The following is a 116,915-nucleotide window of genomic DNA, read 5'->3' as shown; positions in this document are numbered from 1 at the left end:
AGGGAAGACCACCAATTGCACAGCAGTGAAGCAAAACATTACACATTAGCTCTGTTGGTTCACTGACTGGCCTTACGTTAAAGCAGTCCAATGGAGGGAATCAGCTTGGTGAGCCCGCACCCTTATCTGTGAGCGTGTGTTTTGATCGCTGATCACTCATTGGAGCCCCTGCAGGTTCCACATCATGTAAGCCCAAGGGGTGAATACCTGTGATGCAGAAATGCTGTTAAGACATGGTGTGAAGTGAGTGACAGTGGTGTGGTGCAGCTGTGTGGCTGGCTGGCAGGGCTGGGATGCAGAGGCAGGTGTGAGGACCAGACCACCTACAGTCTCAGCTGAGAGGACACAGTGTTGAACATTCCCCACTCAGTCCGTCATAAACAGTGCAGGTGTACCAGCACACAGCAGTCAGCTCTCTTTCTGTCTTTACATTTCTCCATTTAACTGGCCCTTAAATTGTCTCCAGGTACAGTATATGGGCACATATGGGTGAGAAAAGCACTTGGGTTAAGAATAGGGAATCCTCGTGTCTCATCTCCCAGTCAGGTTTGACTTTGAGTGCTTTGAGTGGCCAAACAAAACTCAGGAAGGCATTAATCATGCTGTGGCTGATATGAGTGGAAGAGCAGATATTTTAGTGAAAACAAATGAAATACGTCGTCACTAAGCGTTTTGCAAAGATTTTATGTGTGAATATCTTATGGCTTTAGAGTTTTGTTCATTAATCATTTTTCTTAATTATGTTGATTAAAATGTAACTCGTGGGCTTATGATTCTCTCAAAGCATATTTGCAGTTTCACAGTCTTAACAGAATTTATAGGGTTGGCCCATAATCCAAACAAATAAAGAATAAAGAATAAATTATTTTGTCTTTTAAGGTCGAGACTCATCCATACATAAAAAAGTAATTTCATAGTTTTTTTTTCCCTGTGTAAAGTCCTGTTCTGCCCTGAAGTCGTGATTTACAAAGCAAGAGGCCCCTCGGTAAACAGAGGGAGCAGACGCGCTGCTCAAGGGCTCCTCATTCATCTTGTCATCCCAAGGACACTGACAGCTGGCCTTCGTGACGGGACAATGAGTCCGATAGGAGCTCCAGCAGAGAGAGATGCTGGCCAAGGGCCCTTTCTGATCCAGAATGAGAGTGTCCCTCTGAAGGGGTTAAAGTCTTAATCCTCCTCTATTCTCTATGGCATAAGGATTAGCCAGACAAAGTTAATACGCACACCTTCAGGTTAGAGACTAGAGGAAGGTCCCTGCTCTGTGGCTGCCAAGCCTGTCTGCTGTTTGCAAACAACATGCGGCCCTCACTGCCCTCATTGGCTGTAGCCAGTACAAGAGGCCATTTTGGCCATTAGGCTGACCACCCATATCTCAAAGCCCTTTATGTAGAAAGAACAGATTGTTTGACTTGTCCCTCTGCTCTTTATGTGAATGCATTTTGTCACCACTTAACCCTTGAGCCAGGTCATGCCTGAGCCAGAATTTGCATTCATTCAGCATGAAAATATTGTTAGAGTTATGTAAACAAGTGCATAAATAGAACAATTTCACAGCTCACGCTGCTGACCCTCAAAAAGGGGTTTGTTTGCCGCTGCTCAGCAGTATATAAATATTCAATTGCCTGTTAGACACGGCTGCTGCTAATCCTCAACAGAAGTCGCTGCCAAGTTGGAACATATTTGAGGGCAGCTGGATAATAAATCATAAGAATTCAAACACAGAAATATACCAAAGAGCTTTCTGTTTAGGCCTTTTGTTCTGGAGTGATGACGGTTGTGACACTGGGCTCGTGAGACGAGACAAAACCCAACAAGAGCTTCAGGCTGTGGACTACTTATGGTCTGAAGCATGTGAGATGAAACAACAGGATCACTCATGGCACAACAAAGCGTTTACTGTATAATGGACAGTGTTGTATTTTTTTAAATCATCCAGATTTTCTGCTATGAATGCACATCCACATGATATTTTATTTGTTTGCATGCCCCATTGAATGAGTCGCCAATTGGATTTGGTTATTTTCTTCAAGCCCCAGAACAGTTTTTTTTGTTTTGACAGAAAAGCAGAAATAGAAAGAAATTGCGTCTGACTGTTTTGCAGGAGATAAACTCACTTTCGCTGAGTTTAAAAGTGGCTCTATAATAAGTGGTTTAGTCACCATGATTGCCAGGTGCAGTCATCAGTGCTGCATTGTCTATACAAATGTGAAAGAAGCAACCTGTTTGTTTGTCACCACTGTTATTTACATGTCCACAGAGATCATAAAGAGCTTCACATCCAAAGATTTTTAATCAAAAGCCACAATCAGAGAAGAAGAAAATCATTAACATTCTGAAACACTAAAAGGAAAATTGCATGCTGACCGCTCTAACTTTTACTTTTTACAGTACAGTAATTCACTGAAACTGTTTATTGGTTTGAGCAAGTGGATACTGGTATGTTCTGTAAGTGAAAACAGGTGTGCAGCGCTGTGGCTGGTGTGGAGACATACACTGTCTGTAGTATGTCTGTATCTATACATGTGGTGAATTTCTCATATCATCTGTCTATCTATATCCTTCTGTAACTATTTTATCTGTGATTCAGAGACGTGCACAGACATTTTGAGGAGCTTAGGCAAATGGCCTGCATTCATATACACTGCTTTTCTACTCTTATCAACCACTCAAATTTAATATACTCCGCTGTATCATCCAAAACAATTTGATTGTAATGTCATATCTCATATATACATAATGGAATGCCTGGATTGCAATAATAAATATTTCTAATATATTTTTAAAGGCAACAGTACAAAAACACACACACACACACACACAAAAAATCACAAAGACACTTTACAGACAACGCCTACGTACATAAGCCTGCATAAAGGAACTTAAGGAATCTGCTGAAGTTTGGGGGTATCAGAACATTACCCCAATGACAGTGAGGCTATAACAACAAAGCCCATTCAGATGACTTCTGTATGTGTATGTGTATGTAAGTTTTTGTGTGTGCTCATGCTTCTGCATGCCTGTCAAAAAGTAATAAAATTTTAGATGGTGTGGTGATTTAATTTGGTCTAACTTTAGCAATTATGGGCTACTCGTACTTACGTATTCACAACAGCAAAAATAAAACAATTATCATTTTTTCTTAAGAGGGGCAGGTCAGCCAAAGAGGTCAAATGGACTGTTGCCTGGGCTACTTTAGCCCAGCTTTGTACGTGCTCTTGCTGTTATTGCTTTCACTTGCTCTTTACTTAGTAAGTAAAATTCCTGGAAGTTGTTTGACAATCTACAATCTTTAGCAGGGGCACTGCGAGGTATCATGGAGGATATTTTATTATAAAAATCACATTTACAATAGCCAAGTTTGGTTTATGGGACAAAGACAGACCACATATTCCACAGAGAAACATTGTGGTGATACTCAAGTTGTGGGATATTTGTGTGACATTCAGAGTCATAAATTGGCGCCTGTGCTCACACCACTGCTGTCAATCATGGAAAATGGCCAGTGAGTGAGCATGTGTTTGTTGAAGAACTGTCTGCCACAATAACATGTTTACATTGTGGGAAGGAAAATCCACTGGCCTTCTACGGAAAACAGTCTTGTGTCCTGAGGGACAGTGAAAGATTGTGATTGTCTTTTTTTTTTTTTTTACTGAGTCAGATAACAGAATGCAGGAAACATATAGGTTCAAATCTTTTTCATAAATGAAAAGGTTTAAGGTGCTGCTTTTCCCCTCATTAATACAAATGTTTCTATCTGAGAGCCACCTGGCACAACCTTATGATCCAATAAAGCAGCTCTGCTAAAGCAGTTGAAGTTTATGTTGCTTTGCTTCTCAAAAATCAATTCAGCAGAACCAGTTTTTTTATTCCATGCATCTTCCTTGTCAAACCAGGTGCCTCCATAACTGACAATAAAATGAGGACAGTTCACTCAGACACTGGGGTATCATGCTACTAGCAGCTAAAGTAACTTTGAGCCACTAGCCTCAAGAAGAGGTGCCCACATCTTTCTAACTCCATGTATTTTTTTATGATTTATTTATCCTCTAAGATGTATAGAAAAATTGTTCAGTTCCAGTTGTTCAAACACCTTACTTCACACAAAGTAATAAACCTTAGAATATGCAATACTCATCTTTCTCAGTCCAAGTACTGGGTATGGTTACAGACTTGCAGGAACATGAATACCCTCATTGACGATGCCCTTACACCAACTTAACCAAAACCATAACCAACCCTCAGCTACACAGATCTGTGATATTAATGGATCTGTTGTTTTAGTGGCCTAAACATGAAGTGGCTGCCAAGTTAGTGCAGACAGGTTGAACCTAACTGATAAAGATATTTATATCCTTTTTTGTTATTTGTGTGATGCAAATGCCTTGAATATTAAAATATGTGTGATTCTTCTCATCTAACTGTATTATTAAATAGAACATCAGATCATATAGAAAATGACTGACACTACCATTATCACTGTCAGATCTTATTCCCAATAGATGTATGTATTACATGTATTTGCATGTCACTTCATTTTTGTCATCTTACAATTAATAACTGAAAAAAAAAAACTTCATGCAGCACAAAGTGGTTACAAAGTGCTTTACTTGGATGAAGAGACACAAATTAAACCAAACAGGCAAATTAAAATAAAGAAAAACATATATTGGAATAAAATACAGAATTCCTTTTAAATTATAAATTTTAAGACAGTATTTCTGATTCACTCAAAGTAAAGAGCATCAGTGCCTGCTTTTTAGTGGGAACACCGCTGCGTTTCTATACCTTTGTTATACATCACCATAACCACCCAGGTATCAGTGGAATCTATGGAATGGCTAAACGGCTTCTTGAAGTTCTTATGAGATTGCCTTGATCTGTAATCCCGCTCAGATGAGCCCTAGCGTATCTCAGGTGATACAAAGAATAGCTCCATTCATCTTGTCAGTGAGAGGGATTTGGTGTAAAGCTGGGAAGGCCCTCTGCTGACCAGAGGATTCATCATTGGTCATTAGGACACGAGTGACAAACCAACAGCACCAGTGTGGCTCAGATCCAGGTGGGACTTTGGGTCAAGTAAATTCCACCATTCTGTCATGCTAAAGGCACAATGCGGGATATCAATAAAGGAGCTGGAGCTTTAGCGGGCTGCTTTAATCCACAGTGAAACCAGAGCAGCCTCTGTCACCGAGCCATGTTTATTACTGCAAGGATTAAGGTATTGCTAGGTTAAGAACAACTTTGATCATGACTGTTGGCTCCTGGAACGCACAAAGGCTTGAGCATAAGCCAAGGCAACAATTACCAGCCGACAGAGGGTCATTAGACAGAGGGCTGCTGCCCATGGTCCAGACTACCCCGCTACCCTCCCACCCCCTGAGACAACCGCGAGCAACCAGGACCTTTGATAACATCAAACCCACCTCCACTCCCCCAAGCTTTGCCACAATCCTGCCGAGCAAGGCTGCCTAATGCTAAGTGCAACTCTGCCTGACTCCATTGAGACCCAGCATTCCCCACAACTAAAGAAGAGAGGAGTGGCCCAACAGGAAGTTTCCAGGGTGGGCCAAAGTGGGACCCTTCAAGCATCTGGGTGGTTAGGTCCACAGAGAGCTGCTCAGATCTGGTTCAAATGTGATGTTATCTCTCAGCTGTGCTTTACTTGATGTTTTTTCCCTTCCATTGATTTACTCAGGGGACAGTCAGTTCATGTAAATGGTGCAGGTCAGATAGTTTTATTTTGACTTTTTATAGTGTTACCGTAAATGTGATATTTACTGTCTTCCCTTTTGAGACCGAGTTTGATTCGGTAATAGAAAACTAATGGTTTTACTGAATTTATAGCCTTATTTCTAAAGTAAATAGAAAATAACATCCCCAGGGGTTGGGATTGTGTAGTTTGTTAATCTCATAAGGATTTGAGCTTCTAAAGTAGAAAGTTAGTTGGACATGTAGCATTAGAGTTCATTGTAACACTACAGCAATTATATAATGCAAATTTAAACATGCAGATAAATACATTCGGTCTTGGTCATATTCCAGCATGACCATAACGTAACAAAGCTGGACTTACTTGTGAAACACAAGCTGACCAAAGTGGTCCTAAGATGGTACATTTTAAAGAAGATAAGTGTTAGATATATTGTAACCTACGGCAGGTATAGCAGGCTACATAACCACACCTAACAATAACTAAAAGTTCAGTTTAATTTCATGTCTGAGGTTGTAAATACTGATACGAATATCTGACATATGCTCAAACATATGCATATACATCTTCCTAATTCAACGCACAACCTTATGACAGGCAAGTTCTTGTAAATCCAAAAATAAACCTCAAGTGATGTATCCTAAAATATTTTTAAAAGGACACGACCACAGGTAACGGATGTTACAGTGAAAGTGCTGACTTTTCTGATGTGAAGGTGAATCAGAATGACTGTTTGTGCTTCTTGAAGTACAAAGATTACCGAGAGCTCCGCCTTTTACCTTCTCTTCCAGTTTGATTTCAAGGAATGTACCCACGGCTCTCAGACATCTAAATCCCATGTGTAAAATAAATACACCCAGTATTTACTTCCCCCTTCATTTGTGAAAGATTTAACCACATATATTCCATCTCTCTGGTGTCAAAAAACGTTTTCAAACAATCTATACCTAGATGCACAGATCTTAATGCTCTCAACCATATGCTGGTGTTGAGGCACATTCATGTCAACTAATGTCTAGTGGTTGCCCCATCATTTTTGTGACCCAGTTGTTTTGCTTAGTTTTATGCCACAGTTACACACACACATCACATCCTGAGCCGTGTTAAGAAAAATCAAAGAATCAGAGGCAACTTGGCATTAAATTAACTCCTCGGCTGTCTCCAGCCATAATATGTCTGTGCCAGTCTAAATTAAGAGCATGAAATCAGCAGGCTAACCTTTGACCCATCTGTTTTTTCTCCCCTCTTGACCCTGGTCCTGATGTAAACTAGAGTTACTCACCAAATGTCTGCAAGGTCAGGACAGGGTCAGTGTACCCCTAAACAGGCAAGTGGAGAGCATTGCAGGGCAAAGTGTATGTTGAGAGCCTGATAACATTTGACTTTTATTAGAGTGGTGAGGGTCAGGGCACTGTTACACTGGCTTTCAATCTTAATTCACTCAGTCAGGACGGTGAAAACCGAGGAACAACTCTGCTATCTGATTTAATGTTTTGAGCCTCGAGATTAGTTTTCACAAAGTTGGATGGACTGGATGTTAAACTGCCACCAGCTGTGTTGAGTTCAAGAAATCCTGCCAATTTTGTTTGCTAATCAACCAGCTTACAGTGCATGATTCCTCTGTTAAATTTGCTTGTGTAAGATATGTAGTCTCATAAATCTTTGAGTCGCCCCAACAAAATTCCAACTCAGCATTACTGACATAATCAACAACATTCCCTTTGGGTCTTATTATGCCACAGAATTATTCAGTCACCACACTGTTTTTCACTCACTCTGGAGTTATTGCTTTCAGCTGGCTGAGCACCATTGATCCCCATACCGAGTGCTTATATTGCACATAATAAAAGGAAACAAATCGGCAGCAAGCAGACTCAAAGTGTTCTGGTCAGCTTGCAAACACTGTGAGCTGACTGGCAGAAAATGTCTAAATAATAATTCAATTTTTATCCAAGTCTCCCACAGAAGCCATAAAGGCTGACAGTTTGACAAAATTGGAGGTAAATAAGAGAAAGAGAAAAGGAAATAAAAAACATGTTGTGACAGCAGTTTGTCAGTAGCAGTGGCATGACTGAGTATATTCCAGTAGTTGTCTAAGGAAAAATAAGGGATTTAGGTGCATTCGACTGTTTCTTCAGTAGGCTTAAGAATGTGCTTGTCGCATCTTCAGACCATAGATGTACAGCCCTAGATGTGACATGTCATTAGGATGGCTATGTTAACTGTGTCCAGTTTTAACCCTGCTGTAACTGGAACCCCTGGGTGAAAGAAGTGTGTGTTTTCTTAACCAGTTCACCAACACAGTTTTCAGTTCAAAGTAATGAGCCAAAGATAACTGGACCTGGCTGGAAAGAACCATGAATTGTTACAGTTGCAAGAGAACAAATCATGCTTTCACTCATGAAGATAATTTCATGTATTCATAATAGAGACAATGATTTTATTTTCTCAATTTAGCTTAAAATAAAAATTTAAGAACTGTCTTTGCTATTTTGAATGGCTAATACACTACATTAAGCAATATCTTATGTAGAAATACAAAGAAGATTCAAATTGAAGATTGTAATATATGAATATATTTATTCATTTCATAAATTATATATAAGATATGTTGAGCAGTGGAGGAGAAGCCTTGTTCGTTCCTATGGAAGTTTCTCAGCTGTGCCAGAAGCCAAAAATGTTCAACTTCCTCGGTTACAAATGTTAGGATAATATTAGAAATTTTGTTACAACGTTAAGGTTACTGAAGGTTACCTTTGAGCTCTAAACCCATGTTTAAACCCTGCTGATTTAAACTTATCTGTTTAGATTAATGCTGTTGAGAGCTAACAATCAACAAAAACTTTAACTCCTCAGTTACTTGGTAGCTAATGGTAAAGTTACCTAACATGGTGCCCTTAGGTGGAGGTTATAAGTAATACCCTGATTAGGTGGGTGGGTTGTTGATGGTGGGTGTTCTATATCAATACTTCAAACAGTCTGTGATACCCCATCCTCCCACACCTTTCCAATGCAAAACAGGTGGGGATGGCGCAATTTGTCTGTTTCCTGAAACCTACAATTCAACAGGCATGCCCACACTGCGATTAGCCAGGTGCATGGAGGTTAGAAAGCATACAGGATTTGACATCAAGTTTTATTTTTTCAAATTCCTCACACAGTACTTTGGTCAAATTTGTGTTGTGAAAGCTCCACAATCTGCTATAGACACAATCACATGGAAATAACTTGAGTCATAGCAAGTGCAGAGGCATTAGCTTGTGGCATAGTATTTGACAACAGTTTGCAAGCCTTTCAAAACATGCCAAATTTGATTGCATTCTGAGTATCCCGAGAGCTGTAGTCTTTGACACTTTCCAAAGAAAAACACCAATTTACTTTCAATCGCCTTAGGCTGATTTTGGAACCACAGGCGATATTTTGTCAAGACTTTTGGGAATGTTATCACAAACACAGCACGTTGAGAGCTTGTAAGACCTGTGCTATCCCCAGATTATCCTTGAACTCTGCGTTACCTGTGGTTGCTAAGCTGTACTTGGCGGCCATGGCTGACAAAGAGAAAGGTCATATGACACACATTGCTGTCCTTTATTTCGTTATTATTCCAGATTAGAGGGGGATTTCATTCATTTTCCGTAATTTATTAGCTTTGACTATAAATGGCAGGTGAAGTTCCCATCCAGAATTTAATTTGAGAGTCACGGCAGAGCTCATGTGACCTGAATCCAAACTCGACTCCAAAATAAACCAAGGATCTTTTGGAGAGTGTCTGCAGCTACAGTCAAATTATTCTTTCCAAAGACATTTTATTCCAGGCTGAAGTATTCTGTAGTTCTGCAGCATGTTTTTAAATAATGCTTTTCTGAACAGGGGATTTCAATCTTTCTCCTACTTTCCCTCCCTCTTTATCTATCCTTCTCTCTTTTTGCGGAAGTGTAAAGTTAATGCGTAGCGTATCATTAGATCAGCAGTGATTCCAAGGCCTCTGCTGCCATGGCATGTTGAGGCTTTTACAGCGAGACTTTATTCTTATTGGAGACTATGCTGCATTCCACTGCAGGGCAGATGGAGTCACATTTTTAAACTCTCCATTGACAAGATTTACTATTGCACCCACTGTCTCTGTGATTTGTAGGTAAACCCCACTTTGAAATTCTCCAATGTATCTCTGCTCCCTCTGGCACAAAACAAGGCTGAAATATGTGGAGGGATAGGTTTTCACCTTTGCACTTGTCCTGTTGGTGACAATATATTGATGTAGATGATCCTGACGTGGTCAAAGTTCCTCAGTTTACCTCACTAGACTGTGCAACAAGTTGAGGTATCCATTTGAAAAATGTACTTTCCTGGTCAAGAAGCAGAACAGAGGGTAATCTTCTGATTGTATTAAAACATCAGTGCATTTTGTGTCAAGTACATTTCCATGATCTTTAAATTTCTGAAACAACAACAGACTGGGACAAAATTAAATGTTGCCCACAGAAGACTGATTTCTTAACTGAATTACTCACTTGCTTTCTACTTGTAGTCAAATCATCATCATTCATTGTCAATATATTTTAAAAATGGCCTTGGATCAGCTGGCCTTCGAGTCTCTGTTGTTGGTACAGACATAGCTGTTTTTTGTACTCTGCTCATTGGGGTGATTATGAAGTGCAAAAGGGAGGCAATCAGATGTTTGTTGTGGGCATTGTGGTTGGGATCTTCCAGTGGAATTGAAAAATGTCTCTGCAGTGGCACAGCAACAGTTAAGTTGACCCCCTGGTGAAATTTCACATTAAAATTTCACACAAAATCAAGTAATTTTGATGGAATCACAGGAACAGAGTAAATGTGTGCAATCAAACTCGCAACCACAAATATGACAAAGATGCACAGATGAGTTTCACTGTGCAATGATGCAATTGTTGTACTGCAGTCAGTACTGACCTCTCACTTGAATGAATTGGATTGTCTGCCTATCAAATTACTCTTGGTATATGTAGTCTGGTTTAGTCTGGTTTGGGCATTTGTATTTTTTGGGGATTTTTCAATGCATTATATTAGCCCATATTGATATATTTGGTTAGTCTTGATTAGACCAAAATAGGAAGTCTGTGTTCAAGTCCAAGTACCAGTGCCACCTTAAATTCTCATAAGAATAAATGGAAAATCCCACTGTTATTTTTTTTTCTTCTGGGACAGAGTAAGATTAAGACCAACAATTTATCTTCTTTCAAGTCATTTATGCAGCCAGCTGGCTCTTCCTCTGGCTTTACTGTCCACGAAAACACAGAAGCTTCAGTATTCAAGGAATTTTTTGGCAAGGTTGATGCTCCAGCTTGATTAAAACCTATGAATTAAGGAGTACATGGATTACAAGGAACTGTCAGAATGGCCCTCTTCCTGCATTAAAGTAAATCCCTCTTTCTGTCTCTCTTTGTGTCAACAGACAGCTAGGTCTGTGCTGCCAAGGGCAGGGCACCATACCAGGGTGCTGTAAGCCCTTTAAACTACATGAAAGTGTCACGGCTGAATAGAAAGGACGACCTCTTCTTTCTGGTCACCATATCCTTCTCAAAAATCATTTGAAGTTAAGCTCTGTGTTAAATGAATCTCTGGCCTGCAAAGATAAGACATACTCTACAGGAGGCCTCTAGGCGGCCTCTTCTTTGTGGGATTGGCGATAAAAAAGTGTATGGAAAATAACTATTTTTAAAGACAGATTAGCTTTTGTGAGAATAAACACCATCTAAAACACATTTTAGATACATTTTTGTTCCTAATGTTAGAAAAAAAATACCTCAGCATTTAATTATGCTGAAATATGGGTTCTACAGAATACAGAGTGTTCATGCAGTCATTTCTGAAAACGTCATTAAGATTTTCTGGAGCTTTTTAAATGACTCTCGTTGTGAAAGCCAACAATAATGAGTTATTGAGTCAAAGAAAGTTTTCTCTTTTTACTATGAACATTCATAAGGTTTATACCCTGGAGAGAATGCCATGGGTTCTGGATAAAAACATGCAATCATGCCCCCCCCCCTTTTTTTTTTTATCTGATTACACAGAAAATTCAAAATATTACATCTTGTCAGTTTGCCAAAAACAAGAAAGCCCAGATGGCTTTCAGTTGTAAGACTGAAAGAGTTGGATGATGTTGAACCTGATACAGGCTAATCTCTGGAAAAACTCCATCTTTGTTGTCCTCACATTAAAGACATAAGCAGACACTGGCCAAACACTTCAAAACGCTGGGAGGAAAACAATCACTTTCAGAATTACTGGTTTCCTTTTGGCTTATAGCCTTCACTGAGGAATTTCTTGTATGTAAATAACTGTTTGTGAGGATTTGATCAGTTTGGACCACACCCTACCATCGCTCAACACAAAATGTCTCCAAAATCCCTGCAAACTTATCATCAAACCTTTCTATTGCTCTGTCTCTCAGCTGACAGACATGACCAACAGCTTTATCTCTTGGATGTGAGCAGGTTTTTGATCTCTTGATCTTTTTCTCACATTTGAACCCACATCAAAGGATTTAAGCTATTCAGAGAAGGTGAAGAATACGGCATCCTGTCTTCATGTGCACTAATCCAGGCCAGGAGGAAGCAGAAAAGAGGATTGATTGATGGCCTGGCATACAGATGTAGCTTGTGGCATCGCAGGCCCTGGAGTACTGTGAAGCCTGTATACAGCAAAAAACAGTATACAGACTAGCACTACACGAAGTGGCCATGCTATGGCCACTATTTCTGGCATGTAACTCCCTGTAAAATTTTCATTTTTAGATTTTTGTTTGTGTTCAGATGCAAAAAATGGTAGGAATTGATAGACAGAGGTGCTGGAAGGGATATTTTTGAAATATGGACAGATCAGGGTAGCTGTTTTCCATATAGTTCAGTCCCTGTCCAAAGTATGAGCTGGTAAGTGCTTGTTTACATTGCAACAAGCTACAAAGATTGAATCAATACAATGTATCAGTGGGTCAGTTATGAGCAACACTGAGGCTTCCAAATTCTAATAAAATTGTAACCCTTAAAGGTGGGGTTGATAACACTGAAGAAAATAATAACAGTAATCTAGAGTTTGAAAGTATCCTAGCCAAAAAAAAAAACAAAAAAACCACCCCTTCCCTCCCTCCAGAGCCCAGCAGCTCAGAGCAGCATTGTCACCACCAAACTACCCTCCTTTATAAACTCCACTCCTCATTAGTGGGAAGGTGTTTCAAATTGAGCCACCAGGTGTAACTCATTAGTTTTCCCTAATGAAACCACAAAGCATTTTGCTTAGGAATTACATGCAAGCTCAGTAAAAAAGAAAAGAAAATTCACAAGAGAGATATAACCCTCAAGGGTAGAAGGAAAATATCAAGATTCACACTAGTGATGGCCACCTGGATGGAATAAAAGGTTTTACTGCAGAACTGTCTACAGAAATATCAACAAATGGTATCATGTTTCCAATCTTTAAAATATTTGTATAAACTGTTTAAAGTGCCACAGATAAATTTTGACATTCCTCGGCTTGTCTGCCTGACAAAGCAGTAGTCCTAGACTCTTGACTTAAATAGATTTTAACAATAAATAAAACTGACAATGTGTTCTTGTGGGTTGTCAACGTGGTGAAATTGTCCATTTTTCACGGCACTCCAGCTGTGCAGTGATTTATGGCCCGGTGCTGTGTATATTTTGACCTGTCTGTCGCACACTGTATTTTAGCTTGTTCAGCGGAGTCACTTAAGCTGAAATACAAGCATTTAACCACAGGTTTGCTGATTTACCCCCACACCTTTCATCCAAAACTTCCATCTTTCACTTCATCACTGATAGTTTTTTTTAAATTAAACAGCATTCATTTGAAAGCAGGTAATCATGTAAAGATTTATGTGGATATTGTACAGTAAACATGATAAAAATGTGAAAAAACAAACAAACAACAAAAAAAACAATGTCATAAAACATAGGAGAAAAGCAGAAAAAATCCAATTTTAACAAAGGTAATTAAGCAGCAGACAAGGGGATGAATGTGTGTTTCCTTTAAATTTTACATAGAAAAAGTGCCAGGAAGACATAAAGGTGAGATGAAAGGGACAAAACTCAAAATCACCAAGCAGAGGAATGTCCTTTATTAAACATTCAGATATTGTTACCACACACAACAAAAGGAAAGGCCCCAGAACATGACGGATGCTTCATCTGTGAAGGATTAAGTGTTCGTTAGTCATAAAAGCAAAGTGCAGACCACAGGATAACCTTGAGGCAAACACAAATGGCACAATCTGTTGTGAAATCTCACAAAATAACTTTGTTCATTCTCCCCAGCTGTTGAACAAACTTACCTTTAAGAGAATTCCTAGAGCTGGCTTTGAACGATCTAAAAATCTTGTTTTAATACAACAAGTAATTGATGGGGGATTGTTTCAGCACAAACTTGTAGGCAGTGTAGCCTTTCTGATTGGACTTAATTATACACAAGAACTTAATGGAGAGTTGTTCATGTCCAGAGCTCATGGTCAATCCAAAAAATATTTCAACTAAATATCCTACTCTGTTCTCAATGGCAAGTAAGACACCAGAGAACAGATGTTCCCTAAAAAAAGGAAAAGGGGAACAAAAACAATCCTTCTTGGTTGTTTAAACTTGAACTCCAAAAGGCTGATGGGAGGTGGGTTTTGGGGTCATCAGTGCCAGAGTGATTCCCCTCTATGTAGTTCCTCTCCGTGTACATCAAAGGTCCTCATCATCAGCAGATAGCTGGTCAACCCTGTGAGCAAAAACAGCTGGGCCAGAGCAAAACAAAGATGATATAAGCAGCTTCCTCCTCGGCGGCGGCACCAGAGCAGTCAACTATGATAAGCCTCAGCCTATATTGTGTTTGAAGCGCAGTATCCCCCACTACCACCAAAACCAGACAATTTAGAGACCCATGTAATGCAAGGGGAAATATAAACTGTGATCTCTTGAACCCTGTCAAAGGAAAATGTCTGGCTTTTCTCTCTGCAACCATTTTGGGGAAGTAGTGGGAGTGACTTTAACTTGCGGGGACAGTGATCTGTGAAGGCATTCAAACAAACTTTAATGCGAGCAAGGGAGAATGGAGGAAGTATAACACAGCATGTGTTTAGACATAAAAATGATGTACATGTGATTTGTCTCCCCTTGTTCTTCAATTGCCAGAATGGAAGATAGGACAAACTTATTTCACATCAGCCATCATGACAAATCCCTGCACTATCAATGAAAAGCAACAGCAACGCACCAACAGATGTAACACAGAAACAAAGGCAAATCAAAGACACTGCCCAAATGTCTAACATTGACCAAAACGAGACAGACTGCGATTACATTTTGCTGACAGAAAATCTTATTTAAAAAGAGAATTTTCCTGGACAACACCCAAGGAAGAGGTAAACATTTTCATGGGATGCACAATTTCCCTTTGGATTTAGCCTTCAGTGCTGCAGGCCTGAAAGACATGGGGTTAGCCTTGATCCCACTTCAGAGGTTGCCAGGAACAAAAGACACATGTTGTTTACTTCTTCTAAATGGGGACAGTCTTGTTCCCCTGAGTCTATACCTTCTGTCATAGGGACCAGGGTTAGAAAGGAATAAACTTTTGTCCTTTAACACTGTTCTAGTATAATCCAAACAAAAATTACAAGGTTAATGGGTAGAGCTGTGTGAGGGATTATGCAGGATTATGTAAATGAAAGATCTAATATTATTATTGTGTGCACACAGTGTAGGCTAATGAGATTACTTAATTGTGAATAAGGTTAATTGTCTTAAATTATGTTAATGCCTGAAAGTCTGTCAGTTAACCTCTGACCTGTAACTTCTCAACAAAAGTTAATCATGAAAAATGCCTTCTGCTATAATTAACCCTGCTCACTCCAGCTGATATGACTGGGGCCATATCAGAAAATTAGGAAAACCTGGCGGCCTTGACTGTAGCTACTGGAGGCCAGAAAGTGGCGAATGAAGTCCTCATGAAATATGCTTAGCTTGGAGATTTAGCTGCAGTGTTGACTAGCTACTGTGGCTGGTGAGCTAACCTGTAACTTGTTAGCAGGCAGGCTACATACTATTGCTAGCCCACCACATTGGCCTGAACAATAACTTATTGTTATAACAATTACAATTTATCCAAGAGATGTTCAGAAAACTTCTTGTATAATGTCTCACAACTGATTGTAAACCTGCCTCTTATGTGGCACAGTTTATACTGCAAGAACATCAAGAATTAGATGGTGCAATGAAGACAATAGCTTCCAGTTTGTAATTAGAGAGAGACTGCAGTCTGAGCTGACTTAGCAAAATTCACAAAAGTGATACTCCTGCATGGATTGTCGCACCCTGTTGGTGTGGACATGTCCTATAGTAATCATCTGTGCATCCAGTTCAAAGCCCTTGGCTTTGAGTGACATCTCTGTCCCTGAATATATTGACTTTGGAGAATAGGAGGGGCCATCCGGACCCCCTTCATCCCCTGGGGGAGTCCAGAGCGACACCAGGTCTGGTGAAAGTGTGAGTCAAAGATATTACAGCCAGGCAGTTACACCTCCATCTGGGCCCCTGAATTAAACATCATCTATACAGACGGGCTCCCTGCCTGAAAGCTTGAGGGACCAGGAAGAGGGGCCAATTAACCCATGCCCAGTCTATTCAGACCTAACTTTGTAGCCAATTAAAAGAGCTTATTACAGAGGGGAATAAAAAGGGTGATTAAAGGTTTGGATTTGATTTGACATTATGCACACAGGATACCGTTTGCATAAAATCATAGTGACTGAAGGGGGCACTTTGTCATCCACTATGAATGCAGTCATCATAAGCTAAATAAATACATTCAGAATACCCTGGGTAATCTTTAATTACAGCTGGGTCAATCTGAGCTTTTGTTTCCTGAACACCAACAACATTTATTTTCAGCTGGCAGTTTCAAAATAACTGATGCTGTTTATTGTTCAACTCTTGAACACTGAACATGAAAAATGGCATCTTGACATCAGACACTATATGTAACATTATGTCACTATGTCATCAGGTACACGTTCCTCTTCACTGCGGCTCACTTCCTCCTCCCCATCTCTCACAACCATCTAGTATGAGGAAATACTTCTGCAGAGGAGTCAAGAAAAGGAAACACAGTAAATGACAGGAGCAGAAGTGAAGAGAATTGGGATAGTTTTTTCTTTCTTATGGTTGTGGCCTAATCACAAGCCTTCAGTCCAAAGGTCTAGTGTGTTGTTATACAATAAAAAGGTACTACTTAGCAAATGGTGTCATGAAAGAAGACTCATTATTTTTTTGCCCATATAAAAAAGGCTATATTTGTTGGCAATAATTTCAGTTTATTTTTGCATGAGGTCGAAACACCAGTTTCAATAGACTGTGAATGGAGACAACACATAGACAGTGGTTGGTTTAACTTCCATGCGATGGGTGGATGTGTCCTCGTACTGACTCTCTTACAGCACACTGAATTAGAAATAAAACATTTGCTGTGAGGTTGAAATGCTTTTTACCTTTGGGGGGGATGGAGGTGAGTATATATGAAAATGGATACAGTTTCTACTTGGTTTATTAGATATGGATATAAATACCCTTAAAGTAATAGATGAAAGCCAACCTCATAACCTTCATATTATTTCATTTCAAATACAATGTGCAGAATCACAGAGTGACTGCCCTAATAGTTACAAACTGCCATCCCTGTGAAACAGTTTCTGTGATATTCAGCTCCTATGGAGCCACTTAGAATCTGAAATTTGTTATTGCAATTTTCCTTTTAATTTATTAGTAAGGTGTTTGTTTTGTCAGAATTTCGATCCATAGGTATACATTTAATGGGAACCAGATGGATTAGTATATGGGCTACAGTATGAAAAAATCTGTTAAGTATTTTCGTTCTCCTGATGCATTGATCTTTTGTTGAAGGCTGCTGAAGCAGGGGAAAGTAAAAAGCTGGATCAGTAAACTCTTCCAGCTGACAACCCTCAGTGCATTTCTGTGTAAGTTTTTCTTGCCAGGTACAGTATTGCAGACAAAAAGGTGGGGAGTTGGGAATAGACACGTCCTTATGCTCATGTGAGTTATGACATAAAACACAAGCACTCCATATGTTTGCTTTGCTTGTCTGTGAACCACACATGCATGCACATTTACACACATGTTCCTATTTGTGAGCTGGTGGGGGGAAAAAAAATCCTTGGAGATATAATCTTTACAACATTTGTAACAAGGAATTCATTGCATTCAGCTCTCAGTCCGCCCGCTCCAAATAGCTAACATTTTACATCAATCTGTTCCCTCAGGGTTGGAAAAAGTGTAATGACGGTGAAACTAAAAGAAACAGGTGTTCTTCTTGCTGGGGCATCTTTGAAGGTGCTGAGAGTTGCAGAAAGATTGTGAATCACTGCTAATTGCATGAAATTATAGTTGTGGGGCACAAAATGAACTCATTCTAGTGTGGCTCCAGCCAGCACGGTTATCGTAGTACTTTGGAGGGTTGTAGATGCCATGAATTACAGAATGACAAGGGATTTTCTAGATGTTAACTGAAGAATGACTGCTTTACTGGAATTGCTGTGGGGGATTTACAGAAAACTCACTTGATTATGATGATTGGGTGCATTTCAGAAGCAAATTTTTAATTTAAAAAGATGAAAAAATACCAGCTCAGTTTCAAATCCACCAAATTATAAACCAAAGAAGAATGTGCCTCTTGGAGAATTATTGGACTAAAACCACTGAACCAAATGTGGTCAGAATACAACCGGATTTGGCTGGAGCCTGTTATTGTTTGTTAAAAGTAAAGGACAGCTTTCCATGCAGCAGATTTATTGAGATGGTTTCATTTCATTTTTAACTGACAGCATGGTCACTGTCTCTAATTACATAATACACATACTGTATAGCTCAGCTGCTCTACTGAAGACACCAGAACAAAAGCATTTGCAACAGATATTTACATGAGGTGGCGGCCCCTCATTATTCAGTTCCTTTATCAGGAGAGGCAGCCCTGACTAAACCAATTTAGAGAAGACAAATGAAAGTCATTTGTATTCTTTGACAGGCAAAAACCAATAACCAGGATAAATAATGAAAAAGCCAGCAGGGAAATATCTTTCTGATAATAACTCTTGGAATTCCTTTCATAATACTTCAGTAACTTAATACCATTTGTACTTGCTTAAAATATTATACAGTGTGTTGTTGGCTGCGTCCTGTTTGCAGAACACATATTAAGCCAGTTAGAACCTGACAGGGTGATTTACATAGTGTCTTCTAAATCCCTGCTCATTGAAAGAATGTTCACCTCAGTAGTTTGACATAAACCAGGCTTTTAAATAATCACCAACTGCGAACTTAAAGAAATATGAGCTTATCAAGTTGTTACACTAACATGTTAGCAAACTGTTGCATTCTGCAACAGACAGCAAACACAGAGCAATGTGAACGTCCCGCTAGAGTTGTCGTTCTTAGTGTCTGTCAAGGACTTGATATTTTTGCTGTTTTTCCTTCTGTTTCCTTGTTATCCCTGCACTCTGAGGTAGAATTTGAGCAGAATTTGAGTGTGTGTTTACCTTCCAATGACATGTCTTATATGCTATTGTTGGTACATATGACAAATTTAAGTACCAGTGGGTTTGAGTTACTAACCCTTAGCAGCTGGCTTGCAAAGTGGAGATGGACAGATGGACATCTGTTACTGTGCTGCATGGGTCGGCCACAACGGTTAGGCTGGCAGGCAGAGCTTGAGTGACAGACAGTTGATTCTGACTTCATCTGACTGAGTCTGCAGTCAAAACAGTAAGAGGCTTTAACAACCTCTACCCTAGAAAACCATACCATACATGACATTAGCTCGGTTTGAGCTCTTGTCTAAACTCTTGTCTATACCTTTATACCTGCCTTTTCATTTTCATTGCATTGATATATGTATGTTATTTATAATTGATATTCTCAAATTACATAGATAGATAGATAGCGTTCAGAATCAGAATCAGAATTCCTTTATTTATCCCTGAAGGGAAATTCTTACAGATAGTTCAGATGATACAATTTGGAAAAAACTGAAGTCATATGAATTTTCTGCGATTTTAGTGGTTCACTTCGCCATCAGGTCATGCTTGAAATGACTACAGTGAATTGCAACACAAGTCACAAATTTCTAAATATATTCCTGTTGATTATTCATGCGAGCAGAAAAGGTTTATTGCCACATGACTCTGACAGTGCGTTTTGTCAGTTCCAGAGAACTGAAAGTAGACTCTTGAGTAACAGAATTTCCTTCCTATTGAAGATTTGCTTCTCTTTGACATTTGTCATTTTTGTGCTAGTTGTACTCTGGGTTGCAAATGAAACTCATTTTAAAAGACCTGCTTCTTGATCGAGGTTTATTACAAGGATAACTTGATCCAGCCTATGTATATTATGGCGTGTTTTGCTGCTCCTCTTGGCATTATCATTCTGTTAGGATTCATCAACCTCTCAGCAGCAAACAAGGATGCCTGTGAACTCTATGCTGCTGTTGGGCAGAATCTAACTTTACCTTTAGCCTACGATGGACTGGAGACCTCACATGTGTTGAGATGGACACGTAATAACTCAGTAATTTTCTACAGAGAACGAGGCAGAGTCTCAGTTGGAAAGCCAGCGGACATCACTGCAACTGGATCTCTTTTGCTGACGGATCTACAGTCCTCAAGTGCAGGGGCTTACAAAGGATCCTTACTGCATCCCAATGGTACACTGGCTAAAACATGGGCTGGTCATCTCTGCATGATGGACAAGGTATCAAAGCCTCAGCTTAACTATATCTGTGATTTCAAGTCTAAATCTGTTCACCTTAATTGCTATGTAGCATCCTCTCAAGGCTTGGTGTTCTCATGGGCCATCAATGAGAAGACCTTACCGAGCGAAACAAAACAAAAACTGAGCATATCACTGACACAGCTGCAAGGTGAGGGAAACTTTACATGTAGTGTGGCAAACAAAGTCAGCAAAATGAAGAGTGACACTGTTCAACCAACCTGTAAAAGTCCAACGCCGTCACCTCCAACTATGCTCTGTTTTACTTCCAAAACTGTTCTGGCAGTTCTTGCAGGAGGCGCAGGTCTGATTGTGCTTTTGCTCACCATTATCATCGTATTATGTTGCTGCCTCAGACGCAACAAAACTGAAAACAGAACCAAGACCAAAGAAGAGCTCAGGATGCTTTCTGTAAGCAAAAGAGAGCCAGACTCCCTCAGGACAGAGTATGAGACGGTGCACCCGATTGAGGACTTTTCACTCCTGAGCCCAGAGCCTTCACCCAGAGCCTGTTACAAGAGTGTTTCTCAGCCAGAAGCTCAGCCTGAGAACAAGCCTCCACAGCTATCCACAGCTCCAGAAGGACAAAAACCTTCACCGGTGCCGAAGCCGAGGACAAAGGGCCCCCAGACACCAGACATCTGAATGTGGAAATGAGAACTGGAAGAAGAACAGTAACTATAACAAAAGTTCTTTTTTTTTTTATCTTGAAAACATGTAGTTGAGCCAAAATGAATAAAATCATTGTGTGACTGATTTTTGTTATGCTAACCAACACATTTTTTATCACTTTAACAGTTCAGTGTATACCTAAATGCAGTCACAATTGACAATAAACCTGCCTTTGTTTAAGAAACTTAACTATGATTGTGCTATGAGCCTGGGATGGAGAATCTGAGGCAGCAAAACCTTTATTTTCTTTAAATGTCTTTAAATGTGATATTATTTCTAATGACATTTTGTTGTTTGTTGTTATTCTTTGAACTTTATACCGTTATAATGGTGGGGGTTGAAGGCTAAGGAAGAGTTGTGTGGTACATTTATGATACAGGAAACTGTGCTGGATGAATTTCAAAACTGACATGTCATTCCAATTGCTTAATGTCATGAGAGTGCCACACCCATTGTACTTCTGTGCTATAAATAAAGCAATTTTCAAACCAAATAGAAATATTTTTGCATAAAATTCTTGTTAATATATTAAAGGGTATGACTGGTGATGTTTGTCATGCATTTGTCACACTGTCTGCAAGTGTCCTAAAAAGGCTAAAACTAACAAAGCATTAGTCTGTTTTCAGTAATTTCCAACATCCTTAACATCCTTATTTCACAGCTCACTGGCTCCAAACAAACGTTTCACTGAATAAAACAGCTGAGCATCACAGTTTCTAGAAAATGTTTGTTAAACACTGAAACACATGCTGGGGGACTAATGTCAGTGGTTGATGAATACACATTTAGTACTGTAGCTGGTATTTAGTGTGTGATATTGACTCAAAATAAACTACATTGACAGTGTGGTAATGAAGGATCATGTGACGGTGTTTTAATAGTTTTGGGACAAAAAGGGTGGTCTATGGCACAGGGAAATAAGTGATATCAGCTTTGGACATGCAAACAATACTTGCTACAACTGATTCACTGTTGATTTGCATGTTACTATTAAACATGGACATTATATTAAACATGAAATAAACATTAAGATGCTTTGACCCTCTGTCTGAGACACAACTGTTCTGTATCTGACATATTCTTCGCGAAAGCATGTTATTGAATTAATACTCTTTAATACTGTAAAACTTTTTAAAGCTAACTGTAATACTTTTAGCAGCTCCACTGGTAATTGCAAACATTTACACAGTAATATTTCTGTAGTTGGATTTTATATAACAATGGGATTTTCTAAATTCACGCTATGTACGTTATACAGGTTGGGTATGAAATAAATAGGGTTGTCCAAAATTATCTTATATCTCATATTTGTATGGAAAACTACATTAAGTAGCTTATCTGTGTCAAACGCAGCCCTTTGTTTCAGCTTCTTACATGTCAGCATTCTTGCACTTATTAAAATTTGCTTGCTTGCAAGAAGTTATTAAAGGGAAAAAAATCAATAGAGGAATGGATTAGCCAAGGCAAATATCTATTATCTCCGATGGGTAAATGGTAATCCACACATGAAAGTGTTTGCTGTCTCGCCTAATGCTGTGTGACAGCCACATAATGGAATCCCCCTGAGCGTCATTGCCTAAAACTTACAAGCCAGTGTCATCTTTTGTCAGACCCTGCTCCACTCCTGCTCTCTTTACATGGCTGAAATTTCAGTCCAGCCAGCAGGGATTTGGCAGTAAAGCTGGTATCTGCTCCTGGAACAATGCCATTTGTCTTTCTTGAGAAACATTGAGACTTGGCTGGCAACATGTCTCGTCACTTCCCCTCACTAGATAAAAATGTACACCATATACATAGAGAGACAGATAGAGCAGCACACATGCACATACATAAGCGCACTGTACTGTCACATACAGTACGCACACATATGTAAGGGACCACATTTCATGATAGAACTTAATGAAACACATCTCATATGCCTTTGCCAGATCTGCTCTGGAAATGGAAGGGAAATACTTCTGAAATGTGTTTAATCAGTGGCTCTTGGAGTCTAGAGGATATACCCTTTTGATCTTGGAGTGTGTGTGTCCAGGAAAAGGGTCAATTACCCATGGAAAGTATTTATACTCATGTCAGATAATTCATATTACAGTTCTCTCATTGTCACAGACTGCCAAGTCTGGGGAAAGTACAAACCAAATCAGAAAATCAGAGGTCAGCCAGCGCACTCGCCTTTTTCATCAGATTATTCTGAAAACGCAGAGATGATTATTAGCATTCTTGAGCCAATTTAGCACTCTTTGACCTCAGTCCTTTTTCTGAAACTTACAGCTTACAAAGCAGTGAGTTAGGAGAAGCCACAATCCTCCAATCAGTCCCCAATTTATTGAAAATGTAACCAGTTACTGACCTTTAAAAGTCATTTAATGTGGAAAATGAGTAGAAAGTGTAGGCTGTGGTCTTGTTGAACACATCATAGCATCAAATTAAAACGGTGTTAAAAGCCTTTTCAAATTTCTCGATAAGAATAAAATTCACAGTATCTGTCAACTCACTGGTTCTATTTGCTGTCCTCCATCTGTGCACGTCGCACTTTGTTTCACACATACTTTCACACCACACATGCTGTTTGTGGACTGACTCTGCACAGTCTGTGGCTGTCTGCAACACACACCAAATCAGTTTCCCAAATTTGCTGAGGAATCAGCCTGTGCTGATTTTTAATGGAGGCAGAATACTTTCCAGACCTCAGCAGCATTTAGCACCTCACAGACACTGGATGTCTGAGGACGAAGAAAAGCTCAGTGTGCAGCAGTTATCTAACGTCTGATGACTCCACTATGACTTGTTAATTGATTTTAAGGAAATGTATAAGTAGCTGTAGCATCACAAGGTGAAACATCAAAAACTGGTTTTTGGAAGCTTACAAAAAATGTTAAACTTGGAATAATTTATTTTCTTGGTCACTTGGAGAAACAAGGTCTGAATACTGACATATCATCACATTTTTTGAGTTGTTATGGCTTATTTCAAAGCAAAATTACAATTTAAGTCAAGAATTAATTTGAACTCATGTTTCTTTCCACCTGATTAATGTAAGTATCGCTCTCTTGTAGCTCTGCTTTAGGTCTTCCCTGTGTTAACCAGCCAGTCTCTAACCTTGTCTATCCGCTGTTTGATGCTGAGCAGTTAGTGCAAGTGGTTTTGGTTTGTTTTTCCTTTAAAAATATCTTTCATAAATGAGGCCATGAGAAAGGTGAGAGTGACCCAAAACAGTAACGTGCCTGTCAGTGCAGCTGAACAATGAGCTGATTTTATTTTAACTGACATCATCCCAATATAGAGTCTGTGGGCCAAGCAGAAACACGTAGGTGAGGCCAGCAAGGGAAACTAATGCACATGTGAAGTCGGCTACACAATACCAAAGTCTGAAAACTTTTGTTGGCTGATACCCCAGGTGAACAAACTTTGGACACCATATTTAAGTTTACAATCCAGTAACTAAAATATATCCATGAGTCCTACCCCCTGAGATGTATGAAGATGCACTTCTTCCCCCTGTTCAAAGGTGAAGCCAAAACTTCCCTGTTATGAGTGCTGTCATCTCGCACTGATGACGTCATTTGGATCCAGAGTAGCTATCAGGCAGTGGAGCTGCTAGATTTGCCTGTCTGAACCAATTGTGAGTCAACCTCAGCGGTCAATCATGGTGTATCAACCCCTTTAACTAATCACAGCCAAACTTATCAGAAAAATGATCACTAGAACATACCTCAGTATGATAAGAACTGCCTAAAATGACAGAAACCATCTTGGATAAAAAATTATTTGACATGTGCTTGGAATTTTCGTTTGGTCTGTGTTTCCTCTGTGAACATGGAGGGGAGATATTTATGATTTGTACTGGAGCCTGCCTCCAGGGGGGCCATTAAAATGGTTTAGCTTCACTTTTTTTGGAAGCTCACATCATTGCCGTCCATCTTCATAAAAGTGAAAGGTCCAATCTGTTTTAATATCTTACCTTAAAGACTTAAGACTTAAGTTTAAATTTACAAAGGTTTTACAAAGAGTTTGTTCAACTGCTCCCTCAGTCTGCAAGGATTCAAAATATGACGTTTTAGGTATTCATTGGACCTCTTGCTCAAAAGAATAATATGCACAAATCACAATACAACTTGGCACTAGAGTCAGAACTGCTGTGGGCTGACAGTTCATATGACCTTACAGTAACTCTTTACAATTGAAGCGGAGAAATTGAAGAAAGGAAATAAAAACTGGAGAGAGAAGTACTGTAGATGGGATTTTCCAGTGTCTTCATCAGAGGACGAGGATCACGAGCCAGGACCTCCTCAACTAAGGGACTGTCGGTACAGTATGAGTCCTTAAAGAACCTGAAAAGTATCACATGTTGCACACATAAATTTTGAACAGGTTCAGTATACTCTGGGAAAGGTCACCTGACATTTCAGATGAAATAAAGCATAAGCCGAAAAGCTTGCAAGAGGACTTCCTAGGAAAGTTTGACCATTGTGTGTACTTCCTTGTCATGGTTACAAAAGGATAGCTTGATGAATCTCTGTTTATAAAAGGTTGCTTTTTTGTTTGTTCATTTTTTTTTTTTTTTTGTAACTGGATTTTCTTAGCGGAGCAAGTTCTCAGTCTGTTCTTTGCTCTTGCCAAATACTTCACCATTGTCTACTTTGACATGTTGGACGAGACTCCTGCAGCTGCTGATTCCATGGGAACCCCTGACAAATACGCCTCCAGCAACAATTTTATAATTTTCTTCATGGATGACTTAATGTTGCAGAAAGCATGTGTTTTTAACAAGGTGCTGGAAGAAAAATAACAGAAATATTGCCTTGAAACATTTGATAGGCTTTTGGATAAGTTTTTGTGTTATGATGCTAAGTCTTGCTAGCACTTCTAAAACAGTTCAAGAAAACTGTCTTCATGGGTTTCCTGAGGAATCTAAACATGCATAATTTGCTACATCTCCATGTGGTGGCTTCTGTTTTCTCAGGGATAAGTTCACAATTACAACCTTAAAACCCACTTAGCAGAATCTTAATGAGAAATTGCTGGTTAAGTCTTAATTTTGGCGTCCACAGTGGTTGGGAATGCATGTATTAATCACTTTGATACCCTATCATGTGTCCATGGCATGAGATATGGGCCTCCTAAAGAAAGAAGCAATGGACAGAATCAATGTTCATACTGTAATTGACAGCGACTAGAACAGATATTCCCATAATTTCATTCTAATGCCTCAGCAGCTGCTCCAAGCCAACGATGCTGGCATGTGAAAAGAGAAAAAGCTGGGAAAACAACAGCCCTTTGTCAGACACAGACCGACAGACAGGAGCTCTGCTGCCATTTGTATCCAATGAAGGAATGTGAAGCACCAAGGTCTACAGACACAATACAGAACATCACTGCTCTCAGCAGATACTCTGAAAATAGTTCAGTGGTGCAAAGAACTACTGTAACACGGTGCATTGTGTAAATCACTGGTTTAAAATAAAATGCGTAATATATTAGAAGATACCATATGGATCCACTGGGAATATCGAGTAACAATTTTAGTACACCAGCTTTTCTGATCGTTAATCCCGCTGTTGCCCCAAACATACAACTGTTCTTTTTTTCCTCACCCACCAGCTTTACTGCCAGGTGAAAAAGGTGTTGATATCTCATTAGTTACTGGTGCAAACAACCAAGCTCTTCAGTTGAAATTATCTTATGCCTAGGTCTTACTTGAAAATACACTATATAGACAAAAGTATTGGGGTGCTTTACCATTACACCAATAGGGACTTTAATTACATTACATTCTAAATATATAGACAGCTTTGCAGCTATAACGGCTTCCACCCCTGAAAAGCTGCTTCATAAAGAAATGTGTCTGGATACTTTTATCTATAAAGTGTATTTAAGATTGAATCATCATACTTATGTGTTAGATCAAAATCTTACCAGTTTTAAGCTTGTATTTAACTTATTTTTAGAGCTTAGTGCTCCAGTTTTATCTGTGTTGTTTCACTTAGTGTGATTGTGTTTAGATCGTGCAATATGTTTAAATATGTTTGCTGAACTTTCTTAACTGTATGTCTGTTTTTATCTTTCCAGTAAACTGCTTTTGGACAGCAAAGTAAAACTTTCTTTGTGTACAGCCAATGAAGTATTTAGCCAATGAAGCAGATTCTTATTTTGTGAGAGGTGTCTCCAGTAGTCAAATGATGCATTACAGAATGATTAATCTTGTGTTGTCTGTTTGTTATCCCTCACCACATGTATCTCACAGCTTGTCTCCATCTTAGGTGCTGCTACGAAGTCCAGGTGAAGCTCGTATTCTGGGGATGAGCCTAAACAAACATTCCAAGAGGATCAGCTGTAGACAATAGAAAAGGGGGTAAAATCCAGCCCCCAAATGCTGTAAAGCAGGCCTATCATTTCCAGTACAAACAGAGCTCTGTAATAAAAATGCTTCTATCAGCCAAATTACCCATCCATGGTCCTGCACCTGATATAAATCAGATGGAAGAAAAATTCCACCTCCTGCTCTAATAAGCATCTTGTGTGCATAAACTCAGCATTCATGCAAAGATCAAACATTTCTCTAACATTCTTGTAGACACAGTGTGTGTGTGTGTGTGTGTGTGTGTGTGCCAACACAAAATTGCAACCTGCTAGAAAAAGAAGATTAAAAAACATACATCCAACTGCTTATGATGTGCATCTTGCACAATAAGATTTTTTGATTTGACATGTAAGGCAAAAGCATTTTAGATGGTTCTCCAAGATAACTATAATATCTTTTGAGGAACACACAGAAGAGATAATTTGGATAGTCTGAAGTCTTTGTCTTGGTCTACAGGCCTATCTCCTCAGAGAAAAGGATCCCCTAAGCCTTATTGTGTGTGTGGATTCATGCAGGGATAACAGCATGTCAGTGAAGGGCCATACAACAATAGTTCAAGATGAGAGAGGTGTAAAGGTGCGACAGAGGGCCAACAACACAAGGTTTTGCTTTGTCTATGCCATGCCTATCTAGTAAAGAATCAACACAACATGCCAATGGCCTCTCTGTGTGGCCTCGGCGTTTCTTCAAATGACTTTGAAAGGTACTCCGCTTTTTTCAGTGGCCTTGTTCTGGAAAATTGCCTTGTACTTAATCACAAAAATAGATAAGAAGTTTGAGGAAAAAAAAAATGTGTTTTGCAGGTTATTTATCGCTACCATGGAGACAAACTGCTTGAGTGAATTACCCAGACAAACTAAAAACACAAATTCATGTTAATCAAGGCAAACAGCAGACATCACATATCTTGATTAAATGATTAAATTGCTACTATATGAGACCCATGCTATTTTCTTTTTTTTTTTTTTTTTTTTTTAAAGGTCCTAAATGCAGCAATGGTAGGTACAAAGTATGAGTCATTTAAAACTAGCCAGTGTTTTATTGTGGTGGAAGTGGTCAGACAGGATAAAGAAATAGAGCCTGACTGTCTAATTAGAATCCATCTAATCGTGTGTCTAACAAGTCTTCTGGGCCAATTAATCTGAGTCAAATCTTGTCCTTATGGCAACTGATAGACAGTCTGGTATAACAGGCCACTGATGCTACACATTGTGCCAACAAATGTGTCACAAGCAGCTGGGTAGTGTACGTTGCTGAGCTGCGGTGCCATATGGAGTGCTAAAACAGAGTCAAAAATCCTGCTGCCATCATGGCATGTGAAGCAATCATGAATCTTTCTTACAGAACTCACTATATTTCATTCAAAGCTCTCTGGGATGTCCATATGCAAGATGAGAACAATGGCAAAGAATAAAGGCATAAGGCTTGAATTTGAGGTTGCGTTGAAAAAAAAATACAGACAAGCTTCAGCATCGATGGTGGCTACATGCTTCATTTAAAAAGTGCCAGCAAAAAGTCTGATTAGAAATATTGTGACGCGAAAGTGAAGAATACATATGATGGCTTCTTTGGATGTTTCAGAGCAGCTACCATTTTGTTACTTAAGTTCCTTTAGAAAGATTTCAGATCTATCCTGCTTATTGAAGAACATAGGCACATATGGCATTTATGCTGTTGGTGACAGATTTAACACTCAGAATTCGTGGTGACTTTTGAAGTTTATGTAGATATATTTCCTGTCAATGACCATCAGTTTTGTGAACTGAAGGGACAATGGTCGCCAGGAGATTAGGAGACAGCTAGCTAATGGTAACGCTGGTTGAAAACCTTTTAATGATTCCAGCTGACTTGTCATCTGAATGATATCATGCTGAAAGACATGAGATAAAGCGACATGTCCCAGATAAAATGGAAGCCAGTTAATTATGGAGAAGACATGAACATGCAGGCAAGACAAGCAAGTTAGTCCCGCTACAGAAACATGGCAAAAATGGAATATGTTGTTTTGTTATAACCACCCCTTTTCAGGTAGTAGGCAACTAAAAAAAAACATATTTGATAAGCAATTAGGGCAGAGATGAGATTGGAGATGAGCTTTCTTGCTCTTATATTTAAACAATAGCCTATTTTAGAGAAGAGATATAAGTACGCTGGTTAGCTGGGCTTGCTAATGTAATATTAGAAGCATAAGCTGATAAACACAGTGAAATGGAATCTTGGCAACTTCACTTTTGTGTTTTTGGATTAGAAGAGGTGATTAAAATGAGATGCAACACTTCAAATTCAATGATGCTTGACTGCAGCAGTTTACATTTAAAAAAGCTGCTTCAGACTCAAAGGCATGTAAAACGAAAGCATGTATATCCAATTTGGCTAAGCTGGTAAGGAGCATAGTCCAGGGTAATCAGTCAAGTTCATAAAATACATCTATTCCTCCCCTAAGTTCTCCTCTCCACACTCAATGTTACAGGCACTGAGGGAATGGTTAAGAAAGTAATTTGAATTAAGTACTTTTAAAATAAGTATATTATAAAATGAGAGCATCCTCAGATGGTAAATGGAAGCCTGAGAGCTTTGTTCAGGACTATAATGTGAAAAAAGCTTTTCATTAGCTATTCCACTGGCCTATTGAAGTGTCTTTGTCTGTCTTTGAGTGGCACTACCACGAGACAGAGTGGCTAGTCTATTACCACGCTAATAGGCTAGCTTTGTGGTGTGTGTGTGTGCGCGTGTGTCAGACACACTCAAAATTACAACCACAATCACACACACACACAATCAAACAAATAGACTCATACAAAGAGATACCCAGACACTCACAGTGTCTGTAGTCCAGACAGGAAGACATGCTCAACATGAGACAGCAGCTCTTAGACTGGCTCTTAATTAGAGCAGGTAGACAGAGGGGTGGAGATGTTTTGGGACAAGGACGTTGTTGGGGTTTGAGGGCCTTTTGAAGGATGAATGGCTGGACAATTGTGGGTCTTTCTTGTGGGTTAAATATGATCACACCCATTCACCCTTCACTGAGTCCTGGTGATAGTGTGCAACCAAATATTTGAGTGTCTAGGAATTTCTCATTTTTCTCTTGTCCCGAGATTGCATCTTCCTATGATAGAGGAGGTCTAGTCTACGTGTCTCTTGGGTACAAGAAACCATAACCTTTCACTTAGCCAAGTGCAGAAAAAAGTGGCTACTGAGGGCAGAGGACCTTCAGAGAAGTGATTGATGTTAGTTAACCTTGTCAAAAGGAGGGTTATGGATCAGTGCAAAACGGGATTATAAATCACTTCCAAATGGTTTTACCTACCACTGTTAGATCAGGCTGATACACTCTCTGCTCTCTTTGCTGCCTCTGGGAATTTCGCTTTATCAATCAACCACTTCAGGTGGTAGATTTTTTATACTGGCAGTAAAATCAGTTTAAGGAATACTTGAAGACAACAGCGCCCCCCTTAGGCCATATGATGAAAAGCTGCTGTTTCAATTGTTTTCAGTGAATATTTTCCAGATACAAACTCAAATGTATATCGTTTTCAGACATTTCACAACAAAACTATCAACTTCACTGAATTTGGAAGAAAAGTATGATTACATAATGTATTATTACACCAGATAAAGAAACGTTTAATATGTTACACAGGTTATGTACATAAGGAAGTATATCCATTTTGTTCGCCAAAAAGTTGTTCACAGACAAAGAAATATACAGCTTGTTGTCTTTCATTGAGACTCCCTGAACAAATTGTTCTCAACACAAATTATAAACAACATAAATTCAATAGACCTATTCTGGATCTAGAGGGGTAAACCTGGTGTTGTTGAGACCCCAAACAGGAGTAATGCCTCAGTTTTTTTGCAGACTTCTGAAAACATCATATTCAGAAGGTGTTCTTATAAAATGCCATCTTAAATTTGATGCATCCCCTCTAGTTTGGTCCTCTGCACCAGGAAAACAATTGAGTATGGAAAAATGGACATAATCTATTCTGAGCTACCTTGACAAAAATTCCCTCATGACCACTAACGTCTTTTTCATAAGCTTTGCTAACTTTTCCACTGAACACATATATCATGTCGCTTCTTTTTCACGCACAGCCTAAAACCCCCAAAATACTGAAACCACTAGACAGAAAATGTGGGATTTTTTAAGGGAGGATTGCAGTCTCTTGTATGGTTTGCTGTCTGTGTCATCACATGACAGGGTGTGTGTGAGTAACTGGATTGTACTGTATATACCTTGTGTGTGACATGCAGGCGAACAAAGGGAACATTCTGTTAAGAGGTTTAATATACCCTTGTGACATGAGCCACAACAGTGTGTTAAAATCTCCAGAAAGCTCATTTGATTGGAGTGTTAAGCTGTTAAAAATAATTAGCCTCCCGCACCCCCACCACCCCACCACCCCCACCCCCCCTCCTGTTATTCAGTGTCTTGCTGACTAGCTTCACACACAAAAGTCTGGCCACAACTCACAGCTATAGCCGAGTCTGGCCTTTGCCTCATTCACTCTAACTATGCTGACATGGGGCAACATTTTCCAGGCTGCTTAACAGCCTAATGTTTTACAATGGGAAAGTATTTTCCACAACGAAAACACTGCCACTGGTCATAATGTGCATTTCCTAAATGACTGTCAGCGGGCTTTTATGACTATTTTGCTTACACTGTGAGAACTACATTGTACAAAGGCTACTTTGACCTCAATAATGGCTAAAATATATGACTTGTCAAAAGATATCCTGTCTTGTTGCTTATGGAGTCTTAAGAAAGATCCAAGAGCAGATATGGAAATTCTTCAGTGAGTGTCTTCTGTTCACCGCTACCCTTAATGTGCGATTCACGCCACAGTCTCACGTTCACGGATCAAACAACATAAGTCCATTTTTCACCACACCACATGTGCATGTGGGCTATTGGCACATACACGCGGACCCCAGGGGCCTGACGCCAGTCCCCCCAACCCCTTCATACCTCCTCCAGTTGGACTAAGCCTGTCTCAAACAATACCACCCACCCTACAGTGAATACAGTGAATAGGTGGTCAGCTTTGGACTAAGGCTGCAGTCCGCCACACATCACATGCAGCTGTTACAAAATGGACACTCTAGACACGTAACATAATACCTACAAATGACCTCATTCAGTCTCAGCCGGTTAAAGTCAAAGCTGACAGGATTTCCTTCAAAAGCGTTGGCAGCCAGACTGAAAGTACAGTCTATAATGTGTGCCAACAGCTTCTACTCCCTAACTACTGATAGTCCAGTTGGCAGAGGAGATAACTGTGTAATCGTGTGTGGTTTTCATGGATTTTGAAGCAGACGTGGTGCATCAAAAGATGAAACTGATATTGTTCAGGGCCAACTGTTTCTCTGTGGGATGGATGGGCGTGTGTTAGCAAGTGAATGACGAATAGGAGGGTGTGGGAGATGTGTGTATGTGTCAGGTATACAAACATTTGAGCTTGCTTACTGGAACTTTCTCCTACCGCAACAGCTTTCACTGAAATTGTTTTGAGAACAGCTGCACTAGGATGCTTGATGGTTCAGCTCACTGTTTATACAGTAGTACTGCACTTCTGGTTAGATGCCAAGCTGCATTTCGTTGCCTTAGTACTTATATGCAGTGACAATAAAGCTGAATGTAATCTAATCTGATACAACTCTGTTGGGAAAATATAGAAAATGCTGGATGATAAAAAAAAGAAAAAAATCTGAAAAGCCACAGCAAGAAGACAGCGTCCACCACATGTTGCCTGTATCCAGTGATTAAATCTCTTTAGTCAGTCATTCCCTTCTAATATACAGTACAGACACAAGAAAATATGTTTATGCCGACTAATGAACAGCCTGCAGAACCAACTGACAGACACTTCACAAATACCACAAAGGCAACGATATGACATATGATGCACAGCACAGAATACAATCATTCACACAACCGTTAAACGGCATGTGGTCACAGCTATTGGAAACCATGGAAGTAAGCAACTGAATGATGCTTTACCACCATCTACTGGTCAGCAACAGACACACTACAATGTTCACAGCAAACTGCATATTCCATGCAATCATATTGACTGTGGATGCAGCTATTAAATTGTATATAATAAGAAGTTAAACCTCCTTTTAGGTACCTTCACTTTTAAATGCATTTCAGAGAGAAGTCTGCAATTATGTCAATGCAATCTAAACCTGTTTAAATCTGTTTTGAATGATCTTAACTCTTGTCCTTGCATTTTGTTGTCATCAAAATTCACAATTTAAGTCTTTTTTACAGAAGATTTTTTTGACATGTGACAGTAAGCACACATGTAAATAATTAAACCACTGATGGCTGAATTCCATTTCGTGGTCCTGGTACTGTACACCCTGGCTCGCTGTCCTGCTGCCACACCTTCCAAGGACACTTGAATAACATGGATCCATCATAAATGTTAGCAGTAACTCTTGTGTTTTTCTTACTGTGACAAGTCTTTGTCTCTGTTTTGTCTCTGGTGTGAAAAATGGCTATACTTCAAATCATAATGATGACATAAAGCATACATAAAGTAACAATACTAGCGTACCCACCCAGACTGAGCAATGGCTTATAGAGGAAAAAGATGGCAGTATTTCTGCTGTTTCTTTCAGGCATTTAATCTAATCCCAGTCTGTTTATCAGTCAGCACTGTTCTTTGCAAGAGTGAACCAAATATAGATAAAATGAAGCCTAGCACGGTTATTGTGGTAGCCCTTGATAAAAAGCAGGAACTGTTTTTTACGCTCTTGATGGTTAGCTAACATCACCAACAAGTAACTTCAGCCTATGTCAACACCACAGTCTTTACACTTTCTGTTATGCCCAAAAAGTCTAAGGGCAACCGAGGAGCAACATCAAAAAGAGACAGTCAAACAAGGATTGCAGTATGCTGAATATTTAGTTCTTGCAAAGGGTGGGCTTTGAAAGTGGGCCAACAGTAAAATAGCAAACAAACTGGGAATGTAAGATCTTGTTTGATACAACAGGGGTCACTCTTTGCTCAGTTTATGAACATGATTGGGTAACTTACTGGATACCTTTTAGAATATACAATAATTAATCAGAAATATCACTGTAAATATTTCAAGGCAGGCTTCTGGCAAGACTGGTATTTTAAAGGACAGATATAGCAATTTTGTTGCAGTAGATAAATAATTATTACTTCTGTATTTCTATTAGTGCCTGATATGGTATTGCCTTGTAACCTGTCAACAACACGAATACAACTTTCAGGGATTTAGTTCATTTAAACTTTGAAAAACCACTTTAAACTTAAGCATCTATATGGAAACATGCTCTTTGGAGCTGATTACAGCTGCAGATTACACTGGAATGTCTGTGCTGTTACCTCAAAGCAGACCGTGCTTCATGGTAAACATCAATCATTAGCCTTTTATGAGGATTCTCTGTGCAGGTTTGTGTTTTTCGGCTCACTCATTAAAGATGTCTGGCTTATGCTCACAGCAAGCAGGCCGGGAAACTTTTTTCCTAATATCCAGGAGAGTCAGGTGGTTTCACTGGAAAACTGCTTTTGAGGGTAGTTGTTGTCGTGCTTCATACTCTTAGATTAGATTTTAGGAAACAAGGCAGGCTTCTGGCAAGAAATCAAAGCTGTTCTTAAGGGACCAAAGTATCTGTTTTCATTTAATGTACAAAGCTATCTCATAGCTAGCTCTATCTGAACCTTAGAGAAGTGGCATGCCTTACAGTCTGTCCTTTGCTGAAGTACCTAAGAGCCTGTGTTTTTGTTTATGAGTCATTTTGGTGACATAATTACTAGAAAAATGGCATTTCCCACCACTTGGTGAAGTTTTCAGGAAATTTATTTCATTCTTTGATTTGTCATAACAATTTGACGAATCACTGCACAGCTGACAGCTTCAGCTGTTTCCAGAGCTTGAGAATATGTATACTTCAGTGAGAAGCGGTCTTAAAAAGTGTCTTCTAAGTGAATCTGGACTCTAGAAAGTCATGTTGTGGAAATGCAACCTGCATCGGTAAGTGAATCCACATGGAGCCACAATCTGGGGAGCACAAGCACCCACCCGGCTCTGACCTGCTGCCCTTCTGTATTAGGCAATAGGACTGCTAGTAGTGGACAAAAACTTAGCTTGAAAGACTGTGGAAAAACATGTTGCCAGATAATTTTATTGTCTCTCCTCCCTCAGTTCAAAAATGTGTTTTTCTTATTGTTACATCACTTGAATGTTTGACCTTCTCTGTGAGGAATGGTGTATGTGCCCACTTTGTGAGCTGTTTTTGTATTTTTGTCCTTGTTTTAGAGTATGCTTATAATTAAAAACGTGTACGCCCAAGCATGATTTTATGACATCATATCTTGTGTGGAAAAGCTGTTCTGATCCAATATGCAACTTCCACAAGAGTCTTGAAGCCTCTGGTGAGACCATGAGAAAGACCTTTTCAATGAAGTTTTGATTTGATTTATATATTCATTTTTTTTAAAAAGGAGGAGTAGATGCAATTTTAAGAATAAAATTGATGAAGTAATGCAGTTGTTATAGAAACAGAAGGTAAGGCACAGAGAATAGAACTCAAAAGCATGACTGAGATTTGCTGCACACGTGTGCAGTCAAGACAGACAAGTCGAAATGTTGAGACACAGGCAAAGTCCAATATACTAGCAGGAGTCCAAGAAAGCGGGTGATCAGAACACTGGAAAGATTGCTGGTACACAGGACTGGAGAGCATATACACTATATAGACAAAAGTATCCAGATACGCCTCTTTATGGGTCTCCAGCCTACCAACACAGTTGCTATGCTTCCAACTTTGTGGCAACAGTTTGTTGAAGGCCCTTTTCTATTCCAGCATGACTGTGCCCCAGTGCACAAAACAAAGCTCCATAAAGACATGGTTGGATGAGTTTGGTGTGGAAGAACTTGACCGGCCCACACAGAGTCTTGACCTCAACCCTATCCAACACTTTTGGGATGAACTGGAACAGAGACTGAGCCTGGCCTTTTCATACAACATCAGTGTCTGACCTCTCAAATGCTCTACTGTTTGAATAGGAAAAAATCCCCACAGAAACACCCCAAAGTCTTGTAGAAAGCATTCCCAGAAGAGTGGAAGCTGTACAACTTTCTATGTATTTAGAATATGATGTCATTAAAGTCCCTGATGGTGTAATGATCAGGCATCACAATGCTTTTGTCTTTATAGCATAACAAATTGACAACCAGCACTACTGAGGCACAGGTATATATATACTAGAGATAACAAGGCACAGGTGAAATGAATTTGGGCAGAGCTAGTAATCACAGTGGAGGGAATTAGACAAAGATGGGAAGTATAAAGCAAAACCCATTCAACAAACATAAAGAACACAATAAAACAGGAAGCATGAAATCAGGTTACAGAGTCTAAATTGCAGATTGCGTCAGAAGTAATTTTAACCTTTTTGTTTTTTTTGTTTTTTTTATAGAAAAACAATAATGTCTGAGAATAACAAGAACACCTTAATTTTTCTTAAAACATGCCTTGAAGGGATCTTTAATGTTGCAACAATCGCCATGTTTGTAGTTATGTAAGGGTCAACAAAGAAGTGATTGGAGCTAAGTGCCAGCAAGTATGCAGTGTATACCGTGTTATCAAGCAGACATTTGCTAATCGGCACATAAAACAAAGTAGAGCTGAGTCTGATGAGAATCGAATCTGGCTTTTGGTCACAGGTCAAGTACTGGACAAATTCTGACCTGATGATGCCGCTGGAAGAAAAGTCAGAGAACCATCAAAGTGATAGCAAAGTCTCTTGATGAGACAGACATTAATGTTTGCACCAAATTTCATGGCAATCTAGCCAATAGCTATCATGTCAAGGATAATGTCCATGTGCCATCCCAAGAGTCATGCCAAAAATATCAATACGTGTTAGAAGAAATTCTTTGTTAAATGTATTATGCCTGTAAAACAAACATATGTGCTGCCAGCTGAAAAGGATTTTTTATTATTATTTTTACAGCATTAGTATAGTAACAAGACATACTGTATTGATACGATTAGTAATCATAGCACCAAAATCAATCATTCATTTCTTTTGTACAGGCTACATACATACAGTAGGTACATATGATTCTTAAAAACTTCTTTGGATAAAGCATGGCAAATTAGCACACTGTTCCTCTATTCAGTACCAATGCCCATTCAATATTTAGCACACTGTTTACAATTCAAGTATGAATATTAAAAATACACATATATCATAAGTTACAAATCTTAACGGTTATTACAAAAAAAACAAAACAAAAAAACAAAACAAAACAGGATTACATTTCTACAAAATTTATGGCACATAGTGCATCAAGTATTGTTTAACTTTCTGATACAGACCTCATACAACAATTGACCATCCTAAAAATGAAAACGGCCAAAGGTTTTCTAGCTGCTCATTGACTTATTTTGCTATTTATTTTTCAGCCATTCTTTAAATCAAAACAAGCTGCATTGTCTGAGAAGAAGAAGAAGAAAAAAAAATCACCTATAACTGCACCTATCTTCTAACTTTGGTTAAAGCTTAACATCAGAGTACCAGCACGTTAGGTTGCTTGATAGTTGTAGTGGTCACTTATGATGAGTTAAGTACTACTGAAGGGCAGAATTCCTCATGCAGTGGTTTATCTGATACATCTGGCGACTTTGCAGCTAGATTTTCAGCTACATTAATGAGAGGACCGTTACATGTATGATAGACAGATCCCAAATCTGCCCAAGAGCCAAAAGCACAAGCGTTTTCCTTCTTGAGATCAGAGGTATTTCCAGTAGTTCAAAAGCACCATTCAAAAGATCCTCATTTAAGGTTAGTGGTTATACACTACAAATAGTAGTAGGCTAATACCTTTTTTTTAGCAAAGCAGATGAAGAACAAAGAACATCAGACAATGGCTTCTCCACTGGTAGTAGTCATTGTACCTTAAAACACATATAGAACATATCTACACTCATTACTGAATAAATACAGTCAAACATAAATATATTACAACACATATCTCAGTATTGTATGGAGGTTTGTGAGAGGTAGGGGTTGCAGGTGCCTACAGCAGGCCCAATGGAGGGTGTGAAGTGAGACATCACACCTGATACTGTGTAACGGTGTAACAGATGAGAACTCATCTGTGTGGCATAATTAAAGAAAAAGACATCCTCATTGTTTGAAAAAGCCACAGAAAATTTTATACTGTTCTGTACTAAAATTTTCAGCTATTTTCTCACAGCACTAGTGTTTACTCTGTCTCGAATGCAGGTTTAAGTAGTTTTGTGAAATACCCGACAGCAGATGACAGCAGACAGACTTTAGAAATACACAACAATGAAAACTAAAATTATTTGTAGTTGTTCTCAAGGCTCCTCATGTTCTCCTAATGTTTGACCTCTGACAAAAGGCAGGTCTAGAAGGACATCAGTAGTTGCTAGTTCACTTTCATTAGTAATCTTGAGTCACAAAGAAATAGTTATGATTATTTGATTTTCTTATGGCAAGTGAGACGAGACGATCGATGTCCCTCTCATGTCTGTGTAGTAAATATGAAGCTAATCAGCTAGCAACCAGTTAGCTCATCTTAGCATAAAGACTGACATTGGGGGGGGATACAAATAGTACAGTTCTGTCAAGTTGTTCTTGGCAAAATCACCAGTGATGCCAGGAGTCCAGGAATTTATGGCACCCATTCAAGAAATATACATAAAATATGTAATTTTTTTTTTTTAACACTTTGGCATACAACATGTTAATTACTGAGCTTTAGAGTTACCTTCAGACAGAGCCAGGCTTTGTGTTTACCCCGTCTACAGTCTTTGTGCTCAGCTGAGCTAAGTGGATGCTGGTGGGTATCAATCTTTTCACCTGAGTCTCGACAAGAAAGTAAATAAGCATAAACTATTCCTTTAAACTTGTGTAAGGCCAGGATGTTCTGCAACGTAGTTCAGTAGTCTCAAAAATAAAAAAAAAATAAATACTGTGTTTTTGTATTACTTCTTTTTTTTATATCAGCTAATGGCTGAACAACACAGCCATCCCTCACATGCTATTTCTGTTTAGATACATACACTATATTGATTTTTATGCTCATTGATTGCAAGTCAGTTAGATAGCCTAAGAGGTAACTAAATGCTTACAGTGTAGCTGTAAATATAAATATCCATGTGCCTCATTGTACATGGTAACATTTAACAAGATCAATTCCAGGTACTTCGTGATGAAATTCTGGAAATTTTTCTTACCACAAAACTATTTTTTTTTACACAATATGCTTAACTTCACAGAACACCACAGGAAAAAAAAACTTTTTAAAGATGAAAATTTCTCTCTTGAACAGAGCAAAACATCCACATAGGTTTTCTGTTATTTGCGTAGTTGCTTTCACACTATTTTGAAGTTCTATATCCCTTTGTATGATGCTAAAAAAAACCATAACAGTGTCATAAAAACAAAGTGTGTTAGTTTCCAAAGCAAAGACGAGTTTGATTGTAACACTGAAGGTAAGCCAGTATAGCAGGCTCCTCTTGTCTTCTTCAGACTTAACAGTTTGGATGAAGGACCTGACAGAGGCCCTGTGGCATTGCACTGTACGAAGTGTCTTGTACGTTTTAGCTGCCATTTGGGAACAGGGGATGTTACTGTAGGACGATTACTGTTGAATTCTTCTCCGCCACACTCCCAGATGACTGTGGGGTCTAACAAATCACAATTATTGCATGCTGCATGGGCTACTGTCTTTAGGAAAGATTTAGGGGTTTGGTCTCTGCATGACCCTCAGTGGACTTGAAGGAGTAGGCCGTTGTGAGCTTGGGGAATGCACTTCCCACAGAATCCGCCACAGCGACCGTAGATTCTTGTTCCGTCCTACAGAAGAGGACAAATGAGAGAGGAAAGAGTGGGCAAAGGGCAGCTTTATCACACGGAGAATGGAAGCTTCGTAAATGTCCATAAAGATTCCTCTTAAGTGAGTCAGACATGGCAATTCAGATGACATTTCAGATCACACACTCTCTCACAGTATCCAACATGAAGCACAATTACACCCAAGTGAATTGACAACTATATACTGTGTACACAACGTAATACATTCCTGAAGAGCCAAGTAGCATCACAGATCAGCCATCATCATCACCTCTCATAGCTTCTTACCTCAGATCTGTGGACTTTCACAGAAACATAATTGCCCTGGGATGTCCACTTGGTGGCCTCAGCCACTTTGAGGCCAGTGCCGATCAGATTAATGCTGAACTGGCCCTGAAAAAGCACATTAAATTGAATAACCAGGGAGGTCAAGCTCATCCATATTTGCAGAAAAGAAACGTGGCAATAACTGAAAAAGCAGCCCAAGTTATGAACACTTCCAGTGGAGTCAGAGAAGTTGGAAGATATTGTCCAGATCAAGGGCATATTCCCTTCATGAGTTAGAGCAAATATATGCACACTAATAGTCACAACTAATATATTTTATTATATTTTATATTATATTTAAAGCGCCTTTCTAGTATATTTCAATCTTATATATATATATATTAACCTTTGCATTATGTCTTATGTCTTAGTGTCTTTTTTATTCCATTCAAGAATTACCAATGACTTCTTCACTAATGTGAATAGGACAAATTAAGAACTTAAAAGTAAAAGTTAAAAAAATAAAATAAAATAAATAAATCTCGCCTTTCAGACCACTGACAAATACATGGCACAAAAAAAGATACATGAAACATTTCTCTGCTGCCACACAGCCAGGATTTCACCAACCTGTGGACATTTGGCTGCACTGTAACAATCTCCCGCTGTAGCAAAGGGCACAGGTCGACCAAGAAGAGTCTGGGAAAACTGGAGGTCTGTGACTGGTAAACAGCAAATACACAAATCTAGAGTCACAATGTACAACAGCAGACATAAACATAGGATGAAGACAGCTGCTCTAAGGTAAATAACCACACACAGCGTCAGCAGCTAAAGTTTATGCTACTAAATTTCACTGCAGTCGCTTCACTGTCGCACCACCAGATGTCTTTACTATATCTAAAAGGTTTTTCCACGAAAAATTATTGCAATGAAATTTGGGGTTTCAGTTTGATTCCAGTCCTTCATCTGCTTATCAGTGTGAAATAATTAAAATCTCCAGTCAGATTCCAGAGATGAATCTTAACATTCATAAGGTAAAAATCAACAAATAACCTTCCAGTAGATTTTAGTAAAGACGGATTAATAAATTAAATCTTTTTACTCAATCTGAACCTTGTTTCCCTGACTCCCCTGTTCATTCCCATTTGCCTTGCACTGTCACACATGATATCCATGACCAGTGCCTTTTCCTGCCTTGTATAAACTGGTGATGAAGTTCATGAGATGCTTCCCTTCATACTGAACTCATTAACCCCCCACCCCCACACCCCTCAAGCTGCCTGAGAGCCAAATTGGTACCACGCAGAGGGAAGGTGGGAACATGTGCTGTCAGGACCCAGACCAGACCAAGAGGATAGGAAGATGACTGTGTAGGTTTTAATCCAACTTCCTCTCAGCACTTCCACTCTCTTACACATATACACACACTGTGCACTAATCCACATACTCTAATCAAAGGCATACTTGAACACAACAGGGAAGGTGGAGCTGACTTAATAATGAGCAGAGGAATATGGCCTGAAGATGTGTGTACGTACGTGTGCGTGTGTGTGTGTGTAGTCCATGTGAGTCTGCAAATGTGTGATTGTGCCTTCATTCTACTGAGAATAAGTGTTTGATAATGAGGCGGCCGCATCCATTGGTGCATACGCTTGTGTCTTCACATCTTCTTGTGTGCGCTTGCCAAGGCAAAGATGTGTGAGGCTGCATCACATATTGTCTGTCTGTGCTCAAGAGCAGGCACACATGTCTGTACTGTATGTGCAAATGCGTGCATTCCTTTATTCTCGCGCTCATGTGCTTGTGCTGAGAGGCCTGTTTTCAAGTCTCGCCTAGTGAAGTGAATACGGAGCGCCGAAAGGTCATTATTTTGATCTCAGGGGAGAGAGCGTGAGGGAAAGCAGCACATGTTGCACTCAGACAATCGGGGCTTTTGGACGAGGTGGTGTTAAGCACTTTGGGACGAGCCGTCTGAGGGTTAAAACAACAATAATGTGTGGTCTCATTACAGTAGACACTGTAAGGCAATCAAACTGTAATTACGCACTCATTATCCTCAGGGAGCTCAGGTCCAGACGAACTTTGTGGAAGAGTGTGTATCCTGCTGCCGAGTAGTCGTTCCTACAGTCGCAGTCCTGTCTTCGACTGCCGTTATACGGACATTCAAAAGGGTTCAGCAACCTTAGTTTTAAGGAGAAAGAGTGTTGGGATTTAAAATAGACAAACAAAGGAATCTGAAGACTCCTACAAACACTATAATTTCTACGCATAGTGCAATATGGCGTACAGTAATTCTGACAATACATAATCAAGTGGCGATCAGTCATCCTTGCATTATACACACCTGTGCCCATACACTTCTGAATAATTGTCTGTCAGACCGCTGCGCAAGGTCACATACTCCTTGGGGAACTCGGTCTGCATTTCGGCACAGTAAATCTGAGGTCAAACACATTGAGACAACAGATGAGAGTCTGTGGGGAAGCTGCAGGTGGAACTCATGATTTATGAAGAGGCAGTTCTAATGGACACACCTGTAGGATCCGAGACTTGACTTTGAGATAGTATTCCCCATCTATCTTCACCCCTTGTCGCATCTGGATCTCTCGACAGGAAGTGAACAACTGGCCTGGGAGAAGAAATATGAATGGAGGACGGAGAGGTTTTAGTACAACCGGAAGGAAACAGGAACCTTTTGCTGTACTCCTGACAACTCGGAACATGAAACTTTCCGACCTCCTGCTAGAAAAAGCATAAAGGAGCACCACTCAAAGTCTATCTCCATACTTGTAAACTCGAGCTAAATCCATCTACCCTAAACCATGATTTTTGGCTGTTCTACTTGTGCAAGACAGTTCATAAATCTATCATTAACGAATACCAGACATTTCTGCAGAAGTTAATAAATGAAACACTACTATGAAAAAAGATTGTAACCTGGCTCTCATGAGGGCCGATGATAATGTTTCATTATTTGTATTGCCTCCTCTGTTCTCCCAGAGCTCATATCATTGCTGATTAACTGATTAGCATTAATACTTGATCACAGAACTGGCTGTCACCCGAGCATATCATTTTAATTTCTGCATTGCCTGACTTGGCAGAAGCCAAGTCTGGAATGAACAGCCCAGTGCGCTAGTACTGAGACATCAGAAATGTGGGGGAGCAAACCTGCAAACTTTGGCCCACTGCCGGGTTTTAGCAAGTTCAGAATGAAGGCTGCCTTGGCCGCAGCACACACCCTTGAGGCACTTTAACAGACTGTCCGTATCGCAATTTCTAGAAAACTGCTGACTGTCTGTGTGTTGTTTCACTAAGTAATCACTCCAAGAGGCTTTAAGTGGAGGCCGCTGTTCCGCCTAATGTGTTAAAACAAAGCGAAAAGTTGAACTTCTATAAACACAATCAGATACGGTATTGCTTGCCACATACACAGCACAGTCAATTGAATTCCATCGCTCCACACATTCCCGGTTGGCAGTAAGCGCTACACGGATCAGAAAAGTTGGACACAATTGTAGCACTTTTGAGATATGCATTAAAAGCCATAAGAAGACTTCTGGTGAATGAGTTCGACTCACATTCTCTATCTTGACACGCAGCTTGAGACTCAGGTCTTTCTGAAGGATGGCAATGTTTGGACGGTTGGCCTTTGGACGTCACACACTCCACTCTGCGCTCCATCACTCCAGCCCCGCAGGTCTGTGAGCACTGTTACACACACAAACACACACAGGGGCAGTCAATCTCACAGCTACGTAACAATGAACAAATATAAATTGTCAGCAGAACCGAAAAATACACAAGTCATCAAAATGTTTTGTGAAAATGATGATTAGCTAGATTTCTCACTGCCTAACAAGCCATTTTACCTTGCTCCATGGGCCCACTTTCCAGTAGGCTGTGTGTGGGCATTCCCTGAGGAGGCACGGCCGGGTGCCAGGAGGGTGGGGCTCAGGGCAGTTGGTGCTGGCAGAGGAGAACTGGGCTGCAGCATACGCGTGCAGAGCCTGAGAGGAGGGCGTCACGGAGCAGGAGACGATACGCTGCTGGTAGCCCACACCGCAGCTGGCAGAGCACTGAGCCAGACACACATATAAACACAATGACTGTTACTAATACTAGATGTTGTGTTGAAACAATCAGTTTATTAAGTAAATTACTAAATTAATCAAAAACCTTTTTATTTTTTATCAATTCATTTTTGAGAAAAATGTATCAAGCAAAAATGCAGATCAGAGAAAATCGTGTCTGTCCAAAACAGACATGAGCTAACAAAGACATTCCTGTTTTCAGCTCTGTGACATGTCTTTTTTGCTAACCCAGTCAGATTTAGACAGTTATTTAACCTAAGAAGTGTATCAGAAAAAACTCATTCAGATTGTGAGTAGAGAGGTTCCAGCTCGGGTTGGGTTTTGTCATTAGCTGTAATTCCAGTAAGTCTCTGTCTTCATTTCTTCTTTAATTCCTACCTGTGACCATTCCCCTGTAATCCACACGTAGTGGCAGGGAGCTCCTTTGCAAGGCTGGTGTGATTGTGGCTGTGACGATGGCTCACAGTAATCGTCGTGGACGGGTGTCACTCCTGGGCCCATGCACCCCACGTTCCTGCTCCTCATGCCTTCTCCACAGGTGGCATTACACTACAAGGAAAATGTAACAGGACGCAAAATCAAAAAGAATGAAGGGGAGCTGGCAGAGCGGGGGCAGTGTTGTTCTTTCAGCAACTATTCTCAGCTTCTCAAGACTCCTACTTTCCCCTTTAGCCCTCCAAGGGGACACTCTCTATTATGTAAAGGTTTACACAAGTAGGGAAAACGAGTGCTGTGTGGGTGACAACGGCAACATTCGCTCTCGTAGAACGCAATCCCCAACAGGTGCTCTGATTACCACAAAAGATAAAAGTGAAGCTGCTTTCCCTCGGGCCCAGTAAAGGTTTTTAGGAGCTTTTAAAATTCAAGAGACCAGGATCTTAAAATTAATTCATGTAAAAAGTGGTTGTGTGAATTTTAGGACAATTTCTTTGTACTTCTTGAGGAACAAAAAGACTTCGGGGCCAAACGGTAACAGAAATGAGGCTGTAAGTTTTCAAAGCAACAGAGACAGGAATCTGAACACTGCAAACATTCCTGCAGCAGGAAGATACAGTTCTATGGCCCTACATGGCGCCCTGCTTTCATGCCTCACTTCCGAGGACAAAACACAGGACATTAAAGAGAAAGATGAACAAGGAAAAAAACAGTCTGCTAGCGTGACAGAACAGTGATATTCGGCAGGACAAAAGGGATGATGGCCACTGGTACTTTGAGGTTCGACATGATTTACCAACCGATTGTTATCAACAAAGCCCTTAAGATTGACGCAGAAGAGAAAGGGTTTCTGCAGACCGTCCATTTAATGGTACAAGGAAAGACAGAAAGAGCTGAGATGTCAGCCAATAAAAACCTTAATAAGGTGGTTAAACATCTGTCCATCTGTGTCACACTGGGAGACAGAGAACAAGGAAAGTGGGAGGGAGGTTGTAGATAGGACAAGAGTGAAAGAATGTGTTTCATGTACTTACTTCCTCCCATTCGCCAGCAACCCAGATGTAATGAGTGCATTCTGCAGTTTGGCAGGGCCGGACAACAGCAGGACGCTGGCGAGCATCACATAGATCCTCTCTGACTCGTCCAGTGCCTTTCAGTCTGCAGTAAACCTCTCGTCTCTGAACTCCGACTCCACACGTGACAGAACACTTTTAAAACACACAAACACACATCTCAGTGAGAAGAAGGCAGTAAATCAAACTTTTATACATGTTCTGGTGTTTCTCATGATGTAGAGTGTAAAGTCAGGGATATAACAGGGACATACTACTTATTTTCATGCCATCGCAACCCCAGTTCTCTCGTGGAGCTGATCTGAAAGGAATACTCTACTGACACTACACATGAAGACCAATTTAGTACTACCAAGCACTATTAAGCTCATGTAAACAGTTGTACATCGTGTTCTGTGACTCCAGAGGGAGCTTTCCAGCGTTCAACAAAATAACCCCAAATATCTCAGCTTATTTCAGCTCAGACTTAGAGAAAGGTCTTCCGTTACAAGACATTAAGGGACCTGACTGAGAGCGAGCAGAGTACATAGACGTGCTATTTGCTGCAAGCCTGTCCTAGTGGCTAACCAAGATACTTCAACAATAAAAAAACCCATTGGGTGCAAGATGTCATCTCAAGGTGAAGTTCATAGCATGGTCGCATGGTCTAATGGGCTCGGGCAAAGAGCCCCAAATCTGAAAATGCATTTTGCTGCACTATGCAAGGGCAAACTGGGATAAAAACTTTTTTGGCATGTGTGTTGGATCAGCCACTTTTATTGCAATGATTGGGCAACATCTTAATACAACATGGCAACATGGAGGACAAGCAGAAAATAGCAAACCTGTCTTTTGGTGAATTTTAACAAGTAGCAGCAGAGTATATTCAATAAAGTAAGGGTGCATTTTATTGCTTTTGAACTCAAGTTTTTGTTATTTCTTCACACTTGAGTTTCACACCCTTATTGTAGCAATGTTCTTAAATGTTTGGCCTTCAGCGTCGGCGTTACTGCGTTGATGCACCCGAACAATACACTTAGTAAATCCAATGCCAGTTTGTCGTTTCTTTGTGAGACGTATATCTGGGGTCACACAAAGGTCTATCTCAAACATCTCTTTGATGTGCTTTGAGAAGCATACCTGCATACTGAGGAAGCACTCTATAAAGGCTCGAGCTGATCAGCCTGATTTCTCTGCGACTCTCCTACAGACCTCAAAGAACAGTGCCAGGCCTCTGCGATTTCACACAGTGACAAAATCTGCACATTATACAGCGAGTATCAAATTTCCCGAAAACTTCCAGATGTATTTGTGTTGTTCGTGTCTGGCTGCAGTTGTGTGTTATCATTACAGTGCGGTTGAATGTGAAGGGTCAAGTCCTTGAGCTTGGAAAGAGAACAAAAAGCACCATAGGAAATCTGACCTAAAAGTTAAAAAAAAATAAATAAATGCATTTTTAAAATCTCACAAAGCATGAAAATAGAACCTGCTGTTAAAGTGATTTTAGTCACTGTTAACTGCTACAGCTAAAGAAACCTGATTCTCTGTGGCCCCTTTATCAGAGACAGTGAGAACATCATGAAACTATAGATGGAAAAATTAGGAGACCATTTTATGGTTCATAATGGTGTTAAGTGAGCCCTGACAGACTTTAAGGGGTCATTTCACCCAAATTACAAACCATATTTTCTCCTTCACATTTAGTGACATTTGGTGATGCAGATAATTTGGGATTTTCCTCAGCTTGTGAGAGCCACCTTTGAGATTTCTATGGCCACCACAATACAATAGATTTTGATTCAATTTTACTTGAAAAAGTTAAAGTTTGTATTGAAAAGTCCAACAACAGTGTGTCTCTTCAAAAAAAAAAGTTTTCCTTGGAACTACAACTGTATGTCAGAGATTGATATCTGAGAAACATGGGCAAATAAAGCCAAAAGTCAAAACTATTCACATAAAGCGTGAGAGGTCAGACAAAGTTTAGAAAACATATTTTTCTACAGTTTGGACAAACCAACCCTGTTCCAGCAGTTTAAAATTTTACACTGAAAATATGTGAGCACCACATTACAAACAACCAGTAAAAAAAGGAAAAGGATTCCTGTGTCCTTGGATCAATGGGAAGACCACATCTCCTCTGCTCCCCACTAACACATTGCCCATTACACCCCCCAGTCAGAGGTGAGAGGGCTGGGTAGCTGTGGAATAACTCAAACAGTGGGTGCTGAGGTTTCAAAGTTGTCACATGCATGGATATTAAGATATAAAACATGTCTTTATGCTCTAGTTGAGGATTTCATGGCTGCTGGTGGTATGTAGAAGAAGATGATTGCTTCCAGACACCGGCGAGGGAGAGAGCGAGAGGGGAGGAGGACAGCCTCAAAGAGTGAGGAGTGGCAGGCTTGTGTGTGGGGGGACGTGGGTCTTCTTGGACCTTTTGGGATTTAATTGTTACTTAGAAATGGGGGAGGGATATGTTGGATTTTTCAAATGGGAGATGGAATGATTTCTGAGTATGTTGGAAGACAGGAAAGTCAAGAAACATTGTTCAGCCAAGGGGTGACAGAAGAGGTGTGTTTAATCAGGATTTTTTTAACCTAACAATCACATCTTATAAGTGTGTGTGTGGGTCACTCATCTTTTCACGGTTTGGTTTTACATCCAACAACTTTTCTGTTTTTGATTTTTAGCGCATAAGCCCTTAAAACAGACAGAATTAACAACTAGTTGGTGAACACAGTGGAGCATTTAGCTGTTTAAAGAGCCAGATATTTTCTCTAGGAGTTGGTGAAGACCAAATCAGAACTAAAAGGAGAGTGAAGAATTAGATTCACGTTCATCAGATGGAAACAAATGCGACTTTAGATGAATACTAATGTTGCTCCTTATCCCTTTAAAATAGGCAGCGAGTTTGCAATATCCACAAAAAAAACTGATGTCATGTTGTGCTGACAGATTTGATATTCCCATGATATTGTAGGTATGAGAGACAAGCATTCCAAGCTCTTTTATCTTTTACTAGCTCTTTGATTTATTGTATGTTTTTGAACATGCAGCATGCTCGTTCCTCAGAATAATCTGACAAAGCACGGCAAAGAGACAGATCAGACCTCCTTTCAATCTGCTCTACGACATGTGATAAATTTGGTTCTGAGTATTTTTCTCCCTACAGGAGCTTGACGTGACTTTGGGTCAAAACTGGGCTGCAACTCCTCTTGGAAGCAGATATCATGACTCCATGACTGTGACCTCACCCCCTGAGCGACTATGCAAAGGGCTTTGCCCTGCCTGGTACTAGCTGCCCGAGTGCACAATGGTACAGAAACCTGCTGTGCTGCAGGATGTGTGTCATTCTCAACATCATTCTTTCTTTGCATTTCTACTGTGTTTCATTAAGAACAAAGATAGAAAGATGTGTGTGGTCTGATGAAAAGCTTCAATAGTAGAACTTGATCCTCAAAGCGCCGTTCTGCAGATTACACCAACAACGACTTCAACACTTTGTTTGAAGTGTTTTAAACCTGACATCTAAATGTCATATGCACTACATAAACAGCTCCACAGATCCAGCCCGAGGTGTTTAGTTCACACTTAAGGAAATGACACATTACTCTTAAACAAGAATAAACTGAGCGGTGATTGGACAGGTGCTGTGTGTGTACATGTCCTACATCTGCAACCTCTGGGAAGTGTTTGTGCTTGTGTCTCAGCTGCTAGCCACAGTTTGCTCCCTGAGAGGTCCAGCCTATTTTGTGAGCCAAATGAAACGGCAAGATGAGCAAACATACCTCCCTCCACCTGTTGGCCTTCCAGCTGGGGCATCCCCGCTCCCGACAGGCCTTCTGGGTCCGTGGCCGAGGCAGATGACTGCAGTGCTCCTCTTCTATTTTGGTTTGGTTCTGATAAACACAGGCTATCTCACGCTGCTTGGTGCCCCGACCACAACTCACTGAACACTGCAGAGGGAAAGGCAGAGAGGGGGGATGGGTGTCGGGTGGAGAAAGAGAGAAAAGCAGGGCGTGTTAGCAAAGTCCTGTTGAAGTGGTCATGATCATGGTTGCAAAAAGTTATCACAAAACCAGAAACATCAAATTAACATCACCAGAAACATCAATCAATTAATTTTGTAACAGTGACGCTAATAGTTTGTGTGATTTTCAGTGTAATTTATCGGCTGTACGGAAATTTCCAAATCACATTAAAGTAAACAGAGGCCTGAAAAAAAACGCCTCTTCAAATAATACTACCAATGCTAATTGCTAATAACATGGTGTGAAGATTATGCAGAGCAACAGGAACGTTGCTGTTGAATATTTAAAATCTGTGAGAACCCCAAATAAAATTCAATTTGCCTCCAAAGAATGTAAACACAAAAGGAATCAATAGAACCATAGATGTAAAAGTACAAATTTTTGTAGTACTACATACACAGCATTTAGACTTCAACACAAGGTGCACCATACAGCTTCCTTACTGCATTTCATGGCCAAATGAACACACTGCAAACAAACTCAAAGGAACAACTTAAATGGAGTTCACCAAAACCTTTTGTCAAGTACTCATGCCGCTGGAATGCGGCCGACTATTTAACCTGCAAACAGAGGAATTACTTTTAGAGCTGCTGTGAAGAGCAGAGGCCGAGGCAAAAGGAAGATAAGAAGAGCAGTGAGACATGGCTGCATGTGCACAGCAAGGACGTCATCTGGTATGAATAAGGTACCTAGAAATACTTCAGGAAAGCTAGCAAGAAGAAGGAGAACAAGGAGGAGAAGAAGAAGAACAAGCAAGTGGGGGGGGGGGGGGGCATGATGAATAAAAACCCGACACCCTGATGAAAGCGTTGAAAAGGGTCTTTGCCTGAGATTGTAGATGAAAATATTCTAGAGTCTTCATTCCCCAAGAGACCAGACTGCAATTAGGGTGCCTGCTATTTCTGCCTGACGAGTGAGCGCCCCCATACAAAGCCACTCCAAAATGGGGTGCTGGAATCAAATACACAAGACGAGCAGAGTTACATTTTGTCTTAGCGTATTTTCCAGTCCAGATAATAAACATAATATTGCATTGTCCTCTAATTATGATCTCAGAATGTTGCATAACTGCAAACACATGATTCGTTTCTCTATTCGCTCATCGTACTGATTATACTACAGATTATGGGCCATGGAGTGAAGGAACGCAAATGTCATAAGGATTTTCTTTCTTTCTTTCTCCGGTTTCAGGTGCAAAAAGGAATTTCCCCCTGTTATAAATATCAACCGTTCAAGGTTAGAATAGCCATTTAAACCCTTCGAACAAAACCACCTCAAGCGCTTTCCTCTGAAGTGTGGTGCAGGCTGTGGTTGACGCTGCACACACATGCATCATACACATTGTAATTACAGAGGCATTTTAAACACAGGGCTGGCTCAGCTGATGGAAAACATCAAAGCTGAGGCCAGAGCTGAGTGACTAGTCCCTGAGCATGGCAGATTCACATACCCGCTGCACACTCACTCAAAAATGATAACAGAACTCCGTCTACCTCAGACGAGAGCAGAGACAGGCAAGCATGTTGGGGGGTGGGGGTGATGAAGTGGATGGCTAGCCCCTCCTTACTGCTGTAAAAGCAGGAGGAAAAAAAGAGAAAGAAAAAAGGGAGGAAGAAAGGAAATCGCAGCCATACGGGCTATGCTGCCCCAGCTGAACTGTATCTGCATTTAAACGGTGGGAGAAAAGACGCTATATGGCGATGTGCTCCTCCCTCTACCCTGCCAACCTCATCTGTCAGCCATTAGTTAGTCAGGGCTGGTAACACAGAGTGCAGAGAGCTGGCACGGCTCGTGGGACCAGAGGACGGCTTCACCTCTGAGAGCAAGAGGAGGGCAAGGACTCAGGGACCTCTGCTTCACCGATCTACAGCTGGGCTGCTTCACTCACCAGCACCCACTCAGGTAAGACTTTCCAACTTATTTTCAGCTGCTACAGGTGTGACAATTTAATGTCTCTTCACATAAAAAAAAAAAAAAAAATTAATAGTGGTGTCTGTGTTTGGAGAAGAATTAAAATTGGGTGCTTGATTAATAAAAAGGTGTAACTTGTCATCATGATAGCATTTTGTGCTAATATAACTTTATATGGGCTTAATCAGAACTTCTATATGTCATATTCAGTTCGAAATATGTTCTGGTGTTACTCTGATGTGTTGTCTGAGAGAGTTTTGAAAGTATGGCAACATACTTGGGGCCATTGCGCATAAACCAAAGTGTGTCTCATGGGAAATGAAACACTCTTCAGACAGATTAGCCCTCCCACATTGTCCCAGCAATTAATTTCACATGATTAGGCATGATTAGGCAGGTTAAATCTAGTGTAATCCTGTGAGGTTCATCAAGGCATAATGTGGATTACTATTAAAGGAATGACTCATCCGCTTTAGATTTGGTACAAAGTTGAAAACCAGCCAAGTAAAACAGCTTTTGAGAAAGCAGAACAGAACTTCGCCAGAGAAAGACATAACTGAAATGTAAAGCCAAAAGAAATGAACAAGATGCTTTCAGTTATTCTACTTAGTGGCTCCAAAGTGGCATTCTTGATTTGATAGCATTCCACAGTTCTGGAACAAATCACATAATTGAGTGCAAAACCAAACCAAGTTGATTTCTGCCTTTTCTGTGTGCTGTAAAACCATAAAACAGTCTGGGAAGTTTTGAACATAAATGACAAAATATCTGATACGGAGTTTTATACAATCAGTTTTTTTTTTGAGCATCAATGTCTTTGTGTAGGAACTGGCAGCAATTTCAAGAAGATGCCCCCCACCACCCTGCTGTGAACAGGTAAGTCAATAGGAAACTTTTAGGCATTCGAGATAAACTCCACGGCAGTTTAAATATCTGTCACTCAGCCAATATAGCATGTAGTGCAGCTAATACCTCACAGAGAGAAGGTAAATTCCACAAAACTCAGATCAAAACTGCTTTTTACGCAAAGGTGCATTTATTTGATCACTGGGGCCTCAAGCAGTTCATGAAAACATTTATTAGTGTGAGAACTGTAATTACGCTATAAAAGTCTTTTTGTTTAAGGATAAAAGCTACCACAGTGTTTTGAAAACAATGGTTTATGTCGAGGCTCACGAACATCATAATGTGAGTTTTGCCAAATGTCAGGAAAAGATACCTGTGTTTAACATTACTGTTGACATGATGGTTTATTCCAAGATGTCAGCTTGTGTCTTACCTCTTGCAAAAAAACAAAATATAATGTAATATGAAACAAAATCTGCTAATAGGATTTCAACCGAGTCAGTGATATACCATGAAGGCTTAAAAGACATGATGTATCATTAAGTAAAGGCTGCTGAAAGGCAAATCAGATCACACAGGTTTTTGTTCTGTGTTTCATATATTTAGCAGTTCTAAGTAAGACCATATCTTAAAATGTGAGAGCCAAGGTTGAATTCCAATCACATTGCAGCACGTTTGCAATGCAAGAGGATGGTAATACCAAGCATATGGTAACTGTAGTTACATAGACTCTTCAAAGGAGCTCAGTGTTGACCCGGAGCAAGAACAAACTTGCAAGTGTAGACTGTGAAGGGAGTGTAGAATTATACCCTGGGCTACATGTTGTCAAGGCTGTGAGATACAGAATCGTAAGGTTACTGCGCCGCTGGGTCAACCAAATCAAGAAAGGAGCAAGTAGCAAGTGGTTGGGAACTGAATACTCTTTAAGATAATGTTGTGTCTTCTGGTATAGTTTTATCAGTATCACCATGTCCTCTGGTGCGTAGGTTAAACTGCGAATCACAGAAAGAAGGGATAAGAGGGAGCAAGATAAAGGGTCACAGAAGTTTCAGGCTGCTTTTCCGCTCATGGTCTTGTTTTGCAGGGATGTTTCAAAGGAAGAAAACAACACATGCTGTCAACGTGGGAACAGTCGGCAAGAGTGGTGTCATGGGGCAGAGGAATGTCAAGAGTCATAGATCTTTTATCCATCAGGCCAAAAGAGCCACCCAGACTTGTTTGAAACTATTGCACAGCAGAAGTGTGAAATCGTAACATTTAAATATCCAACACATCTCACGCTACCCTCGACTTTCTTTCTCTGTGACCAATCTCACAAGATGCTTTGAAGCACAGAAGTAGCATGATGAATTCAAACAAAGCATATGCAAATGTATCCACTTACAATACACACACACACCCATACACATATTCAATTCAGTTTCAATTCAGTTTATTTCTATAGTGCCAATTCATGGCACTTTCCAATCAGAGGAGGTCTAGACCAAACTCTTTAATTAAATGGTAATACAGAGAACCCAACATTCCCCTTCAGCAAGCACTTGGTGACAGTGGCGAAGAAAAACTGCCTTTTAGAAGGCAGAAACCTCAGAGCAGACCCCAGCTCAAGGTGTATATATGTGTATATATACATATATATACACACACACACACACACACACCCATAAATATATATATTTATATATGGGTGTGTGTGTGTGTATATATATACAGATACTGTAATGAACTTCAGGTGTGACGAGTTGATTTTGTTATACTATTCATCCCAACATGAACTTAAATTATTTCCTGCCTCTGTCAATGACAGCTGCAGGTTGTATTTCTACTGACTCAAACTTCAAACTAAACGGCCTGTTCTGCACTCCATGCCAAAAGTATGACTTTGCCATCTCTAAAAGAGTTAAATAAACAACCAGCACTGTAGGCATATACAGTTTCTTCAACACAGTTTCCTTTTTAAGTCAACACCACTCAGAAAAGATACACCGAGCAACCATAAGTCAAAAGGAAATGACAAAACAGCCAAGTTTTTCCGTCTGCCTAAACATTCCACTGAGAGCTTTTCCATTACTGGGTTATACTGAAATATTCAGTGCTGCCCTGCACTCTGCTGCAGGTGTGTAAAATGAGGAATAACCACAGAAAAGATAGAAAAAAATCTAATTCACAATGGCAGAGCTTGAAAAACACAACAGCAGTAACACCAGCTGTAAAGTTATAAAGTAGTGAACTTTGACACAGGACATTAAAGTCTAACTCCCTCTTCCTGCTAAATGTTACACAGCTGCTTTTCTAATCTGTCATAGTCACCAGCTCGCCACAGCTTGCATACAGGGTACGTGAGTATGGGAAGGATCAAATAAAAAGTGAAAGATCCTGATCTTACAATCACTTACACAAGAAAAAGAAAAAACGGATGGAAAAAAACAGAAATTATACAAATTTCACACCTGCTATGCATGTATCTCATCATCGAATATCCACAGGCAAGACACAGACACTATTTATGATATTATTTTCATTTAATAGTCATTTAATGACTATATTCCAGAGGTTATAAGGAGATACTTCTTTTGGTATTAATTGCAAGTTCAAATATTTACCAAGACTGTTTTCTCTTAACTGTTCATGTCCACCCTCAATCCTTTCTTCTGATCTTGGCCATGGGTGGTATAAAGTGGTATTTCAAGTTTCTCCTGAATGAGGAATATTTTTCACCATCATCCATTGTTTTATAGACCCAACAATTATCAGTTAATTGGGGAAATAAGTGGGTGTATAACTGGTAATGACTGACTGACTGAAAAAATAAGTGACATACTGGAATCTCGTCACATCTGTGGACCAGTGGCCCTGCTAACATAGAACAGTGAACCATTATAAACAGACCAGATAAGTAGCTGGAATCACAAGGAAAGTACAACACCTGCACTCAAGGAGTACGGGACCAGCAACACTAAATTTTAACCTTGCTTAGTATAGCTAAAAAAAAATCACACAGTCTTGTATCTTGGAGTTGGAATGAAGGATCGCCATCTCCCCTATACTTAAAATGAGCCACAACACCCAATCTGTCACTGTCTCTGCCATGAGAGGGGAATATAGCTCTTTGAGAGAAACGTTGAGTCCCACAAACTCCATTTCACTCCATCAACTTGATAGCATCAACAGGCTCGAACAGGACCAGGCCCCGTCAAGTCTTGTCTAGTCAAGAGACCTAAAAGCGCTTTACAATACTTAACCCACGAGCTGAGGAAAAGCAGGCATTCCCTACCTGTACGAAAGTGACTCTTTGTTACCTTGCATTCAATGAGTCCGGAGCAGACAAGCCTAAATGCTTCCAGACTTTCACACCGTGTCTCCTCTCATTCCACCTCACTGCATCTACTCCCAACTCAGATCACCCACAAAATACCACCTACCCGTACAAGATGGGCTGCTCTCTTAACTTTTACCAACGCCTAGAACGAACCCATCGTCGATAAGACTCAGATCCTTCAGATGGGGCTTTGCTTCTACATGGACAGCATTGATATCATCTTTTAACCGCTCTCTAAGCTACAATAAATTGAGCGGATGAAAATCTATACTAAAAGTGTGCTAAAAGTTACACTTGCCTTCATGTTACCCAACTGCTTGACCTAAAAGAGACATCCATTCCTGATGAGAACCCCATGCTGTGATCCAAATATTTTGAATCTTCAGATAAGATCTCACGGCATCTGGTTTTCTGCCTCCCAAGCCTTAATGGTTTGCCAAAATCATAGTGTTTGACTTTTAACCAGCAAATCATCAACTGAACTATTTTGCTTTCTCTCAAAGGCCGAAACGAAACATTATCTCCCGACTCAGATTTAAATTAAAGCCATGACAAGAACCATGCCTGCGAGGACCAGGGGGACCCTCCAGCCTCCGCTTCAATTGCTCACACTCAACTGGCATATGGGCAGGATCAGGAAACACAAGCCCAATGATGTCACGACCGACTGACCCCAGGGTGACAGGTTTGGAGAATGTTCTTGCCCACTGCCTTCAAGCCAAAGTAAAGTATGTCAATGTTGTGCATGTGGATTTCATTTGAAGCAGCATGATTGGTTCACAGATGCTCAACTGCGATCCCCTCCATGGGAAACCCACTCTGAACAGGAAACAGTATGTTTTTGTAAGCAACAAACAGGCATAAATTACTAAAAAGTTGCCTCGGATGACAATTTATCACACACAGCTTTAGTGTTGCTGCTTGCACACATTTTAAATCAACATTGCTTTAAGGAAATTGCAATTAGTTAATGATATTTACATTCCTGATAGCTGATACTGAACAATGTGTCTGCAGTCATAAATTTGTGCAATAAATGTGATAATTGTTTTGTGTCTTTTCTTTTTTACAAATGACAAATATGCTCTGATGACCCATATTTAGACAATGAATATCGCTGGTTTGCTTTGGAGCTGTCACTGCAAGACTAAGATGATGATCAGTTTTTGGAGAAACAAAGGAGGCGGATTATTTTGTAGAGGAAAAAAATGAGCAAAAATGTTTAATATTTTGCAAAATGGCTTTTGGACTGTACTGTCCTTCTATCACTACATGCCAACATGCAAGATTACTTTTATTGGTTACGTGTTTAAAAGGGAAAAAGACACGCGTGAATATTGTCAAGATGTTAGTATATATCATTAAGAGAGACATTTCCCTTTTAAACAGTCTTAAGGTTTATTTCCATGGCTGCAGTAATTGTATCTGCTGAATAATAAATGCTTTAATTACATCTCCTATAGGGGTTTAAACTGTATACAATAATCTTTTGGGAAAATATAGAGCATGTGTGAGATCTATTTTCATAAGAAGATATCTGAAATTGATGTGATTAACATTGTCGGTAGAAATTCTTTACTATAGAAAGATATTTACTCCCAACAGAAGAGGCCACACCATGAGGTAAGACACCATCTGAAGCTATGGGAAAAATTTTGACAATGTTATGTAATACAAGAAACTCCAGACCATTTTAAAAAAAAAGAGCAACAGCTCTTAAACATTTACCGTTTCACTGGCACAATATTCATTTTTTTTGGATCAATGAATTGTTAAAAAAATATTTAGTATGTGAAAGAAATTAAGGTGATTCAATAACCAATGTTAGCCTCAAATTTAAGTTCATTCATGCTAAATCAATGCTCATCAATTGATGCTGCATGAATGTGTCATTTTGACTTCATTAATTAGATGTTTCCCATTGTATAATATGGTTTATTTTGAATTGAGGTCTAATGCAATGTATACTTATGAATTCTGACATTATTTGAATACACTGCATCATGCGACTTCTCAGATTGTTCTTTTAAAAGTAATTTTAATGTGTGATTTCCTTCAAAGATGGTGCACTTTTAAAGAAAGCAGTACAATACCAACTACATAGTTCGATCAAGTCTGTGAATACTGGCTTTCCAGGGATTGTTTTTAGATCTCCTCAGCTCAGCAACGCTTGCCAGCATGAATTAATACAGATTATTGTTGTAGTAAAAGTAATACTCAAACAGTCTCCTGCCAAATGCATTACAGAGAGCTCCATTAATGCAATGGTAAACAGATGTGCCACCCAGCACCAAAGTTATGCTTGGACTGTGGATGTTTTCTCCAGGGAGATTACAAAATAAAATGTTAAAACACAAAAAGGCATGCAGTGTTTTAACACCACATTATGCTGAGGTACGTAAAGTACTACAAACACTTCAGAAACACATTTAAGTATGCCCCCAAAGACTTAATTATTATAAGGATTACTGAAAAAGTCCTAAAAACAGAGTGAAGTCAATGGAGGGTCAAATATCAAAATACAACAACTTAAATGTTTCTGTGAACTGTAAACAACTCCTTTCTACGCACTATAAGCTGCATAAATGTACTGCACATGTATTGCATATCAGTGTTCTACAACAGTACTATGGCATCATAGAACAACTGCTGTCTAAACAGGAAGCAAGCAATAAACTACATATTTCAAACTATAAATTGCTTTGTCTTATTTTGTTTTATCTTTTAGGGCTGCTCCCACGAGAGATGTTTAACATAAATTATGTTCTTCCTAACTTATGCTGTTATTCTAACATAAACTGTGCCCCTCCCTTAGAGTACAAAGTATTTACTATTATTTTACTAAATGCACAGTCTTGTATTTTGTTTGTCAGTAAAGTACTGCATTGAAAAACAACACGAATTTCACAGTTATGTTTCTTTAATAATCTTTACATTGGGAAAAAGCTAAGTCAACATGTTTAGGTATTTTTGAACGTGAATGAAATAAATAGCAAAAAGAATAACAACGAACCAAAATATGCAAAATAAAGCAGAGTTGCACTCTTGAGTTTAGCAACTTTGCAACACAGGGTTTAAAATAAAAAAATTAAGGTGTTGGAGCGAAACTGCCATGGCTGAGGAGTCCTGGTTGGAGTCAAAGTCTTGATTGAGAATGACACACACACACAAACACATACACACACAAACACACACACACTCACACACTCACACACACACACTCACACAGTGAGAGAAGCGACGAAGCAAGACTGCAGACATCCTCAAGGAGAGGACGACAACATAAATACAGACCCAACTGCAACACTTCACCTGAAGTATGTGTCATGATAAGTTTATGTTGCTGTAACCAAAATATAATTCAGGCTACTTACATGTCACATTTTAAAAGTGGTCACAAATTGTTTGCAGGAGCCCTGAAGCTCCAAAGCGGCAGATGGCAACCACTACAGAGTGCCTGACTCCGAGTTCAACACGGACTCAGACTGTACATGTCAAAAGTGCTGTTGATCCTGCATTGAGCGAGAGCAGCAAATTCAACTGGACAAGTTACTAATAACTTTGAACTGACCTTAAAGAGGAACTTAATAACCAGGCTGAATAGCACTGTTTCACTGTCTTCTCCAGGTAGGGTGTGGTCAGAAGTGTTAATGATTGCACCTGTAACCACACCCATTAGTGATGTTATGTGTACTGATACACCCTGGAGTACACTTCTGCATCAGTGCAGACAGATGAAGGACTAAACCAGTGAAAGACAGCAAAAAATAAACATTTCAGCTGGTGTGCAGTTGCTCTTTAAGGCTGACCGGAAAGGAAATTGTTTATGATGTTGTAATGCTGCAACCTCCCAAGAATGAATAGTTTCTACTTGCAAGCCCATCCCAGTGACAAAATGTCTTAATTGAAGACTGGAAACAAATCTGTCTCTGGGTTCTGAACATGTGCTTCATTTCAAGTAGATTTTCATGTAGTATTTTTATACATAAGCATATATAATGATAGTTGCTCTCGGAGTAGGAGATCAGGTCACATGACTTCAGATATTGACTAAGATGGCAAGTGGATATTATTTTTTTTTCTTTTCTGTAAAACGCCCTAAGCAGAAGTGTTCGGGTGACATGAGTGTGTAATGACAAATAAGTCAAGTTCAGTGTTACATCAGTCTAAACTGAAACAAAACATAACAGCTTTAGCAATTAACAATCTATTGTAAACAAATAAATAAGTTTAATTTGAAAAAAAAAAAAAAAAATCCTTCAGAAATACAAAAATTGACCAAAGGAATAAAGAGACACAGCAACAAATGACTTTATAAGGAGGAGGTATCTGTGTGCTTTAGTTTCAATGGACACGGATGAAAGCCGAAAAAGAGCAGCTCAGCAATGACCTCAATTTACTGCACTGAGAGTTTCATGTTCAATAAGCTGCACTGATGCTGCCCACCATGAACAGAATAAATAAATTCATTCTAAGCTTGGAAACGATAAAATTGTCTTCATGATACCGACAATGCACCATTATGTAATGCAAAATGTAACAGCACCTTATCATAATGACATATCACAACAACTTGTGCTCAATGGCTTGATTGTATATTAAGTCAGAAGCAGGTGAGGAAAGATGCACAAATGTGTAATTACAGTGTAGTTTATAATCATGTTTTCCTATGTGATAAAGACTACATCATATACCAGACAATATATGTTATTGAAACATAAAATAGCAATTTATATTTTAAGAAACATTCTTTCCTATAATGCTTATTTTACAATTGTTCTGCATTACAAGGCACTTAATTTAGATATTTGGAATTTTTTTTTAAGATCAATTTGTATATTTTGTTCAAACATTTTCCTTGTTATTCTGACAGTATAGACGTTTTAAAACTGTTCAACCTAGCAGAGATGAAGCCATTCTAAACTGCATTTCAACTTAAGTAAAAAACACATAATCAAAAATAGGAATGAAACGTGTTTCTGAAAATATTTTCCTCTGTACAAATTGTATTTACTCATAGAGAGATACGAGAGGTCTGACCAAGAGCACCAGCAAACATATTAAATATAATATTCAGGAAAGAAGAGTAGCTACTTGAATAACAGAATCATACTGTACAAAGATACAAAATACACTCATTTGTTGCTGTTCAATAAATTTCATAATATTAACTCTTATACACAAATATACACTTGTGTACTTCGGATACAGGGTGAAGACAGCAATAACAACAAAGAACATTTACTTCACACCTCGTATATGAAATAAATATTTTCTTGAGTTATGCCTCTGCACATAAATTGCATTGTTGGACAACACTGTCCTGATTTATAGGTTGTAATTTGGAACCTTGGCTCAAAACGGAACCCATGTGTTTTTAATGATCCTCTAAGTGGAGCAGCATTGTGTTTTTGTGTGTTTTCTCTTTTTCCTTGATTCTAATCAGCACCATGCCACTGCAGGGCCCATCTGGGTGGGCTGGAGCTGGCTAACCAACAGTGGTGCGAGATACCCAGCGCTCACTTCAGAATCTCCTACAATTTTAGGCTGAAAGCACTCCCAGTACACAGGTCTGAAGTCACTTTAGCACACACCGTGTCTACTCACAGTGACCTGCTCTAGCTGAGGAAGATTAGGGGTGGAGGAAAATGAGTTAGTACTATCGTACCGGCTTCCATGGTCGGCGATGCCAGGAGGCAGAGCCTGGGCAGGGCTGCAGGTTGCATTGCTCCATGTCGGGGGGCTTGTCCAGGACGTCGCAGTTGTAGTCATTGAGCCTCTGGCCGTTGGGTCTTTGACAAACCACCAGGCGAGTCTTCCGTCCTCCACCACAGGTCTGGGTACACTGAGGTCAGCAAATAAAAAGAAAAAAAAGAAGTTTAATAGAGTTATATACACTATACAGACAAAAGTATCCAGATATAGCTCTTCATTTATGTCTTTCCAGGGTTGGGCTGAGCCACTTACTTTTAGCGAAGGGAAATCTTAATGCTTGGGCATACAAAGACATTTTGGACAATGCTGTGCTTCCAACTTTGTGGCAACAGTTTTTTGAAGGTCCTTTTCTATTCCAGCATGACTGTGCCCCAGTGCACAAAGCAAAGCTCCATAAAGACATGGTTGGATGAGTTTGGTGTGGAAGAACTTGACTGGCCCACACAGAGCCCTGACCTCAACCCCATCCAACACCTTAGGGATGAACTGGAACAGAGACTGAGCCTGGCCTTTTCATATAACATCAGTGTCTGACCTCTCAAATGCTCTACTGCAGGAGTAGGCAAAAGTTCCCACAGAAACACTCCAAAATCTTGTGGAAAGCCTTCCTAGAAGGGTGGAAGCTGTTACAGCTGCAAAGCTTTCTATGTATTTAGAATGTGATGCCATTAAAGTCCCTGTTAGTGCAATGGTCAGATACTCTTGCCTATATAGTGTAATTATATAGAAACAATGTGCATATATGTGTGAATTCTTGAGACCAGTGTCCCTAGACCTAACCAACAGTTTTCTTTGAGGCTGGATAAACGCCTGTCTTTTGTATAAAAAATGATAAGAAAGAGACAGACATGCAGACAGAGAAGACATAGCAGATGATAAGGATGAAACACAGAAACTCTGTGGGAAATGTAATAAGTTATACAAAGAGTTTGCTTGTGTGGAGCGGAAGACTGCCTGTTTTGAACTCACCTCACCCCAAACACCATAGTTCCACAGAGGACAAGGCCCAGAGTCACAGCTCTTCGACTCAGCAGGTTTGACCCTCTCGTCACAGTAGCTGTTGCTGCGTCCATCAGCGTCCTGACAAACCACCACTCGCCTCTGGAAGCCTCCTGCACAGGTACTGGAACACTGCAGAGCACACAGCCTGTCAGTGGGGACTACGAAACACACACACACATACAGGCAGAGGGCAGGCTGTCTGTGGATACGGACACACTTCAAGTGGGTAGTAAATGATTATTTTCCTTCTAAATCAGCAAAGTTTAAATATATTTAAAAGCATTTGGCCCTTCCTTTGTATGCAAATTACAATGTGGTCAAGGATTTTGCAGATTCCACTTTTTAAAATTTTGTCTTTTTAGTATTTACAAACCAGACAAATGCAGGCACACCGGTACCAACGACCACACAAATACACACACAGCCTGTTATGCTACCTAACACCAAACCAAGCAACACAGTTAAACATGATCTTCCAAAGATGGGAAACATCATTCCTCGAAGGACAATCTCAAATACCGAACAGCCCAGCCTTGAACAGAGCAGTAGGAACACTCTGCATCCAATTAAAATGACACATCCCCACTGTCAGTGGAAGTGAGTACATTCAGTGCTCTCTGTATGTGAGGGAGGACAGCACAGAGTGAGCCTGAACAGCACTGCTTTCAGTCAAGTTCATTATTTGAGAATAAACATTGTGCAGAGATGAATGTCTTTGCTGGGGAGACTTACAAGACAGAACAATGTTCTCCTCATGCCTTTTAGACGAAGAAGAAAAAAAAGGCAAGATATGTATCTCATTTACAACACGGTTTCACAGTCAAATAACCAGGTGGATGGAGTAAAATCATCTACTTGTGCTTATTACATGAACATTACTTTGCAAAATGTTGGCATTGTATTCAAAATTGACCACTACTATCCTTTAGCATGAAGCAAGTTTTCTCTTTAACACAATGGGCTCTAACTTCAACACAAGCACAAACTTATATGAAGGCCCTTATGCCCCTCACCCCTCATCCATTACTTTTCTCTGAACTGCTGTTAAGGTTATTTTGCTCCTCCACCATGTAAAGACAAAAAATAGCTCTCTGGGTTCGTGATAAGGTTGGCCTGGCTACAAAAGGGCAATTTCATGGTAAATGAATGTCAAAAAAACTCTGTGCAAACAAAATTACACACAGGAGACGCACTTGGCACCACCAGTGCAAAAAGAAATAACTTGAGCCTGACAAATAAAAACAATGTGCCTGTTTTTTTGACAGCTTGATTCAAGGCCAAGGAGAATTAAGAGCCTAAATTGCCCCTAACCATTTGATTTGTTCACATCCAATCAATTTCAAACAAATGATAAAGGCAGCCTCAAGTAACTGAAAATTTTGATTCTGGCTGAAATTTCCAAAATGAATCTACCACAAGACCAAATACTTCTCCGCAGCTCTATTTCCCCAAAGATCACATGCTGAACATACTGCGCCCCAAGGTCCGGTCCTCCACTGGTTGTCTGCTGACGGCACATTCCAGCTGCTGTGTCCCGGATGGCGTCCAGGGTCCTGGGGATAACCGTAAGGCTGGTCATTGATGCGCTGACGGTGATAAACAGAGGAGCAAGGTGTGGCAGTACATTCCTGTTCTGTCACGGGCTTCTCATCCGGGTCACAGAAAGACTGGTCCACAGGCTGGTGGTAGTTAGAGCAGACCACCTGCCGAGTGATTCTTCCCACGCCACAAGTCACTGAACACTGGGGGGGACGGGGGGAAAGAGAGCCAAGGTTTTAATGATGGATGAGGGCTCTCAATTTCACAAGGAAACACTCATTTAAACAATTAAACAGCGATTTATTCTTGAAAAATAACTTCCTCTAATTCTGAGGGACATCTTTTCCAAAGGTCTACGTGTTAGTTAAAACTTAGCTACATGGTCTGCAACGAGAGCCATGCGACACACTGATGTGACATGATGTTATGAGGTATTGAGTGTATGCTTTCTCCCTGTCACAGTTTCTTGGAATTTAATCTTTGTTTACCCACTTCCAGTTTGGAATTATTTTCCCATGATTTCTGATTCAATTTATCTGTTTAGTGACATTTTGTAGGACATTTCCCAGGTTCTAAATCAGCCCAAAGTTTGGTGAGTGTTGTTTCCACTGGTTGTTCCCATCTATTTCTTCATGATGAGAAGCCTGGTGACGTGAAGTCCCATGAGTCTGTCACAGCAGTTTCAACAAGTGTAGAAATCAACGTGAATTTAATGAACTGAAGACTTTGTCCTCAGAGATAATTCATGTGGCCCTTTTGATTTCACATCAACACATGAATGAAACACTGCGGCATGATCACCCTAAATCATCCCTGTTCTGCCACCGCTTTCAGTGACAACATCACGAGTTTTGGCTCTCTTGTCATGCTGACATTCACAAATCAATACTGAACTGTCAAAGATCACAGCAGATACCAAATACCCATCTTGTTCAAGGATAATTTTTAACATTGTTGGAAAAATGAACATGTGAGTCATCACTGGAAGTCTACAGAGTGGCAAACATCTGTCTTGATTGGACACGGCGATGGATGTTTTTACTCACAGGAGACCAGTCCCCGGCACGCCACTGGCCACAGGGGCTGAAGCAGGCTGAGGATTCGGGAGGGCGAGGGAGGTGAGCGCAGTGTGATTCGTCGGCCACTCCTCCCTGGGCATCTCTGCAGCTGACATAACGTGCCCGCTTCCCCTTGCCACAGGACACCGAGCACTAGAGGACATGAAGATACAAGGGTTCTTTAAAAAACGTTTGTGCCATGTGCTTTACATTTGCTTTGCATTCCACCTTTTCTGCTTCAGAACTACCATGAGGTGGAAGGTGAAAACGCCCCACAAAGCTGACAGGTTTTAAGTGCCATATAAGCTGTGCCATACATTTTTTTTTTGCTAAGTGGCAGCCCACAGTGGTAATGAAATCATACTAAATACAATATGTATCATGTATTTGGAGGTCTATAGTATCTGTAGTGGACATATGAATACCCAGATATTGTATAACACAAAGGGATGTTGATAAGATGCGACTATGTTCACCTTGAACCTACTCAATGGCCCCTTGTTTGGTATAAAAGACTACAAAATTCCAAATCACAGTTTCTGTGACGAAGATTTTAGACCACTTAAAGTATGTTGTTGAGATTTCCCACCAAAATCCAAAAAGCACAATTCAAGAAAGTTACAATATGCAGTTTGTTGGCAATTTAACATAATGTTCTCCTTTCTAAGAAAAATAACAGACTATTTTCTGGCTCGAGCTGACACACATTGGTTCTGTCAAATGTTTCTATATTACGCAGTATTTTGCTCATTCGTAGAGGAGGATTTCTTTGCTGTTCACTTGTACTTCGCGACATCATGTGTTCATGTTTAAAGAAATAACATTTTTGACACTTTAGCTGAGCAGATAACATCTCTTCATAAAAATTAAATACTTTATGTTCTGCTTTTTGTCAAAAACAAACGTGTTTATGATTTTCTTTACTGTTGTTCGTGTCCTGAAATGACTGCCCGATCAACTTTCACCTGCTTATATTCTGTAGCTGTACACCTGAACAGGACATGTTGAATACCTAATGCAATCAGACGGCTCCAGCTCAAACAGGCATGTTGACATCCCTCTCATATCAATGACACTCTGAAGTGGATGTGAGTTCCTCTGTTCGGGGCGCATATATGCATGTTTATGTGTGCATGCGGTGTGTGTATTATGAGTGTGGTATCTCTAAGACCACACTGGTGCTGGCCTCTTTGACATGTGAGCTCGCACCGACTTTCAGACTGACAGACGGGGTTCAATCTTCGAAACTGTAGACTCATGTTTAGATGAAATCTGGTTTTCATTTGCGACGAGTAACAATGCAAAGTATCAGAGAGACAGAGGGGCCTCTCAACCCCAGACAGTGGAGCCTGTGTGAGTGTGTGTGAGAGACAGTGTGTAGATCCAGCAGGGGGTAAAAGAGACAATGCCAAAGAGGATCACGGTCATGTACAGTATGCACTGTCTGAAGGAATGTTGGGATATACAATAAACTTGAATATGTCGGCCTAATAGTTGCAAACACATGCAGGAGATCTGGAATGTGGGTTTCCTCTATTAAACACACAAGTCCCAGCATTAATGCATGCAAATTTTTTTCATCAGTATTCTCACTCTCCATTTCTTTTGTCAAAAGTGAAGGTAAATCTGATTCCAGAGCCCTGCGGATCATTTCCCCTAAAGCTACACACACAGACAAAATAACACAAGAATTTGTTTAACAAAAACTACATTACTTTTGTATATACTTTACTCTGTAGGGTAAACCTGCTGACTGCCATGTACTCTTACAGACCCAACAGGCCCAAAAGGTTTATCATACATTCATTTAATGGCAGCCACAAAATCAGCGCTGGTATGAGTGGGGAAAAAGAGAACTGAAGGGAAAAGCAAAGTGACCAGATTTAAGTAGTTTGTGAGTAAACGCTAAATTTAATGGACAATTACGTAGTGAACAATTAAGTTGAATTTAAATGGTGAAATAAGAGAAAGAGGGTAATTAATGTGTACTTTCAGATATTTCCAATAGACAAATCCCCACCAGAGTTGCGGTGTGGAAAACACTAAACCCTGTTTGTTTCCTTACTGCAGTCCAGGATCCGTATCTCCACTGAGTCAGGAGCGGAGCAGAGTTGTCAGGACGAGGAGTGCTTTGAGCTGGAGAGGCCCATGGACACACCGGCATCTCACAGTCCTACAAAAACAAACATACAAGCACAGTTAAATTTGTAATTATCACAGCATTCACTGTATCAAAGTGGTGGGACTAAATTTGCTAAAAACATCTTTAACACCCCTTTCAGAGACTCCCCCAGTTACAAAGATCCATTGGCGCTTGTCTGGTGACTTAAGGAAGTCCTACATGAATACGCCACGGTGAAAGAAAATCAGCACAAAGAACCAAAAAGTATAAAAAGGATGCTTGAAAGACAAGGTCAATAAGACATTGGTTGAGGATGTCTGAAAATGTAAAAAGTTCTTTTAATGCTTAGTTTAATTTCCCAAAGCTTGTCGCTTAATATAGTGTATGTTCATTAAGCAGTGACCTCCATTGCAGCATCTGAGACACGACAGCTGTGTGGAGACTGAAAGGTCATCAGCTGAGCACTCTGGATTCATCTGTGTCTAGGAGTCCTTATGCAATACACTTAAATCACTCATGTAAAGGTGTGCGGCAGCCTTATGGCCTTTCTCCGTTTTGACATGGACTTTGGGTCGAAGCAAAGCAGAACGGACAAACATTTCAAGAGGCTGTTGATGTTAACCAGGTCACAACTTTTGCTTCATTTAAACATTTTAGTGAAAGTAATTTAGGAGCAGCTCAAGGATACTTTGCATGTTGAGTGGATCTGCTGTTATATTCGGGTTGAACGACTGTGGAGAAAGACAGGTGATTGTTGGGTCTCATTCCCAGGTTACCGGTATGTGAAGAACTGGGATTAGACTCAATCCACCAGCGTGTCTTTCTCCAGAATCGTTCACCCAACATTTAAGCATTCAACAGATGACTGACAAGCTCCTTAACCAAAACATTAGACGGATTGAACAAATGTGGTTGTTCTCAAAACTGTCAAATTTTACTTAAATTATCCACTGGAGTAAGATTCTGAGTGATCATGAAATAAACAGACGAGGCATGTAATCGCTGAATGATGCTTGAGAAGCAATAAGTGGGCACTACTGGTCTTCCTCATCATCCTCATGTAAAGTTTTACAAAAACACTAAAGAGTAAACAATATCAGCTACTTGTCAGCAGTGAGGAAGCTCCCCAGACTCCTCAGTATAAACTCTGTGAAATGCTGTCTTGGGCCTTCTTATAATTTGAGCATGTTATATAATCAGAAGTGAGATCTGATCAGTGGTCACTCACATGTGGAGACGCATCATAATGCAAAGTGTGAACTGATGAACTCTGAGCTGTCCACTTGTGAGCATATCACCCAATGCTACACATCATTTATGACTCACATTTTCATTTATTAACCCAAGAACAAACTTTTGCTGTTTCGATCAGATGACAGAGAGTGTGAGCACTTGTTAAGCTTTTTGTTTTTTTTTTAAATTTTACCTGACTGTCTCTGGGTCTTGCTGCAGCGTTGCACTCTCTGTCATCCACCGTGTCACCGTAGTCGCCTGACACACACCTAACAGCTCTCATCTGGTAGCCATGGCCACAGGTCACCGCACACTGAAAGACAAAAATCACACACTTACATACACACACCAGTCAAGCTATCTCAAACTCTATCTAAGTATGTCAAGGTTGATATCTTAGACTGGGCCTCAGTCAAGGTCCAGCTCAGCCTGGGTAAGGCTATGACAGGCACACACACACACACACATAAGCGTTCACATACACACTCACAGTTTCAACTCGACCCTTTACCCATTTCCTATCTCACATACGAGGTGATCCTGCTATGTTCAGGTACAACACGAGACCAGAGGAAGTGCCACAGGATACGTTTATTTGAGCAGCAAATTATAATTACACAGGCATTAAGCAGCCACTATATTCCAGCTCTGTAAATACCACTGACTTCATACAAGCACGTGTGGGAGGGCACAGATCTCTATGTATAAACTAGACTATGAATGGCCAAAGACGCCCATTCATACACGTGTCTTTCCATTTGTGCTTTACCCTAACAGGGTGAAATCTACAAACAGAAACAGTTGGAAGTTTAGAAATTTGAATGCATAGGAAGGTGCGTATGGGTATGCACCGTGGGTCAGGTTTAGTCTGACAGGATATGAGGGCAAAGTGAAAGCACCATGGAGGAAATGGCAGCTGGAGTCAGAGCACACTCCTCCGTAACTTGCCAGTATATCGGGTTACAGACACACACACAAACTTGAAACATACACCGTCACTCCTACACACCACATTCTCTCTCCCCGCAACGACACACACATGCACACACATACACACAGAAAAGCAGATACGAGTCAAACTACCAGACAGCACCACACATGAAACCAATTTCCGCAGCCAAACCTTTACCCGGTGTGTCTATGTCTTATCTGTGTGTGTCTGCAGGACTCACCGCCCCCCAGACGCCAACCTGCCAGGACGCACACTCGGGCAGCTCGCAGTTCCCCACAGCAGGAGGTTTGCTCGATTGGTCGCAGAAATGCTCACTCAGCTTTTCCTCCCCAGCTCCCACGGTGCAGGACACTTGTCTGTGCCTCATCCCCTTCCCACAAGTTACCAGGCACTGGGGGAAGAAGGTGGAAATGGCACAATGGTGGAAAAGGTAGAAAAAAAGTAATTATACGAAACAAATTGTCAGTATATGCATACAAACATTCAAAATCAGACATTCTCCTGTAATAAATAACAGGCAGTACACCCCCATCTGTGCCTGAACTGTTTCTGCCATTGGAGGAGGACAGCATATCATCAACACCTTTTGATGCTGGGCAATACAAGTCAGCAGTATTTTACACTACAGCGTTTAAAAAGGTCATAGAGTTACATCGACTCTCTGTGACACAGTGCCTATAAAACCTGATTATAAGCTACATGAACGTAAGATCCATTGCAAGTATTGGATGTAGCTCTGTGTAACCTAATAACTGCATTATATTTTATGGCAATCTTGCCCACCCCATGTGTTATATTATACAGCCCCTGAGTTTACAGTAAAACCTCTGTACTGTAAATGGATCAGCATTTGTAAATATATGCTTTGCAGTCCCCTTCTAGAGATTGAGAAAGATGCATTCAAAGCTTCTTGCTGCTTTTGCACATTTGGTTTTTGTGTTTGCAATGCGTGTGAAAGGATCCCACCTCACTCCATTCGCTAACAGTCCACTTCGGACACAGCTGGTCGTTGCATGTTTCAGTGACCACCCTCTGGTATTCGTTGCACTCCCTGTCCACCAGCCGTCTACCCAGGTTGTTCATACAGTAAGACTCTCTGCTGCGGCTCCCACGTCCGCAGGTCTTAGAGCACTGTGTGCAAGAATGCGTTAAACGTGTTCAGTTAATCACTGCGATTACCTATGCTGTGCTTTTAACAACAATCAAATGATTTGGATAATGGAATTGTAGTGCAAATCAGAATATTCAGCACATGCAATATATATACAATGAACAGATTTTCAAGTTGGGTCAAGACAAATGGTACTGTACCTGTGACCAGGCGCTGTACTGCCAGCTCTTCAGCAGACAGTCCCCGTGGCAGGGCTCTCTGGTCTGAGGTTTGGCGGTTTGTCCACAGGTGCTAGCCTCCACCCGTTCACTCCGTCTCTTCACCAGGCTGTACTTCATACACTGGACATCCATGCTGCGGTAGCCTGGGCCACATTTAGCAGAACATTCGCTCTTTCCAGCAACGTGCCACCTGTGCGAGAGGAGATGTAAAAAAATGTTGTGCTGTGTGTGCTTTGTAGGGATTTGTTATGTGTTTGTGTGAGTGTGTGTGTCTTTGTGCATTAATGCACACCTAATCTCACAGTCAGTGTTGCAGGGCTCAATAACAGCAACAGGACGAGATAAATGTTCACAGCGTTGGTCCGACACTTCAAGGTGATCACTCTTACGCACGCACACTGCCTTTCGTCTTCGCTCACCTGCTCGCACGCAGACACACAAAGAAAAGCAGGGTTCAGATCAGAAAACATCTGGCAGACAGTTTGCTTGCCAAAATATCACATTTCTTCACCTTTAACAAGTCTGACCAGTTTTCTGACACCCAGTCCTTCATCATGTAGCCTTAGGGGTCCATGTCGGTCTCAGACCCCACAAATACATCTCTCTACTGGATCTCACTGTGCACTCTGACCTGCTGTGAGCCTGACTAGCTTGCTTCTAAAGGGGAAATTTGAGGGGCTTAGTCGGGTTAAGGGCCAGACTGTAGGGAAGGTGTCGGGCGATGTGACTGATCAGGGTCACATTGGGGTTGCCAGGAAGGGGATTTATGGAAGGAGCGGATGAGTGGGTACGTTTTTAAATCCAGAGATGTATGTAGGTGTTGCAAGAGAAATGCTAATCCTAATGTGCCCTGGCACTTAGACCCACGTCCATGTAATAGGAGCTATAAGGCACGTTATGGCTCCAGACTTTTAGTAGTAAATATCTTTGGTTTATTTCGAAAGTGAGTGAAATTTCTTTGCCAGGTTATACACAAGGCTCTACAGCAAGCAGCTGCAATATTTAAAATAACTATGGGCCTGTTATTGCATAAAATAAGTGCTTATGTATGTATCATAAGAGTACAACAGCTCCCAGATATGTTGTGCAAGTGTAAAGTGATCTTGTTCTTCATGTGTGCGGAGACTGGGAATCCAAGCTGAGATCTTACCCTGACAGAGGCGGTTGCACTCGAGCCAGGAGCCCGAGGGATCCCACACAAACTGCTCCCTGTGTTCCTCAATGGGTATGTTGAAGGAGTAACGGACATCTGGGTTGTAGAGGTTTCCCACACACAAGACCTGCACAAACAATGGTGGGAGAGGCAAGGACAAAGCATCGGTAGTTGAGAAGAAGGCAAACAATTTCAGGTCGGATGTAGAGGTCGAGACTAAAGGGGAGTGAAACAAGGGTAAAACAGAGGAACTTATTAAAACTAAAGTAGGAACTAAACTGATAAAAAAGCATATTTAAAATGAAGGGCAAAGGCTTCCTTCTAATACCTGTAAAATGAGCTCCTCCTCGATGCGTTCAGTGCAGTTGATGCGCTCCACTTTGGTGTCCGAGCCAGTATACTCAATGATGGTTCCCTTGAAGTTGATTTCCCTTTTGAACATGGCCACAACAAAGTTCCCATTCAGGAGGGAGTTGGACTGGCTATCAGATAATGCTGGAATAAGATAAGAACAACCAATCTAACTAACAAATCATAAACAACACAGAACTCTACATGTGAAAGAGTTCAGCATTAGGTAAAGGAATATTTGGTTCCTTGGCTCTTGCACAATTGGGGTGTTTTCAAGATGTGGCATTTATCATTTCAGACAATATATTAAAAGAGACAATTCAACCCAAAATTTTCTACTGAACTACACCATATCATGTGGAAGGGAGCATGCATGTGGTCATAGGCAGGAGGCTTGTACTCTTAACAGGGCAAGATGTAAACACTAAAGATGTCCTCCTCAGCTGAGCATTACCTAGCTTAGTTAGCTCAATTTGCTAGCCTCTCATACATGAGTGGATGCACACTTTCTGATATGAAAAAAAATACAATATATGGACAAAAGACAAAAGACACACCTCTACATTATTGAATTCAGGTGTGGTATGGGGCTGCCTTTCACGGGTTGGGCCCGGGCCCTTACTTCCAATGAAGGGAAATCTTAATGCTTCAGCATTGCGGGCAGCCGTGGCCTAGAGTTTGGAGAAGGGGCTTGCGATCGGAAGGTCGCCGGTCGATTCCCCCACCGGATGGGCAGGAAAAATTTGGGTGTGGTGGAGTGATTAATGGGAAACATGCTCCCTCTCTCCATTAGCCAGCTGATGTGCCCTTAAACAAGGCACTTAACCCCCAATTTGCTCCCTGGTCGCTTATGTCCAGCTTGGGATTAATAAAGTAAATACATTTTTAAAAAAAATACCAAAACAATTTGGACAACGCTATGCTTCCAACATTGTGGCAACAGTCTGAGGAAGGCCCTTTTCTATTCCAGCATGGCTGTGCCCCAGTGCACAAAGCAAAGCTCCATAAAGACATGGTTGGATGAGTTTGGTGTGGAAGAACTTGACTGGCCCACACAGAGTCCTGACCTCAACCCCAGCCAACAACTTTGGGATATACAGGACCATTCCTGTTCATCCCAAGACTGCGAGCCTGGCCTTTTCATTCAACATCAGTGTCTGAGCTCCCTACTGCTCTACTGCATGAATGGGCAAAGGTTCCCACAGATAGAATCCAAAATCTTGTGGAAAGCCTTCCCAGAAGAGTGGAAGCTGTTGCAGCTGCAACGGGGGGACCAACTCCATATCAATGTCTAGGTATTTAGAATGCAATGTCATTAAAATCCCTGTTGGTGTAATGCTCAGGTGTCCCAGTACTTTTGCATATGTGGTATAGTTCTGCTCACAACACAGCTGCTCACAACATATTGAAAAAAACAGGTCATGAAAGAGAAAATGCTGTTGAGTTTTTTCAAATATGTTTGATAATGTGAGCACCTCAAATAAAGTGCCATCTAGTTCCATTATATGCAAGAGAAGGCAGACATCTCTACAGCCAATGTAGTCAAAACTTAAAAACTCAGATCAAAATAATCCACGTGAAGAAACAACACCACAGGTAAGAGAAAAATAATGTGAATTTTTGATTTTGGATTGAGCTGTCCCTTTAAGCAAACAGTCTTCAAGCTGCCAACTTATTGTTAGACAAAGCCATTTTTGCAGGGTTGAGTGAATTAAATTGCAGCCATTTGGAGTTAGACTGCATGACTCTTCCTAATGACTGACATTGCAATGCAAACAATGGAGCTCCACTGACTGAAAATACAAACAAGTACATAAACATACAAATAACACAAAGGAACACATGGGTAGACAGTCACACTTGGCAAAGTTACACATAAACCTGATCTGAACACGAGCCACCTTTTTCTCTACCTCAAACATGATGGTTCCAAGAAACTTATAGTTGTTTACGTCCTGAGCATACTGAAACAATGTACGTGATTAAGTCTCTAGATGCAACTTTGTTTACATTTAAGTCTGCACAATGTTGGATGCCAGCTAGTCTTTAGCCCACACAACTGTGGGGTCTGTGAGGTTTTGACAGTGATCCACAGACTCTGGTTGTCATCAACGGTGCTTTGCAGAAATTGAGAAAAGAAAAAAAAATCCATAGAAAAATTGCAGACACAGAACTACAGACACACATAATGAACATATATGAGCATCTTAAAGTTTTCTGATGCACAGCCTCCAAGTCTCTGTAGCTCAGCTGTCAAGCCTTTCTTGCAAAAGATTTGACCTCATTTGCTGTGATGATGGTGGTGAAGAGCGCAGCCTGCTACTGACAGTCCAAAGTTTTCCATATGTGTTCATGCGGGTTGAGATGTGTGACTGTAGAGGCCATACCCAATCAAACCATTCAGTTTTAAATGGTCGATTTATAAGTGGAGGTAGTAGAAGTACTTCTGCCATCACATGCTGTTTCTATATACTGTACCAGCAGGAGTGACAAAACCGTGGCAAATACCAACCATGTTTAATACAGAAACCACTCGCTCACTCAGTGGGAGTCAAAGTTTTTCACAGCAGCATGGCAACAAGACCCTGCCAGATGTGTTTTCTGACAATTGAACTTAAAACATCTTGAACCTGACTTGAACCATCTGAAAAAACGGGCGCCTGCCCTTACAACATAGGCAGAACTCCTTTTCTTTGCAGTTTTTTCCTCTCTCTGTCTGTCCTTCTTTCTCACATGCAACCACACACACAGACAGAAACATGCACACATACACACTGGCCCACTCTGAACCCAGTCAGTCCATCTAAACCTATACCCCTATATCCACTTTCATGCAGCCTGGGCTCCACATGCCTCTAATTAGCACCTATTGCTGCCTCATTTATCTTTCTCAGGGCCCGACACTCCATTTGCTTTTGCAACCAATCCTCTTTGGCATGACCAGACGGACCAACGCCCCTCCACGTTTCCTCCATATACACTCAGTGCAAATGACAGCCTCCTTTCTTTTATGAAAACAGTTTGACAACAGTTTGGGCCATGTCTCCTTACCCTCCTTCATTAAAATCCTGCTTCTACAGCTCTGGGTCTGGGTGGTTTATGGTCATGTCAGGGGAAAATGGCATTGACCTATGAGATGAGAACTGAAGGAGTGTAATAAATACATCTTATTAGACTGGACTGCTTCCATTTTGGGTTGAGTCTCCCAAGAAAACCTGCAATTTGATAGTGCTGCTTTATTTCATCGACACACATGCAGCACACTTACCGAGGTAGTTGTCGTCTTCTGGTTTTCCAGAGTAGCTGACCTGTTTGATATCAATGTTGGTGGCTCCAGCTGGGATCCGCACCACTGTGTTGTAACCTGAGGAAGAAAAAAACATGGAGAGACAGACAGACTGAGCAAGAGAGTGTGAGGCAGAGAGCATGAAAAGTTGCACAATTTTTCAGAATTCCCAAATGGGAACAAAGTAGCCACAGTTAAAGGTGGTTCCACCTTTATTTTCCTAATAGCTTCACTATGCTACACCAAAGCCTGTTCAGAGAACTCCGCTTTCGACCATTGGGGATTTAAATGTCACACTTGGAAAAATACAAAAAAGAAAAAAAAAAAAGTCTAGTCCTCTCAAATAACGTGTGGGAGACCTTGTTTTAGTCTCAGAGGCCTGACTGTGAAATGATATGTAATTATTCCCTGGACATACCTTTGGCCTGTAATTACTACACCGGGACTGTTGTCCTATGATAAACTAACACAGAAAATGAGTGAGCATGAGAGAAAGAGCCAAAGGGCAACGACAAAAATGTAGTGACGGAGACTGAAAAGGGTGGGCAAAATATGAAATAATTCATGGCTTCAGACCCACATTTGGTTCTGACAAAATGTGAGAGGTCAAGAGATCAAAAAGATTTGATCTCTTGCTTACTTATTCTTTGATCATGCAGTTTTTAGTTTATTTTACCAATTTTATACAGAACTTTTTAGTTGAGTTTTGTTAGTTTTTCGCATTTTTATGCACAGCAGTACATGATATCAGTATCTAAACGTTCCGAACAATACTAGCCCTACTAGCCCTACTAGCCCTACGTGTCAGATTCTGCACATTATATGTAAATTTAAGATATATAACAATATCCAAGTTGCTTCTTAACTGTTATTTAATCATATTAGTAAGAAGATACTGTTTACAGCAGCACAAAATATGTACATCTAGCAGCTGTCTGGTGCAACTGCATTTTTGGCCATTTTACTGGATGTTTGACTGGAAGATTACCATGGGTGCAACATTGACTAATAATGGTAATAATGTTGCATAAAGTAGGAAACAATTAATATTTACCAAACTCTTTCATTATAAGAGAGTTCACTTTGAGAATTTGAAGCGAAAACCATTTGGTCACGTGGTACCGCCTTCAACATAAAAAAAAAGAAGTGAATGGAGTGGGAAGAAAAGGGGCGGGCTGCTGTGATCTGATAGTTAGTCCGACACCTTGAGCCACTCGGGGGCAGCACTTGGTTTACACATCTTTCCCTCATTAGCCATGTAGATCTTTTCACACGCAAACACACATGCATACTCACACTGTAATGTCCTCATAAGCCATGTAAGCCATAACTGAAAAGCTTTTCCATTTGAAGCTATACCATACCGGAAACCCCTTTACATTCATAAACATCACTATGAAAAGCGACTAGTTTGCACATTTCCTCGAAATAAAACCCAAACCTTCTCACTGAAACACATCAAGCTATAATCGGTTGCCCTTTTAAGCGTCATGTCAAATCCCCTCCCTAAACACTGGGGACAGGATAATCTCATAAAAAAACAAGGGCGCATGAAGTTCAGAAACCGGCAACATGGCCCCCCTCTGAGGAGACATGGTATCCACTAGCTGTCAGAGGCCTCAGAGATCCCCCAGCTTAGCAACTGACCACACACACAATCCTCTGCCACCACAAAGTGACCGAGGAATGAACAGTGAACATACAACCTCTGACAAAGAAAACGCAACCATGCTACACTTCGGGAACACTGAGGTTTACCCCAAACATGCTTCACTCTACCACCAGCAAGAAGAAAGATGATATATTAAGAGCACGTAGAAGAAAATTAGAGGGTGTCACAAGCTCGCCCTGATGCAAGTTGACAGAAAATACTGACTGACTTGATGACAAACATAGGCTTGTTTTGTAGTTATTGTTATGAGATTATTTTCCCATTCTGAAACAACTTGCATTTTTAAGTATGTATCAAGTAATCTCACAATCAGTTCATGTTATGAATGGATGTGTTGGCACTCACTAGGTCTTGTGAAGGACTTTTTAATGGGATGTTAACTTTCTGGTTTTATCCAGAGTTGCAGACATGAACCTTGAGACTTGGACTCAAGTATCAAGTAAATCTTAAGTTAAAAATTCATACTTGATTTTTGCGATGATCAAACTACACAATATTTTGTGTGGGGCTCATACAGTCATAAATCCCTGCTATGACTTAGCCAAAAGACATGGTGGTGTACAACTTGTCTTTCACAACTTTCAGGATGTACCGGTAAGGTGCCAGAGACTGAGTTGAACCTGGAACAATATATCACCCTGACAAGCTAGTTTTTTTTGGCTAGTCCAAGATACTGTGTTGATTGTCTTCCGCTATGACAAACTTCATGGAATAAATCAATTGTTGAGCCCAACGGTCATTTTCATGCACATTCTTGTCTGAACTGGGCACTGGACCTGACTGCTTTAAGTCTCAACTTACTTGAACTTAAACGTCTAAAAGCTTGAATTAGGACCTTGCAAAAGCATCCCAGTGTCAAGTTTTTATCATGTATAATAGTGGAAAAATAAAACTATAAACAGGACAGCAACTGGCAGGTTTTGCGCAGTTGCAGAACTGAATCAAATGGCATATGTCTTGGAAGGACTTTACATAAAAAGACCACTGGCACATATAAAGGAAATGCTGTGTCATTGCAGTGGTCTCCATTCAGAAACCTGGACTTGCATCTTGAAATTTTCTTATGAAGATGTGACTAGACTTGGAATTTCTCCAGAAGACTGCCAACAAAAAGACACTGCATGTTAGGTTTTTCAAGAATAGTGAAGAAGGGAGACTGATACAGAGAAAATGAAGGAAAAAGAGAAGCGACTAGGAAATAGAGACACATCAAGCAAGAAAAAGACAATAGAGTAAAAGCCAGGAGACAACAGGCCTAGAGGCAGAGGGATATCCCACATGGCTGCACTCCCACTCGTGGTCAAGCCAGATTTCCAGGGCTGAGGACAGTGCCTGGTTTGGTTCAACACAGACCTTAAACCCTGTACCCCCAGCCAAGTGCAAAGTGCAGAGAGAAAGCAGACAGATAGAGACACTAAAGCTTAGTGCCAAACTGAAGTAAACGTGACAGAGACCACACCCCAGGCCTTTATGCTAATGCTTCTGCTGTTTTTCTGCCCGGACTTAAAAAGGATTGGATGCAATCAGCAGTTGGCCCACAATGAAGCACCACATTAAGCAGGACAGTACAAAGGGGTGATGTCAGATTTGTGCTTGTTTTCGAAAGACCCGACAGAGCGAGATTGCTGTGTTAATTAGCCTCTAAAGCTTTAGAGAAAATTGGTGTTTTACATTTTTCTAAATTTGGCTAAAGCGTGTATTGTTGCTGGAAATCAAGGTTAATATGTTAATAATATGTTATGTAAACATAACCAGCACAGAATATGAGCATAGAACATGTCAGTGTTGGTCACACGGTCTTTCTTAGCTCTTATGTGACTGTGGACATGTGGAGAAGCTGTTGAGATACAGTTTAACAGAAATACAGTCAGTTGGACTCACCATACTGAGCATCGTTGAAGGTCCCAGCCAAGGTTTTACAGGACGAGTTGTCGCCGCCACACACTCCACACTTGTCATTCCTGGCCTTCGAATTAAGAACATGGTCGCAGCCTGCTTGCTGTGGAGTCACAGATGATGAAAAGAAAGAAAGTTGTGATTTAGAATGATGTAATATGACATACAGTACTTAACATGACTGGATTAAATGTTTTCAATGACACATTTATCAGCAGCGTTGGCCACCGCGAACTTGGCAAATGCTGGTGTTCCTGACACAAACACTACACTGAAAATTCAAGAGCTTTCGTTTCCATTTATCACACAACAAGAACTGTGAGTAGGCTGGGGGTGTTAAATTCTCCTACAAAAGCCGCCACGTATCTTTGACTCCGATAAACATACATGACATAATGACAGCATGAGGATAAGTTAAAACTAAGCTGACGTTGAAGAGAAAGAAAGACAGACAGATATACCCTGCAGAGGCCTTGAACACAGATGTCAAATGTATCTGGCCCACATGGTGTGCCGTCAATGACACGGTCCTTCAGCTGATAGTACGCAGTCGTCCCAGCAACCCGACAGAAGAGCTTGCAGCGATCCTTCATTAGTACTAGATGGAAAAAGGAAACAAATTATGGAAAAAGTTGGACTGTAAGTCATTAACTTAATGAGATTCATAAAAATAAAAACCCACGTTTTTGATCTTATGCCCATTTACAGGTTTTTTTTCATTTTTAAAAAGTTTTTAAACAGACTCTTGCTAGAATTGCCAAAGTTGTATCCACTGTTTGGAAAAATCACTTTGTATCTGACAGTGTACTGGCTGCGGAGCCTGGCCTGTTGCGTAGCATCAAATAAATGAATGAATCACTTGCAGTCACTTAGACATGGCGGGCTTTTCCAGATGGTAATCTCATGTAACCGGGCAGGCCATCTTGGCAAGGAATGAGATGCGGCTGCAAAAGGGAAAGCTGCCAGGAGGTTCATATGTGAGGGCTGTGTGCTGCTTTAATGTTGTTGTTGTTTAGTGTCAACCAAAGGTTTACTCCAGGCAGCTCTCACCATGGTTATACAAAGTATGACAAAGGAAAGACACAACAGATGTGTACTCACACTTTCACATACTCCCATTCATCAACACAAATTTTATATCTTCTCACTTCATGTGTGAGTTTAATTCAAATGCAGTAGACATACAGAAGATGCAATTTTCCTAAACACAATGTGGACACCAAACATGCCACTGTCACTGTCTTTAACCTACAATGTATGGTGAGATATAAATAGTAACCATGTGTGATGTTGCAGCTGAAGTTACCACAAGACATTTTCAAATTACATGTTGTGGGATTACACTGGTGTACTCACTGCCACTGTACTTGGGGACCCAGCGGACAGTGGGAGGTAGACCGTTGATGTTGAAGTGCTTGCCGTCAAACTGAGAGCACTGCTCTTCGCGGAAATCTTTCCGTTCTCGTGGACAAGGCTCAGTGTTGCAAGAGCGGAACTTCATCCTGCGACCTACACAAAACTTCCCTCCATTTCTGGGCCTAAAGTAGGACAGGATGAACCACAGGACCACGGCACTAAGTTTCAAATCAATGAATTTAAATTCACATCAAGGAAATAAGTTTTCTCTTACTGGTTCTCTTACTGTTAAACTTCTCTAAAATCAGAGCCTACCTGAATGTGACATGCAAGTTTGTAACTCACATTAAATTTTTTTTTAACTTGTTCTACACATATATACAGTCTGTAATAACTTTTGTTGTCATAATTGTCTGAATCTTTCTTACTCTGGCTTGTTGCAGTCTCTGCTGGTGCTCCGGGTTCCTCCACCACAGGATCTGGAGCAAACACTGTAGGGCCCCCAGGGACCCCACTCTCCATGAACTGGCTGCAGGTCCAACTCCTTGTTTATGCACATCCCATGTCTGCAGTACTGCATGTGAAAAGACACAGACATACATGTCGTAAAAAAAAATCACAACTGCAACTCCTGCAGTCCTGGAGGCAAACACAGACTGTTTTATCACGGCTCAGCTGAGGAATTAGTGCACGCACAGCTGGGAGTGGTGTTCCTCTTTGAGTTCTTAATCCTCTGTTTAGATCTCAAGCTATATTTTAAAAGAAATCCTAATTCAGCTATTGTTTACCCTCACGGAAGGCATCCAACTCCTCCAGCTGTCCAAAGAGAAAAAGAAGAGCGAGGTTGAGATGGATACAAACAGAAATAGAGAAAGCAGAAGACAGGAAAAGATAAGAGGAATCAATCAAAGAAACCAGAAACTGAAAAGTACAATATGTGCCCCAATCCTTTTATGAAGTCAGTCGTAATTGATAACGTATTTGGCCATGTCCTTTTGCAAGAGAGCTAAGTCAACAGTTCAGTTCCAACTTCAGGCTTAGACTGATGTGCAGAAAATGTCAATGAAATGTCAGAATGTAGGGTGTCAAATTAATGTAAAACATTATTGTTTGACAGCAAGAAATTAGTTTAGCAAAGAAACATATCAAAATACAAAAAAAAGACATTTGACAGTAGATAGTGATGGAAATCCAGACTAAAATCACTTCTTATACAGACTTCTACATGGGCTCAAGTCCAAAATGACTGATCTTTCATACAGCAGACCCACTTCGGCATAAAAAATAAGATGCCTGGTAACAAACGCTGAGTGTGTACCCACTAACCAAGAAGTGTTTTCATAAGAAAAGCACGACATGCCCATTTCCTTTTGTGTGTAACCAAATCCCCTCCTCAATGACTAAGATATCGGAGGGTCCTATTCACTGAAAGAATGCAGGACAAGACGGCGTCTGTCTGGGTACGTAGCCCGCCGTCCGGGCACACAGGCACGGGGAGCAGTGGCACTGTGATAAGGAAACTCTAGAGTTGTGATAAAAAGGGTAACAAAGTTCATTATTGGCTTGACATCAGGAACTCCCTTCTCCCGCTGAGCTGTGTATCCACTCAGGTACACAGCTTTGAACTGGTAACCTGAAAAGGAGGATGCTCCCTCTCAGTTTGTCTGTTTTCACTGTGATTTGGAGATTAATCTGTGAGGCTGAACCACAAGTTGTTACTTTCATTAACGGCTGCTTCCAGATGAGAACTGCAACAACTATCATTTCAACTGGCCACAAACCCCTTCCACACAATTCAATCCTTTACTCCAGATAAAAAAGCTTAGACTCTTCAGAAGTGAGAACAGAACTGTGTGAGATTTGTTTCAGTGGATTTCCATAATTACGCTAATAAACAAGGGAGGATATCAATCAAAATCATGTCTTGAACAATGGCCTATATGGCCAGTTTCTACTGCATAATTTCACAACTTGCAGCCATTAGCCAAGGTGAACACCTGCAAAAGTGCAAAGTCATACATACAAACACATGTAAATACACAGAGAACTTGGCACCGCTGTCTCTACTATCCTGGCCAGGTTTGCATGCGTCTTTTACACACTTGCAGGCATAATGATGGAGTGTGAAAGTCTGTCCACAATGACAGACAGGTGTTAACAGTTGCAGGGTATGGACTAAACAAGACACAAACATTTCCCTAATAATAACTATGAATTTCTTCCTGTCTTGCACCACTATAAATGCAAACTGAAGGCACTGATAATGTTATCGTGCACTAACAATGGATTTAGAGAACTATTCAAATAAAAGACACACAAAAAAAACGTGATAAAACATCCACGAGTCAAAATGGCTTCCATACCACAAAAGGGCAAACAGGTGATGGTGATGTCGGCTGGGCAAAATCCTAGTGGGGTTCATGAAAACATTTTTTTGAGTTTTCCTTTGTCACAACAAAGAGCTTCCCTCCCCTTACAACCCTCACATCCCCCTCCCCCCACCTCAGCTTAGGGACTGTCAACCCGGACCTGTGCATCCCTTCTATCCCTCCTCTCCACAGCCACCCATCCCCCTTATCCCCTTATGAGAAACTGCAAAGGCCATGCAGGGACCACCGCAGTGCAACCAGGCAGCAGGACCCAAGGAACTGTCAAACACAAGGCGGACTGTCTGTCAGAGAGGACCAAAGCCTGTGTAAGCCTCTGAGGCATTCCACACTCCCCCCACTGGCACCCTGTGTTTACAACCGTTTTGTTTAGCTTGAAAAGGTGATGTGGGTGAAAAGAAGAAAGGGGGGGCGAGGAAAAAAGGAAAAAACATCTGTGTGAGATGATGTATGTGTGTGTGTGTGTGTGAATGTGAGCATGCACATGACTGTGTGTATGTGCGTAAATGTGTGTCAAGTGTGAGAGTGAGTGATTGCTCAGAGTCTGAAGGCATGTGGGGGCCACGCTCAATTCCAATTAGCCTCTCTTTCCGAAGTGCACAAACACACCCTTGGAAAAAGGCTGTCTTGGTAAAGCTCAAACAGGCCTTTAGGACACCTTCAGAGTCTTTCCTAGAAAGATTGTCAAAATTTGCCCTCAATTAGGAATGTGGTGAGACATTTGAAGGTCTTGTGTGAGAAACCTGTCCAGCTGTGACTAGCATGTGTTTCAAATTTGGAATTTCACAAAGACACACGCTGACTCACCAACTCATACCAAGAAGTGTGCAGATGTGCGTTTTGCACAGACTTAAAACAGACACACATAAAAGTGTAATGCACACAGGAAAACACACCTAATACCAATGACTCTGAGCTCAAATCACACACCAATAAACTAAATAAATTTTAACCATCTCAGCCATACAGTCACAGAGTGAAGTCACCAATATGCTAACCCCCACAGCAGGAACAGTATCTAAGGACAGCAGCATCTGCTCTGAGCTCCTCAGCTGGCTGGTTTGGAAGTTAGCGCCCTGTAATTGCCTGGAACTGTTGCAGAGAGCACCTCATTTCTGAACCCAAGCCATACATCACTGTAGGAATGAGAAGGCAGAGGACTGATTTAAAAGCCCTTTCATTTTAACACAGCCATTTCCAAAAGGCATCACCTTTCATGTTGCGGTGTCTTTCTCATGGCTCTGGGTTTAGAGTGGCTTTGGCATGTAGGGGGATTGCGTCCACGTCACTGACAAGCCCACTGTGCTCTCCACAATGCACAATTAAAACTGGCTGTAATCCCACAAAAAACCCTGAAACATCTTGAGTTAGTTGTCAAGATGGCACAACATGGACCACTGCTGTTGCTTTTCAATAAGGCATTACCCGCTGTTACATGTCTACTAACTTGATCCGGAGGTTATAGAGAGCCCACGAAGCTTAAGGAATGAAGTAATCTCTGCAGTGTTTTCATTGAATGGACATGGGACTGGAAATAAGTCAAATGATAACTGTTTATATAGAAAGGATTTCCACAGGTAAGGCTTGCATTTTTTCCTTGTTAGTTCCATATTTCCTCTTTCCTGTGTTGAAAGGCTGTGAAGACAGAAGGAGGAGAAATGAATGAAATGAGGAAGGGGAAAGTGACAGCAAGAGACAACACGATGCAACCGTGACCCCAAGCAACCCCTCCACTAATTCTTCCTCCTTACTTTGTTTCCTATCCTCTTTTTCCACCATCTGTGCTCCCTCCTTTTCCACACATCTTTCCAAGAGGTGTAAGGGTTGTCATTAGAGTGAATGAGTAGCTTTGTCCTATCAGCTGTTCCATTCCCATTCACTTTGGAGACACTTTTACTGTCAGTCTTTCTCACTTATTATCATCTCTGTACAACTGCTGAGACACACATAACTCTTGCAATCTTCTTTTTGGCATTTACAATGGACAGAATGATAATGTGTAAATGTGTCCCTTGTAGTGCTAAACCCACAAAGAATAATCAACCAACTCTGTTGCTCCATGGAGATTATTTGCCTCTGTTTCATAACCAGTTAAAACTCCTATTCATACATTTAAGGCTTGCAAAATTCTGTTTTCATCAACCCTTTATTAGTTTGCAGCTGTTTTCAGCCAAAAAAAAAAAAAAGAAAGAAAAAGAAAAAGCTCCCGACCAGTGAAGTCACTGTCTAAAAGGAATGTAAACAATTATTAACTGTGTATTAGAGCATATATTTTTTCAACATTTTGACATCACACTATAATCATGCAAATACGTCTTCTTCCTTCCACACAGCCTGCAATGAAAACTCCACTCACTCGCTACCGGACACAGTAATTCCATCAGCAAACTACGTGAATGCTGAAACAACAATCCTCTTGTTAGCCCAAATCCACAGATATGTCTGTGATGATGGCAAATCAAAGTGGCAACATCCTGCAAATATCCAGAGATTAGCTGAGAGTGACACTGATACCAGCCTCACAATCCCAAGCTCCAGTACAGACACATGCATACACACAAACACACACCAAGGCTACACAAAACACACAATCCTGTTCCAGCATCGTACGACAGGTTTGTCAGACTGCCAGGCAGCTCCAGCCAACACTCACTGCCTCCGCCAACAGACTCCATTCTGCCCTGGCTTCACTTTTCCAGACCTCACTATCTCACTCTAATTGGCTGAAACCAGAGCAGGTCGTTATTCTTTTCCGAGGAATGTTCTGGAAATCAAAAACAACTTCCCGTTTATTCAGTTACACTAACCAGTCAATTAAGCCCCTATTAAGAAAAATTGTTTCAAAAGCTATTTGAGTTTTGCACTTACTCAGAGAGCTCATCAGTCACTCATTGCACTGAATGAAATCAAAAACAAAACGTATTTATACCGTCATTTTGCAACAAATTCTCCCTGAAAAGAGATTCCTCGGTCAAGTCCACATTCAAGTTGCCAATGAAAGGACCCAACTGAGAACAATAAGAACTTGTACAACAAAACACCACTTTATTCAAGCTCCGTTACCACTTCTTTCCCTTTGCCACCCACTGAGCCAGGACGTGCTAAGAAGCAGAGCGGTGATGTTCCAATGAATGAATGTGGAAACGGGTCCAAGCGACCCCTGTCTGTGGCTTGATGGGCGCATATTGACCATGCTTACTTGTCCCTAATCTACACACACACATACTTCAAGTATTCTTTTAGATACACTTTGATTAAGTATAGATAATTTTGCAATCATATAAATGGAGCACACTCAAAAGTACTAAATGTACGTATTCACACTCAAATCAAAACACACATAACAGACTCACAGGACTCACTGGATCCTTTTGAAGGCTGAGAGGGATCCGAAAGGGGGGGGGAGTAAAGGAGAAAGAGCAGGATAAGAGAGGATGGAGGGGAGGGAGGGTGGTGGCAGTATTTATAGACAACAAGTGATGGGATGCCCTCGTTAGTGCACGGCCCACTGAGCCAGATGACAGACACGCCGCCAAAAGGTCATGTGACCGCATTACTCACTCCGGCGCCCTGTGAGAGGGTCTGTTGAACAACAGAGAGGGAGCGAGCGAGGTGGAAGGGAGAGAGAAGCAGAGAGAGTCAGAGGGAACAGAGGGGGAGTACCCAATGCCCTATTTCGGCTAAGCTGTATACAAACACACTTTTTTCACTCTTCCTTTAGGGTACGTGCCTCTCTCCCACTTTTTGGGCACTGACCTCAATTACCCGATGCGGTCACTACTTTGTTTCGTAATCCCATAGAACAAAAACTCTCCAGACAACGAGGGTACAAGAGGTGACAGCTAGCCCTTCAGAAAACAGACTTTTTACGAGAGATGACGTTTCCCGTGTTATCACTTGGCAGGCTTTAGTCTAATGATAGCCCGCGGAAAAGATCTTCAAAGGGGAGCTGTGGTTGCTAAGACAATACCTGCTGCTAGTTTCCCCCATAGAGGCCTTAGCTGTAATCCTCCCCAATACACACACACAAAAACACACTCCTCCTCAAGGCTCTGCAGACACCTCAGAGCCAGGAGCTCAACCCAAGGCCCTGTAAAACCTTAGACCTGAACCTCATGACTTCTTTGTAGAAAGACTGAGAAAGGGAGTCGGGAGAACAAGTGGAAAGGTGTGATAGATGTAGAACATTAAAGATGTCTGGGAAAAGAGATAAGTGCAACAGAGGAACTAAAAAAAAGTTATTCCAACAACACTGACACACTGAGACTCGAGAAGAATCATCTGGGTTTGCTGATTATCAGACTTTTGAGGCTGGCATAAGAATGAATACAAACACACCATATCAAAATACCACATAAAAGAGCCTCTTGTGCGGGCAGGTGACTGTTCCCCTCTCTTTCAACTCAAGCTACTTCAAACGGCCCCCTGCATGAAGATGAAAACGGGCCCTCGGCACTACAAACAAAGGTAGTGACTTGACTCAAACGCACCAAAAAAAAAAAAAAAGAGGAAAAATGCATATTTATCCATGTAGAAAACAACCAGCTTGGCTCAGATCACAACTATTATTGGATCAACTGACTTTAAATATTCTACAGAAATTCATAGTCCTCAGAAGACAAATTCAAGGATTCAAGGAGCTTTATTGTCATTTCACACATGTAGAAACATGAGGTGGAACGAAATTAGTTTCCCTGGTCCTGGTATAAGCCCAATTACCTAACAAAAAAAAAAAAATAAAAAAAAAAGCAATCAGAATAAAAGATATAAAGATCAGAATAAATCTTAATGGCTTTGGTGATCCCACGATCTTTCCTGTATTAAGTTTTTGCCAATTATTGTATGGCTTTCCATACAATCTGGAATCACACATTCGTCCTCCCAGCAGGATGAAATAATCAATCAATCAGCATTCAATCAATCAACTTCTCATCAAGTCATCAGGTCAAACTTTTATTTTTTCTCCAATATGTTGGTTTATGACTTGCAACACTAACAGCATACTTGTCATTGCCAGCTAAATTTAAATATTACACTACACCTGCTAAATATCAACATGTTAGCATTTTAACCACTTGTTAACAGGCAGCATTTAGCTAACATCACTGCTGTACGTATTTACAGCATCACAGAGGAGCTAGCAGATTTAGTTTTGTTTAAATGTGGCAGACGGAAACTTTGAATTAAATTTGAAGTGACTCGGCAATCAGCTTTAGATGACTAGGGTAAAATGCAGCTAAATGTGGTTAAATGTGACAGAATTGGTGTTACAGCCCTCACATGACTATATTTCAGCGTGAAGAGGACCCTAACTACAAATTATTATATGTAATTTAAATTTCTCAAAAATGTTCACTTTTGAAATACATCTAACCTTGATGTTTAGCCTTCCTCAGAGCTGCAACTTATCAAATCAGTGTTTACACAGTTTGAATTAAGACCAATCATCTATTGTAAACTAGCTAAGTCAGCTCAACTTGGGTTGGGTTGGGTATGTTGCATGTGTGTGTTAAACTAAGGATGGGTCAAATGCAGAAGACGAATTCAGTGTGTGTACGTAAAAATATATATACTATCAATAAAGCTGATTCTTCTTCTTCTTCTGGTTAAGGGTTTGTAGCTTATTAAAGCACTTGGTGTGATAAAACTAACACCATGTCTCCTCAAACATCTCCCCCACGCACAGGCTGAGAGAGCAGCGTGGGAGCCGTGGTCCCACCACCATTACTGTTTAGAACGGTTGTTGTAGTTGGATTAAGATGTTAGCTATCCCCTGTTAACCTCTCCTCACTAAACAGGGCTGATCCAGGACCTAACATGGTGAGAAGGGAGATGAAGCCAAACGAAAGGATATAAGGGATGTAAGACTTACGTGGGCCCACACTGCAAAAGACTCCTGGAGGGCAAAAGGTTAAGGAGAGAAGAGAAGCCTCCCTCTCTCTCCCTCTTTTTCTCCCTTTCATGCATGTTCCGAATGCTAAATACCAACCCACCACCACATCCTCATCCCCCTGTACCTCCTCCTCCTCCCCCCTCCTCTCCTCCCATCTTCTGCACTGCAGAATCACTGATGTGAGGTCTTTTGTGAGAGCGCTGGCTGGCCTCAGCCTGGGCTCTGTTACGGCCTAACCACTGACCCACTCACCCGCCTTTTAAAGAGGTTTTAGGGTCATGGGTTCAGAACAAGGTGACTCAACTGTGAACGGCGGGCGGCATCCTCTTTCAAAGGGCCCGCATCTTCACCTTTCCCTCTCAAGACTCTCGCTCCCTCTTCTTTACCCCCTCTGTCTCTCTTTTCTTTCCTCTTTCTCTCTTTCTTTTTCTGCCCCCCTCCCCTCCAGCCCTTCTTTCCATGTATCCTCAGTGACTGACCCGCCGTCTCAGCTAATTAGCATAGCATCCCAGAGTGAGGAGAACATGAAGGCTAATGGGGGTTGGGGCCCCCGTAACAACTCTGAGGGTAAAGCTTCAAGTTTCTAACTAGGGCCATCACCTGACCACACTTACATTGGTTTGTGCAATCAGAATGCAGGCAGGAGAGGAAAGGATGATAAATTATTCCTCTTTCTTGGTAGAGGAAGAGAACAATGAGGATGGAAAAGGCATCAGGATTCAGTGGCACTGTAAGGGAGATTTGGCTTGTAAAGTATTTTGTGAGGACAGCTTTAACAACAATGATGCAACATGGTGATCAAATATATATATTTAAATCTAACCCTTGGCAAACCAGCCCATAAAAACAAGATAAAGAGTTTCTTGTGAGATACAGAGGCATTTCCCCCAGTAATTAACAATCATTGATATAGAGACTGACCTAAATAGAAAATAAAGTAGATTAGTCACTATTTGTGTGCCACTTTCCACCTTACAAAGCAAACAACCGCGCATCATTCACAAAAAATTGACATCCTCGACAAATACACCCTCAAACTGACATCTGACATTTTACTGAGCATCGTTTGTCGGTAAGTGTCAGTCTACTTTAATATACTAAATCGAACTGCTATAATCTCTTCCTTTAACAATACAGATCTGCATGTGGGCCACCTTACCATTCCATGTCCACAGTCAGTCCCATCTGCCAGGGGCATGTGCTGAGTACGACATCCTTTATGGTCCCCTTCTGCACTTGTACACCACAGCCTCTTGCACTGTTTCTGTTGGGGGAAAATAATTGAGGGCTAGCAATTAATCACTGTGGCAGACTAGAAAAAGCAATTATCTTTAGTGTGATAACATTCTACAAGCTCCCAACACATGCAGAATACACATATGACTGGAAATGTTTCACTTAGTCAGTGGCTTTAGACTTTGTTGGGATGAGAAAAGAGTTTAACTGCTATTCGTTCCCATACTGCCTTCCTTCTTTTGGGAGGAAGAGTGTGTGATTGCAAATTGAAATATTTTTGCTGGTTTCTTCAAACAACATGTCACATTCGACACACATGCAAGATGAATATTAAATAGGTCAGCATCGGGTTTGTATTGTACTGTGGATTATAATAAAAGCTCATACAAACTACATGCAAGTAATGCAGTAAAGTTTGATATCTGATATCTGACTAACCAAGGGCTCATAAAAATAAACTTCTCCAGTACGTCTGAGAACATTTCAGATCTACTTCCACCTTAAGTCTCAGTTCTATACTTTTTCAGTGTGGTATTGCTTATCTTAATAACAAGTCAAATTACCATGTAAGGGCAAATTTGGGAACCGGGCCCAAACATCAGCTCACACTGTCTGTTGGCATTGTAGATTTGACCAGGGAGGAGGTTGGGCAGCTCGTACGTCCTGCCTACAGGCTCGTCAAGGAGGCACTCCCCATAGCCAGTACTAAAAAAAGAGTATGAATGTGGATACAGTAAATGAAAAAGCATAAAACCATCCATGCAAGTGTGTGCTCAAACGGACAAATGCACATACATAAAGCAAACTTTCATGCTATGAACTTTTTCAGGATAATGCAGCATTTTCTGACCCCAAAAAGTATCAACATGTGTCATCATCTTTCATAAGAGCAAAGTAAACATCTCTACGTCATTGTCTCTGATCATCCTCAGATGTGTTTTCCCATGTGGGTGGTCTGTAAAGTAACCTAACAGAGAGACTGATACCACTTCCCCTCAATGGCCTGTTAGTAAATGCTGTCACTATGAAACTGGAGTCAGGCGCCACAGACGGAATAAAACAGCATTATTATACAGACTGAAAAGGATCTGCACGATGACCACATTTTTATCCGGAGGTGAATTTCTCAGTGCTGAAGGAAAACAAGAGAATTTGGACTCATAAAGCACCTTGATTAAGTTACTTAAATCTTTGCCAGCGCCAGCATTGCTCTGTAATGACAGATTGCACTGTATGTCAGCCACACCCTGAGCCACAACATAGTAACAGAGACAATAAAAGCACAGCTGGACTGAATGTATACACCAACAATCTGCATGTAAAATCATCAACCTTTACAGTTGTGAAAAGGCTCTAGTCAAACACGTTTGCAGAGCGAGCTGAGCCTCAAAGACTCTTTTTTTTTGGTTTGTTTACTTTTGAAAAAGGAAACTGGCGGATGAGACATGTATAGATGTGTAATTACACAATGTCTGCATCTCTCTGACAAATTTAATCCGGGACTGAGCTGCTAAAACACCTGGTCCATACAGCACCAGCTGATGTGACAAGCCAATAATTACACAGGATTATCCTGAGTTACCGTCACTTTGTTTCTTTCCCCTTTCATTTCCAGCCACAACGTAGGAAACTGCAGCAAACAGTGCTGGGTGGCAGGGAAATGACTGTATAAAAAGGAGCAAAAAAAAACAGTAGTGGAAGATACTGTGAATGAAAACTATGGAGCAGCTTGTCAAATATTCATTCAGACAGTCCCATATTACAGTGTCTTTCAGCAGTTGGTCATCTGTCTAATCAGTGTCCTGGAATCTAATGGAATTATTATGAAAGACCAAGACAGACAGACGTACAGAGGGGGAAGGGGTCACTGTGGTCATTTTAAATTGAAACGTCCTCTTTTTTAAAAAAAAAAAAAAAAATGCTGGCTGTGTGCGTTCGAGACAGCAAGGCAATTCCTCTCTGGCACCAGAAGAGATTCCACACCTGGCAGCCATTGGGAAACTTGAAAGTGAGTTTATTTATAACATGACTTATAGTTGGCTGTTGTGCGCTTGTCATAAGAGACTAAATAATAATAGTTTCCATGTACAAAACACTGGATTTCCCTCAGCAAACAGTGCAAAAAAGTCTAAGAAAAAATCTTGTATTTCGGACTGGTTGGTTTTTGCAGAGGACTGAATGACACAGAGCATCACCGTACAGTGTTTGATCAAACAGCAGCAAGTGACATATGTAGTAAAGCTGTAATGTCAGAGTTTTTTCTCTGACAGCATGTGCCAATTACTGTGCACTGAGATATACAGCGAGACAATGACAGGGGTTTTGTTGAATTTGGGGCAACATATGGTATCCATCTAGATTTTATCAAGAAAAAAAATGACAAAATGAAAAAAGTACTTTAAAATGATTTCACATGGGAGTTCTGAAGAGTAGCTGCTGTTAAAATGCTTAGGCTAATTTTCAAGGTGTGCAATGGAAAATGATAGGGCTCGCCCACTACTAATGATTATGCGGTCTCAACACTCAGCGAACACAAGAATTAGTGGGTGGCAACAGTCAAAGATTTGCATTTTACTTTTATATTTGGATTTTGTGGCTTAAATCAAACAGCCCACTGCCAGAGAGGGAATGAATGGTTGCTTTATGCAATGGGGTGACACGTAATAACACTGCGCAACAGCAGGACACTTTTCATCGGCTTTCAGGTGCGGGAGTTCAGTGCACATTATTACAGCAACAGTGCGATAAGGGGGAGAAGGAGGGGAATCCTTTGCCTTTTCTCAAAGGGACGTTTGAGAGGTGGCGCAGCCTTTCATTTTTTGGACTGGTAGGAGAGTGATGCAGATTAAATTTGCTCTTCAGGGAGAATGGGCAGTCAAAACACTGACGTACTTGACCAGGTCAGCCTGCTGAGCAGGAGTAGTGCTGTAGACGTGAAGTGCAATTTTGAATCAATGCTCCTCATTGTTGGCTGGAGGCGGATTTCAAAAGCACTTGGACTATACTCTTTAGGGCCTTTCCCACCACTGGGGCTCCCACACTGTAATGCTGCTTTACCCTCTTCATACCTGCATGGTTTGTTGCAGCTCCCATACGGTTAACAAATGTTAAATCACAAATTCATTTCACATTTACATTATGCACTTTTTTGTTCGGTAATCAGTCACTCACACAGAAACCCAACACAGCTGACATCAACCGTCCCAACTAATAAAGAGACTCAAGGAGATTCTCCTCATCTTCAGCTAAACGTTCCAACCACTCAATGCTGAAGTCATCACTGGCTGGAAACTATGTGAACCACAATCTCCCGAGATGCATCTGGTCAACAAGGCTATTCTTTGTGAAGGCCTCCACAATTAACAGAGGAAAGGAGGCAAATATTAAAGGGTCATGGCCAGGCAAGATCTAATTATAAATGACATTTCCCATCTTAAAGGGAAGCCTTTCACCAGGATCAGTGACCACGGTGTGGGTAGGAGTTGCCGAATGAGCCGTTGCCCCCTGCTACAGGTTTTGGTGTGGAAAGCAGGCTACTGACAGGGTTACTGTTTGCCCAACATCTTGAGAGCCGGGTTCTGTCTGAGGGGAAAGACAGCTGAGTGGCTGCAGAATATCCATCACTCAGGTCAGCCCAAGAAGACCCCCGGATTCAAACAGGAAATACTCTTTCAACACCAGGCAATAACAACTCCACAAAGTTTACATTGCGCTGACCTGTCTAGAGAGTACTGTGAGAGATGTGGAAGCAGATTGTTTAACAGGCCACGTCACAACAAGTGAAAGTAAATGGCACGCTTAAAATGTAGATGTTGTAATACCAGAGTGGAAAAGAAAAGGAGGAGCATCCCTTTCTTTTCTACGAGAAGAATCACAATCAGTCATTTGTCTTGATAATAAAATCAGTCGAAAACTGGAAAGGAGAGCTGGTACCTACTCGAGAAACTCTGTGATGTACTTGCGGCTACACTTGGACCACGACCAGGGATTGGTGTCATAGTTGAGGGTGGGAGCCATGACATGATACTGGTGTTTCATGCCTGCCTCCCGACACTTTGGGTTGTCATCGTGAGGCATGTTGAACCTGGCGCAGAGAAAGAAAAAAGCTGGCGTTAGACATGGAGAGAGGGATATAAGGAACACACACTAAGGGATTATCAGCTGCTTAATGGCTCGGTTGTAGCAAGGAGGATATGTTTCACATGATTTACATTCAGCCATTTTTAACGAGGAATCCCCGCATACTATCTGTGTGGTTCACCACCCACCACACACTCTGCACCTTTCTCTCCACTTGTTTTTAATGTGCTGTCTTCTAAATGTTTATACAATAAAATCCTTGAAAGTTGGCATTTTTTGAGTTGACTTAAAAGCAGTGACAAAATAGTTTAGTTATTCATAATTACCGTATTCATTTTCTGTTGTTCCACTTATCAGTTAATCCTCTAATTGTTTCAGTGCACGACAAACAATAAAATAAGAGTTTTTGTAAAAGAACAGCTGCATTAAGTGAAATACACAGCATGGCATCTGCAATTTAATGAATTCATCCAGAATGTCTTCAGTTGGCAGCCTCATAAAGCAAGTTTTCTTGATCATGTCCAGAATAGTGTAGTCCAGTACGGATGTCCTGTTTTGTGCTGTGGTTTGGCATATACTCACAAGCACATGTAGTGCGTGCAAGTGCAAGCACTCACACACACACACACACACACACACAGGGACTCATGCAGCTGTATGATGTCTGAGATGTTTACAACAGGATATGGGCCATTGCTGAGCTCTGGACTGTGGCTGAGGGTCAGTCCATACAGCCCCATAAACAAGACCTAGCTTGGCTGGCATGAGGCCCACCCTACAGGGGCTAAGAGCCTGAAGGCAAACATCCAGGGAATAATTACAGTAAGCCTCTGGCACAGTAATGAGCTCCGCACACATAAATCAATCTGTTGGCTGCCGCTGACAAAAATCAAATCTGGCTCAAATGAAATCTGCAAACTATTCTATGTCACTTACAACAGTGAACAGGTCCACCAGGGCACTGCAGACAGTGACAAGCACATTTAAAATAAAAATAAGCTATTCAGTAAAATCATGTAGACCTACTTATTATCAGGTGGAGGATTTGTCAAGGGCAATTTTTACTCAGAACATGGTATGATGAGCTACCAAGATCTCAGGGGCACAGATGAGGATACTAGCTTGAAATCCTGAGTTGAGAGCCTTTAAGTGTAATTAGGTCATAAATCAGGATGTTTTGTGGCTCCCTGTTTGGCATCCTCGACGGATTGATCAATGGCAGAGTCAAATCCAGTGGGAGAGTACCAAACCCTGCACTTAATTATTAGCATCCAGACTCAAATGTAATTACTTAAAGTGCCCTAAATTTTAGTTGGAGCTCTCAATAAAACAAACTGCTTTTCACACATCACACCCTTAAAACCATGCTGTCATTTTCAGCAAGACAAAAACAGATTTCTGTGCTGAAATGCCTGTAAATAACTGTGAGAGCAAGATACGCTGGTGGAGCAATATTGAGCTGGTTGTGAAATCCTGCATGTTGGCTGTACATAAGTAAGAGTCACAGTGAAACAGTTTGCAGGAACAGCCTTTAGCAGCACTTACTGAGACAGAGGGAGAAATGGATTTGACAATGCTAGTAATTTTTTTCACTGAGCCAGCTTGCTATGGTTAAGTGTGTTCAGAGTTTCTTGGTATATTTCTTCAAGATCTTAGAAGTCCTGGCATTGCCTAACAACAGACCTGGATAGGTGTGTCACCTCTGAACGGCTACCAAGAGACACCGCTTCGACTGAAAATCCGCCTGATGGCTATTAGTAAACACGCATCCACCAAGTCATCTGAGAAAGACCTCCTATCCATTAGTCTAAGTCTGTCCTTAATCTGCAATACTCTTGAGTGGCTCCCACTACCTGACACTGGCTTTCCCAGGGTGCTAAACACTCTCAAGAGCTCACGCTTGTGAACGTAGCGATTAAACACACCAAGAAGCAGAGCCAACTGAGCCTCCAGCTGCTTGAACTTTAGCATAAACAGATCCACACAAGATGCACCGGGGAAGGAGAGGCGGACCGTAGACTCGTCCATCTGGCTGCTCTGCTCCGATCTCTCCACTGGAAGAATGTGTGAGCGGGACAGAGGAGGTTGAAGAATATCTTTCATTCTTAACAAATGGCTCACAAGCTCACACAACACTGATCCTTTTTACTATCAGAGAGGCAGACCGGAAAGAAAGTCTCCTACTCACTTTCACTGCTATGCTCTGCAAATGACGTGGGGAGGCAGGAAGGAAGAAGGAGGATGGAAAAAAATATGGATGCTTCGGCTTTCTCAAAGACCACGTCCAAAAGAGAACTTGCCAAGGTGGAAGAGATGAACACATTAAAGGAGAACTGGAGCGCTACGTGTTACTTGCCTGATCTATGGCTAAAACAGGATTGCATTGCATTTGTCATGATTTTGCCTGATGGATCTTTGTAATAAACAGGCTGCCATGTGAGAGATAAAATCACATGTTTTGACTTGGTCACTTGGACAGAGATGATACACAAATATTTTTTTTCACTCCACACATGTAGCAATATTTGCTTGTTGTGAAAACAGTCTCTGGCAGACAGGTGTGTTATGATAACACCGCCATTACTCGCGAACAGACCAGTTATATATGACGACGCTGACATCTTCAGTGACATCCTCAGGTTGTTTTGTCAGTCTTTGGAGCTGATTCGTGCACAAGTTCTGGGAATGAGTGAGCTCTTCTGCTTACGCTGTCGTCCTCTAAAGACAAATCTCTGACACACACACAAAGGGTTAAGTTCTTGAACCGTATAACAAGGTATTATAAGCTGGCATTTCATTAAAAGTCAAGTTTTTTCCCTTTATTATGTTTTGCACCTGTGTATGGTGCGACCTACGTCTCTTGATAAGAGGGCTTTTGTTGGCCCAAGCCGGCTGTGACCGGTGCGGGGTGGGGGGGGTGTAGGGTTTGTGTCTTGCAGTATGTGACTGTGTGTATGTAGGGTAGGGGAGGTGGTTGGTGCTGTGTGCAACTTACACATGGCCCAACTCATGAGCAATGGTGAAGGAGGCACTAATTCCATTTTCCTCACTGATGGAGCAGCTCCGGTACTGGTCACACATGGTCCCCAGCTCTGCAAGCCCTACAGCGTCACGTACACACACAGAAACACACACACACACACACAGATGCACACATACAGCTATTTTTAAAAAATCCTGTTGCTTAAGTGTTAAAGGCGATTAAACCGTCAAAATTTCTGTTCCCTAAGAGAGAGATTAGCACCGTCACCAACTCCCTCCATCCTCCCTCCCTCGGCCCCTTTCTACCACTCTGTTCTGTCACTATAATATTATTAGCTGACAGCTTGCCATAAACTCATTACTGCACAGCTCATGAGCAGTGGTTAACAGAGTGGAAAGTTAATTGAAACAGACTTGAGAGGTAGAAATTTTTGCAAAAAGAAAGGCAGAAGTTTACCTAATGTGTCACATTTATCTTTTGCGCGGCAGATGTCTTCCCTGAAAATAAAACAAACATAGAATGATGCCACCCCCGTTTTTCCCTTTTTCTTTTGAGCTTTCTTGACAAACTTGACTTTGCTCTTAAAGTGAGAATGGGAGATGAGTGTGTACCTGGTGATGAGGAGTGCTGTGTCATGGTGAGAGGGATGACTGTCATCCTGGATGTTTTGACTCTGCTGCCAAACGCAGAAGTTGTGGAGAGTCGTGGCAGCATTGAAGCTCACTGTGGGCCCTTCCTGTTTTGGATGAGACATCATAGGGATGTGACCGAAAAACGAGGTATATTGTAATGTTCTAAGCGGTAATAGCAAGTACATCTTGAAATGTCATGCTTTTTCAACTTGTCTTATTCACCTGTTTTTTCCATCGTAAATACTACTCACTTGATTGTGTAGATTTGGCTAATGTGATCTCTGGCAAGATCGACAGACTGGGGCAAAGATCTGCAGTTCCCTACAGCTTTCAAAATGCACTGCAGTGGTAGATTTCTGGTAGCAACATTTCGGTATTTTATAGATTTTTTTTTGGAGTAGTTAGTCCTCCATTTTGAAACATTTGCTTCAAACAAGATAGCCTGGAAGATGGTGCTCAGTGGTATTCATAGGTGGGTCTATTTGTAGGGTATAACCTTGATTGCCCAACTACAGTTTCTACTTTATCTTACAGTGGTAGTCAGTGACAACTTTTTCTCTTGACCGTGAGCAATCTGCAACAAACGAGGTGGTGAGTATAATATTATTTTGACCAACAGTCCAACGCAAATTTGTGAATAATACCCAGGAGAAAGAATCATTAAGAAATACCAAGGAATTTAATGAAGCTATTTAACAATGAGTTAGTATGACAAAGCATAGCACAGCGAGCCTCTTCAGCCATCTCTCATTTGCAGGTGGCTAGCTGCCTTGCTATACTATCGTTTGTTCTCCAAGGAGACCTCTCTTGAGACCTGAGACTGACAAGGCCGGCAGTGTCCACAGGCCCCACAGAGAAAAGGCCAGGCCAGGGACACCTGCACTGACGTAAGCCTGGAAACAGGCCGCATTCAAGACCCCGCACTCACCTGCTCATTGTGGATGACAACTAGCTTGACAATCATGATGTTGATGAGGTTTCCTACACTGGGGTCCTTGTACACAGCTGCTACCTGTAACAAAGACAAAACACACAGACAAAAAATGCAAACCTCCACTAACCTGAACCAGAACACAGACAGTATAGAAGCTAGTCTTCTCCTAACTCAGTACTGAGAAAGCGGTGGTTTCTGGTTAAGCTCTTTGGGGTTTAATAAAAACAGTAACAAGTCAAATGAAGTCAAAAGAAACAAAAAATGTCTTCAGGGTAAGTTTAATCAACAGGGTATTAAAACCAATTACAATTCCCCACAGACCTTAGCAAAGAAAAAATAAACCAAAACCTGGATTCAGTAACAAATGTGAGACTTCAGCAAAGCTGGGGCTCACAAGTCCTCTGTGAGGACAGCAAAACATTCCCTCTGAAGTTTTGCCCGTCCGCTTCTCTTGCATTTCTCGTGCACCCCTGTCACGGTCGGCCAGCAGTCTCCTGAGGCCATGTGTGGCCTCCTGACAGGAACTCATTAGTCCACTATAAACATTTAACTTGTCTTAGCCTGAAGGGGGGTGGGGGAGTCAAGGCAAACATGGTCTAGACCTGTCCAGGGTGGGCAAAGGGAGCCTGTCTTTGCATGCTCTAAGTCCAACTGTGACGCAAGACATGTTCTATATGCTCTCACCTCCATGTACAACATGTGATTGTATAATCAGTGCAAGAACCAGAAGTGAGGTGGACAACAGCCCACACTGGACCTTCACTACAGTATCTCACATTGCCAGTTAGATAACTACAAGCTGAAGCTACCACTGAGGTCGTATCCTCTGTGACAGTTCTTAGAATCCCTGTGATTACATGACATGGCGAGGGGTTTACACACATATGGCACAGGTTCATTCAGACAGGTTAAAAAATAATAAGAACTTGAGGATTTCATGTCCTCTGACAGCCACCAGAGGTTGGTCGGTGGATTGTCAAAAATTTCTTAGGTTGCAAATTTCTAAAATATACATTTTATTTTGAAACTGTTTCTGAAATCCTAGCTAGAGCCCTAAATGTCAGAAATAGCAGAAATAACTTTTTAGTGACCAGTGCACCAAGTATAATGTGATTTAATACACGATATTAGCATGACCAATACCTAAAAACCTCTGTTCTGCCCAAAACTATCTTATTTTGGTCGGTTTGGTTAACTTAAAGCAGAGCGAGTGAGAGACTATAAAATGGCCTGCAGACATAAGCATGGCAGGACTAATGTTTTCACTTCAAGTCCTGTAATAAAAAGTGCCTTGGCACATTTAACATTGACTGCACCCTCTAAGCCTTACTTAAGGATAACACGCCGCTGACAATCATTACTCCTTTATAAGTTAGTGAGTGTTTTGAACATTCTGGCTGTCATACTGGTGAGAGACAGCAGAAGGGACACACAGTTCAGTATAATTGATAGCAGATCCTGCTTTCATATAAACATAAACTCCCCCAACATTTTTTTTTTGTCTAATATATAGTCAATCAAAGTGTTATTGGCTTGATTAACAGGCTTCTCTCCTAGTCAGATATGGGACTTGTAACGAGATCAAGGTGCTGAGTCATGATTTTCCAATTAACTGGCCCACTTTCGCTGAAGTAGCAGCATGCTAGGGTCACAACAGGGTTTACAACCAAAGTGTCAAACAGTAACATGTGGGGCAAGAAATGGACTGGAAGATTTTGTTTCATATTTTACAGGCTTTGTTCACTAAATTGCAAAAAAGTAATATAAGACAATATAAGACTTTTTTTTTTTAGATTAGATTAGATTTTATAGCAACATATGTTTTACGGATTCAGCCCTCACTGTCAGGGACTATTTCTTAGGAATGTAGGCCCAGCTAAAACTGCTAAAACAATGGACAATTTTTAAGATAAAATTTTTCAAACATTACGTGAGCTAAAAAAAAAATTATTTTTGCCTCCACTGTATTTAAACACAGGCAAAAGTCCAACAAATTTTTTCAACTTCAGCTTCAAATATGGTGAATAATTGAATAAATTTCTAGTGGTGACAGTGTTAAAATAATGGCAACAGAGAGCTGGAGAGTCGAAAATAGAAGTTTACTTAGCCCATTAGCTGTGTTGCATCACCTGCCTTTATTTAACCCTCGCTGTTGGTGCTATAAACTGCTCCAGAAAGGGCATAGCAACAGGATACATTCCTTGAATAAACTTTGTGTGAACATATTTTCCTGTTAGCAACAAAGCTAATTAGCGCAAACTGGGAGTTAACTGACAGTTAGCAATGTAGCTAGCTCAGGAAGATACTGCACGGCTAACCAGCTTGCATTCATGTAAACATCATGTCATCAAGCATATCATACGTGGGTTAATTTTGTCACTTTATGCCGTACTTGGGGAGGATATCTCAAAGCCTGGATAGATGCTGTCAAACCAAATCTATCTGCATGGCTAGATATCAATAGAGGTAGATAGAAAAACATAATTTACAAGAGCTGAACAAGAAAAAAAATTTTCAACACTGATACAAAATAATAATTTTTAGAAACATTATTTTACTTACTACTGACATGATTGTTAGGATGTAGTGCTCGAGGTTGCGTCCGTGGTGACGCACCATTTTGACATCCGCTGTCACCATCAGCTCAACGTAGCGAGGGTAAGAGAGGAAACGTTTGTGTCTGCGTGGGGATCTGGAGTGTGTGCTGGTAGAGTTGTTGTCAGAAACGTGTTGATCATCTATCGTGGCTCTAAGAGAGTCCAGCTCCTCTCCCATATTCCCTCTGCTCTCGAATGCAACTGGCCTCTTGGTGTTTTCTGTTTGAAGAGAAAAAAATCATAAGGGATAAGGGATAATGTGGAAAGGAAAAGATGTTTACGTTGGGGGACTGAACTATCCAACACTCAAATTCATCCACAGTGGACATCCACTGTATCGACAGTTATGGGTCAAGGGTCTTAGATTAGCTGAATTCCAATGACATAACACTTCCATGGCAAAAAAGCCACCATAAATTACTGTGTCATTCTGGTGCTCAGGAAAACACTTGAGACAAAGGGTCAGTGGTGAGCGAGTGAGAGTTTTCAGGTCAGGCAGTGTGAACACAGTCTGCATGAGTGTAAACTACACGGAGAGGAAATCCCATGACGACATTTTAGTGACTCACAGAGGGACTAAACTCAGCCTGCGGTTTGCAAGAAGATATAAACATCCTCAAATTATCCCACCTCTCTGATGCTCGCCAGCATATAACATGAATGTCCAGTGAAATGGGGACAATCACATTGAAATGCAACAAATCAAATATACAAATACATGCCAGATTGAAACTTTTCAATTCATAGGTTCGAAGTGAACGCTTTCAACAACAGCCTCAGATCAGGAACAAAAAAGAACAAAGATGGCAGCCATATATTGTGCGTTCTCAACTGGCATTCCCTCAGCTGAACTGCACATGTTGAGCTGGCTATGAGCGACAGATTCCTTCACCATGACTGGGAGAAGTTAAAAGAAGAAGGTACACAGACTAGCAAAGTGTGAAGTGCTTGTGTCATCAGAGGAAAGGAAAAGAAAGAAAAAATTACAAGGGCTAAGGCTGGAGCAGATTTGATTACACACACACACATATATATATATGTGATTGTCCACGTCCACAGTCTGAGCAGGGAAACAGTTGGGGGGGTGAGGGGGTTTGGGGTGGGTATGGGGGGTGGGAGGGGCAGGATTTCTACAGTAGCCTCCACAAAGGAAGGCCCCAAACAGCTGGTCATTTTACTTGAGACCCACAGCTTAAGCATATTCCTGTTCCTGACCAGTAAACCACACCATATTGCAAACTAAGTGATGGATCTTTGTCAAGAAGAATCTCTTCAAAATCGTCAATCAACTTGATGTTGACTACATCAAAGACTGTCTGTATAGTCTGAAAGTCAAAAATGTTTCACCCAAGATGAAAAATTTATCAGCGCTACATGCTTTCCATAGACTTTTTGTGCTGAAACAGGCCATCTGAGGACTAAGAATATCCATACCTGCCATTGTGCTGTCCAGATTTGCAGCAATGCAGGGCAACGTGAGATACTGTGCAAGAAAGACTGTTTGCAGTAGCTTCTGCTATCTCTCAGCTGTGGCAAGAAGGATTTAAGCAGCCATGAGACAAAGTGCCACAAAAAGTATAGCAGGATTAAATAGTAAATCATGCACACACACAATATGAGATTCCTTACAGCATCATAACTCAAAAGCATTTTGTTCCAGTGTTTGCACACATGAAAAAATGACATGTCTCAATTCATGTAAAACTTATATTTATGTGATCCATATGGTCTCAATACTTACACAAAACATAGTATTTAGGAGCTAAAATACAAGACGGTCAACTTTCCGCCATGCTTCCCACAGATTTTAAAAAATGGACTTGAGTCTTGGGGCATATAAATTAAAAACAGCGACGTTCAATGAACATTATATGACTAAGATACGAACTGTGTTTGCAGTCCGTCTTCCTAAACAACCTTTGGGTAACCCGGTTATAGCGAAGAGCTCTATTGTCTCCTCAACACTCAATCTTTCCAGACTGTCACACAGAGAGAGATTGTGTGTAACTGTTAGGTCAGAGCAGAAAAAAAAAAGGAAAGAAAACCCACTGAGCATTCTAAGATTATTCAAGCGATGCCCCCATTGGGCTCAGAGGTGGAGTGTGACTCCCTGGCACAATGGCACACAGCTCTTGCCACCGCGAGGCCCAGCCCCTTGCCAGCGGCAGCATCCAACTCAGCGCCAAGGCTGTCTGTGCCGACACACACAGGGCGGGCAACTGGGCCAGAACAGAGCTTTGTATTTTCCAGGAAAAATCTCTCTGAGGCCAAGTCCACTACACTAAACCCCTTAAACAGACTCATCATTGCAGACAGTCTGACATCAAAGGGATTATCAAAGCACAGACGAGTATCTGCATCTTCAGAAACTGGTGTTAGGTCTCAGCGCAAGCGAGTGTGAGATGAAAAAAGAGAAGAAGAGGAGGAGGAGGTGAAAATATGGTCTCTGTTATAATAGCCTTTGAATCAGTGCAGATCAGATTAGCCACACACAACCTTTTTCCTAAATCTCCTTAGCTTCAAATCCCCCTCTCACTAGGCAGTGAGCTGCTACTTACACCATGAGAAGACAGGGGTGACTGCCCTGACCTGCCCGACACACAGACACATAACATCACCCTCACTGGGCATCACATCAGCACCCCCTACACATCTCAAGATTTCACATGTAGGAATTCATTTCCAAACATCAAAATGTGATAGATTCCATGTTTTTACACTTCAGTCTCAAGAGACTGAGACCATAAAACCGAGATTCAGCATGTTTTCATAACGGGGAACAATAAAATGAGGCCTGCACGGTATGAGCGTAAGGACTTATAAATGTTTGAATTTGGTTGGCTCCAGTATGCGCAAAGTTGAAACAGACGCACACACCACACTCACTCTTCTGCTCTAGCGCCTACTTGACTTGTAAACTTGCAAAAATCTTTTTATCAATGTGCCAAGATATAATCAAACACAATGACTCTTATAAACAACGTTTGTCTATTCACTCAATAACAAGTTTAATTGCACACCAAGAGCCCCACACACAGGCTGAAGAGTTTCATACATAATTCAAGGTTTCTGAAGGGTTTGAATGTGTCCATATGTTAACACTCATTCATAAACATTAGAGTATGGAAGTATTTTAATGCTTCTTACTGTTTGAGTCGATTAATTTTCATACAGCTTGCCCAAAAGCTCATTGTGATTGCAATCAAGATCAAAGAGTTGCTCTTTGACTCTCCTTCAGTTCTGTGTCAAAAGTATCAATGCCAAGAGCCCAACAATGGCGAACACACATTTCATTGTTGAACCAATTAACATTCTTTTACAATGGCTCGCTGAGAGTTAAAGCGCCCCATTCCCCGGGTGCCAATTAAATAGACAGTATGCCTTACATTGAGGATAGGTCGTGCCCTAGTTCTATAAGAGGTCAAACACTCTAGTTGCTGCAGTTTAACTGAGAGTACAACTCAAGAGGGGAAAAAATGTTGAGACTCCTGCAGACAGAGGCACAATTAAGTGCAATTCTGTGGCTAGACAGAGAGAAAGCATAGGCAGCTAATTGTTGCTACCGAAGAAGGCTTTTAAAAGTGAAGTGGCATGGCTTTTGACCTCATTGGAAGACGGTTGGCTTTGTACACTGACAGTGCTCTCAGAGTTCAGTTGTTATTTTCAGTTCAGAGACATGCTAAAGACAGCACGGTGGTCAGCTGAAGAATGCCTTTGGAACAGCAGACCTCCTCTGAGGAGACAAAACACCAGTTATGGATCTGGGCAAGGGACTGGAGTGTTTTCTATTGTCCGAATCAAACTTTCTGAGTTTTTTCTAGCTGCTAGCTCTTTGCAGGCATCTGAGGTTCTAAGTATCAGACTTAAAGAAATTCATCCAACCATAATGACTTACATGATTCATGAATGACTAAAGTTAATAAAACTAGAAGGACGTCAGGGAGTGCATATCTCCATCAAACTCCATCAAAGTTTATCTTAGTTTTTTTTGTTTTAATAATAGTAAATGTTTACAAACTCCCAAAACTTGTTATGTTTAACTTGCAGTGAGCACTTAACTTACAATGGGATTGTAGATTGAACAGAGCTCCTCATTTCCAGTCTTTATTATAGCAAGTTATGTTTCTTCATTGTATGAGAAATCCACATTAAGAAAGAAGTCATTCCTAAGTGTAATAATGACACTGGACTCACTAACTTTTAGGAACGTCAGACAAATGGACTTTGGAGAGCATGTTATGATAGGAAGGATGGACAAACCTATGAAAACAGGACACACTTTTCCGACACAGCCAGTATGGATGAAGCATTGCATCACCCATATTTTAAAACGTACCAAAAACCTATTTATTTCTGAGAGAACAACTTTCGCCTTGACATAAACAAAACAGATCTGCAGTTTTGACTGATGTCTGGCCTTTCAGATGATAAACAGCCAGAGCCGCAGGCAATGACACTGATGTTTTGCTGGCCACCTCTCAGCGCTGCCTCTCCCCTGTCCACCTCAGTGGGAAACTGTCGCTCACCTGTCACCCCCTCTCACCTCTGACTGTCACCCTGCCACCACACAGTCAGTCACTGTCACTCAAGTTGCTCTAACCATTCCAATCACACCCCATCTGTTAAGAATGCCCAGACAGTAGACAGTGGCAGAAAATAGCCCCAGCTGGAATCTGTGACGGGAACTCCCGAGACAACACAACACGTTGGGTTCAATAGGGCTGAGGCCTCAGGGCAAGCAGACACATGGCAGCTATTAAGGTTACAGAATGTCTGTAGCTGCCCAGCCCTGTTCAGCCCTGTCCAGAGTATCTATTATCTCAAAATCAGATGACAATGAGTGCAATGGACCATATTAGCTGTCAAGTGATGTTATGAAATTTGAAGAAATGATGGGACAAACGATGCCTGAGGGGAAAACTTGCACATTATGCAAAACTAATATGTATGTTGGCTCAAGATTCACAGTCAGTGCAATGCAGAGGATATTTTTCAACACATTTGACAGTTAAGACTAACATAATCATCTTGGCGTTCCAAAGAAAATGCCATGTCCATTCAGAAGATTCTGATTCCTTTTCTATGTAGGCCAATAGCAAGGCAGTGGGTGAGAAAGCTACTTTAGGGAAGCAGGTGTAAGAGAAGAATGGCGGACAGTGGGAGCTTAGGAAAAAGCTGGGGTCTCTGCCAAGCTCCGCAGCAAAACCGACAGGCACATGCAGCGCAGGCTAGGAGTGCTCAAACAAATGAAGAAAGGAGCTCCTTTCTCCATTCCTCTGCTCTGCTTGCTCAGCAATTCCTAATACTCAGCAGGACACTTCATCTACTGACAGGTCAGTGAGATGACATGCACTCTCGATGGATGCAAACACACGCTCACAAGCAAATCCCATCTATACATGCACACAAAGGGCCAAAAACAAACTATATTGCCTAACAACAATAGGTACTTCCTTGGGGGAGGTTCAGTTTGTCCAGGGGGCATGAGGACACAGAGCAAGACTAAGCCTTCTGGAGCCATCTGATATTCAGAAGCTCTACACCATCTAAAGTCAGCCCCTAAAGGTGAAAGAGGTTGTCTGAGTGATCAGCACCCGTCCATCACACCCTGGTTGGTCACCTTTCCTGACCCCTGTCAAGAGCCAAAGTTAAGAGGAAAACAAAGAGCTTAAAGCATAGTTCCAACTCGGGCCCTGCAAACAAGCCAGTAAGCCCAGTAACCATGCACCTCTGGGAGGAGAAAAAGCTCAAGGTCACATCCACCCGTCCAGTGAGTGACTACAAACAAAGAGGGAAGTGAGGTCACAATCAACAAGTGCTTCCATTCACATACATGAAAGCGCAAAGGGAGAGCGGGCAGCGATTCAAGTCGGCTAGTTCAAAACCCAGGCGGGGGAGGGCATTTTTCCATGTAAATGAACCCTTTGACCAAAAACCTGATGCTAGCATTTGAACTACCATGTATACACAGTGGGCACCAAGGGGAGAATCCTATACCATGATTGTGTTGAGGGTCAGGGGGCACAGATGCAATGTATGCCAAGTATTGCTGCATCAAAGCCAGTCACATTGCTGTCTCAGCTCTCCTCAGTTAGCCATCAAGAAAGAAACTCTAAGCCAGCTATAGAACTTTGGTGTTTGGGTTTTAGAGCTGGTAATGTTTGCTTTCAAGCTGTCTGTATTCAGCTCACTGTTTCTAATTCAGACAAAATATGACACCCCACAGCTTCAGACATGCAGCCAATGACTGTGACAAAGAGATACAACACAGATCCCCTTCCCTGCCTCTCTTGCTTGCATTGCTTGGATTTTAGAAAGCAAAGGGAAGAGAATGAGAGAACAGTCTGCCCGTATCTGTAGCCACCCTCATCCTTGTGGCTATCTCTATCGAAGAACGATGCAGGGATTCACATGCAAGCTCAGAGACAGATACCCAGTAGAATGTGTCATTAAGATTGGAGCACTGTTGTGATTTGAGCCCAGTAAGCTTCTTCCCCCCAGGCTTTTAAAAGCCAGAACCAGGCACAACAAGGCACTCTGTGACTTTAAAACATTAATCACCCACTCTACAGCTACCTACGCTGAAGGTATTCTAAACAACAGAGAAGCCACCCAGGTTGGCTGACACAGAAAGAGGACTGATACAATTGCTAGCAGTGTCAGTCAGTGAACCCAAATTTTATGTTCATGTTGTTCAGATTTCATTCACTCTTTCATTTCAGACATTAAGTATAATACATTTTAAACTCACATCCATTTAAACAGCACACAGAATGATGCTGTGGTACTTAATCAACAGCATATGGACACACACAGTGAAGAAAAGCAGTTGTAGACAGGTATATAGCCGAGTCATGACTGCTGAAATAACAAAACATTGTTTCCCATCAAGGTAACACTTTAAAAGCCCTTATCATTGCACATCTATTGCCGAAACTTCACAGGTAGTGACAGCAGATGTACGAAAAAGTCAAGTATTGTACGCGTCAAAGTTGACAAGCACCAACTCAACAACAAAAGTTCATCCTTTTTAAATTCATGTGAAAACATAGCCTTCCTCTCCTTTCAACACATTTTTGCAGAGGTGTGCAGGGACTGTACAAACCTTGGAAACTCTTACTGCCTCAGTAGGTACAGAAGTCCCAGTTGTTGTCCTGGCACTATCTGTAGTGAAACAAGGCAGAACTGAGACATCATATCAGAGGGGAAAGCTTATCTAACCAGATGTATCTTTCTGCTGATAGACGTTTTGTTTCGTTTTGATAAAGCGCAGCTTGTTTCATCTTAGTCATTTTCAAAAAGATGTCTTCTTTTGGGGCACAGCAAAGAGAAAAGCGGATGAAGAATGTTTATCAGACCAGTGAGTAAATAGGTCTTGCAAAACAATGTCTTTACAGAGGGAAAAGGCTGTCCAACTAGCGGATTGGAAGCATTGCTGACCATTCGGCCTACAAGGCCTCTAAAGCTTCAAACCTCTTCAAATTCCCAAACCAGCCAAACCCCTCAACACTCAAACGACAGCTCTCACTTATGAAGACAAGAAAGAGGGCCATAAGTTGACTGACCTGAGTGCTTTTGTAGCTCTGGTCTAAATCAAATCCAATACAAAAGGCCCCACAAAACAAAACAATTATGCTTGTTTTTGGTCTGAGAGCTATTGGTGCCATGTAAATGTGCTAAATTATAATGAAAGGTATTTTTCAATTTTTTGGAGGTAGACAAGCGGTTTGATGTAGCTACAGCAAGATTATTTAATTGGCAGATTAAGCTACAGTAATAACGCAAAGTTTATATGTATTCATATGTATAAACAATACATTTTCTAGTTTACACACAGTTCGCATAATCTGCTATCGAGAGACACTGATCAGCTTTGGGGAAGCCAGTCACATTTTTACTGCAGTCCAATGCTAACCCTTAAACCCTGCTTTATGATCTTTACTGTGATGTACAGATTTCTGCTTTAAGGCCACAGTCCAAAAATACTGCTGTTTTAAGATCCTGGTCAATTCTCCAGCTAACAACAGTTGACTTGATGGTTCTTTGTTCTGTGTAAAATATAAACATAGTGTACGCACATGTTGTAGGATGGAGTAAAGAGAAGGGAATAAATACAGGGACATGGTCATAGTACACAGAACGGGATGTGTGTTTTCTCAAAGAATTAACACATTCAAAGGTCCAAATCCGAGAGGCGAGTGTCCAAATCCAAGAACAGGAGAAGGCTCTACGAGTGTTTTGCAAGCAGAAAAACACACATCAAGCCAATGTTTATATCTAACCTGCTAGTACAAGCGCATACTGCACTTATTCCCATAAAAAGACAGGACAGGCCTGTTAGTCTTGGCTCAGCAAGGCCTTCAAAGAGCCCGTTTATCACCACATCTGGAGAGGGGCCTATCTGATAAAGTTGCCTGGGACACCTCACAGTCCTAATCCAGCCCCACTGGTTCTTTTAATCCTGCTGCTCATTGTTTACCTGCTGCCCTTTGATGAAGCCCTACAGGTGTCTCATCCATGTATGCATCTTCCTCCCTGCCACTTCCTTCTGTACACTTAATATCATTTCTACATAGAGTGTGTCAGTTCACAGATGAGATTATGAGTTGAAAAGTCAGAACGTGTCCTACTTAGGTTTAAGTTGGCATTAAAGGATAACGGGCAAAGACTTAAACGAAAACTTACTGATTTCAATAGATGGTCCTGGGCCATCAGAAAGTCAGGGGTCATTCAATAAGCTTTCACCTGTTTGGTTCTTAAGGGAGAGTATATTTAAAAGTGCCTCAGAGTGGGGGATGAGTGACCCTTCAGATTTCTAAGTCTCTGTTTACCACACACATACTGAGATAGTGAAAGGGCAAAGCATATTAAGGAGGTATTGGCCTGGCCCATCAGGTCTTTAAACCACCGCCACACACAATGGCCACCACCAGGCAACAATGGCCGGGTTCAGACAACAACCAAATCAAGCGGTCTGCACATAAAAGATTTATTGCATTGCAGAACAAAGGCCGCCCATGGAGATCCCCACAAGAACGACTCTCAGTTCTTCCAGCGTTGTGAACTCTACTTGGTCACCCTGTTTTTTTTTCTTGAGGGCCTCTCTCACACCCAAAGGCATCAACCATAAAAATTCAAATGAAATTGGGGGAACTTGCAAGCAGCCTCCCAAGCGGAAAACCTTTCCAGTTCTTTTCATCATTACTGCGAACAAAAAGTAATCATTCCTTTCCTCTGAGCTCCTGCCACAGACCTCAAACTGAATGAGTGAACATGAGTGAATAGACCAGGCAGTGCTGGAGCATGTTTTACTTAATTAAGTTGAGGAGTTTTGGGTAACGCCCATTAATCAAGGTTGAAATCTCTTGGGTATCCTGCAAGGCAAAAATCATGACTGGGTGTAATTTACATTTTAGGGCTAGTGTTTATTGCTGTGGCTCAGAAAGTGAATGCAGGTCACCAGAAGGTGTTTGTGGGCAAAAGTCAGACAGACAGTGGTTACAGGCAGTGTAGTTAGGCAGTCTGTAGTCTGTTACCTGAGGCAGCACAGGGCTTTGTGTTGTTGTCAGTTTTCGAGATGTTCTTATTCCGCTCATGTCGATAGACAAGATGAGGTTTGTTGTGCTCCTCGTCATATTCCTCCCCCGCAGCATTTAGAAGAGGCTCCAAGAAGTATTCGCCATGTTCTGTCGTAAAAGTTCCAATCTAAAGCAGAAAAAAAGAGATGTCATTGATGGCTTTGCTATGGTATGCACACATGCACTTGCATGTGTGCATACTGAACTGTATGTGAGTAGGTTTCATTTACAGATTAGAGCACAGTTACATTTAAAAAGGCTGGGATCTAATCACACTCATTCTGTGTTGCCTTTGGGCACTGCTGTGCACATTATTTCCATTCTTTTGAACAAGCTGTTTTTTGACAGGTGCACATGGAAAGTACATGCTGACTAAGAAATGTCACAGAATAGTTCACTGTCAGTTATTGTTAAAATTGTGCAAGAATCGAGCATACTCGTGAGACATTTAAAGCCTTTTATACATTTACTGAGCATACATAAGTGAGTCATCATGATTCAGTAAAGCATTTCCTACCTTTATGCACACATGCTCTAAGGAGTGCTTGTCCTGACTGTGAAAATGCATTTCACCTCACAACCTGACAATGGGAGGAGTGACATCATCATATATGGATGGTGCTGCTGACAGAGGAATGCTAATATTGATTTGGAAGCTCAGTCCCTCACAAAGCTTCTCTGCGCACTCAGCCATGAGGCACAATGGTGTTTGTATGGTAATTTAATGCGCACACTTAAACAGGATATTGGACACTGGAATGTTATCTTTAAGGCAGCATTATTCCATAACTGTCCCCCCAGCTGATGGACGTTTGACAATGGAAAACATACAAATCGGATTTGGAAAACGTGTGCAAACTATATGTGTACCTCTCCTCTCCTCCTTTCAAAGAGTGAAGGATTAGTTGGTGTGCATGTATACACCACACTTCCTTGAAAGAGCTACAGGCCTTGAGTGCTACATATGTTCAGCACTGCAGTGTAATGAGCTTGTGAAAACATGACACAGGATAGAAACAACCACTGGAAAAAACACCTCAGAGCCCCAAAGATTGTACTTTGTATTCTCCCCTCACTGTACTCCAAATGCAATACTACCATTTCCTCAGTACAGACAATAGTGTAGATGAATTGACTAAAAGTACTGAATCCAGTTGCACTGTGAGACTGTGAGTTTTTCACCAAGAATTATCTTCTCCCAAAGACAAAGCAGCATTAGGTGGAGTGACAGTGTTATAAGACTCAAACTCAGAGCGTCACTTCAAGCAAAAAGCATGCAGTGAGAAACGCTTTCCTGGAGAAGCTGACACTGAAATGGAAGCATTCACTAGACTATCTCTGCAGTCGAAATTAAAATTGATTCATCCACTCATTACTTTATCTTCCTGTTTATGAGCCCATCCCCGCATGTACAGAACAAAAAGAAGGTGTTCAGGCTTCTTAAATTGTATAGCAACTTTGATGTATACTGAGATATACATTGCCATTCATGTTCACTCCTAAGATAGGAAAGGTTTGACCTTAGAAAACACCAAAATGAAATTACCAAAGAATTTGACTAGTCAAAAATTGATCTAAAACAACATGGGTTCCTTCAGTAACTGAACTGAATCTTTCAATCATATCACATGATGTTCATCATATGGAAAAAAAATGTCCTTTTTGTGTACTACTCCCAGAACTGTGCTAAGTCTCATCTGGTTGTACGAAGTCAAAAGTTTGTCTAATTATTGCTGTTATTGATTTGGTACCTTTTAATTAATACGTGAAGGTTGCAACCTAACTACAACTACTGTTGTAGTGATGGAAATGTAATGAATGATTTATACACCATAACAAGTAGTAGATGTTTACCTGTATCTTGTAAATCACTATCTACGGTGAGTTAGCTTTAATTAGATGATTATGGTTGAGCCTTTCTAAAGTTCTCATGTGGTGTTAACAGAAGACTGAACAGATAAATGCTCTGTTTAGTCAATGGAGGGGGCAGAGTTTCCCAGCATTAGCTCATCAGCAACTCTGGCAAAGGTTTGGACAGACACAATGGTTGCTGTTCAGTAGCGGGTGCTGAACTGGACCTTCCAACCAAGGGACTTCTATTTGAAGCGAGGTCACACTCGTGACCTGGATGGAATGACTGCTGGCACACATCTGTTTTATCAAATCCCACAAAGACACTTTCAAACCCGGTGGGAGATGAGTCATGCAAAAGTGACGTACAGTTGCAGTCAATCTCTGAAGTTAAGTAGGATATAAAGGTGTCAGTCTGATCTTTACACCAAGGTGCATCGCCTGGTGCTGGAAGGAAGACTGACTCACCACACACGTCTATTATGTAAGTGCAATGACAGAACAAGCTCCTTTAGGAACTAACATTTCCCACGGTGTGAGTGATCCCTAAGTTCCAAACAACCTTCATTGGCAGTTTGTCCTCTTTTCTACTCGTCACAGCTCACTTTGAAAAGGCCAAAAGCTCCTCAACCCCACCCCCACCTCCCAATTCCCCCCTGGGGACGGCTTTGAGCAACTCTGGACGAAAGGGGAACCTGCTTTTTCTAGAATGACCCCTTTGTTTTAGGGCTTAATTATTCCTTAATGACCTCATCCCAACAAAATGTGCCTGGCCATTAAGCCCCAGTGATCAGATACGGACACATTTATGACCCAACAGCCTCTGGTGGTGTCTCCATTGTCCTGTCATTCTCAATGAGTGATGATGCGGATAAGCAACAAAGATTGCTTGAAAAAGGATGCACACATGTTTGGATAAGCTAGTCATACATCAAAGTTGGGCAAACGGGCAATTAAAGGATTATTACCCAGATAATTCCAGCATACCTCAAGTCCTAAATTTTTATACATACATGGACAAAAAAAAACTTTATTTGGTTGTCTCTTTTCCCCAAACTTAGAGTGGATGGGAGTTAATCCCACCAAAGTGATATGACACAGTGATTTTATTATCATTATGCCAGGTTTCAACAGGAGTACAATCACTACATGCATTGTGAATGTACTAGGTCAAAAAGCCTCAAAGTGCAGTTGATACCCACTCTGTGACATGCTATCCTGATACTGTACACCATGCACCTATCTAAAATAAGGATTATGTCACTGATAGGGGCAGTGACGGGGAGGTAGACTCCAAGGCTATAGTCCTCCCGTCTGTGTTGCTGTGTCCAGCCAAACACCCCCACCATGCAGAGTCCACACCAGAATCCGGCTGGCGCGACTGAGGTCAACCCCCTGCCCCTGGACCAGTAACCTTATGTGACCCATGAAGTCATCCTCTTCAACACTTATCAGATTCTCCCACACAACAGTCAGCAAACTAAAGAACGTGGGCATCAGGATCCTCATATGGTATAATGGGATTGTAAACTCATTATTATGCAATAATGCCATTACAGCCCATCAGACCGAACAGATATGATGAAGGGTAATTATAAAGCAAACAGCTGCTTTAGGTTGAATGATAATATCTGTTGCTCGGGGCTGTGACTAAAGATTACTTTCATTAATGACTGATCTCATGGTTATTTTTTCCAGTGAATCATCTACTTTTTTAGTCTCTGAAAAGTGAGGAAAAAACCTCCCATCAGAAGTTCTCTGAACCCCAAAGGTGACATTTTCATATTGCTGGGTTTGTCCACCCAACAGTCTAAAACACAAAGGCAGACCAATTTAAACAGAGAAGGCAAATCATCACATTTGAACAACTGGAGCCATCAAATGTTTAGCATTTCTGATTGATAAATTCTGATCTTTGTAGTGTCTGACCACACAGCAAGGTCAGCCAAAGAGAGACAGCTAGAGCTGATCAGATCTGTTGGTGTGTCTTGCTCAAGAGCACTTCAGCAGAAGTGGACTGCTGCACCACTGATCCACCCACACATCCTGATGTCCAGAGCCCCACTGTGCAACAGCAGCATCACCCCACAGACTCTGAGATGCAGGGCTGCACGCTCTTCCCCCCCCCCCACTGACTTTAGTCCGGTTACATTCACGCGGGTCGTGGGTGGGAGTGGGCATGCATGAGTGGAAATTCGTTGAAAGGGGAGAAAGCGTGGCGTCCTTTCAGCATGGATTCGCGATGTAAACAGTATAAAAACACTTCTAAAGATGTGATACTCACAAGGCCAGTGCACAGGCTGAAGACGGCTGGGTACTCGCTCCTGGAGTTGACGTGTCCGCGGAAAAAGCAGTGGCGCAAATCGCTCTTGTCGTGGAAGGGGGAGTCCGTGGCGTTGCTGTGCCCCGCTCCCAAGTGTATCACAGCGTAAGAGGGGGCGATGAAGCCGGAGTGTGCGGTCAGATTGAGATGAAAGCGTTCCCCGAATGCATCAATCCTGTAGTGAACCCGTAAGCCCGACAGGTCATCGTCTAAACTTCTCCGTCTCCTTCTGTAGTGCAGTTTGTGGGGGAATGTTTCTCCGAAGTCATTCAAACGGAGCGGGGTGATGATTTCATACGATGACAGCTGCTTGATGAAGCTTTCTGCAGGGGGAAAAAAAAAAACAGAGTCAGAGAAAGTTGTGATTCAGAGGCAAAGCAGCGGCGATGTAATAAATGCAGCTGCAGCCTCACGATCCTGCACACCAGGCATCATTCTGCAACACCACAGTTTACTGTTAAAACAGTATCACCTTACCACGCTCATAAATCAAAACAAAACCCTACCTTGTTTCGGATGCAATCGGTACTGCAAAGTGTCCCGGACAAGCGTTGACAGATGACACATTAGTCCAACCAGCCAGATTGCAAACTGCATGATTTCCTCCGCGAACAAACCCGGGCTGTCGTCTCCAAGGCAGTACCCTCAGTCTCTCCGGAGCGGCTCCCCCCCGTCTCCCTCTCCCTTTTCCGCGGCTTGTCAGCAACAGGTCGTGGTATCTGCGGAGGCTCTCTGCAGCGCAAGTCTTGCAAAGTGCACTGGCCTCATCGCATTGCTAAACTTGCATCCATTGCCCCTCTATAAACGCGAACTTTTTATGACACATTCATCCCCCTGACAGAAAAAAAAATGCTGCCTAATGTAAATTTGCAGTCAATACTGAAAGGAGGGATCAGTGCCAAGTACGCTTTCCCTTAGCCATCCCTGCAACACCCCGTGCACCCTAAGCACTCACCAACCGCGAAGCAACGCCCCTGCAGGCTCCCGAGCCAATGGTGAGAGCGCCACGACCACCACACATGGGGCAGGCTTGAGTGCTGTGCAGTGTTTCAAATGTCTGCATATAAAATGTACCGATCTTGGTATGAAAATCAACCAAAGCAACAAAATCATCTTGAATTTAAGATGACGCTGCTACACTGTGACCGACACGTGAATCTTACGGTAAACGATCCACCGAATTAAACCTTATTTTAATTCAAAGTCTCATGTTATAAAATATTATAATATTGCTATGTTAGGGTAATATTATAAAGACTTGTAATGTCTCACGTGAGGTGGTCAATAGTGAGATCTTCAAATATAATTATTTTATCGTTGATAAAAACTGCATAGCAGCCGACAAATAACAAGAGATTGCAGCTTAGAAGTGCC

General features: G+C 41.1%; 2 protein-coding genes across 3 annotated transcripts; one reads left to right on the top strand and one right to left on the bottom strand.

The window, feature by feature from the left end:
* The first annotated feature begins 19,983 nt into the window (after positions 1-19,983).
* LOC124062489 (T-cell surface antigen CD2-like) lies at positions 19,984-22,270 on the top strand. Its single transcript, XM_046395284.1, has one exon. It carries the CDS (start codon positions 20,125-20,127, stop codon positions 21,154-21,156), a length of 1,032 nt encoding a protein of 343 aa, XP_046251240.1. The 5' UTR covers positions 19,984-20,124; the 3' UTR covers positions 21,157-22,270.
* Positions 22,271-39,290: 17,020 nt separating this feature from the next.
* Positions 39,291-116,602, bottom strand: LOC124061684 (A disintegrin and metalloproteinase with thrombospondin motifs 20). Of its 2 annotated transcripts, XM_046393816.1 has the most exons (39): positions 116,048-116,602; positions 115,503-115,864; positions 111,326-111,494; positions 101,755-102,008; positions 99,187-99,270; positions 98,238-98,362; positions 98,083-98,123; positions 97,639-97,744; positions 94,501-94,647; positions 91,127-91,268; positions 90,487-90,591; positions 81,476-81,621; positions 81,048-81,229; positions 80,153-80,289; positions 79,677-79,794; positions 76,106-76,201; positions 72,815-72,981; positions 72,484-72,613; positions 71,626-71,752; positions 71,313-71,523; positions 70,968-71,132; positions 70,222-70,392; positions 69,243-69,362; positions 67,760-67,867; positions 65,683-65,847; positions 64,570-64,839; positions 63,065-63,226; positions 62,049-62,225; positions 50,062-50,229; positions 46,256-46,429; positions 45,165-45,335; positions 44,565-44,771; positions 44,274-44,403; positions 43,227-43,321; positions 43,037-43,131; positions 42,740-42,873; positions 41,320-41,411; positions 40,711-40,815; positions 39,291-40,425 (listed from the first exon to the last, which is right to left on the bottom strand). In XM_046393816.1, exons 1-39 carry the CDS (start codon positions 116,136-116,138, stop codon positions 40,336-40,338), a joined length of 5,739 nt encoding a protein of 1,912 aa, XP_046249772.1. In that variant the 5' UTR covers positions 116,139-116,602; the 3' UTR covers positions 39,291-40,335. The 2 variants fall into 2 exon arrangements, with proteins under 2 accessions (XP_046249772.1, XP_046249773.1); XM_046393817.1 differs by lacking the exons at positions 111,326-111,494; positions 115,503-115,864; positions 116,048-116,602 and having other exon boundaries at positions 101,762-101,872.
* Positions 116,603-116,915: the final 313 nt, after the last annotated feature.

This window comes from Scatophagus argus, chromosome 7 (assembly GCF_020382885.2).
Source record: "Scatophagus argus isolate fScaArg1 chromosome 7, fScaArg1.pri, whole genome shotgun sequence".
In the NCBI taxonomy this organism is placed as follows: Eukaryota; Metazoa; Chordata; class Actinopteri; family Scatophagidae; genus Scatophagus; species Scatophagus argus.
Note: the sequence above shows the minus strand (reverse complement) of the source record. Positions and strands in the feature narration are given on the sequence as shown.

Excerpts from the sequence above, each read along its gene's own strand:
- LOC124062489 (XM_046395284.1), top strand. The coding sequence starts at position 20,125 with ATGTATATTATGGCGTGTTTTGCTGCTCCTCTTGGCATTATCATTCTG.
- LOC124061684 (XM_046393816.1), bottom strand. The coding sequence starts at position 116,138 with ATGCAGTTTGCAATCTGGCTGGTTGGACTAATGTGTCATCTGTCAACG. Across the intron at positions 62,226-63,064 it reads ACTATGGTGTTTGGGGTGAG|TGTACCCAGACCTGTGGTGG; the intron begins GTGAGTTCAAAA and ends TGCTGACCTCAG. Across the intron at positions 42,874-43,036 it reads TCAGAAGTGTATGGGCACAG|GTTGCTGAACCCTTTTGAAT; the intron begins GTGTGTATAATG and ends CTTAAAACTAAG.